A 144,179-nucleotide genomic window follows, 5' to 3' on the forward strand; every position below is an offset into this window, starting at 1 on the left:
AGTTGATGACTTAAGAAATTGAGTTACTTGAATAATAAAAAATTGTTTTAAGAATTTTTTTTTTTACAGTTCTTCTATTCATGGCATATTGTGGCTATTAGTAAGAAGCCACTTCAGCTACCCTAACATGTTTCTTGTTGAAAGTGAGGAAATGAGCTCTCCATGCCTTGATATGTGGGGAGAAACAAAATTTAAATCATGGAGTTCTTGAAGATATGAATGAGCTTTTATCCAGGATCCTGTCAGTGTTCAGGATGTTCCAAAAGCACTTCCTCATAGGCTCTGCAGAAATAGATGGACCTATAAACTTATTTCCCTGAACTGCCCTTGTTAAACCTGGCCCTCAAGGGAGCTGACGTAGCCAGTTGTTATGGATGAGTACATTTGGTACATGTATTGAAATCTGCTTTCCAAATATCAGAAATAGGCAAAATAATCTGCTAAACCATTTCCTCTGGTACAGCTTTTCACAAAAACCTTCAGTCTGACTGCAGACTTTTTGAGAAGGAGACAAAAAAAGGTCAAATTTGAAGAGAAATTTTTATGAAGTATTAACTCACTTCTAGTAACAAGTGATATTAAAAATACTATCTTAATCAATTCCTTTAGGGTCACATCTAAAAATTGGAACTATATATGCAAAACTTTCTGTGGGAGAAAAAATTGGATTGATTAAAGTAGCAACCAAAGAAGAAACACTCACAATTGCAGCCACACTGGACAGTCAGTCTGAATGAACACATTTTTTTGGCCAGCTAGTAACTTTACAGCTACTTTCACTCTTACTTTATAAGCCTTGTTTGCAGGTTGCCCTAAAGTGATCTACAATTGGTTTTTCAGTTGTAAAATTAGTGCTATGAACAAGTTAGTAGTACTGTTTTCGCATAATCTTGTGAAAAAATCTAGCAAGCCAATAGCTATCATAAAGTACAAATGTGTGTTTTCCATAATTACACAGAAATCATGATTTAATAGCCCTAACTTCCTACTTTAACAACTTGAAACCTCACACTTAACACAATCTAGCAAGATTCTGTGTAACAATGCAAGAATTGCTATTTTTCCCCATCTAATTCAAAGATCAGCAACAAACACATTCCAGACATTGTTCAGGGTTTCATACTTATCATCATACAAAAAAGTAATTGCCTTTTATTGACCTGAACTGACATGCATTTAAATCAAGGGAATTCTGCCCATGATATGGGACCAGGTCTTAAATCCCTTATGTTAAATTTGCACTGCAGTCACCAGTTCTTTAGTCTATATTCGAAGTGATTTCTAAGAAAATATTTTTTGCTGTGTTCAATACTGCTTAACTGTCATTTTCATTCGTTTTTTCACATTGTATAGGCTCCCATTCAGAAATAGAAGTTTTGCACTCTGCTCATATGAAACTGTTATAAATAATCTTATGATGTCACCATCTCTCTTTGCTGGTTTGTAGGCCCAAGGATTGGAATAATGCATATAAGAACCCAAACGCAAGGACAATTATGTGAAATAAAATTAATCCTGATAAATTCAACTATAATTATCCACAATACTCAGATAATTTGGGGCAGCATAACTAAATGAAGAAATAAAAAAAAGGAAAATATTTATTTTTGTAGCATAGCTGTAAGGTATCAACATGTGAACTGTGCACTTTGGGTGTGCTGATTACCCAAAGATATTTTCATGGTAGCCTGAGACTCAACACATAACAAAATGCAAAACCACATCTGTTTTCTCAGTTTAAATTGCTGCATGATGTTCACTCAGCTTCTCTACTCTGGCATGTGCCAAACCCATGGCTGAATAAAAAGAATGCCTGCCAAATATATCCACTTTCTAAAACTATGCAAATGGAGGACTTCGGGGATGCATAACTCAACCTTCCTTCTCAAAGTTTCATTAACAATATTCCTCTTTGTCACTGGAGCAATGTAAACAACTGCAGTTAAAAAAAAGAGGCAAATCCCTGCTTACGTCATGATGCTTTCTCACAGAATTTTGGTAAATTAGTTGTAGTCATAAAAAAGGGGGCCTTTCTAAATTGCTTTGTGCGTCTACATTACAGCGGAACGTGATATGGAGAACTTGGCTCAGCCAAAACAGGCTGAGCTGGTCTGAGTAAAGGCTGTGCTGTGATTAAGAAACTGAACTAGGACTAAAGACCTCAGTTCAAACATTCAACCCTTCCACAGACTTTCTGTGTGATCTTGGGCTGCCCACTATCAGTAGCCTTCAGATTCTGAGCTACAAAAAGGTAGTTGTTTTACTTCTTTTCTCCTATCTGATGTGCGTAGACTGTCTTTTTCTTTGTACAGAACCATACATAACATCATCCTGAGCTCACAAAACACTCCTAAAATTTCAGTATGAATAAATAAAGTTATCTATTTGTCTCAGGGTGACTTTATGATGTGTATTCCCTATCACTGCTCTATGCCCAGAAATTAATTTTGTGACTTTCTGTGCCTTTAAACTGAGCCTGAGAGGAGGGAGAGGAAAAAAAATGAGTGAACTTTTCAAAACAGAGCTATTGTAATTGTTCTTTATGTTTTACCAGAAGACTCCTCATACAGAGACAACATAGGATTTCTCTAAATGTTTGTGTAACCTCTGAAGTCAGAACTAATTATGCACAAGATTCCTGGGGTTTCACAAACATCAGACCACTAAATAAACAACATAGAAAATGTAGAAAGGTCATGAGATGAAGATTTTCAGCGTCTTTGCATGTAAGATCCTCAACACTCAAGAGCTGCATTCCCCTTCCCGGCTTGCAGATCTCCACCATTTGCCATGAGTCTGATCTGAGAAAAGACAGTGCTCTCCCAAAGCCAGGATGGAGCTTTGATCAGCCTGGTCTAGTGGAAGGTGTCCCTGCCCATGGCAGGAGGGTTGGACCTCGATGACCTTTGAGGTTCATTCCAAACCAAAGAATTCTAGTAATTCTATGATTCTATGATTTAATCTCTGCTATTATGCCACAGTAACTTGACTAACATTCAGAACTAGTTTAACATGTCCTTATATGAACTGATTTGCAGGAGGATTCTGACACAACGTGGTAAGGAATAGACATCTGGATAACTGGGTTTTCAAACCCAGTCTCATATCAGCACAAAGATGACTATGCCACATACATTAGCACACAGCAGTCCATAATCCTCCTGCCAGGTACATCAGGATGCTGTACCTGTGGCAGGGTTAGGATACTTAATAGGAAAGCTACAGCATAGTGTTCAGGAGAGGTGAGGAAAATCCTTGAAACAGAAGGTAGTAAAAATCATTCTCAACCTCAAAGTGGGCAATAGCTTAACTAAGCCTCTGTACAGTCCCTAATTTTCGTGTTGGACTTTCCCAAGCAGTCATCCTTTATCATCTACATCTGAATTTGAAAATGGATCAGTAACTGACTTGACTACCACTGATTGTACAGGAGACACTTGGTAGAGTTAGCAAGATAGATAGCACAGGTCTTCTTAAAGTGTATTGAAATAATTCCATCATTAATTCCTCTTTTAATGACACCTGAATGGAAAAAGATCTGGCATTTTAAAAGCACTTATTGGTCTTACTAGAAAAAACAACTCTCTAGAAAAATCTGAAGAATAAAGAGAAAGTGAACTGCCTAGCGCTGAGGCTGTCCATGAGTTTTCCAGAAAAAAATTCTCTAGCCTTTCCAGTGGCAAAGTGCTGAGTAATTCCCTTGAGCTGCTAAACTCTTTCAACTGAAAGCAGAGAGATCTCAGTGTCATTCACAGCTCCTCTCAAGATGCTCAACATGCTGTAGGATGGATCCATCAGGAAGCAACCGTCAAGAGCAGGTTCACAGAACCAGACCTATTCTATTGCCCTAAGGCAAGCATTTCTCCAGTAGTTAATTTATACCAAATTCAAACTTCAGTTAGGATAGAGATCAAACACAATCCTTTCTGGAAACAAACAAGTTAATTACAAAAAAGGAACTGTGTTCATGAAACACTGTGATTGGAGCAAATGCCCCAAATGGTTAGGGCTGCAAATGTGAAGGATCCAAGAACAACAACAGCACAGTCATGATGCATGCAAAGAATATTGCTCACTCCTACTTTCCCTATCCAAAAAAATCTAATCGAAGAGAAATAATGATCATGTAGAGGCAATTTTGCCCCAGAAAACAAGACAGTCACAGTACAGTCAGCATCACTGCAGGAGCTCTTGGGCTCACATTGCCAGGCATGTTTCTGTGTGAGACCTGACATACAGGAGGTAGCAGGGAGCTGGTTATTTTTTAACGTTCATTTTGAATGAAGCTGCTCTAACTTTACACCTAATTCTCAAATAAGCACATGCTCATAGCAGACAAATCTTTACTAACTGCAGAGTAATTAGGCAGCGAAACAAGTGCTTTTGCATGTATGCTCAAATGCACAAAGCCTCTGTGTATGTGGTGTGTGTGTCCACGTGCATATGTGCAAGCACTGCTCTGCATATATATTTTTATTTTTTCCCCTCAGAGGGCCATGGTGGGTACATAATAACACCCTCCTTCCGACCCCCCATGGTCACAGACATATGCACACCCAATCACATCCAAGGGACCTTGCAGGAGTCAAGGCCGGGGCTTTAATGCCTTGCTACCATTTTTGACAAGACAGCCTCCTTCTCTGAAAAGGACGAGCTGGAGCCATCTTTCAGGAGTTTTCTTTCCCTGACAGAAATCAGCAGGGTTAGAATAAACTGCATAAGTTATCAGCTCCTCAGGAAAGAACATGAAAAAAGCCCTTCTATCACTTAATGAAAAATAGCTTCTTTTTTGGACAGAACTTCATAGGCTTGCAATCAAGCCGTGGCTCCCCCCTCCCTTCCTTCCTTGACGTGCCATAGAGGCAAATCAAGTCGGCATCTATTAATAATATTTTCCCCTGCTCCTTTCATTTCTCTGCGTGTCCTACCACTGTCAGGCCCCGTGATGGAGCAGCGCCTTTATCTCGTCCGAGTCTGGTCTGTCAGGGTGATAAACAATTCTAACAAGAATCAGAATAAAGATCTTCCCAGTAGACTCGGCGGAGAGATAGAGGCTTTTCTCATTTTCTCGATGGAAAAAAAAAAAATTTAATCTAGCAGCTCCGGCTTTTTTCAAGCGTCACATTCAAAGAGATGCAAATTTGTCAGAGCTGAGACCCCGGCTGACTCTCAGCACTGCGTGAATGTCAAAGGGGGGACTCGAAGCCTTTGACATCCCTGCCTTTTTTGGGGGCTATCTGCTGAAATAAAAAAAAAAAGGAGAGGAAAAAAAAGCAAATGCTTTGTAGTGTGTGTTTCAACAATTTTCATAAGTTTTCTTCTGAAATAAAATAGTGCCGTTGGGAAGGTAAAGTGAGAGAGAAAGAGGGAGAGGCAGAGTGAGGGAGTGAGAAAGAGGAAGAAAGGGGGAGAAGGGAACATAAACTTGTCCATTTGGATTTAAACATGTCATGTTAATAGCAAGATTTTTACTATTTGGAAAGAGTTAATTTATAGTTGTGGGTATTTGTTGTACCTCACACACACACACATGCACATGATCAATTTGCATAACCCTGAGATGGGTGCTATGAAGAGAGCATTACATGTGCATGTGTCTACCCTCATTTGTTTACATGTGTGATTTTAAATGTGTGAGCAACCATGTATGCCTTCAGAGTTGTAGTGATTTGAGTGTGTATCTGCACCCATCGCTAATCTGTGTATTATTATGTGTTCTTTTTGCTGTACAATGACCACGTACCCTTAGCTGAATGAATCAGAAATTAAGCCAGTACTCCAAAGAACATGCCATCTGAAGGACAAATGCAGCAAATATATAACATGGTTAAGAGCTCAAGCACGAAGAGCATCTGGAGGGATTTTTGTTGTTGTTGTTGTTTAATTGGATTACAAATTTATTATTTTATTAATTATTTACTTACGGGTTTTTATTATTCTTTTTGACCTGTGCTGTAGGGATTATAGAAGAAATTAATCTTTTAAAGAGTCTTGGATAAGGAGAGACAGCTGTATAACTGTCAGAGGGTGGATGAAATGTGTCCTAAATGTGTGTGTCCCTTTAGAATATATTCTTGCAGGAAAAAGGAGAATTTCCTGTATGTTGAAGTCCTGGAATCAAGTGAATTTTCGATTGTCTCTGGTTTCATTAAAATAAAGAAAGATGCCTAGAGCTGTAAGTATGAAAATATTCCAAGTAAATCCATAAGCTTTAGAATTTAGCAGATCCCCTCAAAGCAAAGTGCATTGCAGATCTGTTTCCAAGCCAGACTTCTCCACCCTGGACATCTGTATACGTGCCACTCTACTAGTTTAGCACCAAGCCTGACCATTTCTGACCAGAGCTCTGTGCTAGGATTGACACAAAAGTGGCCTTTCCTAGACACATCTGTGTAGTTCCTCCAGACTCTGGCTATCAGAGATATTTCTTTACCTTCTTTGTATGACTTATGACCACTCACAGAAATTCCTAGGAGTCTTTTGAGACATTTGCCTTCCTCTGTAAAATGTTCTACTGGTGATAAGCAGCATATAAGTGTTGAAAACTACTTTGTCGACCCAGATCAAAAGGTTAAGTTTAATCCACATGCATTTAAAAATACTTGTGATGTGTGGACATTGGCAATCACTTAAGGGAATGTCCTGCTTTTCATTGCCCTTGTCTTCAGGCTTATTCTGAATTCTGTTAACACCTCCTCAGTCATACCTATTTGGGCTCATTGCACTCTCTCCTCAAGACTGTTGTTGAAAACTCTGTTCATTAATTGCTTGACTCTTACTTACAATCAATGGAGTGCCAATACTGTCCAGTCTCCACTCAGCCTGAACTGGTTAAATAATAAACTGACTTCTACTGCTTTGGTGATGCATTTGTAAGTGAGAAACTCCTATCCATTGCATAAGGGTGTACTCAAATGAGGTCTTGAAGTGCTTTTCTCAGAGACTTCCAGATCACTCACTTTTTTCTTTCTCTGGAAAAAGGCATCTAAGTCATTATCCTAGCTGGGAAGTGGACTTGCAGGGAGCTAGGGACCTAATTCAGAACAAAAATATCTAGGCTGTGCTCAATCTGCTAGGCTATATTGAGTCACCACCCCACAATAGCTGGACTGGGGCTTGGGCAAGGGGTTTGCTGCAACCCAAACCATGCCTGCTCTGTGGAGCTGCATACCTGAGTGGGACTGATGCACCTTTCTTCCTTCAGCAAGGATGCATTTGGCAGGTCCCACTGCTACTCGTACGCTACAATCCTGGAGGTGATTGCAGTCTCCAACCAGGAGCAAAATGTCACATATAAGGGCAGTCTTTGAAAGCAGGGAATGGCATGAATGAATAGGCAGGTTCAATGTGCAGAGCAACAGAGTGAGCAAGGGCAGGCGCTAGTTTGAGACTGCTGGGAGAACAGGTGGATTTGAGAGGGGAAGACACAACTAGCAAAAGTAATAGACACTGAAAGGTGTGAGAACATTTGGGTGCGTAAGCGAATGTTATATAAAAGCTTCAAACCACTTAGTTACTGGAAATGATTGCCTTCTCTAAAGAGAGAATATGTCTGTATCTGAACTAAAATACCACAGTAGTGATATCTGAAGAAAACAGACCTGAATGAGACCCTGCAATGATAGTAAGATTCTTGACGTTAAGATCCCTAGGATCAATTTGCAGTAACTGGACTTTCAAGTCCACTTTTAGTCCTTTAAAAAATGCTCTGTATATCTCACTGTTCCCATCAATATCAACAGAAGCTTTGTTGGGTTCCTAAATATTTTCCCTTTTTTTTTCCAGAAAGTTGGATTTTTTTCTTCAGATGCTTAGATACCTTTAATAACTGAATTGTTTAGTAGTGGCAGTCTCCAATGCTGTTATTCCTCAGCTAAGTATATCATCAATCTGTTCTCCTGAGTTATTTCAAGAGACACATGTTGGGCTAAACTGGAACCCAAGTGACTGAGTTAAAGCTGCAGGATGCATTGCTAAGTCCTAACTACAGACCACATTTCATTCTAATGTAATGTGATCTGCCAGAAAATTAGAAGAACTCAGCAAGGAAATAAAAATAAAAAGGGAAAACTAGCTATATGTGATTTTTCATAGCTTTTTCTGTGCACAGAACTTGCAAACAATTTTTGTGTAGAGGAAAAAAAAACCCTTCACACACAATATCTCCTACTGGCTCTGAGTAGGATACTATTATATACACATTTCACATACACTGAGGAAACAAAGACAAAGTAAAGTACAGCATTGAGGGAGTCATCTCTTGGCTCACAAAAAAAAATGTTTATTCTGCTTTAGAAATTCCAAAAATAATGAGTATCCTGTAGTAGCAAATGTAGATATAAGGGAGAGGTATTAAATTTTGTTGTAAAATCTAGTATGATTTCAAGCACTAGACTTATTTAATAATGCAAGGATAACAGCAGTGTACTTGGGATTTCGTCAATGAACATTAAAACAATGTTTACATTCAACATCTGTGAAAAGTTTTTTCCTGACATCGTTATAAATTCAGGAGTTGCCATAAATAATTAGCAAATAAATAGAGTCCATATTATAAGCTTCTATAAACTTTGAAACATTTGCCTTACATACATCTTTTTATTTGTCATTAGCTGAAACAATTCTACACCTAAATGAGTGCCAAACTAGCCCTCACCCCCCCCCGTGGCGGGTCCACAGGAGTCTGTGGTGTAATTTTTAACTTAATGCAGGATAAGTCAGACTGAAGCACAGCAGCAGCTCATTAGATAATTCATACTTTAGTGAATTTTATTCAATGGGCAATCAGTTTATTATTTTTATAGCTTCACTATAACCATTATTCTGCCTGTTGTCCTCTACAGTAAGGTTTCAGCTACATAGCAGGGCCCGCTCCTGCAAACCTGAAGCCCTTCTGCATACAAATGGCATAGGGAGGGTTTGCAGGATTTAGCCCATGGTTTATAAACTGTGTAAATTATTTTAGAAGTCATGTCAGATATAGTTTATTCCAAGATTTGCTTGCAAATTTTAATCAGAAAACACAGAATGTGTATGCAGTTTAGATTGAAATATTCTTTCACCTTGTGCTCTGCCCAGCTTGACTTACTGTGGGCTGATACAACTGGCAGAAGTTACAGCATGCATGATAGAGGAAGGCTGGACACAAACTGGAGAAAACACATAAAGAAACATTTATTTAAAAAAAGTAAATCAACCATAAAGATCCTCCCAGTAGACCTGGGAGATGGAAGCCTTTCTCATTTTCTCCATGGCAAAATTTAATCTAGCGGCTTGGCTTTTCAAGCGTCATATTCAAAGAGATGCAAATTTGTCAGAGCAGAGACCCCAGCTGACTTTTAGCACTTCGTGAATGTCAAAGGGGCTTAAGGGTTGAAGTGTCTTTACCTCCCTCCATCCTTAGTAATTCAAAATCAGACTGAAAATACAAAGCACCCACCTCTACCTGTTTGTTCAGGCCTCTATTTCAAGTGTACCTGCCGGCTATAAACGTGTTTGTTTCAGCTGTTGTTATCTGTTTTAACTAAAAGTACATATAGAAATGAGCATGCAAGTGAAAAATGTTCCACAAGAGAATCCATCAACAGAAGAAAAACCCTCCCCTTTGGAAAGCTACCCTGTCCCCCACCGCATATATCCACATTTTAGAGGTTCTTGCAACATAGCCTGTTCCCAATTGACTGATTTCAGAACTGCTATTAACTGAGTAGTAATCTCACTCAGTGACATGGTTCACTTCATACAGTCTCAGGAGGTAATATATCTAATAAAAATAAAAGTAATAAAAATAAAAACAGCCCTAATGAATACTCTATACCATGTAAGGTATATAGTATACCACATAGCAGGGGCCACCTGAAAGTAATGCCAATGGATTTTTTTTTTTAACCTGCCTCCTGTATGATGTAAATATCAATCTACTAATGGAGTTCCCATTGATGAAGGATAAGGAAAAGGAAAAAAAAAAAAAAAAAAGAAAAATGGCATTGAACAGATTGAGACAGACTAATCTTGTTTGTCTAAAAATGGAAAAAAAAAAGTATAAGTAAGCAAAAGCAAGAGGATTTCAACTCAGTTCCATGTGTAAGATGTTTATTAAATTAAATTACATTAACATATACATGATCAGTGTGAAGGGAAGCCCCCAACAGCCTTTACTGAATGACAGATTCAGTGAGTGAACCCGAGCTCTGAGGCTGGACCTAGAGTAACAGTTTCAGAGATGTGTTTCTTCTCATTTAACAATTTATCTGTCCTCTTGATGATGAATTTACCAGAAAAGGATGACTGTCTCTTTAAAAAAGTAGTTTGGGCAGTGCTTCTTGGTTTTAAAGTCTGGAGACAGTGGCATTAGATTGATTAGGTGTGTACATGCTGGCTGAGAAAGCTGTAGAAAGGGGAATGGAAGTGTTTGACAAGATGAAAGACTATTCAACATGTTAGACAGCTGGTTGAGTGAAAAGATCTATAACAGCACAGTAAAATATACTCAACAGTAAATGATACCTTCACTGCAAAAGCTACTACAAGTTAGGTCACACAATTTTAGCCTAGGATGACAAGTTCAACCAAACAAAGTTTTAAAACACACAATTAATGTGTGTGTGCCTTGTAACAGACAGATAGCACTTGGGAAATTGAGACAGACAGGGGTTCCCTTTTCCAAGTTTAATAGTGAATATGCAAAGTTCCTGAGCCAGACTCTGATCTCTACTGCTTATTCAGAGCAACTGCACTGATCTCAGAGGAGCTGTTCCTAATATACACCAAGGTTAGGGAGTTGAGGATCTGCGCCTCCTTCAGTCCATTACCTTGCTCTAGGAAATGAATGCTTTTGAGAAATAATGTTGTAAAGGGAATTGTGAGCATTCTTCCTGAGATCCTGCAGTTACTGATGACTGTGGTAAATGTCTATGTGTAACTGTGTGCATCATGTTTTCTGATTTGCACATGAAGGCTTTGTAATCACCATGTGATTTTTATAATTAACGAAGCACAAAACACACCAGGATGACAGGGATAGTGAACCGTCATGCATGCTTCAGACAGTCAGCAGATAAACAAGAATGAATAAAGAACATTTAATATTTTAAGAAAAAAAAAAAGGAGGAATTTGGGTGGTTTTCTGGTGATAGACTATCAGGGATTATGGTAGTGGACTATAAATTAGTCTAAAACCAAAGGATGCTTTTTCTGTAGACAATAAGAAGACAATTGGACCTGGACACAGTTGGCTACTCTCATTTGATTATTCATGATGCAGTGATCATTCCAGTTAGCAGAGGTTGCACCAAAAGGTCTTTCAGTCAGATGGAAATATAGTGTATGAAACTAAAAACACTATCAGAAGAACTCTGATTTTTAAAACTTTACTTTTCCTATTAAGCTAAATTAATAGCAAATATAGAAGGCAACATTGAAGAAATACATTTTTATCAGACTCTAAATCTCCTTAGACCATCACAGAAGAGTATATTAACATACATCCACACTTTCAGGTTATTTTATGTTACCAGAAAAGTGCAAAGACGCCATGGTGCAGATGCCAATTAGGCCTGAGGTGATTTGGACTTTAAAAATAAATTTAAAATTATAATTTTTAAAGCTTGGCTTGTTGAGTGATGCTCAATATATGCTTTAAGCTCTTTTTAACATTGCTTTTAGAAGAGTTAAAAAAAAAAAATCTTTTTATGTGAAATCAGCCCTTTTATTCCACATCCCATATGAGGTATTTCCCTCACTAGTTTTCAGGGACAGTAAGGCAAGCCTCTGTTAACTTGATTCCACTGAATATTTGACAAAAAAGTATTTTAATACCAATGTTAACACATATTTCCTTAATTATAAAGCCCTAAAGGTATGTCAAACTAAGTAAACCATTAGATTGTCAAAACATTAATAATCTATTAGTGTACATAGATTTGCTCATGCCGTGCAGTGGGCCAGAGGGGTTGGTTTCAGGATTCTTAGTCAACACACTAGAGTATCCATTGCTAGCTCCACCAGGAACATACAGAGTGACCTTGGAAGGGCTGCCTAGTAGTTATCTGCTTCAGCTTGCCCAATCTTAAAAATCTGGAGATGCTTTGAGGTCTTTGGATGAAAGGCGCTATTAAATGTATGAAGTATTTATTAATTAATATTATGCCGAGAAAAAGATATTTCTGCTTCTAAAATGTAAATAATGTATTAACCCACTCCCTCCCCTACATAATACCAGAAGTGTTTCTTCATAAGCAGATATTTATAAATTAGATGGCATACTGTGAAATTATTTAAGTAATCCAAATGATTAAATAAAAAATGTGGTTTCTGTGGGAGTGCCCCAAGCATACAAAACATTTTACCTACTCAGCTGTATCCACTGATTTTTTTTTTAATTTTTCAGGGATAGGAGGATGCAGGTTGCCAGTATGTCTTTATAGGAATGTTAGTAACTGAACTGAGTTTTATTCTGGGGATTTAGAAGCAAAATTTCAGTGTTAACATTCTAATATAGTTATCAATATAATCAACTCCTCCTCCAGTCATTATTTTCAGGAAATTCCTTTTGCACACACAGTTATGGCTTTAATTGCTTTGAAGCTTTGCCTTGGCTGAAATTCTAGGATATCTCAAGTCATTCTTTCCTCTGGCAGTTCAGCAATTATATGTATAGATACTGTATAGCTGAAATGGAAGGTACAATGCAAAACACAGGAACTTCAAAGACAGAAATTGTTGAGCAGAGAGAGAACACTTATATTTCTACGGGAAACCAGTCTAGGCTATAAGTGCTCTGAAAAAAAAAGAAGGGCTGAAGTTAACCTTTCAGTTCATTACTACAATAATAATGGTTAGCTCTACGACATGTCCCAAGTGTGAATGGGGTAACTTCAGGCTGGCAATGGGTCACCAGTGGGGTTCCGCAGAGCTCCATTTTAGGGCCAATTCTCTTCAACTTCTTCATAAACAACTTGGACACAGGACTCAAAGGTACATAAATGAGTTAGTTAATTATGCAAAACTGCAAGGAGCTGTTGACTCCCTTGAAGGCAGAGAGGCCTTGACAAATTAGAGGACTGGGCAGTCACCAACTTTTAACAAAGACAAGTGACAGATTCTGCACCTGGGATGGAGTAACCCTGGATATACAGACAGACTGAGGTTCGTTCACCACTTCCCATGGGCAGGAAGGTGTTCAGCCGTCACTGGGAAACCTGAGCTCCATTACACATAGCTGTGGCTTGGGAAGACAAACGCAGTCGGTCCAATGACCCCCCTCCTTCCTTCTTCTTTCCCCAGCTTTATGTGCTGAGCATCATGTCATGTGGCACCTTTGTGGTAAATTGGGGTTATCTGTCCCATCTGTGTCCCATTCCAGCTCCTTGTGCATGGCATCCCACTCACTGGTGGGGTGGGATCTGGAGCAGAAAAGGCACTGATGTTGTAAAAAGGTATTGATGATGTGTAGGTAGTGCTCAGCAATAACACAAACATTTTGGTACTATAATCCCTGTTTTCAGTACAAGTCTAAAATATAGCCCCATGCTAGCTGCTGTGAAGAAAATTAACTCTGTCCCAGCAAACACAGCACACTAGGCCTGCAGAATGCCAAGGATCACTACTGGGAATGTTTGAGTAGCAGAAATAAAAATCAGTACTAACAGAAGATTGGTTAAAAATAGACTTTGAATTTATAGTTTGTATATAGAAGTTATATAGATATTACCTACATAGTTTAGAGAGAGACACACAAGGGGCTTCAGTATTTATTGGCTGTTCACATTCAAATAAACATTTGTGGATTTTTTACTAAATAGTACATTTAATTATATTTTATGATATTTTACTTTATGAGATGAAGTATCAGATTTCAATTTGATTTTGTTAACCTTATTGTACGTCTCAAAGTCTACCAATTTATCACTTTATGGGGGTAAAATCATCCATCCTAAAGTTTCCTGGTTGCAGATCACTAATTAATTAGTAGCTGGGATAGAATTTAATCGTTGTTAAAGACCCAGAATTTCTCATATCACTGTTGCAGAACTGCATAGTCAATTAAGCAACAAGAACCTGCCTATGTTACTTGGTTTATTATACTAATGCCTTGGAATGTTTGCATGAAATACATAAATTCTCTCGTATCATAGTTAATTAAATCCAAAACTATGGTCTGTAAAAGTCACCTGTCTGACCTCTGGAGAATGAGTGCGAATCAACGCCAAAGACCACACCAAAGCAGCAACTACTTAAACTAACAAAGTGATTTATGTCTTTCAAAGAGCAGAAACAGAGAGAAAGCAATATTTTTTAGTTCCTTTAAGTTTTATTATGACTTTATGATACCATTCTTGATGGCAGAGAAAAGGTTGGTGTCAGGGGACTGGTGCTGCTTCCAAGTGTAACTGCCTCAACCCAGTCAGACAAGAATGACAAAAAATACTTCTTTTTGTCATTCTTTGCGCAAATGAAAGAAACTTGTCATTCCAACTTCACAAAACAGCACTAGAGATGAAATGCTCAACTCCACTGGGACAACCATTTTTTTGCTGTTATTACAGAAGAAAATTATAACCATAAAAATGTCCAATTTAGAAAAAAGGTGCCACTTTAGCATCATTTGCATAAAAGCTGTTACATACAAATTGTTATAAAGACAAATGTGTAGTACTCTTGTTGAAAATTGCTTATATCTTAGGTGCTTTCCCTGAAACGACATAAAGGCCTCTTCAAACTGAAATTCATTCTCAGGTAAATAAAGCTGAAAAAGAATTTTCACCTATTTGTATGTACGTGAGCAGTTTTTCATATTGTCTTAAACAGATTTTTAACATACATTTCTACCAAACTTTCAAATTCCTTCCCTCCTTAGCCTGTTGGTGGCTTCCATTATAATAACTTGGCTTTGCAGATGAAGGCAGATGAAAAGCTTATCCTCAGTGAAAGCTAATGGTCACCTTGAAAAGAAAACTTTCTGCAAATGTGGGCACCTTTACTTTCTTCTGTTCTTTACTTTCTCCTCTGCAGTGAGACGATCACTGTCTGGATGCCACTGATGTCTCTGTCACCATCACTGTTACCCATCAACTCAGAAATTTATTTATTCCCTCTCAGAAAATCAACCAGATGTGCTGTGCCTACTGAAGGTGGGCTATTTTGCAGCAATCAAATAATAAACTTTGGTACATAAAAATTGTTCTACAAAACAGTCCGATTAACTTTATTTTTTGTTTCTGGCAAAAAAAAAATCAGTGGCATTTATTTATATTTGGTGTTAAACACTGATACAATGTGGATTAACAAGAAATCCAAATTAAGTTTTGCAGTAAAGTGAATCATCAGACGTATATTACTCTAATTGAGAACAGTATGCTAATATAAATGGGAATGCTAGTAGGGGATTTTCAAGTGGTCTGGTAATCTTTTTATGTAATTGCAGAATCATTACATTAATGTAACTTGTTTGTAAGCAGGAGAAACAGCTATCTGTAGAATGCCAAGTTAAGATGGTTGTAAACAGTTCGCCGTGTCTGAGATTAAACATTAAAGCAAATAATATTATGGTATAGAATCCACAAATTTGTTACTCCTGACTATGAGACTATGAGACCTATAAGGATATGGGCTGAGACATTGTACACTGCAGCACAAGCAACACTCTATGTTATATGGAAACATATTCAGTAAAATTAAAAATAAAGTGTTCTCTAGAACTTTAGACAGAATAGGGCCAATAACAACAATATACTGCACACTTCATCTGCTTTTCCAACAGGTCAATTGCTTTCTCAAGCAAAATAAAGTAATAAAATCAAGAGTATATGCTTTCGGGTATGAAATCTAGTGTTTTAATTGTTTAAATATACTGGAAGCACTAAACTGAAAAAGGTCTGTTTTTCCATGTCAAAAAGCACCCACATTTCCAGGTGAGTAGAGAAGCATTCTTCCTGCATTCATCCACAGTTGGTGTTGATGATGTGGACCACCTCAGAAGCTTATGGTTCAGATTACTTGCTTTTTTTTTTTTTTAATTTTCAATGACTGTGGGGAAAAGTAGGGTAAGATTTATCTGTGTGCCTTACTGTTTTGTCCTGAGTCTTTGTCCTTGTACTGGAATCACAATGAGTTCTGTGAGCAGCATATGCAGAAAGCTGCAGGAAAACATCTGTTTCCAGCTACTTCATTTTGTGTTCTCTTTCTCTTCCAAATTTCTAGCCTGCTCCTAAATATCGACTGCCAACAAGATCTATCTGTAGGCAACCCATAGTTAGCTTTTCCTCAACCATCCTCTCAATTTCATATATATATATATATATATTTTGCACTATTTCTGCAATCTTTAAGTCATTGCATTAGCAAATACACAACAGCATTATGAGCAGAAGTCCTTCCAGTTATGGATGTTCTTGCCCAGTTGGTGGAATTCAGATAAGAAAGGAGAAAGTTACACTTACACTCAGCTATTTTCTGTTTCTCCAAACAAAATACAGAAAGAAAGGGAGAATAAAAAGATGCCGACATTAATGAAGACTTCTTGAAAATCTAGGATGACAATGAACTGAAAGGGGGAACATACAAATGGAACTGTAAATTTGAACTGAAAGCTGGATGAAAATATTTGAAGCCAACCAATAAAACTTTTCTACTAATTCTATTATGAAGCTCATTGCAATAACTCTTTGGGCTGAAACCACTTCATGGTTAAAATGAAACAAAAAAATTGTACTGCTCTTTGTTGAGGTCTTTCCCCAAAGTGTGGACATCAGAAATATCAGGCAATTTTCCTCAAATCTGATAAAAATATTTAAATTGGAAATTAACTTTTTTTCCCTCAAGATCCTTAGTGGAATTGTAAAATATTAGCTATCATTCTCACTTTAGTAGAATTCACCCTTTTCACAATATCTGTAGGCAAGGGATGATGTTTGGTGGTGTTCTTGATTGTTTAAGTATAGGTAAGTCTTGTATTTTTGTCACTGTAGCTCTTGCCCTGTCCCCAAAATCCTACCAGTTTGCTTCCTTTATTTGGTGTGTCACGTGCAATATTTTCTGACAAAGGATAACAGAATAGAGTATAACCTGTAGCAGCCTGAACACAAAATGAATGCAAGCGATAGGAAATTTTGGACAATAGCACACTAAAGACTTTTTTTTTTTTTTTTTTTTCCAAATACTTCAGAAGCAGGAATGCTGCCAGGGAGTCAACCAGGCCTGCAGCTGTAAGAAGAACAGTCCATGTTAGAAATGCTAAATGAATTCTTTGCATCCATGCTTGTTGCAGAGAAGCTTTGAGAGGTTTCAACACTGGAACTACTCTTTATGGAGGGACAAATCTAAGGTACACTCTTAAATTGATGTGTCAGTAGAAGAGGTTTAAGAACAAATCTATACAATGAATAGTGACAAGTCATCAGGACCAGATCATGCAAGTGCTCTAAAGGAACTCAAATATGAAATTGCCAAACTACTCGCTGTGGTGTGTAACCTAGTGCTTAAATTGACCTCAGTACCAAAAGAGTGGAGGTGAGAAACACAACAGAAATTATTTCAAGCATTTTGTAGTGAGGAGGGAGACCCAGGAAACCATAGAGCAATACTCTTAATTTCTCTACTGGGTAAATTTGTTGGAAATATCAAAAAAAGAAACCCAGATTTAGGAGGCTTATAGAGAAATGAATTAATGGAGATGCTATAAAACACTGCGTGAAACAAGAGTGTTTCCAGCCAATGATTGATTCTGTTTCTCTTAGATGCCTGTCTGAGGGTAGAACTAGCTCAGTCCAGGTATTTGGTACTCAGAGTGCTAAGTTTAGATGAGAAGAACACAATGTCGAGTAGCTGAGTGATGAAAGGGCAAGTGACATAAAATGCAAATCTATACAAAGGAAAAGCCCTGAAGTAAAGATAACTAATCAAAGGTCTTATCCTAGATATTATAATTATATTTTAAAAAAAGACAATAATGTAATTTGGATTACCTGTCCAAAGTGAAATATCAAATACCCCATTTAAAACAAACTAAAGGAAGTATCTTTAGATATAACAGTAGAAGTCCTTGCAGAATATGTTTTGGATGCTACTAGTACAAATAGTTTCAGACAACAGTTGGAAACCATGAAAGAAAAACCTCTTGAGACATCAGATGTCCCATTCATCTCAGAATCCCTTTGCACATCCTATTACCAGAAACTGGAATACTGTGCTAGGGGAGAGTCTGTATTTGATTTCTTCTTAAATTCTTTCTTTAAGCATCCATTGCAAGCTATTTCTACAAGATAATTACTACACTTGATGGACCTATGATTTTTCCTGTTAATCAACTCCTATATTAGATTTTATGTAATTTGTTGTGATATGATCAAGGAAAACTTTCAAATAAAATCCACATTGTACAATGTTTCCCTTGATCAAATGTTTGATCAAGTTTGATCAAGGTTTGAACCTGTGCTGTGGTAAGCACTTCTGTTAAAGCAGAGAGTTTTACCTTAAACTGAGGTACTTATTAGCAATCTTGCCTAATGTAGTTGGAACAGCCAGTGAGTGTTTTAGCCCTTCTCAAATAGATTCAAGCCACCCTTGCTGCCCACCCTGTCACAGTGGGCTTTCACCAGTTTTTTAGCCATGTTCATCACCTACAACATCATCTCTGTCTGCTTTGAAATAATGAAAAGGAAGGAGCCTTTCTCAGGACTACCAATAATTCATCATCTCCAGGGAGAGTCTGTAAAGTATGAAACCATGAATTGTATTTTCTCCTTGAAGATAATTCTTTAATGATTATCAATTTCTCTAATGAGTGACTGTAAATACTGTTGAAATAAAGATGTCTTCCTTTTAGGATCATTTAGCCCTGAGTATCCCACAGGTCCAGTTATCCATGTCTTTCTAGGTAGCTTACTGATTTCTTGAGCTACCCAGGAAGCTAGATGGCTTAACACATATCCATCTGTCCTCTCTAAAACTATAACTACTCACTCCATTTGGCAGGGTGGATGAATACTTTGTTCAATTACATTAAAGGTTTTATTTTAATTGTTTAATATTCCCATTAATAATATCTCCTTAAGTCATCTGTCGAGATTTTGTAATTTTATATTTTCGTTGAAATTTAGAACAAATGCAAATTAAAAAAAAATTCTAGCTACCTCTCACCTGGATTATGATGAAATGTTTCTATATGTTAATGGTTTGGTTATTAAAATGTATAAGGAGAGGAAAAAAGCCTGGAACAGACAGCATCAGTGATTGCCTTGAGAGTATCCTTCCATAGAGGAGCACGACTTTGCACCTCTGTGACAGCAGTGACAGATATTTGTGGCTCAGATGGTCCAGGTCACTGTAGGCCTAGAAGAGAACAAAGACAATATTCTGTACCTGTAAAGAAAGTAAAGGGCAATGAAATATGTACCCAAAGCAAAACTGAGGTGACAAATTGGCCACTGTGAAGCTGACACAGTACACAAGCACAAGGGATCAGGTGTTGAAGACAGAAGGTGGTTTATTCCAGATGCACTTCCCTAAGTTTTCCCAGACAAATGTAAAACTTAACCAAAATTAGTTCCACAAAACAGCGAAGGAGCAAAGGAGAAACAAGTTGTGGTTCCTTCCTCTGAAGATAAGAAGCTGACAAATGAGGAGTCCAAGCAACCTTCTCCAACTTATGTAGGAGCAGGAAACTGAATCTAAGGTTCCTGTTTGCCCAGGTTGCTAAATACATCCACAAAGTGAGAAGTTTGCTTATGTTTGCATCATTAAAAAGAAGACTCTTTTTTGTTTGTCTGTGTTTTTTAGTGATGTCATCAAATTTCATCACCACCATTGCTAAAAACATAAATGGGAAAAATCTGATGGGTGCTACAACTGTGAAAAACCATGTATGTCAAGGTTTCAGATTTTGAGAACTCTCATTGATGCTCTTGGCAGATAAGGCCCAGACAAATACATATTACAGCATAAACTGTTGCTGTTTCTTTAGGTTTCGGTAGCATATCTTTTAAGGCCAGACATTTTTTGTTTTAGGCACCTATAGAAAGATGCAGAGGTATCTGGGGAAATGAGGAAAAAGCAGACCAAAAATTCAGAAAGGTTTGAGGAGGATTTTGAGAAACTGAAAAATATAGAGCAAAGTCAGATGGAATAGGAAGGAGAGGAGACAAACAGAAGAAAGTTAACAACTCATTACCTGTGAATAAAGAGAAGTTTACATACATAAATGTAGTTATGCCTATGTGTGTGCCAGTGTGTGTGTGTGTATATGTATCTATTTATATATGTATAAAAAAGATGTATCAAACCCACTTCTATTAGTAAATAATTCATAACTTATATTAAAGGCTTTTTCTTGGAGATATGCACCAATGATATAGACAGATTTGACACTATCCAAAGGGAATTCCTGATTTGGAGGCTCAGAGTCTGAGGCCACACCGAAGCACCTCTCACAGCACAAGATCCTGTGAGAGCCAGAGGATTAGACCCTTGCTGTGCCCACAGAACTGACTTTCTAAATTTTTATATTTTGGAAATTAAACCAGCTGAGGAATATTCATCCCAATGAAGTGAAATATCTTGCCCAAATGTAAAAACCGACCAAACAAACCAAGAGGAAGAGAGTGCCCTGGAGGCTGACTGTTTTGGTTTTGGGGTTCTTTTTTTGACAAGTATTCACCCCTTATGCTCAGAATATCTGTGAGCTGAAAGCCTAGAATATTGCTGTGCTGCCTCTTTGAACACAATACCCTTTCCCCTTTTTTCATTTAGTTATCTCCTTCTCTGCTCTGTGGCTCAATCTGCATATGTTATTGGCCTCGATTCCCAGGGCTGCCACCTTAATCTGTAGTAGCTAATAGTACAACCTCACACATGGCCTGGGACCAGGCTCAGGTTAACAAGAAATCCAAAAGCAAATGGCTGGGGGAGGTTGCTATAAAATAACCACTTGAAAATTCAGGCTGTGATTTTTTTTCACATTTGCATGGAGGAAGCAAAGCTTTTAGTCTCAGAGGTTCAGTCAAATGCATTAAAAAGATGAACATTTTAGTTAATGTTCTAAGAAGATTTCTAAAAGCAGTTTTGATTGTGTACTATTAGCATTAATTAATTTTTATACTGAGACCAGCCGTCATATTAGTAGAATGCATATTTTAATCAATTTCCACTTGCTGTTTTGTGCAAGTTAAAGGTAGCTTTGTGGTTTGTGCCTAGTTTATACAGTGCATTTAACTGGATGTGCCTTAGGTAATGCTCATCTGAGGTTCAATGTATACTCTAATCAGAGCATGATACAAGAATTATGAATGAAACCCCGACAAGTAATGGGGTTGTTTTAATTTTGGACCATAGTGGAATATACCTTCTCTAAACAGGTGCTTGAATACATTATAAAATAACACAATACTCAACTGCACTATCATCAAACGCAGGCATAAACAGTTAGGATTTTATCTCTTTTCAATAGGAGCTTACCTGCATCTGAAAGCAGCTGTTTTATATACATTTGCAATCATTCTGTCACTGGTAAATTTAAAAGGATCCTGTCAAGTGATTTTTTAAAACAGTTTTGATTTGATTATTTTAGAAATATTTTATCATTTGTTTGAGCAATTAAAAGACAGTCAAAGTTAATTAATTTCCCGGGTTGTTTGTTTTTGTTCTCACACTTTTTTGACAAACAATAAGACTTTCTGCTCAGGATTGCTAAAAAGAGTTTGAAATTGGGACTATATTGAAGTTGATTTCTTTAGTCATAAACACTACTGATTATACAGGTAGATACTTAGGCTGGGAAGTGCTCAGAGGAGCAACTACCCTGCACTATCCAGCTCCAAAAATCCTTATTTGCCCTCATCCCTTGGCACTTCTCTCCCAGTCTTTCTTCCTAACCCAAAAGAAAACTGAAGTTGTGTCTCAGCCCCAGAAAAAGAGACAAGCAGGACATCAGACTTGGTCAGATCAGGAGACAAAACCCAGTCCTATAAAAAGGTTTTTTTGCTTTCAACAAAAATTTCCTCAGGCCTCTCTGATCCTAAACAGAGCAGCCTTTCCAAACTATTGATTCAAGAGATAGGAAGTCCTTAAAAGGAAAATAGAGGGTGAGTAAAGACAACAGAAAAGACATAACAGGAGAAGGTGTAGTGGGGGCTAAGAAGTATTTGGAGAAACTTTGATGCAGTTAAATATCTGACAACCAGTTTCTCAAAACAGCTCTACTTTCCCTGTATATATTCTGCCTTCTCATCACTGCCCTCCACGCATTCCCACAGTGCCCAGGGCCTGCCATCCCATGCCACTGACCAAGAGCTTGGTCCATCCCAGTTAAGTACAGCTACCCCAGAAGACATTGTCCCCATCCTGCTCCTCTCAATGGACTTGCCATTGGAGGTCATTCTTCTCACTCACACAGGAAGGTGCTGTACCTCCCATGGTGCCCCCCTCCACACACTGCCCTCAAGGTTTTTCTCCTCTTATTGCCATGTCAGGACTTTTTGTTGTTCAGCAATTCTTTGAGGTCCAAAGGGAGCGCCAGTTCACTGTGCCAGAAGCTGTGTGAATATGCTGTAAGAACCAATGTTTGTCCCAAGCTGTTTCCAAGATAAACAGACTGGAAAAATGAATGCTGGAAGGGAAAAAGGAGGCACAACTTCACAAACTGACACCTCTACTACGGGATGATGTGTTGCCTTCCAGACCAGAAGTGCTTAGCCAGAGTAAACACTGTACCAAATACCTGCCCAGAACGAACCCTCCCACTGCCCCCACCCCATTAATGTCAGAGTGCAGGGGCTTGTCTTCTGGAAGTATAGACCTGAACAAGTGGGTGAAGGAGAGCTGCAAGGGTATGCAACAGGTGGACTGGAAAAGAGTTTCAGATCAAACGAGTGTATAAGCAGTATTAGCACAGTTCCCTGTAAGGTCACATTCAAGCCCATCTGACCCACAAATAATAGGCTTATATTGCCATATTCTCTCCAGCAGCACTGTCCTGGCAGGAGCAGAGTCAGTGCTGCTGCAGTTCAGAGCAGCACAGTCATGTTGGGCTTCAAAGTACTAGCATATGTAAAAGATTCTGATAAGAAGTGATGACTTCAGTTTCCACCGCTGCATAGAACAGGGCTGTCAGTCCTTGCCATTCTGTTGTTCAGTAGATCTCAAATAAGCATCGCTAATTAAGCTTTTCCTGTATTAATAACTCATAATACTGACTACTGATAAAATAAGCATACATATGCTGGAAGTATTTGGCATAAACAAGCACCAGTGGACTGCACCTTGGCAAGCCTACAGTGATGTTAAGTATTCAGAAGATATGAGGGGAAAAAAATCACTGTAAGTGATGCCAGAAAAAGTTTCCACTTTAAAGGACTCTGAGATTAAAAACTCAGGAAAAATTCATTGACTAGATGAGAAACTCACCCATTACCATTCCAGAAAAGCCAGACTCCACAGATATTGCATGCCTGTCCTCACTAACATGCCCATTCACTCCTGGAGTCCCAGCTGAGGGTAAGACCTGGCTTTGATAGCACAGCCACTGCTGCACATGGGCTGACAGGAATGACTTTCTAGCCTTTCCTAGATGCAATTGCAATCAATCACCTAAAAATGAAGATTTCACTAGTTCATTACTAGTTCCCTGAGCCATCCAGCCTTCCCAAATGCTTCATAAAACTTCCAGTTTTCTAATATTTAAATTAAGTATTTCAATTACCTTATACTTAGCAATGTTGCTGATGTTTTTCTTGATTTTACTTTGCTTACACGGACCTGGCTGGAAAAACTTCAATATCAAATGTATATCTTAATTAAATATAATACATATTTCCTGTTTTAAGTGCAGAAAAATTAAAATTTCAAAGCTATCATTTTTCTCTCTGTTTCAAAGATGCTAATACCAGAAAGAGAGCAGTTAGACTTTAAAAGAAAAATTTATGAGTATTTCCCTCTTGGTACTCCTTCCAGTGCTTCCTAATTAAGGACAAGCCAATACAGTATCATGTACCAATCTGGTATTTATTAACAAAGCTAGTCATGATTTTTAACTGATTATTGCTCAGAGGATCCTCCCCTCATTAATATAAATGAATTAGGAGGAATAGTGCCAAATGTTTCAAATGGGAATTAACATGAGACTGCAAGGTATAATTAGTTGAAGATGCTAAATACATCAAAGTATTAATTTCTGTATGCATATATATATATATGGCTATATGTATCACATTTATATATTATCTAAAAATATTATGTATATGTACACACAGTGCACATATCAGCTTAAGTGCAACTTACAGATGTATGCATACCACTTTTATTATATTATACCCTGCAGCTACAGAAAACAAGGTATCCAACTGAAAGAGGATTACAAAATCCAGGGAACAAAAATAGAGAGATATCCATACAGGATAACATTGATGATAAACATCATTTAAGGCAAAGAGTCTCTGAATCAGACACCACTCTAGGTAAAATATCACAACCCCATTGTTTTGTTTTCTGTTACACTCAGAATTATGTAATTTTCCTTCCTTTCCCCCTGCCATTTCTGTGCCTGTATGTGTGTCTGTGTGTGTCCCTGTGCACTTGCTAGTGTATTTGCACTTGAAGTGCAAATACAGCAAAGCTGAATCACCACAGCCCAGACAAAAATTATGCCCTGGATTTGGGTTATTGAGATGTACATTATACTTTTTTTTTCCCCCACAGTGATGACACCTTCTGCAGCTGTTTAGGGGACTCTCAAGCTGTTTTGGAAACAGAACAGTGGGGTCAGAATATCAAACAGTGCAGAGGCAAATCGGGACACATAACAGAAATATACTCACCATTCTTTCTCTGCTGTACTCTGCACTCAGCTGGAAAAACAGCCCTTCCTTTCATCACCTTCTGAAACCAAAGCACAAGCTGGTTGATAACATACAATAAATACAGTCCAAAAAAGCCGAGAGATGATCTACTACCAATCTTGGACCTGTTGGACCCGTTAATTCTACACAAAGGGGTAAGACTGGTCTAATACAGACTGTGGCCAAATGTTGCTGCAAGGAAATGCTTTGTCCAGCTCCCTGGATTCACTGTCATGTTTCAGAAGGAAGCCACATTTACTCTGAACCAGAGAAGGCAGGTGGGGATATAGAAAATATTTAAATGGGGAAGGGAGGATGGATGGCACAGATCCATGACTATGTCCTCATGTCATGTGGCAGGACTGTTCGCTGCGCCTCATAGCTGCAGTGAAAGGTTAGCACTTCTATTCTCAGACCACTCCTCAGCTTTGGACTAGAGTCTCTAAAATGCATCCAGAGTGCACAAAAGGACCAAACCTTATTGCCACTATTTACACAGGCTATCGGCCACAACAATACTTGAGATCAGCATCTTGCATTTATCTTTTGTTTAAGAGCTACTAAACTGGACCAGACAAAAGGCCTGTGTATCCTGCCTTTGACTATTGATGGTATCAGATGTTTAGGGATGAAATGTAACAGAATGGTTGCTCTCTAAATTTCTCTCCCTGCTTCCATTTGGCAATTTACAGATTCCTTTTAGGCTGTTACATCAGGTCAACTTGTCTGATAATCCTAAAAAGAGGACACAGTAACTTCATCTCGACCTACATGACTTTGTCTAATCTTTTTTGAAGCTATTTTTCCTATTGGTGCCCACAATATTCTCTAGCACTCAGTCAAAATTTTGTGAGAAAGTATAAGCAGCTGTCCTCTCTTTGTTTTTAAATTGCTCCCCATTCCTTTCATTTATTGACCTCTAGCTCCTCTTTGAATGTTTCTTCCATCTTTATCTTTGCCAAGCCATTTATGACACAGTAGGCTTCCTCACCTTGGACATGTTCTTTTGCTCAGCTACGAAGCCTAGTGAACTTTGAAGTTTGCAGTATATGGAAACCTCCAGGAAAACAAACAATTTTAAATAAAACTTTTCAGATCATGCCCACATTCATTCTCTGCAACATCTTTGACAGTATTTATCTGCTTCCTTAAAATGTGTCTTGCAACATGTTTTTAAACTGAAAGGTTAAGAGATTGCAAGCAATTTAAGGTAGAGATTGTATTTTTGTGTGTGCAGTAACAAGTATGATGGTGGGGCCTTTAAATATGACTGCAAGATAATAAATGAAAAAAATGGAATAGTAGCACACATAAAAAGCATTTAACAGTCTAACCTGTTCTACTATGAAAGAAACATGGGGTTCATAATTTTTGCTTTCACCAGTGAAGAAAACCCTTTATGAGCTTACTTATGTAAAACACACTTGTGGTCATAACTACTTTACTGGTATTTTAATCTTCAGGATTTTCAGTCCTCTAAATATCTAATTAGTACTTTTTTTAATGGTTTTATAAAAGCATCTTGGCATGTATGCATGGAGTGGCCTAGTGCCAAAGTACCATAACGTGCAGGAACAGTAACAACTCTGTCTCTGCACTGACTCTGCAGTAGAATATGATCGGGAAAAAATCAAATGCAAAACTGACAGGACAGCTCGCATTTCTGTTAGATCTCATAAATCCTACTCAAAGTGAGAACTCCGGATCTTTGACTGGCCTTTGGGGTTTTTTTCTTCCTTTTTTGCCTTTTACCTCTTCATGTTATCTTTGACCTACATATATTGGTCATACATATTGGTCAAATCCTCATATATATTGGTCAAATCCTGCCACCCCTGTGAGAAAGCTGAAGGGGAAGAAGACTAGGGCATAAAGGAGCTTGTCAAAAGGACACTGTAGATACTCAGAAGAGATTTTCTACCACAGATCATCTGAGAAGTATGATTTTGCTCTGGAGCTGCAGCCTAATGGATTGCATGGGATGTTCTGGAGATGGACTACCTGCTCCACTGGTAGTAGCAGAAGTTGAAGCACTAATATATATTCAGAGAGAGAGTCTTTTCCATTCAATTCGTTCTGCAAGGAGTCCTTAGTTTCTAAGCATCTGAACATTTAAAGACTTAAGTTAATGCAGAAATCCCAATAAAGGGCTTAGGTTTTCACCTAATGTTTCCTCCCACCTGTCAAAACTAGTCCTTAGCCCTTTCTCAAAACCCAAGTGTGATGTTCTCCACTTCTGCTCCCTAGCTGATAAAATGTAGACTTTGGCAAGTATATGCGACACACCAGTATGGCCCAGCCAACATAATGGCTCTATGGTGCCACTATCAGTCCACATAATTTACAGTCACCCTCAGATTGCTCTAACTCATGGCAAGGACAAAAGCTGGCTAATGATCAGTCAGTGCAAGGTGGCATCTTTGCTCACACCTCCCTCCCAATTAGCACTCCTTGCTCCTTGCCTGCAGCACAAAATCTGGGCCTTTATATTATTTTCCCACAACAGCAGCCTCCATCATTAATTAGTGTATGGAAGCTCTGGAGATCCATTGGGAACAGGAAAAAAAACATCCTCCTGTGACAGTGCTACTCATTCTAACAGCTCCAATTCGCCTCAAGCTGTTAGTGACACACCCGTGAGCTTGTGGCAACCCTGCACAAGACCTTCCTTTGGACTCAGGAAAGGAAACAATGTGATATACAACTCATGAAGCCTATGGCTTCCTGACTCATGACTGTATTATCTATATCTAATGGAGTTCCACCTGAGTCTGAAGCCTTTACTGTAGCTGGGACATTGGTAATGTCTCAATCCATGTGTACTCTCAGTTGACTAACAATGTACTTTAGCCTACAGAAATGCATCTTTCTCAGCAGGGAACTGATGTGGGTAACCCCTCTCTACTTTTCCACTTATTTTCCTAAAACTTGTGGAAATGCAATCTCAAAATCACCATCAGCTGGCTTACAATAAGAAGCTAGAAAGACAAATCTCACCTTGGATGAAAAAAGACAAAAGCAAAGCAAACCAAACCTAAAAGCAACCCCAAACAAACAAAAAAAAAAATCATACTAAAGAGAATCTGACAGAGGTCTGTACTTGTGTGTTGATTCCAGTTAAAGTCTGGCTAGACTAAAGATTTCTCAACAAAACTGGAAATTATTATCACCTTTTAAATATTTTGAAATAACTTTGGATAGGAAGGAAATTTCAGACTTCTATGATTCATTAGTCACTAATATTATTGCATTTACTTTCTGTGTGACACCAGGTACAAGGAGAGAGTATTCACATGGCATATGTTCCATATCAATCAAAACCACTATTAAAAATACATTAAGAAACAAATAAGTAGTTTCCCACAATCCGCTTTCCAAATGTACATAGCTTCGGCACAATTTTAGATATTAGTCTAGATTTGCAAACACCTTTGCTCAGCAAAGAACAGTTCAAGAATATATGATTTATTTTCTCTGTAGTCTTATTGCAGAAGGTGAACTCAATGTCTGCCCAGTTCAGATCATGGCTGTACTACCAGACTATGCACCCTGTTCTGATTAGTCTCCCAAAGTCCTAGTTTGACATCCAGTTGGTTCAGTTTAAATCTGAAAATGGTCCGAGGTCACGCCTTTGGCTGTTGTAAGGTGCTGATCAGCAATCTGAAGGGGATATCCCCAGGATATTAAATCTATTGACCTATTGACACAAAATCTCTAATGGTTGAAAAGAGCTGTCAGTCATGACTAGTGGAGTCTCTGCTAAGCAGGATATGAAGTAAAACAAGCACGTTTTTGGATTATTCCCTAACAGTATCCCTTTTCAGATTTTTTCCTTGACCTTGAGCATGAGTCGACTCCTATGATAAGGGTCTGTGAGTAAAAGGCAGAGTCATCAGTTCAGATCACAAGGGAAAATTAACTTTAAACATTAACTTCATTCTTCAAAAGTTAAATAATGCTTCTGGCATCAACAAGTTCCAAGCAAGATTCTGCTTTTTCTATTCACATTCTTTCCCATCCTTGTCCCATTAATGAAGAGCACCTACCTAATGTGCCTGGTCTGGTGTTATCACACAGAATATGTCACCTTCAATCCTCCTTTGTCTGTCGTCTAAGCATATATGCCACTGGGCAGAACAACCCCACCCCTTCTACATCTGTACAGGATTAAAGAGAAAGTTCTGTATATTACATAAACACCCATTTAGAGGGATGCAGGCAAGAGAATGGAGAGGGGACAAGGACCAGGTCAAAAGAAAATGTAGAGAAGGCAAAATATTTCATCTGCATTCTAAAATACAGAAAGTTAATTCAGATAAAATTGATTCCAGAACAGTATGCATTCTATTCCAGCAATATCTATTGCCATATGGGACTTTTAAATACTGGGTTTGGAAAGGAAAGAAAAGAACACAAGGTAGCCTAGTTAAAAACGCACCAGAAGTATGAAGACAGCAGCCCAGTCTGTTACTTGATATTCAAACCTTTTCAAAACTTTTCTGGGATTTCTTTCCTTTTCTTCTTGGGGATTCTATACTGCTATGATCAAACACTTGACAGCCATTTTCAAGTAATTTTGCATGATTTCCATACTGAAGAAATATTAAACATAAGATTCCAAGAAACTAGTCAGACTCTCTGCATTTTGCTATTTTCTCCAGCATAAGTACCCTAACCAGTGCCCCTAAGCATAGTACAATATCATACTATTTTTCTATATTTTCTTTTCCTCATTGAAAATTCAAAGCTTTCATATGTTTTCATGTTTGTTATACATTTTGATCAAATATCTCTTGAATATGTAGAAGGGAACAATGAAGAACAATATTTTGGACTGTAGTTGGCAGAGTGTTCAGATACATCTACCTATCCTGTGATGCATTTAAATTCTCTTCTTGAACAGCTTAGAATAATTAAGATTTTTAACACTATGTCTGAAGTTAAAAAATATACAAATAAAGTAAATGTATGTTAAAAAGTAGAGTACAACTGTGAAACAACAAAATACATTTTAAAAGGAGGAAGCAATATAGTCTAACTGCAAATGATTCATCTTAACGGCATAACAAGAAGAAAAACATACACGAATTTGGCATTACCATCAGCGTTACAATTGTTCTGGTAAGGAAGGGGAGAGAGAAAGAGACTGACTTTAGATGGCTAAGTGCTGCCTATTAGCAGGGAAACAAGTACTCTACTTTGTAAAAGTTACCTTTTTATAACATTTTGGGGCTTTTCAGCTGATAAATGTAAATATTAATCATTGTCTTGAAAACTACTACACTAAATTTCTATTTCACTTACATCTCTGAGTGAGGCACTTATACAGAAACAATTGCTCTCTGTTCATTAATTTTGAAGCCATTCTGCAGTGATTAACATGTGAAGTCTGCCAAAGCATTTTCAAGGTTGTTTTTGCACTTTTGTGTGTCTGCAGCTCAGATCACTGGAACGTGCTGTAGCTCCAAAAATACATAAACATCTTTATCATTCTTTAAACCCACTGCAAAAGTATTTTTAAAGCATAAGCATGTCTCATATAAACAACAGAAAATCTATGTGTCTTTTCATTTCAGGGGATGCATTACTACCTCAGGAACTTCTTTAAAGGTGACCCACAAATAATTTACCAGGAATTAGTTTTATAAAGCATATACTTCATGATGAATGAAGAAAGAAGGCCAAAATGTTTATTTTATTCTTGTTACTTGAGTGAGGTTTGAGGGATTTTTTTTTTTGAGATATTTTTAAATTTCAGTTTGGTTTTCCTGTATTTTAATCACTGAACTGATTAGTGATTTAAAAATACATAGCATGGCTGAAGAGGATGGGGAAAGAAGAAAGATTTTAAACTTACCCTCTCCAAAAGCTTATGATACTATACTGCAGTACATCTCAGTAGTGTTAACAAAAGAAAAATACAAAATGTAACATGAATTACCACTAAAACTCCTTTGCTTTCCTTGATTCATTCCTCCCTTTATCTTTTTGACTGTTATGATATCATAATTTCACCAGTGATTCAGGCATAGATCATAGTAAATGGAGTAAGATATATAACAGGAAAGAGAAGGAACAAAAAGGGGGGGGGGGAACCCAACCCACAATTATCAAACCTTCTTACATTTAATAAAATATCAAAAATATTATCTATACTCACATTCACTTTTTCTTTATGTTTAAATCACCCTTTAAACCCCCCTCCACCCCAAACCCTCCTAATATGGAGATATGATCTCAAGAAGTTCAGTTTTAAAGACTTTTTTAACCAATAGCCCTTCTTTCTAATTATAAATGGACTGAAGAATCATGGCACTGATTTCCAACAGCAAAAGATGTGACAATTCATATTCAATTCTGTTTAACCGAGCATGTTATGTGTGATGTGCAAGAGAGTCACCTTGCTCCCGTACATCAACACCTGGAATAGGTATGGAGGCAGCATGCTTAGACACTGGCAAGGAAGGAGAATCTTGTCTTATTTGATAAGACCCCCATCTGCCCATCTTGGAAGCAACAGCACAGAATGTTTGGCATGGACTCCAGTTCAAGGACTGCAACAAGGATGTCCTATTCAGCCAACCAAGAGTGTTTTTTTGTCTGCCTTCCCCATGTCTGGCCTGAATACCTAATAGCCACTTGCTTCATAGCCACTTCTTAAGATGATGCACTTATGGAGTGAAAGACAGTAACGATGAGATAGGGAGGCAAGGTAAATAACCAGAGATATCATGAGCCTTAGAGAAATGCGCTAGGAGACTAGTGTCATCCTTGTTGCTTGTTTTCACTGTTGCAGAAAATCTTTTTGCAATATATATATAAAACCAAGTTAATCATGTTTTTAAGGCTTTGCAGATAAAGGTCCACAGTTCTAAAAAATACTACACCTCTGAATGAAGATGCATGGGCAAGGCTGTGTTTTGCATAAACTCACACCCATAATAGTCTAGCTCCGAGCTGGCGCTACCTGATGTATAAATGCTGCAGATCCCTTCTGCTTACCTCCCTTAGTGCTTTGAACAAGTCAGAATGCAAGCATACGTTTCTTGACTGTTTTAGTTTTATGCTATTGCTTTATCCCCAAGTACCACCTAAAAATTTCTTTCACTGAAGTCTGTCAGCATCAATAGACTAGAAAGAACTGCCTCCTCCATGCTACTAATCTCTTTTGAGACAGAAGAGGTTGATATTAATTTCTTGGGTTATTTTCATCATCTTTAATATTAAAAGAGGGAAAAAGAGAGAGGGGGAGAGAAGAAAAGCAGCTCAGTCATCTGACTACTTCCCAAGTACCTTGGTTCATAAGGATGTGTCACAGTCTCCACTGGAAAGCCTGTAGACTTACACCACTGTAAAAGGGAACTGAGTTCCTCCAGTCATGAAGATAGATATTTTTTAAGGTCAGCCTTTCTGGGTTTTAGGACCTTATGCTTGTGTTAAGAAAAACCTTTCCACAAAGGGTAAGGGTGAGAAGGACAGCACTGCATTACCCACATTTCTGTCAGCTGCTAACCTTCACCTCAGACACATCCTCCTGAAGAGGGACACAACCACAGTGCTGGTTCATTTGCTCTGAGCTTTACTCTGCTCTTTCTCCACCCTACCAGGCTGTTTGGGGTTGCTCACTGGAGCCATCTTGAGTGTATTTGCCACCAGCTGCTTCCCACAACCTCGTTGCTCCCCTACTCACCTCCAGAGTGTTGCACCACACTGCAGGAGCCTGCAGTGCCATTTGCCAACACCATCTGCCAGACCTCCTGAGCCAAGATTACCTCCTCCCAAACCCACACCATTTCTATCAGGGTTTCAAAGCCTGCAAACAAGGGGTCACAATCTGAAAAGAAGGGCTCAAAAAATCTGAAGCTGCTGTTCTTATTCCCAGAATCTTTTCTTTCTCCTTCCAGCCCACAAACATCATCCTTATATTGCAGTAATTGTTCTGGGAGAAAAAGAAAATTCCAGTACAACTTTTGACTGCTGTTTCAAGCACATGAGCAGCTGCATCAAAGCTGTGAGGAGATAGTCCTAATAATGTCTTCTCTATCTCCAGACTGTCCCAGTCTAAAGAACTGAAACTAAAGAGCCGGATGGTGTTCACGTATACTTATCCTTGAATTCTAGTTTCAATCTCCCCCTCAGGAAGTCTTTTAATAATAGAATTTAGAAGTTGCCATATATCATTCTTGTGAGGTACTTACCGCACCCTATACATCTTTAACTTCCAGAAATTTCTTGTTTACATATTTTTCCCTTTCCTTTCTAAAGTGTCTGCATCAGACTGACCCATCCCAGCAAGACTGAAGAATGTTAAGTCTTTCTCTATTTCTACTCCCTTTTTGATGAAATGCCTCTGCTTGCAGCCTCAAGCTTCATCACTTCTTTGTTCCTCTGGGCCCTCCCCCCCTTACACTTGGCAAGGACTGTGGTCCTTCTACAGCTGCACTGGGCACAAGGGCATATTGCTGATTCCATTTATGAGGAGAAAGCCTATGAAAACTAGGCTCTACTAAGAAAAAAAAGTCAGGTTATTACACTGAAACCACAGAGTATTTCTTTCATATTCAGTTCAAACAGGGCTAAATATGCAAAGAGTAATTTTTCCTTTGTAAACCATACTTTTCCAGGGGTTTTGGTCTGCTTCTGGAGAAAAAAGAGAGGAGAGAAGAATCCCCAAGTTCTACTTCTGCTTTTGACTCTCAGCTAGCTGTATGATTTTCTCAGATTCCTCAGTCAAGGCATTCCTCAGTTTACCAATTTGCAAAGTGGATACAACAGTGATATATCCACAGGAATTCAGAGAATAAAAGCAGCTGTTTGCAAAAGACTTCAACACCGACAAAAAAAAAAAAAAAAAAAGCAAGTAACTTATTCTTTCAAATTAAAAATGGGATAGATTATTCACATATCTATACATCAACTCAAGCCATGAATCTGCTTGTAAGTGAACCACTCCTACATGAACCCTGCACTCTGTTTATAAGGCACATTGTTTCCTTTATAAAGCCTACAGAAGTCAGACTTTGATTTGAATATAATAAAATTGCAGAAACAGCAGAAGCTGGCCGTGTAACTCCTTTTTTAATGAATACCTAAAGTAACAGTCCTCTAAGCCATTGTGTCATCTTTCAACTCCTGTCCCTCCCTCCCCCTTTCTGCACCAAACTCGAGGAAAAGAAAAACTGATTGGCAGGTACTGTAGCTAGCGTGAATAACCACGACTATATATCTTGTCAAAAATCAGCATGTACTTTAAAAAAGAAGAAAGTAAAATATGAAGATAAGAGGAATAATCTGAGGCTCTCCCATATTCTCATTCAAATTTTTCTATTTAGATTTCACTATATTTCCTTTTTTAACCTTCTCCTGCAGGTCTTTATATATAGGACAAAAAAATCCACTTCTGTCATTTAAAGCATGATGAAAGTACCAAAGAAAAATCTATTTTCAGCTGTTTCTCGTTAGAGCACTTTTTTGCCACTGTGATGAAAGTCGATGCAAAGAAAGAAAGACGAGTCACTGATGAAGATGAAGAAGCATTTCTGATCAGCCATCTGTTCAACCAATTAAAACCCTCGCAAATAAAGTTGTGTATACTTATATAGCTAACCCATCAAGATATACATATCTGTGTGTACACTGGCATGCGAATACATACATATAAATACCATGTAAAGTCTACTTTGCATACACTGAACTCTGCTTACATGCTGAGCATAGCTAATTAAATACACACATAGAGAAACACTGAAAATGTGAAATAGACTTTGGCCCTGCTGGGGAACAAAGCCTTCTCTATTAACATCCTTTTCTCTTAATGGTCCTTATGCAGTAAAAATAAAGTCCAAACACTATAATTTCACTCCCAGAAAAGTTACAAATACTGTAGGTATCTTTAGAAACAGCTGCAAAAGTGGATTCACTTCTGACAAGATTGGTGTTAATTACCAGTAAGGACTTCAGTATAATACTATTTAAATCATTTTAAATTATCCCTCTCAAAAATTAATTTTTCATCAAAGATTACACAAAAAAATCATGATATCATCTCTGCAGCTGCGATTTAGTAATAATTTCATCTATTATTACCAATGTCAGTTAGATAAAAGAAAAATGGCATCCTACTGTGCTGATTCCAGCATAGGCCATATATAGAAATTTTTAACTATCACTTATAATCGCCTTGATGAGCTTAAACCTCCTCTCAATTAACACCCTAAATGACACTGAGACATCTTAATGGAGGATGTAAGTAAAGGAAAAAGACTTTAATCAAAGAATAAAAAGAGAAGTGCCAAGCAAAAGGAGGAAGTCTGGTGCACCTCTCAGTGTCCAATCTCACAGGGGTCCTTTATCTTGTCTTGAACTTCTTGTCATCTTTATATTGCGACTGTAACTTCACAGCAGCCCTAAGAAGGTTAAAAAAAAAAAAAAAGGTGTGCATATTCTTATCTGCAATTCTCATCCTCATCTTAGAAAGACAGTGGGGGTTTACACCAAACAGGCAAACATAGTTTAAATGAAACTGAAGAGACTGTGCAAAATAAAACAATTTCAGCTTACAATGAGGCTTACTCCATTTTGGTTATTACTTCAATAGTGGTTCAAGGCAAATCTTAAAGAATGGAATACAGTGATTCACATACTATTCAATAAACCTTGAATGAGCGTGTTCTGATTCTAACATCCCAACCTCAATAAAAGTTATGCTTTCACAGCCAGCAGGTAATTATACTTCTAAAGATCTCATCTGCCAGACAACCACGTAAATATTTGCTTAAATGGCACCTACAGTCGATATTATTAAGGGCATTTTTTTGTCTCCTTTAGTATATCTCTAAGACTCATAATGCAAGCATTTAAACGCATACACATACTGGGTGGTTGCGATAGCACTCTTCAAATTTCAGGAAAGCTGAGAAATAGGTCTCTACCTAGTGTTTCCCAAACTTGTGAACTCAACTTTTTAGCCTTCAGAGTAACCATCCAGATGTAGTAAGTTGATAATCTTCAGCTACTCTCTGCAGACTTCTTGCTACACACTTGTGCAAAACTCCTGGGGGTTGACTATAGCCTGGGAGCTGCTGTTTTGGGATGCACACAGCTGTAGGTCCAGGCAGAGGGTGGTTTTGCCCTGGTTTATGAATCAGTGACAATCTGCCAGCTCTGATAGGGAAAAAGGGCTTTGGGAAGTGTGATCATAAATTATCTCTGAGGAACTTTGGGAGGTGCTCTAAGTGCCTGGGTACCATAAAACTCTGCTGCACCAGCTAGTGGGGCCGTTAGGTTTGGAAGTATCTAAACAACAAATAGAAGTTCATATATATATATACACACACATACATATTTTTTACATACATATATATATATATATACACACATATATATATTTATGTCTGTATATATATAGTTTCACTGCCTAATATTTTTTAAGTTAATTCACTCATAATGAGAACCAAATTAATATTTCTGGATGCATTAATAGTAAAAAAAAAAAAAAAAAAGCCAATTAAAATCAGCCATGGTATTTCATTCCTTTCAAGTGTTTTTTGCCCATTACAGCTTTACAAACTGTTAGCTACAAATTACACCAGTTAAGGATTCAGGTTATTTTGATTAACAAATAATTTGAAAATGGATTTTGCTTTTATTTTTCATAGGTGTTTGTTGAATAGTTCATCCAACCATTTCAGCTTGTGGGTTGTTTGCTTCAGCTTTTCACTAGTCACTCCTATTCTCTAAGCACATGGTATTTATGACTGTTAAAAGAGCCCCTCAGGTAAAGATAAGAAATATCCCAACCTCTGCTCCATAACAGGCACAATATCCACTAAATTTAGTCACTGCTGTTAGAGAAATTGATCAAACTCTCCTGTGCTGGATGATTTTAGATGCATGAATATTACATAGCAACTAATAATGAGCAATGGACTGTATTGTTAGGGAGAAATTTGCTGATGTGCAGTGAATCATGGAATCATAGAATCATAGAACACCCTGAGTTTGAAAACACCCACAAGGATCATCGATTCCAGCTCCTGGCCCTGCACTGCACCATCCCCAAGAGTCACCCTGTGTGCCTGAGTATTGTCCAAACACTTCTTGAGCTCTGTCAGGCTTGGTGCTGTGACCACTGCCCTGGGAGCCTGTTCCAGTGCCCAACCACCCCCTGGGTGAAGAACCTTTTCCTGAAATCCACCCTAAACCTCCCCTGACACAACTTCAGGCCATTCCCTCAGGTCCTGTCACTGGTCACTACAGAGAAGAGATCAGTGCCTGCCCCTCTTCTTCACCTTATGACAAAGCTGTAGACTGCTGAGGTCTCCCCTCAGTCTCCATTTTGTCCAGGCTGAACAGACCAAGTGACCTCAGCATCTCCTTATACGGCTTTGTATTAATATCTGTGCAATTTTCAACATTCACAAATATTACCCTCCCATGAGGCAGCTCTCTAAATATTTCCTACTAAAGACCTTTTTGTGACTCACAAAAGAAATAACCTTCCAGCATTTACTCTCCAAAGTGTTTTTTGTTCAGGTTTCTTTCACCCCCATTTGGACTTCTAGCCAAACACATTTTTTTCATAAATTAAAATTTAGGGTGGTTTGATTTTGCATATATAACAAACAAGGTGGCAGTGAAGTAATGCATGCAATTAAAAAAAATCCCAACGTATCCACTGATCTGAAGATTGGTCTATCAGTTTACAAAAAAAAAAAAAAATGCTAATAGCTTTTCAAAAACAAAATAACTTGCATCAGTTGCTGCAAGTAACCAGTCTGCTGCTAAATGCTAAGCACCTCATCTCAAAGACAACTCCCTGTCTGATCAAGGAAATGGTTATTTTCTTATCCAGCAGAACTCCAAGTACACTGCTTTTAACTTGGTCTCCATTTCACTGTTTCACCAGTATGATAAGCATTTCTGTTGATTACAAGCCCAAAAAAAATGCCTTTTCTGATCAAAATGGCAGTGGCAACAAGGAGCCTAAGGCAGACTCGGTAATGCTGATATCAAAAGGAAGGCCTTTTCCTGGAATTGGGTTTGAGCTGCCTCAGCAAGTGACTCTCATAAACTGCATCTCTTCAGAGGAATGGGAGAGTGCCAGTCAAGCCACACTGAGAAATACTTTCAAGTGCAGACAAGCCTTTGAGCTCTGATATTCAGAATCAGCTAAACAAATGCATACTTCTGTGTGGATGGACATTCTTGAACTGGTTAATCATTTTGTGACCTTGCCAGCATTAAGGAGTTTGGCAAGACAGTTAAATCAGTCTAATATTGAGAAAAAAAAAAAAAAAGAATTTTCCCAATATTTTCTTCTGCTCTCAGCTATACACTGCTGCTTCTTGCTCTGCAGAGACACTTGAGTGTTCACCTGATCTCTAAGCTAACCAATTTATTTCACTAAACTGGCAGAAAATGCTGCATTGGTATTTGCTGCATTTATTTGCTGTCTGTATAGTAAGCTGAAGCAGCTTGCTGGGGCATCAAACAAGTTCCAGAGCCAGCATGAGAAGAAGGGAGGGAGGAAGGTTTTTCTTCTCCGTATCAGTAGGATTTTAGGATTGTCCTCTGGGGAAATCAAGCCTTTAAACACTGTTATGTCACTGTACTTGGAGTTATCACTTTGGCCATGCCAAAGCTATTGCTCTGACCAAAATACAGGGATGTCTGGTAAGAATAAATGACAAGACTTGCACAAAAACAGCTGGGTTTTTTTCAGGGTGGAATAAATTACACAGAGACATACACCAGCCTGGCAGTTGATTAAGATTGTGAAGAAGACAAAGAGCAAGCAAACCACACTTCCCTCTCCTAACCAGTACTGCTATGGCTGCAACTCCCCTGACGTATATGCCATTTTACCTACAAAGGAGTACTTCTGCTCTATACTTATCTTGTTCAGAAAGTTGTATCAGTTTATCAGCTTTTTGTACCAGTGTAAACTTAGCTTCCAATGGAAGTGCCTGACAGTCCAGCTATATCACAAGCCCATTCTAGCTAGGATATGGTCATAACAGAAACCTTTCGGCTTTTGATTACGAAGAAAGCCTATATTTCAGTGGATGTCCTGCCATGAAGCTGCACAGCTGCTATTTTTGCTTCTTCAGTCACCACCTTTCCAAACAAAAAAGTTCTCTGTGTGCTGTGAATAACAATAAAAAAATCTATTCAAAATTACTCTGCTGCATTTGTGTCCTTTTATTTCTTTGCCAACAATATATGAGTTCACTCTAAAATTCGCAACATTCTGCAGTTGCTTGAGAGCCAGGACAGCTCTCAAGCCAGGTCTAAATTATAAAGTGTTGTTGACAAAGCTGTTTCAGTCACAAGCATGAAAAAAATCACACCCTTAATTGATATAGATATGCGAGCAACACCCTCTGTATAGATGTAAGAATCCCTTTGCTGGCATGGCTTATGCCACTCAAAAAGGTAGTTGAAGAAAAAAGACTCCTTTTGCCAATGTGTATTTTTCCTCTGGTACAACTCAGCCAACAAAGCCTGTGTATCGTGGACCAGTGATTCCCAAATTTTCTGTAGCAATCCTTGCTTGAGAAAACCAGCCATGTGTAACACCACCCAGCAACCAGGTCCCTTCCCCCAAACTGAGCTTTAGTTCCGCTTTGTGTCCCTCTTCCTATCTTTCTGGCACTTTTTCTCTTCCCCCTCCCACCTCATATGTCCCCTCCTCTTTATGGGACCATTTCTGACTAGATTCACTCAGATATGATCATCTCTTTTCTCCCAGCACTTCTGATTGAGTCTGACTGGGAAACCTTGGTGCAAACTGTAACAGACCCTGTCAAAATGAAAACAAAATGAAAGCTAGGAAAGGCTTTCCATTTTATCCCTTAGTTCCATCATTCTCACCACTGATGGTCACCAAATCTCAGGAGAGTTGAGTCTGATAAGGACCTCTGGAGATCAACCAGTCCAACCCCATGGTCCAAGCAGAGCCAACTGGAGCAGGTTGCTTAGGACCTTTTCCAGTCAGGTCTGGAGTATTTTCAAAGATGGAGACAATGAGGAAATCCATGTTGGAACCCGTATCATTTAAACTATCCCCCTATGGAAGACATCTCAAAGTCTGCACAGACTCCATCAGGTTTTTCTCATTTAGTTCCAATACCCTGTAACTGGAGAGAGACAGTTAAAGATAGAGCAGACATTTAAAAATGAGGCATCATTTGGGGAGTTAATGTTGATTAATTTCCTGTAGTTTCTCTATCTTTCTACCTATTTTTGAGAAATTGGAAGACAGTGTCCTCTGTTTATTTGTATTGAAGTTGCTACCTGACCCCTAATAATTCTGAGTCTACTGATACTTCAGGGGACATGAATGTGTCTAGCAGGAAGGACTGACTCTTGTTTTGCATTTGAGATATAGACTCATGTACTTCTACGGCATAGACAGAGGTTATTCCTATTTTATATATTAAGTTAAAAATATACCTATGACTTAGAAATAACAAGGAAATCAGTATGAAATACATAGAGTTGTGTCTAGGTTGTAGACATGCTCATCCCCTCCTCACTCTCTTCTCTTCAGCTTATTCTCAATGAAGTATCTTGCCATACACTCCCTAAGCCACTTTAGGTTCATTTAACTGAAGATTTAATCTTGCAGAATGGAATCCTCCTACACTATATCGTATGCTTGGGTGGATCTATGGCTAACTGGACAGGTGCAAGGATGAATTATAATACAGCATTATGTTAGCAAATGCTGCCTCCACATACAACTTTCAGAAGGAAACTCTGGCCTATAAAGTTGCTTCATTTAAGGTACAGTACTAAAAGAAAAAAAAAAAAAAAAAAGCCAAATTAAAAGAAGATCGAGTCCTGCAAAGCTAATCATACAGGGAAAATACTGTGGTTTGTTTTCTGAATTTATGTCTTCAATCTTAGAAGAAGAAGTATAGGAAATATAATTTAACAGTTATATTATCTTAATATTTATATGAAGAATTGACTGAGCAACTATAACTCATTTGATTTCTTCTTCGAGATTAATTGAACTATGTGAAATCATTGTTCTGTCTCTCTCTTATTAATGCCACTATGTTGTAGTAAACAAGTGAGAGCGTATCTTTAATAGATATGAGATTTTTTTTCAAAAGAGCACAAAGGTCTGTGTAGATGATGAAATTTCTATTCTTGAAAATCAGCTCCATCAGAGTTGAAACAGAGCAAGCACTTAACACATAAAAAAAGGATGGCTCTAAGTGAAGAAAAAGATTGCATCCAATTGAAATTTCAGGGAATGTAAGTAAGGAGAATGCAATCTCCCAGTCAGAAATTGATTAAGACACCACTCTTTAAGCTGGGAGATCTTTCGGTTTTGTAAGTGGACAAGACCAAGTTAGTATTTCATTCAAGAAGTGCTACACTGACAACAGCACAGTCTTCCCAGCAAGGAGGGACAGCCAGGCAGAGGAAGTATGCAGCTGACATCCTGATACCACAGAAGTTCAAGTTCTGTATTCTCAATCTATCTTTCCTCTAGAGCTCTTTCTTTCCTTGAAACATTAAATTTAGAAAAAAAGTCTTGTAAGATAAGAACAGAAAATACCTAGTACAGAACAAATCTATGTCTACAAAATTCCTGAAAAGAAAGCATGAGTTTCCTACTCAGACTGCATTAGTAATTGTTAAATGGTAACAGCATTTTTATGTTTACAATATTTTTCTCTGTCTGTCAATTATTCATACTCTGATAGCCTATTTTTTCATTGAAATTCTCAGTAGCAGTTGAAAACTGCAAAATTCAGCTGAATAAAATGGCAAAATAGGTTCAAAATTACTTGGGACATATTCTGGAGTCTAAATCTCAAGTCTAGTTTGTCATTAGGATCATGAGCAATCTCAAAAAGTCCTTAATTCATACCACAAGCTTTGGCCTCTAAGGCTATATATACATACATAGTGTTGACCCCCTTCATTTAAAACTGGCAAGACAATATAACATGGTTTTAGCTATAGTGTCTCCAGAACATTCTTGCTAATGCATCACCAAACTACTCCCTGCAAGGATAAAGACACTGCAAAACCAGCCTTAGGGCAGCTGTTTCCCCAGGAGCACCACGGGACTGCCACAGAGGTCACAGTCCAGGGCATGTTCATGCATCCTTTGTGCCCTCTTAATACCTTGTGTGAAAGATGGGCACTCATTTAGCAAAAAAACATGCCAGCAGCAGATAAATGTAAACTGTGCCACCTTCCAACCATTTTAATGCTCAATTGTGATAGAATAAGACATTTGGTGGACTGCAATGTATAAGCACTGCCCCACAGTTAAGCTTTAATTAGTTAAGGCAGCATAGAGCCTCCCTGGAACAATATGCTTGTATTTCTTAGAAATGCAGACATGCTTTTATAGAAATATGAACTAAGAATAACTACTTTTTATATGCAAGGTAAAGGTGGGAGGAATTAGGGCATGAAATCCTCAACAGACAGCTCATGAGCTTTCTCTTCTGGGTGGTGTTTGAAATATAACTACTTCCTGAAGAACAGCAACAACTAACAGTCTAGATACAGTAGTAAAAGTGCCAGGAAGGGGTGTACCCTATATGACACAAGTGGAGTGTGTGCAACAGGAAGGAAGAAAAGGATTAAAATTGCTCATGTTTTACTATTTCCTGCCTCTGCCACTGATGATGCTCTGTGAGATCCTTACTGATGCATTTCACTCCCTACCCAAACTGAAAATATGTGTGCCATAAAGGTGGTGTTTTAACTATCTGCAAAAACATTTTGATCTTTGGATTAAAAAGCCATAAAACAAACTGAATCTCAAGGCTGAATGCAGAAGAAAGCCTGGGATGAAAAAATCCAAAATGTAAAGATTGTCTTGCCTAATTATGGGTTAGTCTCCTGCAGCCAACTGGCTGTGGTGACACGGCCCTGCTTCAGACAAGGAGCAGTGCATAAAAAATGTTGACTAATAATGTTATGGCATTAAGTGGTAACAATCTTACAGCAAAATATTGTATTAAGTTTCTATATTGGAATTTGAAGCCTATGGATACGCAGAATACAATTTCAAATGAACAGCAGAGTTTGTCCTAAGTATAGTCACTTCAGTTAAAAAATGAATGGGTTTGAAGACATGTGGTGGAGAATAGTTAAAAATTACTGGAGTACTCTTCAGATTATTGAAGCAATCTAGGAAATCTAAATTGGTCTGCAGTGCCCGTTCCCAGAGCACCCTATTCACTTCCAAAATGAAGTGCTCTTATTAAAAAAAAAAGAGGGAAAAAAAAAAAAGTGAAGCATTGCATTTGGAAAGGATGAAGCACTTCCATTTTTTGGGGGTTTTTTTTAGCAAATATTTCTTTTTGGAAGCAAATCAAAAAGCATTTTATCACTGTAGGCAAACTCACAAATGATTTAAAAATTAAGCCCTATTTAAAACAAAAGGAGAATAATTAAAATAACACTAACAGCCTCCTGCCTTGAAACACAGGAAAAGTGAAAGCGAAATAGAGAAAAAAGTAGGTGAGAGAAGAAAAAATCCATACGTTCAAGGGAGGAAAAAGAATCGTAGGGACATCTCTGACCTGGTCTGTGTGCTTTGCAGAGATCCACAAATCAATACACTGCTGGAGCACTAGGGTGGTCTTGGGAATAGACCATGGTGACCCTATCTCCTCACCTTTGGCTGCATGAACTTCCTTCACATCACAGAGGATGCCTCTCCTCCTTCCTGGTTGTATCTTAGTGACTGCTCCCTTAACAGCTGCACTTGCTCAGGACTCCTTAACAACTCTTTCTGTATGGATTTTTCTTTCTTTGGTGAGAGACATCTTGCATGGGCTGATTCTAAAGATGTTGTTGTGATTTAGTCAGGGTTGAAGCTCCAGATCGTCAGTGTGTAGGACTAGGGAGAATTTCAGCTTTCATTTAACATGAGAGTGTTTTCTAGCCCCTATAGTTGGTTATAAAAACTTGGAAATGTGTCCCCAGAAAACTATAGACTCCAAATCCCAGCAGGCAAATAGAAAGATCTCCCCTTTCTCACCACTCCACATGCAAGCCAAATTATTTTTAAAGTTCAGTATTTAGAAACCATCTTTGCAACTGTGGAACATTTGGGTCTGGCAATCTCCCTGTGCTCTGCCTCCCTCCTGGGATGGAACCTTTCCTCACCAGCTAAGATTAAACCAAGAACCAGGACAGGGGCTCTTGGTAGACCGAAGCCAGATTGGAGAGAGTGAGATAAGCCTGGAGCAGGGAGTTCAGGCTCCCTGAGCATCGAGACAGAGGCGTTGCCCCTCCTGGAGCAAGTGCTGAGGGTGAAGTTGCAGGCTGGCAGCCTGCCGCCACCCTGGGAGAAATCCAGTGAGGGTTTATGTCTGTGGGACCGAGGAATGCAGCGGGCCCCGCTCCGAGGAAAGAAGGAGAGTCAGCTTCGCTGCCAACAGAATTAGGGCTCTCTTCCAGCATTCAGAAACATACATACTTTTATATATCTGCCACATGGCTTTGCTGCGCAGCAGCACATGTGTTGTGGCTGCGCAGCACTGAGTGAAAAGAGCACCCAAACCAAGGAGTGTTGTGGGTGGGGAGGTGGCTCTGGGTGGGTACTGGGCAGATGGATGGTGGTACCTGAGGTTGGGGAAGAAAGCTAAAAACACTCATATTCTTCCAGCCAAAGAAAAGGTTTGCACCTGATTGACTTCATGCAAGAGGAGGAGACCCATTACCAGCACTGATCAAAGATGCAAGGGAAGATCCAGCCTTTATTTTCTTTCCCTGATTTTGTTATTGTCAAGGTGTGCCCTGGTGGTGCTGTCTGTAGTAAAAAAGTCTTCATGGAGACCAGACCCCATTGAATCAGGCAACAAAACCATAAGAAATGATCATAAAGAGCTTACATTGAAAGCTGACATGAGGGGTGAAGGGTAGGTAGAATGAAACATTCCAATTCCAGTCTCAGGTTACTGAAGTCTTGCTCCAGTGGCTTAACTACAAAAGACATCCCTCCTCCTAGCTTAAGTTAACAGGGTTCCAATTCCAGTCTCAGGTTACTGAAGTCTTGCTCCAGTGGCTTAACTACAAAAGACATCCCTCCTCCTAGCTTAAGTTAACAGAGGGGCAACCATTGAAAAATCAGGCCCTGTTTTCCCACTGCTCTTCTGAAAACAGGCCACATCATAATTTTCAGCATACATTTGTGCTTAAGATAGAAAATTCTGTAAAAGTGGACATTCTTGACAAACACGCCTATGGTTCATGAATAGACTTGGAAAACAAGGACACAATTTAGGGAGTCAGTTCCGAATGCAAAAGAAGGTTTTCCTTGCCATGGCCAGAGCCAGTATTGCTCATCAGCGAAGCAGGTGACACAAGACAATCTGCATGCAGCCGAAGGCTGATGGAAAGCTTGTTTGTGCTCAGCACGCTAGAGAAGTTGTTCGGGAACAGTTACGTAAAGATTAGCCCTGTAACGCTGCCAAATACTTTGTGTTATTATGTGCTGTGTTTGTGCCAGGCAGCCCCACATGTCAGAGCTGCCTCACAGGGCAGTTTTAACATGCACACCCACATTTTCAGAGTGCTCGGAAGAATAAAAAAGCCACGGAGGAACCAACTCTGACCTCATTCGCATGGCTGCCACCGCCGATTCCCGTCAGCTTGCCTGAGTGCAACCAGTGTAGAGCCAGAAAGGCACATCTACCGCATTTTGGAGATGGCTGTCCTCGCCTCCCCTCCTCCTCCTGACCCATCATGTTTCCTCAGAGAATCCCAGCTGCATGGATAAAAAAAAAGTAGCAACTCAACCATGTGGGAGCATACAAATTTAATGTTGGCTAAAGATGAAGGCTGTCTAAATAACACAATTGTTGGAGTTATGCAGGTCACAAGTCTAGGGAGTAAGGAGCTCACGGTGTTTCTTTTCTCTTCTCCCTTGCTCAGTTTTCTTCACAAAAGTTCATTAAACAATGATTCTTTCCCCTTTAAAAATTTATGAATGAATGATATGTTCACGAAAATGAGAGAGCAAAAAGGCCTGGCCATAGGCAGGCTCAGCACAGTCTAGCATTCTGCAACCTTCCCCACGTTCCTTCCTCTCTCAACGTACTTCCAGCCTGACCCAAAACACTACTCCCCATGATATCTACAACTCACAGAGGGAGAGACTTATCAGTGATGCATACAGGTGTTATATGTGTGAGATATACCTGTCCAGGCAGGGAGGGGACGTGGAGCCAAAGACCTAGAGGAAAACGTTCTTTCATTAGTCCAGCAAACTTCTTTGACCTGCATTATGCAGGTTGCAGTTACAAGGATGCCACAGCCATAAAGGAAAATCAGAATCTGTCTGAAAATAAAGAGGCCTATTATTTCAACTAGTATCTAAAGTGGCACCATCCTCTTCCAAGTCCTGAATATAGCTACATCAGTGTAGTCTGCATCATAAGAAAGGAGCAATAAATAACCAACAATAATGACAAATTTTTATACAGCCATTTTCTTGGGCAGGTTTCCAGTACTTTACAAAATAGAAAAGTAATCTTAATTCCCCACTCACATTCTGTATCTCCATAGAATTGCTTTCTCTTTTTAATTTTTTTCTTTTAATTTTAAATATATTTTCTACATTTATTTCTTTACTGGGCCTTTTTTTTATTTTTTTTACTTTTTCTTTTCCCTCCTCTTTATTCTCCCCTAGCTTCAGTTTTGGAATTTTTGTAGTTTAAGTAGCTCTCCAGTTTTTCTTATATTCTACCTCTTTTCATTACTTTGCATTCCCATGTCCCCTCCTTTCTATTCTTTCTATTCTTTGCCCTTTCCTCTTTATCTCTTCCTCTTTATCCATTGTTTTCTCTCTTCATCCCCTGTGATGGTGATTCTTTTTCCTTCCCAGCTCAGTTCTCAGTCTTCTTCTGACACCCCATTCCTTACTGCAGTCATTTCACATGCCCTATTCCCCTTGTCTTCCTCTGTTGTTTTTATTCTTATTTATATAATTTACTGCAATAGCTCTCAGAGATCTAATCTTGGCTGTGTTTTCACCACCATCACCATCAGCTTTCTCAGCGTTCTGTTTAAACAGCCAGGGGCATTCCCTGTCTCCAACATCTCTTTCATAGCTCTTATTTTCACATCTGTGGATATGGCCTGGATGGTAATGGAAATGTTAGGATTAGCTTGTCCTTTCAGAATGTTGGGAGAATAGGTTCTGTCTCCAAGGCAGCCTGTCCTGGAGTCTGCAAGGAAGGGGCCACACCATGACATGGTCTCCAGGAAGAAAGCAAACTCATTTATTGCAAAGTACCTGCCAGAAGTTCCAAAGGACACAAACCCCTTCCACAGCTCCAACTCTTCCATGGTCAGGTTGTCAGTTAATTGCAGATAGAAAACAAGCAGACTCTAGTCTGTCTTCACAGGCTGGGTGGCTGCCATCAGCAGGTCTCTTCTCTAGGATTGTCCTCGAGATAAAGACCATAAGTGCAGACATCTGGCACAGCAGACTCCACCTCAATAAGGATAATCCAACTAGAACAGGAGACAGAATGACACAGAGCACCTCACAGATGGAAAGTGAGACATTTTCCTGGTACTTTCGAAGGGGTAATCTGATAATAATTAGGTTTAAAAAAAGAAAAACAACAACAACAAAAACCAACCAACCAACAAAACCGCCCAAACACAACACTGTGGAGCTTTCTGGGCTGCAGAGGGAGTACTTCAAGCTGCTTCTACCCTGTGGTAAGGTACAGTTTCATGGAAGCCCACAACTCACTGAATAGTGGTTTTAGAAGGTGACGTTTTTTGTGGATTTCAGAAACTGAGCCTCAGAGTTTTGCTGGATGGGTAAGGTATCCAGGACTTTGACAGAAGAGACAGCACCTGCTTTTTTCTAGAAGTATAAAAAGTAGATGATGACTAGTTGTCACTTTCCACATATATGGGAGGGTAAATGAGAGGCTTCAGCCAAAGCTACCCTCTCTGGCCAGTAGCAAAGAAAAAATTTTGATATCATAATTCTTTTTCCTGTTCTGTGTAGTATGTGTGACTTTTACCCAGGAATTTTGAAGGTCACTAAACATCCTGGGGAGCAGATCCATAGTCATCCTATAGATCAGAACAATGGGAAGACTGGCTTGTTTGTCTGGGGGTTCTTTTGGGGGAAAAAAGTTTTATACTAATACAACAATGCTTGATGCCACTAGCAGGGAAATGTATTCATGCTGCACATTCTTAGATGTATGAAAAATAGATAAAGCGGGTTTTTTTTATTGTTTTGGAAGGAGAAAGAAAGAAAAAGAATGAAACTTATTATATTTGAAATGTTTGTACATTTTTAAACAGAAAACCCCAACAAGCCCATACTCCTATCAACCTGTAGCTCAAATTATTAAGTTAGCATAGAGCATTAAAAGAAGCACAGTTATTACTGTGCTAATGATGGATGGGGAAAGGGGAGGGAAATTAAAGGAGAAAAACAATTATTTACATGTACTCTAGTTTTGACATAAAAATGGGGATTTTTTTTCTGTTAAATGTTGATATGTACAAAATCACAGCCAAGTCTAAACACCTTAGTCATGGCAGGGGGTTAAAAAAGAGAATATTTGAGAATAATGTGAATTAAAAAGGCAAGTTAGTTTAAATTTCTGTTTGGTAGGGCCTGAGGCCTACAACTCCAATGGGAATACACTGTAGCCGGAGGGCTGATGAATGCCCCTAATGAAGTTGGACAACCTGGAATACATGCATAAAATGATTTTAAATATTGATATGATGTCATTGTGTGACTGAAGATATTGAAATGTTAATTTTCAGAGCTAGACAGGTTGTGTCTAATTTATTACAGGGAGGGGGAATGATTATTTACATTTCTTAATGTACCAATAAAACAGTTATGGGATTTAAGGACAGAGAAAATATTCATGTTTCTCGGAGACCAAAAACGCATGTTGCGATGGAAATTACTTAGAGGAGCTTATACCAGCAGATGTTAAGAAATATGCTTTCCCTTTTTTTCCTTCCTGATAATTGAGGTAATACATTCATAAACTATGTAAAGTAAAAGGACCCTTTGACCAACGTTAATTATATTTAACCTGCTCTATGTATAGCAGAAAGAACAGCTTAAATATATCACTGGGGACAACTAACTCACCCATATATTCTGGATGTGTCTATTATAACATTTCTATGACATTGCCTGGTTTTCAGAAAAATTCTTACCGTGAAGAAGAGGAGACGTGGTGTTACAATGGTACGCTCAGTTCCATTGTGATATGAAAGTTTTTACGGAGAATGCCTCAGGGCATCTGTCTGTCTCGTGTGTTCAGTATTACGGCTGTATAACACACAGAGGTGGAAGTGTATTAAAGGCAGAGCCATTGCAGTCTGCTGGAGGTGGCTGGTGCTAAGGTCCAATCCTGATGATCCCTAGACCAACCCAAAGACAAAAATTCTTTGCAAAAATTGCCTAGGCTATTTCCTTTACTTGTTCCTTTGTTCCCAGCTGATATTTCTACTTGCAAAGAAAAAGGACTTAGATTTCATTTAAACTCTAGTGCAAACTGAAGCAGCTCCCTTATACATAAAGGCATTCGGGGAGTGATTTTCTGTTTCTCTAAAGTGTAAGTTTGGCATGATCTGCACTTATGATATGTGCTAGCAAGCAGGAATGATAACTTTCTCTTCTCTCTGATCCCATGCCTGCCTTTTACATCAGCGGTTTACAACAATTTAGCATAGTTAAGCACACGCCTAACTCAAAGCATCTCACTGAGGCTGTATCTCTGCCCAAAGATGGGTAACCTCATGCTGAATCATGACCCACATGATTGCAGACAGTGTAGCATCAAATAGGTCCTTTGAAGGAGATACACACTGTGCTCTCATGTTCCACTAACCAATCACAGACACTAGAAAAACAGCCCATGACATGGGCAGGTTTTTTTCTGTGTCCAGCCTTGAGGTAAGCTTCAAAAAGGGCAAAATGCTTTTGGGAATGCAATGGCAAGATTGCCAGAGAAGCCCTCTTCCCCTGAACGTCCCTTCTATTCCTGCAGTGTATATACCAACAATAACTGGATGGGCAAATGACGCAGAGGGAGGAAAACCTTGAAGCCTGAACTCAGTCATCAAATATACAAACAGCTAGAAAATATAGAAGGAATGGAGGTATGTCTGAGAACAAAGGATATGTGAGAAATTTACATTTTTTAGTGAAGAAGATAGGTGATTGAGTGTAGCAGGTTGGGTTTGTAACTGGGCAGAAACACCAATTTAGTGTAGTGGTTTGGTCCAAAATACTCATTACTGTTTATCTTCTGCGAGATAAGAATTAGGAGAAACGCAAAGCAGGCACCAAACTTGAAAGAATATAAAGAAGTTTATTAACAGACCTAAAAGAAGAAAAAAAATTATACCACACCTTCAGAACTCTTCTCCTCCCCCCACCTTTCTCCCTTCTCCCACTGACAATGTAAAAAGACAACCCTTGAGATGTTCAGTCTGTTACCACTTCCATAATAACCTTGTTCAGTCCATTTAGGAAGAGGAGTCTCTCTTGCCCATGCTATGAACACATTATCACAACGAGATAGCGGCCCACTTCCAAATAACTTTGTTCAGTCCATTTAGGACTGTGAGTCCCTTCCCCCAACTTGCAGCTTTTCCCACAACTGCTTTCGAGGGTCCACTCTTGAAGTCTTTTGGGGTACAATTTTAAGGTTGAGCCGTTCAGAAACAAAAGTTCTCTACAGTCATCTCTGGGAGCATTTCATCTCTAAGAATAGAGGCCCTTCTCCTTCCATGGGAGCAAAGGGTCTTCCTCATCTTCATCTTTAGGACTATCTCTGGGAGCATCTCTAGGAACTGAGGCTTTCTCCTTTCCCATTTGGAGCAAAAGTCCTCATCGCTTCCATCTCTCCCTGTCCAAACTTCTCATGAAATTACAGCTGCGTCAGTATCTGCCTATCTCAGCGCAGGTGCTTTTGCTTACGAGTTGAACACTCCACCCCCCATATCTTCATGAAATTACAACGAGATACTCTGATATATCACAGATTCACAACAGAATTTCAGCTTTAAGCATCTCCTCTTTCTCTTCCTTCAGGTTTTCAGCTCTTCACAGCACTAAAAGGGTTAATCTCACCTTGGCCTTGCAGCTGGAATGTGGCTTATCGAAGTGGGGGGGGGGGGGAAGCTGAGCCGCTCAGGCTGCCCACAGCAGGGCTATGGGGGGAGGGGCGGGTCCACAGGTGGAACAGGGCCCATCAGCTCCAGGATGGCCATGGCCTGCCCCGGCCTGGCCCAAGCAGGGCCTGGGCCGGGCCCGCTGGCCCCTGCACGGGGCCCGCAGCCACCTGTCCCAGCGCTGGAAACGAGAGAGAGCTTGGGGGGGAAGTTTGTCTATTCTTAAGTGTGGATCACAGAGGCGGTCACAATTTTAAGTGGCTTAAAGAATTGTCCATATTCAAACTGGCCAGCTGATAGGTTCTGTCAGGTCATGGGGAAAACTGTAAGCACTCCTTTGCGAGAACATCACTTCCGAGTCTAGGCTAGCTAACCCATGACATTGAGGAAGTCTTGAGAGAGATGTGTAAGGTCACAGACTGCCCAGCACAGGCACTGATTATTCCTCTTCCCACATTATCCAGAAGGAAACAGCACCCAATGAAGTGAGCAAGAACCACATTTACAACAGATGTTTAAAACATTTTTCCCCACAGCACATAATTGTATAAATTTTCAGCTGCAACATGATTATAAGAGACCAAAAAACTAATAGATTTGAAAAGATTAGAGAAATTTGTAGAGCATAGCTTCCTAAGTCTGGATATAACCTCTGATTCAGGAAATTGCTAAACCATTGATTGTCAGTAAAAAAAAATCACTTTATATGTCTCCTGTTTCCTCTTGTTGTCCCCTAACCATCTACTCCCGTTAATGCCAGACAGTAAACAGTGCTAGAGAGGCTGCCCAGCCTCTTACAAAGCTGTACAAGGCACATAATAACATTCAGACATGTATCAATATATCTCTACTACCTGGTCACTAAAAAGTGAGCTGCTTCTTGGCATTCACAACACATTTCATCCAAATGGGAGCAACTGTCAATGGAAAGTGAGTGTCAATAGAGAGACTAAGAGCCTGTACAGGAGACACAGGGAAGTGTCTCTACACGCTCACTCCTGGTGCACAGGAATGTGAAGCTCACAAGCACATTCACAGCTTACCTTAGTCCCCAGTCCTTGTTCCTGCATCCCCAGCTTCCCTGAATAGCCATATTTCACAGCACATTTAAGCAACTATTTACTTATTGGTAACTGATACAGTTATTTAAAATTAATTTCAATTAAGGAATGGATCAGATCTCATGATAATTCCAGCTACCCTCTTTTCTGAAGTGATTGCCCTGAAAAGCAATGGTTGGATCTCAATTTGGTAATGAAATAGCCAAACTGTGTGATTAGACTATATCAAATTAGTTGCCATTCACCATCTGACACCCTCAACTAATGTGTCCTGCCACTAATTGACTTTATTTCCACTTCCTTTAATGTGGCTACCTGTTTTCAAGCTGTTAACTGGATTTACACGCCTTTCATCTTGGTCTTTCTGATAAATATCCTGCATCCCTCCTGCTCTTCACCTATCCCTACCAGCATCAGTCCTCTCTTCTTCCAGCCCTCTTTTCTCTTACTGTGATTCCATTCTTAAGCTTCATCTCTCAAATAAACATACAGCATTGTTTTGGCCACAATACAGTTAAATACTAAGTGAAAATTTAGTATGAAAAGGTAGGTGAGTCCTACCTTTGAGTAGAAAAGTATTCCAAATACAAAAAAAATAGCATGGGCTGACTGAGTGAATGGTCAGAACTCACCCTCTGACTGCAGGGAGCTTCCGAAACTACACCCACTCAGGCTTGAGGAGTGGAGCCTGGCCCACAACAGGGAATCAGGCCTGAGTCCTGCACATCCTAAATTCAGCCCTGTTTAACGTGGCTACTCAGAAATACCACCTCTCCTGTGCCTGCCCCTTGCACTCACTGCCCAGAGGCATGGAGCAGAGGTAAGAAAAGCCAGAGAAAATCTCAGCTGGGACAGAGCACTTCCACCCACAGGGTGCCAGGGCCCTTTTCTCTCTGGGCATGTCTAATGTGCTGCAGCTTTGCCTAGGAACCATAGAACACACTCCAGGTTTTCTAGCACAAACCAGAGCAACCCCCAGGCAGCTGGAAATGGTGCAAGCAGAACTGAGAATGCTCCACTCCCCTCCAAGTTTTGCTGAGTAACAAAACAGCCTTGCCCTCTCTGCTTCTGAGTGACGGATTGGCTACACACACCGTCTGCATCGGGCTGTCCCCTGAACATGGCTTGAGACTTTTTAGGTCAATGAGTATCACTCACCATTCATAGAAAGTTCGACTAGAAAATACACATTGCCATGAAAAACAACTGTACATTAGCATTTTTCACTGCTAGTATGGGATACAAAGAAATTTCAAGAGCACTGCAGCAATGACAACTTTTCCTGGGAAGAACTTAAACATGGAGAGGGAGAAACTTTTTTTTTTTTTTTTTTAAATAGAGCTTTGAAATCATTCTAAGTATGAACATTATTTTAAAATGTCGTAGCATTTCTAAAAGAGAAATGTGATCTTAGCTGTCTAAAATTGCATTCATGAAACAGAAAAGTAGCATTGTGTTCGTGCTCTTAAAACTGAAGGAATAAACTTTAATTCATTTTTTCAGATTAAAAAAATTCTGAATACAATTGTAATTCAGCATAAGCGGAAATATGTTTTTCAATTCACATGTAACTCTTTAAAACTTTCGTACTGTAACATATACAATTCCAAAATTATGTAATGTATTTTGATTCCCTTTTTACAGAACAAGAGAAAAACTTTCTACAGTATGGGTCAAAGCAAGATTCTCATTCCTAAGCTTCCTAAAGAATTGTGTTCACTCACTCTTTTATGTGTATAAAAGTCACTTCTTTTTTTTTTTCTGCTAACCAGTAATCATCATTAGGAATGATGGACAATAGGATTTGACTGAAGAGCTGCAAAATTTTTAGAATATATTTGCAAGGCTGATTTAAAAATCACATAGTGTAATATATATTACAGCATATTGTCTAGGCCGCTGTAGAAGAAATCATTGATACAACTGAGTAAAACAGCACTGGCCTTGATGGAATAGCATTGGCACAAAAGAAATAATGCAGTAATGCACTCCCAAGAATTGAGAGCTAATAGAGAGCAACATAATGGATATTACCCAGGATGTAATATCCTTATTCTCATATGCATCACTTCATTTCATGTCAGGATGCACACAAGCTCAGAAGAGAACTTGTGGGAGGAAAGGGGGAGGATGAGGGCCAAGGGTTTGTCCGTGAACAGATGAATCTGATTCACCAACAAAACCTCTCAGGCCTAAGTGCAAAGCGCAGATTCAGTAACACTAGTTAAGAATTTTAAGAAACTCTCTAAAGCTGACCAGAACACTCCAGGTCTGCTCTTGGGTTTTCTTCCTTCTCTACAGTTCCTTTCTCATCTTGAGCAGGAAAGGCCCGTGATGGTAAATGTCTGAGGGCAGTAACTCTAGAGACAGATCTGAACTGGTTCAAACAACTGTTGCTCACTCCTGAGAAAATTGTCTGCATCTGGAAAATTTAGCAAAAGAACATCTGAGGGGACTTCTAGTCACATTCATTATACTTACTTGTGTTGCTGTTGTGCAGCAGTCCCACTATGCTATAACTTCACAGGAGATCAACAGCCCCTATTCCAGAGCTTTTACCAAGTGCTCATGGTCAAGAAATGCAAAATTACACTGAAAGAGGGAAGGGTAGGTTTCCTGGTCTCTGTAAGTGCTTAGTGCTTGCTTCCCAACACCTGTCCTGTAAAAAGCTCAGATTTCTAAATCAGAGACTTCAGAAATTTAGTTTAAAATTGTCACTCATTTACCACCCTTTCACTGAACTTGTTTCTGTGCATATGTACATGCGAGTGCCCATATTCCCCTGTACTTGCCGTGATCTGAATTTTTTTCATGTTGTAGGACTCATGTCTGTATCTGTTGTCCTGCATCTTCAGGCAGGCATTTGTCTCACCAGGATGCAGATGCTAAACAGCACTATTGCTATCAGGCACTGTCTCACGCCCATGCTGAACTCACCTAAATGACTGCATAAGATGCACAGCAAAGGACAATCAGCCCCCAGGTTTCTGGGAAAAGTGCATACCTCTCGATTCTCCCATTGATTTGTCAGGAGATGCATACTCAAGTAGATGGCTCAGAAGAGGATCCTTTAGGAAGAGTGTGGTCAGATTGACCTCACTTTCACTGAGCTGACAGCCTCGTGAAGAAAGTTAAACTGAATATCAAAATCATCAGCAAAAACCTCCTCTTTCTTTGATTGTACAGTTTAAGAGGAGCCATTCGAGCTCAATTTATTCTCTACACAGGAACTTCATTGATTATCTCAGACATTCATGCAGGAAGGAAGATGAGATAAGAAAGTTGTTTTTTTTTTTTTTTTAAGTGATTGCAAGATGGAGAAAACTGCTTTGTGAGTGTAATATATACCATAAAGTTCCCTTTGTATAATCTGCTGCTGAAAAGTGAGAAGAGTTTACCTTTTCTGAACAAAAGAAACATTAGGGATGGGCTGATGATTACCAAGGGCAGAGATATGAATACTACGATTAGGGTATATATTCAGATATAAGATTAGCATACAAAAAAAAAGTTTTCCTGGGAAAAATATTGTGGAAGTTCTGCCATTGTCTTGCACTGTCAATCACTAACAGTAGGAAGAAGACTGATCACTATTCTTTTTTTTTTTCCAAAGGATATTCTGGTTTTATCTTAGGCTATCAACCATAATAGGGATTTCCACTGACTTTGAAAGGGAATCAGTCCTGATTCTAGAGTGATGCCATGAATGGAGATAGGTATTCAGGTATGTTCTACCAAAGTCAAATGATCATTCCACCAGTCCCACTCCAGTAGGAACTGTGGGACTGCAAACTCGAACTCTAGGAGCACACAGAGGCACTGCAGCTCTTCTTCCCTCACTGGTAGGTTACTGGAAAAGATAAGGAAGCAGCCTGTGTTTTTTATCTGAACTTTGGTGGTTGCAGTGTGAATTGAAAGGATTAAGCATGAACATACCCTGGGAGGGTCTGTGCTCTCAAGTCAGGTATTCCTTTAGCAGAAATCACCACACTCCCCCAGGAGTCAAAGCATGCACTTTCACATCAGGACAGTTCCTGTGCATTGATTGATCCAGAAATTTTCAGTTTATGGATTTCTTGGGTCCATTTATAGAGTAACAAAAACATCTTCAAAGGCAGCCTCTTACGCAGGCAAGCTTTTATGGTCACACACTTTAAAAATACTGTTTCAGCTGAGGATACCTAAATATTGTGTGGAGAGAAACTGGAGTGGACAACAAGGCTCAGTCAAAACATCTTAGTGCATTTTTGATCTCAGGATTGCTGTGTGTCAGTCTAGTCCTCTGGTACAAGTCAAGGTGACATGTATCAGTCATGAGTGGCAATAAAATGATGCTACAATTTGTGCTTTTATTCATAACACCTCTGCTGACAGCAGCTGAAGCCTGGCATGGGGGCCCCTGGAATAGCTGCACCATAAAAATAGCAACACCTCAGCCCTCCATCACTAACTTTAAGTATCCTTTAGAAAATACCTGAAAAGAGATTAATCTCACCCATATCTTAAAACAAAGAGTAGTATCTCTAATGTCTCTGCTAGACAAACATGAAATAAACCAGCAGAAACATTCTTACTTCACAGGACATTTCAACAGGGTCTCAACAGAGCTGGATGTGGCTACTTCAGGAATTAAGAGCTGCAAAAGCAAGTGGAAGTATGTCTCAGAGGGTAGCTAAGCAGATCAGCATGGGTACACCTCCTCTATACCTGTTTATGCTGGTGTTAGATTTTGATGTAAGTATAGAAGCAAGGGACTTTTGATTTCTAATATCCTCTCTTACATGAACCCTTTTGGCCTTGGGCAAATTTCCTAACTTTTTTGACTCCTATTGTTTATCTTTACAAATGCAAATAAAACCTGTGTCATATTAGTGCTGAGTGTTTGTATACTGCTACTGATTTTAACCACAGATTTATGCAGAAGCAGTATTTCCCAGAAAGAGCTTGCTGCATCATGACACACCTTTTGAAAGCTCAGTACAAGATAGAATATTCACATTTTGCATTCCTCTGGCACATGTATGCAGGGTGGGATGCTTTCTAATATTTATTTTCTCCCAAATGCTCTGAAGCTGACAAATCAGGCATTATTAAATAGACACTTTAAAAAAATTACTCAGCTGCTAAACCAATCACTGTAGGTTGCAGCTCAAAATGAAGTTGGAAATCTGCACCTTTTAATAAAACAATCTGCTTGAGAGCTGATGATATTTGGTTATGGAATTTATCTGTAAATATAATTAAAAATTCAACGAGAGAGTGCTCTGAACTGAGGGGTAAATATTCAGCACGATGCAGAGTGCTCAAGCTACATGATTCCCATTATCGTTAATGGGAGTCCTACAGCTAAATCCCTAAGCATCATGCTAAAAATTTACCCCCTAGTGTTTGCAGATGGAACAAAAGGATTATTGTACATACCAGCAGAAAATAAAGTTACCACTGACATTTTGACCAGAAAGCTTCCATTGGGATTGATCAGTGAAAGACTTAGCCTACTAATTCTCTCACAGACTGTTTCTTTGGGGTTTCTCCCATCTGAAAAGGCATTCTTGATTTTTATTTAATTCACTTCTATTTACTGATTTTCATGTCATTATATCTCTCAAATTCTTCTCTTTCTGGCTTCCTACCAGAACACTTCTCTCTGCTTCACACCAGGTTTCCTGGCTTCAGCATGCACAAATTCAGGTCCCTGAACCTTAAATATAATGGACATAAGGACAGAAGAAAAGTACCTATGCCAATGACCTTTCGGCTGAGTTAGCTGAATGTGCAAATTTACCCAGCAATAAAATGCTGCAGGGGTGATTAAAAAGTTGAGGAGGGAGGGGAATTTGCTCAGGCGACTTTATTTATGGTTTGCACCTTCTGCTCTTGGGTTGGGGCTGTCTACAGGACTCCCGCCCATGAGATGTCCCTACCCTGCTGAAATCAGTGTCAGTTCAGGAGTCTGAGCCTGATCCTGCCAGCAGATTTATCAAGCACCAATTGATTAGGTATGGGCTGGAACAAAACAATGTGATCCCTTCACTTTCCTAGATTTTTTTGGTAACATTTTCTTAAATAATGGAAAAAATGCTTCTGTCCTATCTTTTAAATGTATACATATATATATACACATACATATACATACTTAAATGAGAGGAAACCTCCCATTCTTTGAATTTTCAGTCTTGATTTCACATATTCTAACGCAAAAATAGGTAAAAGGATTTGTTTATCATTTGTAGACCATGCTGCAATCCTGAGTGAATTTTTATGGGTGAGTTTTAAAGCTCTCAACTATAGGGGCTTATAATGGAAACACTGATAGACTGTTATTATAGTGCTGGTCATAAATACAATGCAATTTCATTTTATATAACATTCTTCATACAAAATATCACAAAATGTTTTACAGTAAGAATCAATTGAAAGCTAAAGCAAAGGGAAAGAGAATTTGAAGGCAAAATTTCATTGACTTTACCAAGGAGGAAAGAATTCCTATCTGAATTACACAAGTAAAAGTCCAAAATTTCTTCTGCCCGAACTTTGTGTAGAAAGCTCTTAGGAGGATGAGAATACATACAAAACAATGTGCTCTTCTCTCCAAAATTCAAGATTTCAGCTCCTAGTTCCACTCTTTATATATTCATGAGGCTCCATTACATACCTTGGCAAGGCCCGTCATTAGATAGTCTGGCAGGATCAGACTTTAAGTCTTGAATTGTCATTGATTTCCACAGGGCTAAGGGCACCTGACAGCTTGTAGCCTCATAGCCCCAACCCAAGAAGAGCAGAAGGTGCAAAGCAGCAAAGAATGAAGTCACTTGTGCGAGTTCCCCTCCCCCCCTCAAATTTTTAATCACCCCAAAGTCCCCTGCAGCATTTTATTGCTGGGTAAATAATATAATGAAAAAGTGCCTACATGACACAAGCCACATGGGCACAGACAGCTATTAAAACTGAAATGATTTATTTCGTAACAATCCGAGGTAGCACACTTTAACTCTAGGTATAGCAACCCCTCCATTTCTGCTTGCCTCATTTGCATAAGTAATTGACAGCTTGTTAACAGCTCATTAGGAACACTGAAAACCATGTGACAGATACAAACCTAGTGCTAGAGGGGAGAAAATCTGTGAATTACAGTATATTGAAAACTCAATCAGATTCAGAATTACAGGTCACAACACAAGTTGGTTATTTTATTAGGTTAAAAAAAAATTAAAAGGTTAACATACCATTTTTCGACCTATATTTTTAAGATAGCAGGCTACAAGGTAATTAATTAAGAATCTGATTGTGAAATGAGCTACTTTCTGCTGCCATGGGTAGGTTTAGGAATGGTACAATGTTAATACAGCAGGACAGATAATAATTGCTGAAAATTTAAAAAAAAAAAAATCAAAAAGTCTTGATACAGTATTTTAGTTTGGGAATATGCCCTCTTCAAGAAAGCAAGTAACTTCCAGACACTGCAATCTAATATTCTGTAACTGAGAAAAATGCGAGGAATAATTTGATTTTAGTCTATAAAAAGAAGATAAGTGTTCTGATTTGCACACTCTTACTATCTGTAAATTTTGATGGGTTTTTTTTAAGGACATTTAAACATAAACACTGCAAATAACAGTTATATCAGCAAATCTACTTTTTGTATTAAACACACAACCTCCATAATCTTGCTTTTCTAGCACTGTTAGCAGAAATAGAGTAACATGCAGAAATAAAATTATCTTCTTGCAAAAACTCTCCCTTTCTTTGAAACCGGATATGGATTCCCTGTAACTCAAGTGACGTTTGCCAATGAGGACAGAGCTGGCCAACTGCCTACTAGTCTGTAAGGAAACTAGTAAGCTGTGTGACTTCAGATCTTCTTTCAAATACCAGTGGTTTATAGATTCCTCCCTCATCCCTCTGAAAAAGCATTAATAAAATGTGATCAGATCCAAACCTCTGACTATTTGGCAAGAGGAACAACAATGTTAAGGTGTGGTATTATCAAAATCCCCGAATGCTTGTTCATATGGAGGGTTGTACTGTTTCAGTTCAAGAGGCGCAACTGCTGCTATATGGATGCATATGTTATTTAGATAAGTTCCATAAAAATCGCTTCTGATAGAGTCTCTTATCTGAAATCATGGATCTACTTCAGTACTACTAATACAGCCGTATGACTACAGTCCTCTGGCTGGTAGGGATAAAATCTCCTCGTGTAGACATGGTTTAAGAGTGATTAATGAATCCTTGACCTATGGTACAACGAAAGTCACGTTTGTAAGTCACTTCAGCACTTTTGAAAGCTCCATCTTTAGTCTTCATTACAAGGAATGCCAGTAGGGCCGTTGTGCCCCCTGCGTTAATTACATCGACTCCTGCACCGGTGAAGTTACTCTGTTGTAACTACAGCAATATAAACTTCTAATGCAGACAATGCTCCAATGGTATAAAGAGAGCTTTACACATGGTACAAATGACCCCAGATTTACACTGATCTTAGGCAAGGCATGATTCACATACACTAAAGACAAATTAGCTCATTTTTTGCCCTGAGCCCATATCAACTGAAGTGTTTTGCCTAGGGAAAAAGTCAGTGCATGACTGGTGAGAAGCAGTGCCAACAGTCAAAGCTGATCACAAACCAAGTTTTCTAACATGGCAAATATAAGAGATGGTAAATTCACCACAAGTGAGAATAAGAAATTGGTAAAACCTAAAATGCCAAACCAAAAATTGTGGTAGCCAATGAACATACCTTACAAGGGACAGAGCGTTTTCAGTAAGACAAGTCCCTAGTACCACAAGTACCTAGGTTAGGGTGACCAGAAAGGCTTCTCCCAGGATGCATTGGTCTGTTATGTTAATCTATCCTAGTTTGGATTCCCCAGTTGGCTGTGAGCCTCTACCCCCTCATCACTCCCCCAGAGCTTCCCCATTGGTCCCCATTCCCTGGTCCCACCTTTTCCCCGCCCCCGGATAAAATTGTGAGTTTCGGGATCATGTTGGTATTTGCTTCCGCAACTTCTGACAGTGTAGGAGCAATAAATGCTCCTGCCAGAACGCACGCAAATGCCCTTCTCGACTCTTTGCTACCGACTATAACGCTGAACCCACCCGTGCTTCTGTGGGTGCACACAGACCCCCCTGGAGCTGGGCAGAGACAGTATTAAATGGTGCCCAGTGTGGGGCCCCAGACCATTCCCAACCGCATCTCCAGTAGTTCCTGGATTTAAGTTGCATTTGAGCAGCCATAGCCCCAAAGAAACCTCTGAGTTTATATTATAATTTATATTTATATTATATTATTATCAGGAGCTTGGCGGGGGAGACCAACAACCTTATGGGAAAAGAGTCTAAAGTCGGTGGACCACCCTCAAGATTTTTATTTGACCCTCTAAGGTAATATTGGTCACTTTTGTATCCTTTTCTGTTAATTTCCTTTTATCTCAAGGGTTGGGAAGAGAGGGAGATGGGGACCGAGTTCTCCTGTCTCCTGCGGGAAGCTTTTCTGCCAGTTCTAAGAGTCCTTGTTCATGAGAATTTTCGTTACACCAGGGAAGGTTTAAAATATTTTGTTCAGTGGTTATTTAAGCAGTGGTTAGTTGAGTATTTAAAATGCTTTGTGCGATGGTTGTTTATGTCAGGAGAAGGTTATTTGCTTTACAAGCTAGCAAAAGCTGTTGATAGTCTTGGGGAACGGTTGGGAAACGTTAACCAAGTTTAAAAAACCCTTTGCCGCTTTCCTCTCCCTGCATCCCTTTTGCCTCTGCCCTGATTCAAGGGAGACCAGAAGAGAGATTCTGCCAGACGGCCCAGGGCTGCTACCGACTCCCTGCTCTCTCCTGATCTCCTTTTTTCCCTGCCCAGGGTGGTGCTGGCCAGGCCATCCAGGATTCTACTCCAAACTCCTTCCCTGTACCCATTTCCCTATTTTTTTCCACTTTAAATTTGCTCCAAGACGGTGGCAGCACGGCCGGTCCCACAAACCCAGCTGCTACCTTTATTTTTAATTCTCCTGCCTCTACTCCTCAACATGGCAGAGGCCACGTGCCGGCAGTCGCGGGCTTTTCACCTGTGCTCAGATCCCCTCCGCGTCCGCCCCCCCAGCTCTCCCGTCAGTGCCTGATTGCGTTACAGCACCCAGCCCCCACCATCCCCCACTTGCTCTGGCTCGTGTGTTCACGTTGGGCTCCCCTCCCTCCACTAGGACTCCCTTCCCAGCCGCTGATCCTGCATCTCCCTCCTGTGTCCCTGTCCCCTCCATCATTGGTCCCACTCGTGAAAACCAGCCCACCTCACATTCCAACATGGCTGAGACCGAGAGTGGGGGTGGTAGCAGCTGGGAAGACTCTGGAACGCACGGGGACAGCGGCACCTCCGCGTACGCTGCCCATGTCTCCTTCCCTTCGCTACCCAGCCATAGTGAGGCTGTGACCATGTGCGCTAGAGCGCAAGTCACTGCAAGTGCTGCTGCAAGAATGCGGCATCCGCACCTGCTTTGTGAGAGGAGGTTGCGAAGCGTTCGCGCCCGCCTGCTCCAAGCCCTGTGCCAGATCAGCAGCCCCCGCAGGGCTCAGCCTGCCCCTCAGCACCAGCTCCGCGCCCTGGCCAGGCCAACTTCGGGCCCTGGCAGCCCCAGCACAAGCCGCGAGTGAAGCGGCAGTGACCCCCCGACAAAGCCTGCTGGGCTGCCCCACCACCCGACCCTTGCAGGTTCCAGCTGCAGCTAGAAGAGCCCCAAGCCGAAAAAGCGGCATTCCGAAACTTCCTGACGTGCTTTAGACAGACCCAGGACAGTACGAATGGAGGGAGTTTAGTGCCTTTTGAACACAGCCTGAGGGGGCGGTGGCGAGTCCTGGAGGAGTCTGGCCCCACCGCTCTTGGGGGCCCCGGTGACACCGTTTTTCATCGCTGCTGCCACCGAGCCCACCCGCGACCCGCTGCCAGCTCACGCCTGGCTGCCTCTCCCCGCCGAAGCGGAGGCACGCCCAAGCCGGCCACGCTGCTAGCCTGAGACCAAGCCTCGCGCTGCCACTTGCCACTGCTCACCCTGGCCGCCCACATGGCGCGGGTGTTAAAGGGACAGTTTGTTGTCATTTTCAACCTAGTGGACTTGACTTCCCCTGCTGTGGTAGCAGACTGGGGCCGGCTCCTGGGGAGACACTGCCCCAGTCCCCCCCCGCTTCCCCTGGCCACTCCTTCAGCGTCGCGGTGCTGCTAGGCTACACCGTTTCCGCCCCGCCACTGCTTCGTGAGTGCCCTGAGGCTACCAAGCCACAGCTGCTGCCACTCTGCTCCTCCAGCTGTGAGAACTCCGCCCGCATGGTGCCTCTCATCGGCCCTGGCCGCATCCCCCACTCCTGTGCTGCAAAAGAAGCAGAAAAAGAGGGGGGGTAGCAGGATCCAGGCTGTAGGACTCAGACTGTTCCCAGAGAGCTGCGGAAACATTGTAAGGGAAGCAGTTGACCTGACCAGCTCGCAGGTGCAGCTAGAGCAAGCAGAAAAGCAGCCAAAGAAACAGAATAGTGAATCCTCAGATTCTGATGCTGAGTGTAAAGATCAAAGGACTAGCGTGAAGAAGCCAAAGGCCACAGATGATACCTGGAAACTGACAGAGAAAAACAAGCCCTGCACCAGCCCAGCAAACACTGTTCCTGTGGACACAATGCCAACCAAGATGAACAGGGTGCAGTCAAAAGACGAGACAGCTGCTGCTTGGAAATGGAGACAACGCAAAACAGCACCCATGTCCACCACAGAAACAGACATGCCGTCCCGTCACCAGAACTGCAAACAAGACTTTGACTTGATAAGTTGGACACCTGTGGTGTCTCCCCAGATCTTACCTCTTCTGTTGCTTTCCCATCAGTTAATATTCCCCACCATCACCCCTCTGCTTCGCCTTTCCTGCAGCCACACTCCCCAATACCTCTATTGAGATGTTTTCTGTTAACTTGCATCCCTCTCTTTATTCCCTAACCACATGTTCCCATACATTTGTTCAGTTATACCATTCCCCTTTCCCCAGACCTTTAAGTAAAAGAGGGGGGAAGGGAAAGCTCCCCCCATTTGAAATTGCAAAATTTTAACTTTGTTTGAAACCCCAACAGAAGCAACTGCCAGAGCCTGTGCCTGCATTCACGACCATGATGCCCAGCACCCAATACCTATCACCCTGCCATCCTCTGGATGTTCCTGGTACCACTGGCAATGGATGCGTGGACTGTGCCACAGCCCAAAGAGACCTGTGTTGCTTCAACCTCACCTCCACCCATGAGAGCATCCATTCCAGCATCCAGAGAGAAAAATTTTCTAAAGGATTTGAGGACTTGTTGGAACATTGGGTTGTGGGTACTTCTGATCGTTTTTGTTGTCTTGTGTATGTTCGGTTGTTTAGGACATGGGGTGTTGGGATCCCTGGGGGAGGCCTTTTGTTTAATACAGAAAGGAGGAATTGTGGTGGCCAGTGAACATACCTTACAAGGGACAGAGAGTTTTCAGTAAGACAAGTCCCTAGTACCACAAGTACCTCTTAGGTTAGGGTGACCAGAAAGGCTTCTCCCAGGATGCATTGGTCTGTTATGTTAATCTATCCCAGTTTGGATTCCCTGGTTGGCTGTGAGCCTCTACCCCCTCATCACTCCCCCAGAGTTCCCCATTGGTCCCCGTTCCCTGGTCCCACCTTTTCCCTGCCCCTGGATAAAACTGTGAGTTTCGGGATCATGTTGGTATTTGCCTCCGCAACCTTTGACAGTGTAGCAGCAATAAATGCTCCTGCCAGAACGCACGCAAATGCCCTTCTCAACTCTGTGCTACCGACTATAACACTGAACCCACCCGTGCTTCTGTGGGTGCACACGGGACCCCACAGAGCCAGGCAGAGACAGTATTAAAAAATCAATGGATTTTACTTATATGTTCTTTCCTTTGACCATAATGGTACAAACACCAGTGCAAATGCCATGTTTGATGATAGATCTCATACCTGATTACTGAACCAAAAGTCTCAAAAAAAAAGGGCTTGATCTTGGGGTTTTTCCCATGTCATGCTTCATTCCAGTATATGGCTTCTCTGACAATGTTCTTTGAGGCCTGGACTTTGTTTTGAAGTCCTTTTATTTTGCCGTCCTTGATTTTTTCATGTGAGAGTCCCACTTTGATTTGGTTCCTGTAGGTCAAAGATAAACACTGAAAATCAGTGGCTTCTTTCAAAAGCAGATCAGTTTCCAGTTATGCTGGACTGAGTTGCAGCTGAAATTCTGGGAATATATTCTTTTTCTGTATTGACCACTCAGTCAACCCTTATAAGCAGATGACATGATTAAAATGAAGTTTGAACATTTTCTGTAAATTAATTCTCTGACTTATGACAAGAGTCTTCTAGCTTTCATTAACTTAAGTGCCATTTCCTTAGGACTCTTATTTTTACAGTTTCTAATCTACAGTTCTGTAATGACCTGGTCTCAGGAACATATTATGCCATATTTCCCTTCCCTCAGTCCTCAAACAAGGGCTTACAGGCTTTTCAAAAAAGGAAATGGGCTGCCTCACTTTGGCATCCAGCTTATGAGCACATAAGATACTGCATTTTGCTACTGAGAGTTCGTTACGGTGAATTCATAGCTGCAGTCCTCTCGGCTACTTAACAAGACTTCTGGTTTCAGTATCAGTGGTGAAAAGTCTTCATCCAGTTCTTTAATAGCTCCTTATTCTTGGAGCACACCTTTCCTTACAGAGATCATGTTGCCCATCACTTCGCACTGCTGTTAACTAAAGATTCATTTCCAGAGTGCCGACCTACCACAAACAAGCTGCTTTGGCATCCAGGTGTCCAAGTGCAGTACTATACTTTAGGGAAAAGAAGTTACCTGGAAGTCTCTCTAGGAAACATGGAGTAGAGGTTTGGATGTGCCCCTGTGTGATGCTGTTGTTTTGAGTAAAACTAAGCCATTCTTCATCTGTTCACATCAGAAGCTCATACAGCATCTCTTCTCTAGTATCTTTATACAGCCCTTGCCACAGTGGCAAGTACATTTACTCACTAACTTTCCTCTAGTTTTTCAGTTTCCAACTGTGATTTTACGGTGATCTTAATACACAGGTAATAAATATCATATTAATTTTATTTTTCAGCTCTTTCCTATCAATATACATTGTTTATGTTTGACTATTGACAACAAAATTTATTAAAATATATCTGTAAAGTTGATTCCTTCTATCTCTTCTAGTGCAGCACTAAGTAATAAGAACCTTATATATAGGCTTCTAAAGGGCAGTACTCTCTGCTGTCAGGATCACTACCAAATACATCTCTTTTTTACATGGTTGGAGTGTGTGTGTATGTGACACTGTGGTTTTTAACCTCAAACCTGTAAGTCCATTCTTCAGGTATCCCACCTCTTTTCAGCTTTATACATCTTACGCTTTCTCAAATATTCTTCCCATTCAAACAAATATCGCTGTAATTCTAACAAATAGCTGTAATATGTGCTAAGCCTGGGTTCTTTCAAAGCTTGGGAAATAAGACCACATTTCAGTACTGACTGATGAATTGATAAAAGAACAAATGAGAACTTTCTAAGAAGATCTGAGCATCTAAATTTGCAAAAGCCACAAGATACCTTGCAATGTCAGAAGTCACATTTTGAGGTTTGGGTTTTGTTTCGAGGGAAGAGAATTCAATGGTGGAGCAAATTTTGCATGTGTTCTTTCATAAATTATGACATCATCACATCAGTTTTTACAGAGTGACACCCTACAGACACCCTACCCATTTTGACTTTGAGCACCTTGCAAAGTACAGCAGTTCTTTAATGAAATCTGAAATGAAGATGTAACTGTAAATGCTGTGTGTTCTAGGCATAAGAATAAATCATTCAAAACAAACTCTTTGAGTTGCTGTGTCTATATAGTTAATACACATCAGGCAAGTTTAAATGATAATCAGATCCATAAGTGACATTTTCTCTAGACTATTATCTTATTTTCTGCTGCACTTCTACTGGACATCGCTTCCTATATAAGATTGTTTTACTTATAAGGTTCTGATAGCACAGCATATGAAAGAACAACAAAGAGAAGCAGAAAAAATGCCAAGCTGCAGATAAGCTACAAACAGGGAAGGGCTGTGAAAGCATGTCTCTGAAGCAGTCCACCTACAAATGTTTGATTATGTTCTTGAATATGTAGATACACTGGAAATACCTCTGTTTATACTCACTAACATAGCTGATTGGATAAATGTATAAAGAAATAGCCAGGTGTCCGAACATCTTTCCAGCCTTTGAAAACATTGCCATTCCAGAGAAGTTCAGTTAGCACATCTCATACATACACAGATTTGGAAAAAAATTACATATTTTTAATTTTTTAGTAACTTTACTATAGATGCATGCTATCATGTGTGTCATAAATTAGAGCTAGACTTTGCCTGGTTTTATCCACAAAACTTCTGAGCCACTGCACTAAAGTTCCCCATGCCTCACTAAGCACCACAGGGGCATGTAAAACAAAAGCAGATGGAGCAAGGATAAACATAGATTTTACATATATTAACACAAAAAAAAGCCCCAAAAAAGTTTTTGCCTTTAGTACACCAAGCCAAAACCAAGAAAAGTAACTTAATTTATGAGATAGACAGAATCTCTCAGGCTTCTGCATCTTTACTTCTGTTCTAGAGTCAAACATATAATTTCTTTCCTTAAGCTCCTTTACTAACTGAAATTACAATGGCAAAGTGACACTCACCATAGCAAACCTATTCACTCACTGGAAAAAATCAGAATGCATCCATACATGATGCATCAAAAAAACAATCAAAACAATCCTATACTGCTACGTTGCCCTTGTGTGGTGCAGTTGTATGTATGGCTCTCCCCAACAAGCGCATAGATAATATGGTCTTAGGACTCCATCAGCAATTGTTTCCTAATTACTGTCTTCCATCAAACAGGGGTTATTATTTCAAGGTAATACTTCTATATATACCAGCTTTAAATGCATGCGTATTTTTAGAATGGGTGTGTTTATATGTATGAGTTTATGCTTATGCCTGTATGACTGTTTTATCTGCACACATCTATTTCTACACACAAATACACAAAATCTCTGCTTCAGGTACAAGGCTACAGAAAAACACCTTATTTTGCCATCACCTGCATATAGAGGCAGTTCCCACAGTACTCAGTTACACTGCTGATGGGCTGCCATTTTCTTTCAATTCCCTTCCTGAAGCCTTGGAGGCTTCAAAAGCCACTTATTTAATATGGCAGGTGTGGAACATCTAAAGCACCTCTGGTTTCTTGGACATAAACTTTTTGTCTTGTCATCATTTGCTAACTCAGCTGCAGTGAAGGAGAGGTGTATTACAGAGACTGACCTAAAATTGGAGGATTAGGTCCTATGAGTATTTCAGCAGAGATCACTGGACTGGGATACCTCCATCCAGAATTGTTCTTAGCTCCACACATCACAGCAGAAAGTCCTAATAGTGCTGTTGTATAGAGTTAGTGCTCATTCAGATTTTTTTTTAAATCTCTACTCTCATTAGGAATATATCTAATTAAAGGTCATTTACCCCCCACCTGGGAGCCCCTTGTGCTTGTCAAGAATGAAACAGTTCAAAACTCTGTCCTTTTCCACTTCCATTTCACTCAAGTAACGACAGGGTTAAATTGCTAATAGAGGTTTCATGAGGTCTGCCAGAGCCCACTCTCCAACACTTACATCTGTTCAACAATTATTACAGCATTTTTGTCATAAAAAATTCAACACCCTGAGTGTCGTGCTAGCAAAACCTGAAAATTTATGCAGTGAATAGAATAGCTAATTTCTCTGAGGAAATGCAGGGGGGAAAATTACAGATTTAACTTAAATTCTCAAGTACTGTAGAGCACACATCTGACTCCCTCTTTAGGTTTTGTCACCATGTAGCATAAGTAAGAATACCATCTACAGTAGAGCAAGAAACCTTTGCAAAGCAAATTTATGCCTTCAAAGAAACAATGCTTAAAACTCAGAAGGGGGCTGTACTGGATTCATCGTTTTACCTCACAAAATCTCATTTAAATAATAAATTATTCAGATTATTCTCAGGATAGGGTTATTCTCTCACTACCTCTTGCTGTTACAGAGTGAACCACACCCTTCGCAGGGTACAGGTAAACGACAGATATGTGGAGGCAAAAAGCCGACACAAAACCAGTCTTTTGTCTCCTGAACTTTGTGTCGGGCTGCTTGATGTTTGCAGTAAAAGGAGAAAGAAAACAGAACCTGCCTTGCTTCTCCATAAGGCTGAGAATATGGATTTTATGCTAAACCTAACGCTGTCTAGTTAAGATGCCAGTGGACTGGAACAACATGCTAGAGGCTATAGCCTTCTATTCTCCAGGGCCGGACTCTTACTTCCAGTACCGGGGGTTCAGCCATAACCATAATTGCAGCCGCAACGAGCAGGGAGCTCTTTCAGCGTCACAAGAGCAACAAATAAGGCAAATGGTTTGGGAGCAGAGGCAGGGGCCATTTTCAACACATAAGGTGCAAACAGGATGCTGGTTGAAGCGAGGACGAAAGCTGCACGTTCCCTTCCTTCAGGCTGTACCCTGCTGGGACGATGCGAGCTGGACAAATGCTGCTGCTGCAGAGGCATTCATATGTGAGTTCAGATAAAAACTGCAGATTGGCTCAAAGGATATTTGCAAGCATTTTTGCTGTTTTTCACAAACAATATTAGTGCAACAAGGTTATGAAAGTACATGCTCAACAAAATGTCTGTGGGGGCTGGACCTGCTAGACCAGTCTGTCACTTGGGCATTGGAAACCATGGGCACAAGCCCTCCAGGAGTTCATAGGGCCTGATTCGCTAGCAATAGAAAAAATGTTCAGAAGAGATTTGCCCTTGGAATTAAGTGCTGGACCAAGGTTTCAAATAGCTAGTATAACAGTGATGTTTGCATAAGAACTGCCAGATTTAGTTCTTACTTATTACTACATTTTTTCTGATCTTCAGATTATTGATTTGGCTGCAAACAGGAAAAAATGTGTATGAAAACCAAACACTTGGGTTAAATAAGAATAATTTTCACCCTAGAAATCAGCAACTAGTGCTAGCCCAGGGTCAGCTTTGGGAAGCCTGTGACCTGCAAAAATACTGTTTCAATGTTTATTGTCACTCACTACCTATAAAGTCAAATGTTCTCAGGATACTTTTCAAATATATAGTTTTGATATTTTCTTTTTTTGTGAATAAAAATTACAAATATGCATAGGCAAAATGGTTTGTCCTTCCAGCTCCCATTTCTAAATTTCTGTGAATGTTATGAGTTCATATGAGAAATGATAATTCTCTGCTACTGCTCTCCTTTTCCTACTTTTTCCAGCAGTGGAGTCAGTACCCATGTAGGCTGGTTGGCCATCACAGGACACAGATGCCAAGTGCTGGCAGATATTATTCCAGTGTCAAAATCTTTTTCCTTGTCAAACTCCCTAGGCGGTTGTGTTAATGGTTCTGGAGATGCCTCTGGGTCTGTCACGTTGGGTAGCAGCTGATGGGTTTTCTGCAGTTTGCTCCTGCATGACATCTTCCTTTAACTCATCTTTGGTCCTGAGGAATTTGTACATTATTACCTACTTGGAAATAAGATCCTATAAATTTTGCGTTAGGGCTATGGTTTCTTCACAGATTTGCGTACTGCCCTCAGAGCTCACATGCCTGCATTTTCCTCTGTAGCACATCTTCTCAACAACTTTGAATGTCATGCAGTTTAATTACATCATGACAGCAAAGAAATATTGGAGCAAATGAAACTATTTACTAAGGATTTGTTTCTCCTTGCACTCATCACCATCCTGTCCTCTCTTACCCCCATTTTGTTTATGATTAGGGGATCATTCTTTGTTAAGTGAAGCAAATCTTTTTCTCTCTGTTCGCTACTTCATTCGTAGGCCAGGAGAAAGCTTTCAGCCTGTAGGTTGTTTACAGACTGGTTATATAGATTATTGGCTGTTCGTGCTGCATGAGTTTACCATTTAAATTTCAGGATCTTAATCCTGAAAAGATTAACTTGAACTCAGATGGGTTGTTCAGAACACATGTAAATCTTCACTGCACTGCAGCCTTTGAGTACCAGCTCCTATAAAGTCTTTGAGGTCAGGAGCCCCAGACCTGCTCATCTGTGCTCCCATCCATCAGAGAACCCCAAGTGTGAGAGAGGTCTGCTGTAAGAACCAGAGCAGGACTAGAGCACTCAGCAATTTGCACTGGCGGCAGTGAATAGAGATGAGTCCCTGAGGAGAGCTGCTACGCTTGACTGCAATATAAATACTAAATGTAAACAAATTTGTAAAGCTAACCCACGTCATACTATCATTGCTGTTACTCGACTGAAATATTTTAAGAAGGAAAATAACTATTAGCAAGAGGCAAATTACACACTTTCATGCAAATTTTGAGAAACGTTCATTGCAAACTCTGTGAATCTTTCCATTTTTGCAGGCACTTTCAGAAATACAAGGCAGTTGTCCTACACATTCACTGCTAGCAAATGGTGTCTCCTACAAAAGAAAATCAATTTTATTCACAGTTGATTTGGGGCATATACAGTACAAAATCTGTATGTGTTTTTTATTTCACATTGTTTTTGTTTTGATAACAATCTGTGTAATCTGGTTTGGGATCCAATACCTTTCTTCCTAACTTGCAAGGGAAATCGCATGGAGTCTAAAGAAGAGTATTGAGTAACCCTGTTTTATAGGAACAGCCTTTGAAAATCTTTCATTCCTGTTTGATAATAACAGTAAGAAAAATCCCACATCAAATTTTCTGATTTCCGTTTAAGAGGGGAGGGAAGCCTACTTTGATTGCTTTCAGGCTTCTCTTATGTGAGCAAGAAGCAGGCCTTGACAATGCGCTCTTTTCTTTGGTGGCAGACATGGATTAAAGACAGGCTATGCCAAAGAGTCACTTCACAGGACAGTGTCACAACTGGTCTTGTTCAATATAGAATGCAGCAAACTACAGAGAGGGAATGGGGGATGTCATAAATGGATTTTGCCATCAAAACAATGTTCAGGTTGCAGCACCACGAGCTAAACTTCAGAGACAGATCCAGTGTAAGTGTCGAAGAAGAGGATCTGCCCTAAGGATTTCAGTTGCACCTGCCCTTTAAAAGAAGTGAGGCTCTTCATATACCTTGTGCACACAAGCAGGAGATAACCACAACTAACAGACTCAAACCAAAGAAAGGAAAATAGTGTTTAGTTAATTTTCAGACTGCTTTAGAGATCTTCCTTGTTGATAGCATGTTAGTATAAACTTTGCAGACTCCACTTGCCCTTTTAGCTGCAGATTCATTCTTCATCTCCTAAAAATAAATCCTTTCTAAAGTTAAGGTTTTAAAACACTCTTGTAATGCTCTGGATGAAAAAACACCTGCAGTAAAGAGGAAAGACCTGATAAGTCCCCCCAAATGAAAGCAACCAGGGAATGACAGCTACCTGCCTTCAGCAATACATCTCTTCAAACCCATGCATAAAAAGCCAGCTACTCAATTTTCTTTCTTAAGCCACATAGGGGAAAAAAAGTGTTCAGGAAATATTGACAAAGCTGGCTAAAAAGGCCAAGGGGCCAAGGCCATGCTGCCCTGAGTTCTCGCACGTTTTGCTCTTCCATCCCTCAGTCCTGACTGAGACCTGGAGAGTTACATACGTCCTAGGGACACTAAGAGAAAATTCACATTCAACATGATTTAAAGTCAAAATACAAGCAATTACAGTAAAATATAGATTTATAAATAGATTAAGTGGTTACATTTTGTATTTGAACTGTTCACATCCTTGTTCCTCATACAAAATCAGAAAATGTTAGGGGTTTTTTTTAAGTTTTATTTCATAACTCAGTCTTCCTTGCTATTTTTTGTAATCTGGGAGCAGAGACACTTAAGCTATGTGTATGTGGCTAATAAATTTTTCTCCTACGCAGGCCAAAGACAGGCTCAGCAGCATCTACCCTCCTGTGCCAAAGCTGCTCCTTGATGCAAAAGCACAGTCTGTCCTCGAAGCGGGACTTGAGCAGTTTCACCCCCTGAAACAAAGTCTCAGAAAGTTTGGATTTTCCCACATGCCTCCCGCAGGCTTAAACGCTTATTTTATTCTTATGGTATTCTTAACATAAAACTATTTGGGCCTGATTCTCAGGTATAGCCAGGCATGCACAGAGGTGTAACACCACAGATTTCAGTGGGATCACTTCTGCTGCACATCTGCTCAAGCAGCAGCACAAACAGGACCACTGTTGTGTTTGAGTTTACCTGGCTTTCCTTCATACTGATGAGTCAGTACAGAGTCACAGCTATCTCTTATCCTCCCAGAGTATGGCTCTGTTTCAAAAACCCAAAATAGCAAAGTCTGCTGCACTGCCAAACAGGAGACCCAGATTAAAGAATTTCAGACAGCAGTCTATCACAAGCCCGTCAAAACCATGTATATCGTGCAAATAGTGATCGGAGAGACAGATCAGGTGACTGAACCAATATAGCAGCGCAATATGTTCGCTACCTTAATTATCTCAACTTTTTTTTTTTTTTTTTTTGGTGAGAAACCAAAACTATTTGCTTCTTTCCTCCTTATAAAGATGTTTAGTGTTACTATGCTTATGGTTATGGAAATATTTTTTTTGGATTAGAAAAGGGGAATGGTTTTTGAAATAGGTCTTTTGTTTAAAAATGTGTAATGTCCTTGAGTTGGTGCTCAAAAGTAGCCTTTTATGCAAAAATAGCCTCTCTCCACTGTTCTTTCTGCTTTGCCCTTTCCTTCCTCTCCTCTGAAGCTCATGAGGCTATCTCCTACCTTTTATTGAAGAATCAGCAAGCAACCAAGATAAACTAGTTCACACAAGGGGAAAAACAGCAGTTAGGAAAAAATCTATTATTCTTTGAAAAATTGTCCCGGCATTATTTTTAATCTGAGTACAAACAGAAATTTGTAGGTGAACACTGCTTCAGTTGGCTTCAGTTTATAACATGGTCATTAAATCCATATCAAACATGTGTATTTTAGAGTTAAATCCTCTAAGACAATGAGATGAAATAAGTAATCATTTGATAGAAGTACTTATAATGAATTAGATTTGAAAATGTTGGAAAGTCATTCAAGGAAAATCCTTCTTTTACCTTACGCTGAAAACATATCATTAGCCTTAATTTAAGTCAAGGTGAGGAGAGGAAGGGGGGGCGAGAGGAGTGGAGTAGGCATCACAGGAAACTCTTGAGTGAGTATTGTTTAATCCCATTTAGGGACACTTTGAACAATGACATATATATATAATGAGATATTTAAAATTCTTTGGTCAATCTCTAGCTAAAGGCTTTTACTGTGGAAAAAAATGAGTAATTCAATACAGACTACACAGCCTTTCACATGCTTTTATTCTTGATTTGTTGGACTTGTATAACATAAATTTCAAAACCAATCTATTAATGACTTAAATTGGAACCTGGTTTCCTTTGCTTTACATACAGCATTTCAGTAACAAGCATAATAACAGGTGGATCAATAGATGCTATTTGGTGCAGTATTTGAAGCATGTTAACATTAGTCCTGTATCTCTATTATTGAACATTGTGTCAACAAATTCCTGTTTCAAGGAGGATGGCAAAAATATTTTCCAGTGTCAAGGTTATTTAACCACATGAAGTGGTAAGAGTTTTTTGTTTCCTACTAACCTTGCCTCTTCCTCCTTCTTTTTAAAATAATCCATGTTATGATCAAAATATTAACTAATATAACAATAAAAATATTTTTGTATCAAACCTGTGTGCTGTCAATTAAGATTAGGTTCTTTAAAATGGACACTGGTTCTGGGAAGAAAATCAATTTTTTTTCTCTTAGAGAAACATAAAAGAAGAGAAAGTCACTAATGTAAACACAAATTTAGAAAGTAGCAGAGACAAAGTGAGAGAGAACAAAAACAGTTGAGTTTACCATTTGAAGAATTTAGCTAGGGAATTATTTCCGACCTATAGTTCTCAAGCACAGCATGAAAAGACAGAAAAATGAAATTTTAGTCCTTAGAATCTGACAGCTCACAGTCATAATATGCTGACATGTGTAACAGGAATTAAGGGGTTCTGCAGGCAGAATCAGCACTAATAATTTTTTAGGCAAATCATTTCTTTCAGCTCCATGAATCACACAGTGTTGGAGAATCACTGGACACTCACAAATGACAGGTATAATATAACTGTACTCTTCTTTATATCCTTTATTAAGCAGCTTTAAACCAGAGGTGTTCATTACCACTTAAGTGGACCAAAATTTGTATGCCACAAATAAAAAGGGGCTCTATGTAGTGACCACAGCCACAGCAGGGAACAGCTTGAGGGCTGCAGCCAAAACAAATTCTGCAACATCTTGACACTTGCCTCTAAACTGAAGCTCTATTTTTTCATCAGTGAAAAAAAAAACTCAAAACCACATCAGTAGTCCACAATGGATGTGCCATGTTTGACTAATGATCTCCAGGGTGTGACTGCACCAGAATTTCTCAGACTTTGAAGGTGTGAAGCATCTTGGTTCACCTGATCTTTAAGCAATCCATCAAACATACGGAAGATTTGCGGTCCTAAAATGTTTGGTTTGTGAGGAAAACAAACACATTTTATCTACTTAGTACTACAGATGAGTGCACTTTAAAAGACTACTGAAATTCTTTCCCTTTTTAAAAAGCATTTTAGACATGCCAGCATGTTTTCTGGACACTTTACAATCCTTTCAGAAGAACTCTTGGAGGTTCTAACCCACAGACTCATAACTCAAAGCCCAATCCCAAACACATATGGCATTCACGTTAGTTATATGTTGGACAACACTATGGATCACATTTATAGGGCTCAGGCAGCTGATGAGAGCTGGCTCAAACTGGGAAGGTGAGCTCAATTGGCTTGAGCTCTGTGGTACGGCAGCAGCTGAGCAACGGGTAACAACGGCAGAGATACAGCATTGCTTTCACACTTCAGCATATGACTCATGCAGAATATGAGTGACTCACATGCAGTATGTCATACCCAACAAAACTGAGCATATTCAGGGAAAACCTGAATATAATATAAGCATCATGCTCATGCCCTAATCACCTTGTAGAATTAGCTGGGATAAATCCCTACTGCCCCCTGCTTTATCACTATTAGCTACAAAGAAACAAGGATGAACTCAACATGCTGATTTCAGGACATTTCGCTAGTAGAATCACTGGCATTTTAGGAGCACTACATCATAAGGCTTGTTTCCAGCAAGTGTAACTTTATAACATCCAGGTCAGGTGTATTAAGCAACAGGGGATGCATTTCTTTGGCAGTAATCTGCCACTGTGGCACAAACAATCAGGGATGAGTATCTGACTCAACAAACAGCTGTTGAAATTCTCCCTTGCTCTTTGTTTCTAAGCAGATGGCACAACCCACCCAGCCTGTACCCTATGCTCTGTGCAAGTTCAACAAGCTCTTCAGCCAGTGCAGAACTGGTTCCTAACTCAGTACCATAAATCTGCCAACTGCTCTTTGCATATCCTTGAATCCTGCAGAGAGGATAAAAATATCTTTGGAGCTGACAGTCTTTATGTTTTTACAGTTCTTTGTTGCATAAACCCTGTGAAGGCAAAAAACCTTGGTAGCCAAGTGTTTCCAGGTAGTAAGGGATGGGCCAAGGGCAAGCAGTACTACTGGAAATCTTTTTGACAGTGCCATTTGCTGTTTGGGGCTTAAGGACTGTCTTTTAGGGCAGCAAAGAGGGTTAGTCATACTCTTCCATCATTTTACTTCTCGCTGTATATTCATGTCTGTTGACCATAAATAAAATCCTTTGTCAAATCCATGAAAATTTCAAAAGGTGAAAACAGAAGTAGTTCAGAGAAATTAAATAGCATACATCTTGGATCCTGAATTCAGTTACTCCTCCTTCAACCCTCTGAACTCCCTATGCTTTTCTGAAGCTTATCATATGTATCAAGAATTTTTCCTTCTGTCTTTCCTCTTCATTTGTGTGCCAGCATTTTTTCTTCCAGTTTGAATTTTTCCTTTTGAAAACCCATCCCCTTCGTCAGAGGAGAATTTGTTTTCTGTGCCAAAACCTGAGGAATTGCTATGCTCCCTTCTAAAACTTTTGTTTCTATTTTCATGTATTCAGTACCAACTCTAGATATGTGAACTTTTGATGTGTTAAATTATCATCTAATGTGTTAAATTATCTGATGTGTTATCATCTTCTGTCTTTTGCCATGCCCTGTATGCCTTCCTTTGGATTTGCACTTGAAGATGCACTCACCTGAAAACATACTCCAGACTCTGCAGTGAAAGAATGAAAAGAATGAATAAATGAATTCTGCTTGAAGTGACAGTATGTATTATGAAAGAAGTTTTAATTTCAGATAATAAAGACTGAACCCTACTCTCCAGAGACCTGTGATAATGAGCAGACTAATGGTGGCAAACCCCACCTCTCAAAGATACTGCACTGTGTTCATGGGCTCAGCATTGAACCAGCAGTGCCCTTTATTTCTTCCTCTTTGGATCTGGCATGTGTCAGTTGAGGTATCCAGAGACAGCACAGATGCCCAAACGTGGGCAGGAAGCCAGGTTGCAGGGCTTACAGTATAAATATATTTTTTTTAACTTCATGCATACCCTTTTTCCCAGTAAGTGTGTTTTTCAGGCTTAGAAACTCTGTGTTCTTAGCTATTTTAAGAAACCTGAAGGGTGAGAGATGGAGAAGCAGCAGACATGTTGGCAACAAAGATCTCTCCATGAACAGAATGCCAAGATTAAAAACAACCAGGAGGGAAAAAAAGAAAAAAAAAAGTAAGAGGGATACCTTTGACTTTTTCCTGCTCTTCTATCTCAAAAAATTGGCTCATCTGAAACTGTTGGATTCTGGCAAAGACTTAATATCAAATGAGAGAAATAGCATGTTCCTGAAGCAAGGTGATTTCCAAAGTGAGGCTAGATGTGCATTCAGCTTCTTCTACTTGGCAGCTATCATGCAGGGCAAAAAGATTTACCATTTCTTCAGAGGGTATATAACAGGGTTGCCCCAATCTGTCAAGAAGTGTTAGAACTCAGTAAGACTTGAAGTGGGATTTAAAAGTTACTGAAGCTCATTTGTTCACAATGTCAGATGTGGATCCACCCCAATCAAAACAAAAGATAGGAAGAAGGAGATATTGCAGGGTGTCCTAAAGGGAAGTTCTTCACACAACAAGACTTAGAGAGAACACTAAATAAAGAAGGAAAATGCAGAAGTCCTTGCAGTTACTGTGTATCAGCTGTTTGACCTAGGCACATGAACTGTGTCTGTCTGCAGTAAATGTAAAAGGGGAGTTACGCGTTTTATGCATACAGTGTATGTGTGTGAGAGAGAAAAGAAAGAAAAGGAAAGAAAGAACAAAAGAATGAATGAAAGAATGAAAGGAAAGAAAAAGAAAGAGAGAAAGAGAGAAAGAAAGAAAAAGAGGAAGAGAGAAAGAAGGAAAGAGGAAGGAAGGAAGGAAGGAAGGAAGGAAGGAAGGAAGGAAGGAAGGAAGGAAGGAAGAAAGAAAGAAAGAAAGAAAGAAAGAAAGAAAGAAAGAAAGAAAGAAAGAAAGAAAGAAAGAAAGAAAGAAAGAAAGAAGAAAAAGAAAGAAAGAAAGAAAGAAAGAAAGAAAGAAAGAAAGAAAGAAAGAAAGAAAAAGAAAGAAAAAAAGAAAGAGAAAGAAAGAGAAAAAAAAGAAGGAAAAGAAAGAAAAGGAAATGACAGTGTTATTTATACTGCCAAACTTGATTATTTTGGACACTGCCTTACAGTTTGTATAAGGACATGAGTATGGGATATTACTAAGGCTCTACATAGGGTTTTTACTTTTGTGAGAAAAAGAAGGCTAAAAAATAGCACTGAAAAACCTCTATAAAATGGGTCACAAGTGGACTAGAAGTAATTGCAGAAGTCCTATTTTGTCTAACAACATTTCTCCAATGGTCTGTCCAGATTTCTGTCTGATCTAATCTATCCATGCGCCCATCACTTTGAAAATGACTTGCCATTTTTCACATTTTATTAATCCACCTTTGAAAATTCAAAATATGATTCAGAAGCAGGAAATGGCCTTGTGAAACAAAAATAATAAGTAAAAGCACAAGCTTAAATCTGCACACTGTCTTACTATGCGAGAATTAAAATGCATACTGCATCTCAAAGATCTTTTTTATTCTTTCAAAGCAAGAACTAATGGAATAAGGGAAAGAAAAGTTTCCACGGCCCAGATATGTCTTTGCTGAATCACTTTGTAAGGTGTGGACAATTGAGTCATAAACTTTCACACTACAGATGGCTGTGTTTCTTTCATAGTGAATCAAGCTCTAAAAGATCTGTGACACTTTATGTTATATGTTAACTAGAGAGGCATATTATGTAAAAAGCACATAGGGTTTCACATGCACTAGTGCTCTCTGCACAAGAGAGCATCATTTTCAGTATTCACTCATAAAGCCAGCTTCCATTTTTATTTACTAACTTTCTTGTGCAATTGCCTGAAGTACATTCATACTGCTATCAGACTTTCTAGAGATCCTGCTTTGTAGAGCTTCACAAATTCATTGAATGCATCATTTTATATCCCATAATTTTTTTTTTTTACTTTAAAATAAAAAAATTCAACAAGTAATATCTTTCTAGATTGAAACCCAAACTAATGCGACTTTAAGAAATGAAAGAAAAGACAAGCAACTTGATATATATATATGTGTTTTTCCACATGGTAAAAGTGTCCAAATATTTGAGACACATTTTAGAATTTTAGAGTTAATATGACAATGCAAAAATACTTGCTGTCTATCTTAAACCAAATCTCTCTTCAATACAAGACCTTACAACAGAAATGCTGATACCTGTAACTACAGGTGCACAGTGTGCAGTTATACTGACACTGTAAGGGTTTAAGAGCTCCAGTAAAAATTTCTATTTATATTTTGACTGCAAGTACACACCTTCTAAACATTAATTTTAAAACATTTAAAATCATGCCTCCCCAGCTGTCAGGCAGTCCTGTGGCCATAAACTGAAGGGCGATGGCTAAGGAGGATCAATAGATAGAACAAAGATTAACGCTTTGTTTGTTTGAGCAAAGAACATTTTGTTCTCATTTTTCTGAACCAGTGGAACATTGTTACACACTGTAAAAATTGTTTCTAAAGCAATTATGAATAACTGTGTATTTAAAACAAAGAAAAATTATAGGCAAAAAAGATTACTACAGTCCACCTTTCAAGATATATCCTCTTCTTTGGACAATACAGCTTCACACAAACCTATAATTTGTTGTTCAAGAGGAAATTGTCTTAATTAGAAAAAGGACTGTATTCATTACTACGCTTCCAGCCAGAAAGGGACTAATGCTGGGGATCAGTCCCTTTATTTTTGAAACTTTTTCTTTAAAAAATATGTCATCTGAGCTTTTCTGGAGATGTAACAATGCATCAGGCTGAATTACAAACAATGCTTTAGATCAAGCTGGCTAAACATCTTGACCCAGCAGATAAAATCTCTTGGAGTAACTGAAGGATCACATTTCAGTCACATCTCTAAGTGCATAAACTAAAGGAAACAGTAAAAATAGGTAGTGGATAAAAAAGACAGACACAATGAGAACAGAGGTTTTCAACTCTCTTTCACTATCTTTCCAGATAAAGATTACTTCAAACACACTAAATATTCCACACAGATGATTGGCTTGATCACTAATCTGAGGTCTCATGATTCAAAGTTTGTTATTAACACTTATTTAGCTTGAGGTAAGAATCAGATTTCCTAATATATAACCTATATAAGCACTAAGGTACTTAATTTGATCTTTTTTACAGCTTCTATCATCTCCCCTCAACCATGTCAGTGCTGTGAAGGTCCCTGCTAAATCTGTCTCAGAGACACCATTCTTCCTGTTCATCTGAAATTTCTGACAACAGACAAACTTTTGCTGCCACTTGGTTCCCAACTGAAGGCTGAAATTGCAGGTATGGTATCTGTTTTAGCTTCTCTCACATCTTAGTTCTGTTGTGGTCTTTAAATACCTTGAGGTATTTAGAGGTAGTAGATGAGTCATCTAAGCTATGGAAAATGTGTTTCATTATGACAATATAGAATCTGCAGATTGTTCTTACTTAAACTATAGCTCTATAATGTTTTCTACCAGTCTTCAAAGACGTTCAAGCCCATTTTGCCCACTATGAGCTCTTTCCTTTTGTCTTATCTGCCTTACGTCACTCTGCTGTTTCAGGTATGCATTAAAACCTCCTGCAGTTTTCTGTTTATTGCATATAAGCTCTTTTACATGTGGCACAACTGGAGTTTCAGACACTCACTCAAAATAACTTGCTCATTAACTTACTTCTACACCCACATCTTTAGAGAGATTATGAAGGTCTTGCAGACTAATTTGTCCCACATAATTAGGTCCTGAGAGCTTTGCAACATACTTTCTTACTATGCTTTAAATTCCAAAAAAACCTCCTTAGATGTAATTTGACACATAAAATGCATGCAGTCCTCAGTGTGTTTGCCACATGTTCTGCTGTTTCCTGCTATGTTAATATGGCCTTTCATCGTTTCCTCTCACCACATCCTCTTGACCGTGCTTCTTTCACCCCCTCCTCCGTACACTTTCACTGGCTTATCACTACTCCTCAGAGAGTTTCACTTGCACTGGGAAGTAGCATCTGTAATAGAACCAGTCGGTTATAATTTAAAGAAGAAATTATGGCAAATAATCAACCATTTAAATTTTAGATCAGAATATTTTCAGGGCAACTTTCAACTTCTGTTTCTACTCTTTTTTTTCCAGCCACAGCCAGCTATCTTCTTGTCTGTGTTCATACCACACTGAACAAGCCCATTGAAATATATTTTACTGGCAAGTTCAAGAAAGATTGAAAATGAGTGTTAACAAAATTATGCTTTCCAGAGCAAGGGCAGGTTTTGATAGACTTACTCAAGTAGGAAACAATATGATCTCCCAAGGAATAGAGTACCAAAAAGTGGATGTTATATTGCTCCCGATAGAATCCTTACGTCCCTTGCCAAAAGACATTTAATGTGCAACTATCTCTACTGTAAAACAAATGCTGAAGAGGTGCAGTCAGTGATATTTGCACAGATTCATTCTCATTAAAGGCTTTTGTAATAGCATTCACTCTGGTGTAAACTTTTAAAAATTGACTTCTAGATCTATTAATCCCTTTCATCTCCTTCTCAGGAGCTTAATGTGTGACATTGTAGCTAAAAGGACTAGACTGGTCCTTAGATGAATAAACAGGGAATACAGATTAGAAGTAGAAAAGTTACATGTGTTCTTAATAGGAGTGGGATCGGTCCTACAAGGGTTAGAAAGACTTTGGAGAAGGAAAGACTTTGCAGCAGGAAAGACTTCAGAGATGGAATTGGAGGAGGACTTAGAGTGAAAGATATAAATAACTCTATTTATTTAGTTTAGAGTAATGCAAAGGATAACTTCATTATGGTTTAAGCACATCTCTAGAGATATATATGGACTTAATACTAGGGAAATCTTCATCCAGAAGGGAACAAAATCAAAAATTTTTACATAATTGCAAAAATCAACAGCTAAAGACTAAAGTTGTATTCCAGATGCTCAGTGTTAATAGCATTGAAACCTCTAAGTGAGGTTTAGGGTGGATTATCCCCCACTGCAACTATCAAATGTGTGACTGGATAGTTGAAAAAGTGATATCCAACTACATCTGTTAGATTTGAAGCAAGAGTTAATCCCGAGAAGGTCTATAGCCTGAGATATGAAGATAATTTTTTTTATTTGGTCCACCTAGTTTCTGAAAAGAATTTCTGCAGTTCTTCCCACACTTATGGGAGAGCACACTTGTGCCCTTTCGCTGTGACACTCCCAGCCTAGTCACTGCACAACCAACATCCCCAACAACAGCTTTCTACCTCCCATTAAATGAAAGAAAGGGAGGGACTCTCAGGAAAATGTTGAATGCATACCAGTGTTGTCTCTCTTTTGGCAGTGTCAAGGATTCCTATGTAGTCAGTAGAGCTTCTGAATTAAAATTCAAAACAGCAGCATTAAAAAACTGCACCTTTCTGTTGACTATACATGAAGTCTGGGATCCTGATTATACAAGTGGGATGGCAGGACAGCCATCCAAAAGCAGTCTGTCTTTGCAGACCCCTACTCCTTTCCTATAACCAGAATGGAGATTATATGTGCAAGACTGAGAGGAATGCTGCTTCTCTGTTTTCTCATTCTGCTGTGACCTTCTTTTTATCTGTTGTTTCACTTCTCTTGTTTATTTCTATCTCTGAACCTTGTTTGCAGAGTAGAGAGCCAGGCTGTGAGAGGAATTGCTGGGATCCCTGCCTGGTGCAGAGAATTCTGCCCCTAGGGCTATTTTCTACCCTGATGGATCTGCCCACAGCTCTGCCTCTGCAGTGGATGTTTCCCAGGGTCTGCACTGGTTCATTTTGTTCAGGCTTCATCACTAAACATCATGTTATACATTGGGATAATGCTTCTGTGCTGAATGTATGCATTTGCCTAGCTGTGTGGGCACAACAGACAGGATTAAAAGTGTTTTCCAAGGTTCAGCACTGAGCATATAATGACTGTCACAGGGGAGAGCCACTTCCCTAAATGATGAAAGAGCAACACGACATTACACATTATTTAAACACTTTCTGACATCTCCTGCAAATGCACAGCCACAGTGGAGTGGCAAAGTGTGTCTTACTGCACAGCTACAAAACAATCCAGTGTTTACTGCACTGAGGACAAGCATCCTCAGACCATATCAGGCAGAGCGTTATTACAGAGATTATGGTCTACCTCCTCATTCATCATGAAAGCTGACTTCTTCACTTCACTGTTAGAGGCCAGGGCAAGAACTGTACTCCAATACTGAGGAGTTGAAAAGACCACCCTTTTCCTCCTTGTTTATCCCTCATCCATGGTTAGCACAGGAGACGGCATTAGCTCAGCACTAAAGGGTGTATTTTCACCAAGAGTAGATTAACTTCTGTTTGCCATAAGCAGAAGACCTGTTGGTGAGTGCTGCAAGAGTCTGATGAAGTGGGAGGCATCCTGGCCCTGTGACCTGGCACTGAGAATTTGGTGGACTTTCCTGACGTGGCTCTCACAAAATTCTCCTAAGCAAAGATGGAAAAGATGAATGAAATTGTCTGAGGCTTAAGATACCCTTTTGAATGGAGTTTGTTTTCAAGATATATGTATCCTTGATCTGTCTGGTGTATGTACATAGAGAACCACTATGCAAAGCTTAATTTAGGAGAAAAGTGCATCTTGACTTGTGCAACCAAACATCCCTGATATCAGCAGGTACCACAAATAATACCTATTTAACAATAGGAACACTTTGTATTTCACTTCACAGTTAACTCTGAAAATAACTGGGATTTCTGACTGAACGGGAAAGTTACACCAGCCACATATGAAGTGATGTTTATTCTTAAAAATAATAATTAATCTTTCTAAATGTCAATCTATTTATATACAACAGAAATGAGTCACTCTTATTTCACATTAATGAGGAACCATCTTCTTAATGGCTTATGCCGACACAAATATGCTGCTTTCTTGAAGAACACAGCAATGTAGAAATAACGCTTCTGTTAAAATTCATGCATAATCAAAACAAATTGAATATCCACTTTTATTTCCATAGGGAACCGAGCTATAAAGATTAATGCTAGACAATGATATTTAATTAAAGGTTATTTATTTTATAAGTACTTCCATGTTTTCAAGAGTGGTCTCCTTTGAAACAGGAAGGTGTAATGCATTTCTGAGCCATCTAACAGTCATAGGTGGGGGAAACCAGTTCTGATCACAGCACAGTGCTTACAGCGATACTGACAAACTGTCTAGAAAAATTTTTCACATTAAAGAATTCTGGTGTTAAAGAATTTAAATGCATTTTAATTGACTTTTCAAAATTCCACTTTTTATTCACAAACACACCTGAACACAACAACAGGAATTCATTTTTATATGCATTATTCTCTCTGATGGCATGTTGTTGTTCTGTATACATACTTCTCTCTTCATTTTTGAGAAACAAAATAAAAGGTTATGGTCTTCCAAGTAATAACCAAATAAGTTCCCTTTCCTTGGGCACCAAACTGTCACTGTTTGCTAGACTTTTTTTTTTTTAATAAATTGTTAACTACTTCAGTGAAATTGAAGGAACTAGTTTGTGTATGAATGCAGACATTGACATGAGGAACTAAAGGGAGTACAGAAGAAAATTGCACAGCATGGAACTCTCATTTTGGTTTTGAGGCTAAAATTTACAATTAGACTTTGGAACACTAATTTCTACCAGAAGATTTATTTTTAGAATTCAAGAATTGTTGGGATATGTGTAGCTGATGATTGTTTCTCATCAGTATGAACGTATAACCTCCAAACACAACACTTCCAATAACAGTTGTATTAGTCATCTACAGCTACAAAGCTGTTTAAAATACACAAATAAATAGCTTTATTTGGATTGTAATTAACATGGCAAATATCACAATATTCTACAGGAAACAAACATTCCGAATCTATGTATTTTATTTCTTCTGACAATTGGCAAAATATATTTTACTGCAGAATGCTTTATTGCTTCTTAACTATTCACCCTACACACTATACATAAAATCTTAATGGGTATAGCTGCATAAAAACTAATTTTAATGCTTTTAAAATCAATGATGAACAAAATGTTGTTTAGATTGTTTTTCAAACAACTACACCACATCTGATCCTTTGAGGAAAAGCAATTACTTCTTCTTGTCATAGCCAATACATTTCTTCATTCTCCCATTTCAGTTGTACCATTCTTAGGGACCTTTACACCAGCTATGATGCAAACAGTTAAACATTTGAGCAAATATAGAAGAATATTGCTATTAAACGTCTAATCAATAAAATGCCACTTCCACTAATAGGCTAGCAGTGAGGATGGCAAGAGGAGAAAAAAGAAAAGGATTTTTTTCCAAACTAACAAATAGTATATGCAAGCTTGACTAATGTCAAATAAGTGTATCTTTAAGGAAAATTTGCAGAAAGTAATTTATATAAAAAGTGTAAAAAGATCCCTATAAGACAGATTCTATAATCTAGATTTAGCTCCTGCTTCTTTTAGCCACTCTGCTAGTAAACATCAGCTTTTTTATATTTTCTAAAGAAACATCAAATGTAATCATTTTTTGTAAGTTTTAACTGCTATAAATCATTGGAAACTTATGCACACCTAATTTATGCAATTGCGTTGGTAGCGAGGAAATCGTCATTGTTTAGCGCTTTGTATCTCTGTCATTCCCTTGCAGAGAATTTTATTTCAGTAGGTACCACAATTGTTGAGAGTTTCTTAGCATTTATATTAGTGAGACCAATTTTTTAAGGTATATAATTCAGTCATAAAAACTGAGATCATAGCCTGAAAGTGTTAGTTTGTGAATTTCCAAACATGCACACACGCGCACACACACACACACACTCACGAAGACACACAGACACATTTTCTGATTTAAATGCTTCTTTTTCTTTCTCTTAACCTGCACTCCTGAAATCTAAAAAATACATTTCTCCTTGTTTAGCAATTTTTGCAGGCCAGCAGGCCAGAATACTGAGTATCTCTGTGCAACAGATAAAGAAACAAGTAACAATAACAGCCAACGAAATGGCTGAGGTTTTGAGGTTTATAAAGCATCCTTAGCACATGCATGAAAGCCACTTTTCACATGCAGTTACTATGCTTTCTGTACTGTGTCTCAGAAATAGGAAAACATACAATACGCAAATGCGCACTATTGTTCATAGGTTTTTTCTGAACACATCTATGAAGTGTGTACTGAATCCATATTAAGAGTCATGCAGAAACATTACTAAACATGCTTGTGTATAGCCCACATTGTCCTTTCATTGAAACGCAGCCCCTGTTGGCAATGTTACAAATAGGTGTTTCTTTAAAAAGTCGTGTTTCAGAAGTTTTGTGTGTGCAAGGGCTGCAGTTTCAAGCTCTGCCTTTACCACGATACAGCTGCTGGGTTTGGGGCAACTCGCTCTTACCACTGTGAATTAACTCAGGCATTTGGAAAGAGAGTTTTGGGGGACATTTGATTAACCTCCTTCTATAGCTGCCTGTCCCAGTAGGAATCTTCTACATCACAGCTCTTGCAATTTTTCAGCATAGTTATTTAAGTGCCTCTTTTTTAATTATTTTGTTTCTTGATTCAGAATGTAAATAGTTAGATACCAATAGACACAACAGAACCTGAGAACAAAAATACAGGTCCAGTCATTTCAGTAAGGAATTAAGTAAAAATAGGAGGGATTAAAAAAAAAAAAAAAAAAAAAAAAAAAAAAAGAGACAGAAATTAAATTTCAACTTTAAGGTAATAAAAGATGGAGATGGAGGTGCCAATGAAATCTGCCGAAACTAAATTTCAGAAGCACAGCTTTCTCATCTTGAAATGTTACACCCATAAAAGCAGCCTATAAAATTAATCTACCTGGAGATTTTCCATGTTAAATCAGCTCAGAAATAACTTTTGAGCACTTATGGCATTATATCTAAAATACATATTCTCCTGTTGTCCATATATCAAAATCCTGTATATTTTGAAAAATAAGATCCGAGCTGCACTGAAATGTTTGTATTATAAGAAAGAACAGCAATAAAGTATATCACTTTCAGAGGGATTTGACATTTGTAAGCATTCTCTAAAAATTTGCATCGGGTTGCAGTATTGGGTGAGTATGCTGTTTAAACCTTCCTAAATTCACTTTTTTTGAAGAGAAGTATATGGAACAGTGAAAGGCAACAAAAAAAGGCAAAAAGTCAGTATATATTTTCAACCTGCATCTGAAAATGAAATTCCTAAAATGCTATTGTTATAAATTAACCACAGTGAAATATGGTCAATTCATATAAACTCTTTCATTCTGTTTTCTCAAGGGAAAGGGAAATTCAGTATGAGAAAGAGACAACCAGTGGAGTAATTTCCAAAGAAAACAAACATTTACTTCTCACAGGAAAATTATGTGCTTTTTCAGTTTGTCAGATCTGGAAATAAAGAGCATTTAGATAGTAGTGTTCATACTCTGATCAATTTGTCCAAATTAGGTTCTTGTAAAATGTAGCATAAGGTATGTAATAATTTGGGCAAATTCAAAGGTAGAATTTTTTTCCTGCCTAGAAAGCTGTAATAGGCAAAGTAGCTGATACAAGTAGAGAAGGGAAAAAAAAAAAAAGATGAGAAAAAGATTCCATACATTTGGGTCCTTTCCAAGAACTTTGCCACATTTTGCAGATTCTCAGTTTTCAAATAAAGGTGTCTTAGCCCTTTGAATTGTGGAGATATTCTTGCCTCTGTAAATCAATGTATTGTTGCTAGCCAGCCTTGCAGAAATCTGTCTACAGCCAGTCAGACAGAAACAATAGGAGCGACAATTATATGTACTCTTTTCCCTCCCTCCAAAATTAATGTGGTTTTGCCTTAAAATTGCAAGGCAATTTTAGTAAAGGATGTGTTAGTGTTCAAAACACTAAGTTAGAATTGAGCAGAGGTTGCACTGTAAAAGTGCATATAATTAAAGTTTACAGCCTCCTTTTTTCACTTATACAATGTCAGTTTGTGTTACTTTTATCAACTCAGCATTGCAGATTAGGTAGGGAGACAAATGAACTCCGTAAGGAAATAAATTTGGGATGAGCATTTGGATTTTATCAGGTCTAGATGTTTAGTCAAATATGGTGTTTCAGGCTAAGTTATTGAAAAAGGGGGGAAAAACGCCAATTGCAGACTGAATTATACCAAGTCGAACCACTGTTAAAGCACTGCATGCCATGCAGAAAGCAGCTTCAGAAAATTTTGATTAATGTCATAAAAAACGTGTTGGTGAAATATCTCAGCATTTCAACCAACATAGCTGAGTTCAGGACATGGTCCAATCCTTTTTTTTGTTTTCATTTGTTCACCTGAAACTTTCATTAAAATCTATTTTGCCTTCCTGTTCCAGCTGTTTATAACTTACGTTACTTTACTTCTCCAAAAATCCACCTGAACTTCAGTTAAACATTTGGTTTCAGAATTTAACAACTGTACAAAGGTGGTGCAGTACAGCATGTTGTTAATGTGCTCTCTATTTCTGAATCTGGAAGCTCTCAGCGACTTAAACATGTTCACTCACGTTTCTGACACATTTATCCGCAGAACGGGTTCAGAGGTGGACATTCTTTGATGTGAAATCAAGGTACTACAGAATTCTGCAGAATCTATAGAAATACCTCCACAGATTTTGCCAAAAAACCTCAGCAGATTTATATTGGCCCTGCCAATGACTTTCTGTTTAACTTGTAATCAAAACAACTCAAACCCAGTTACTGTTTGCATATCTGCCAAGCCTCTCAATTTCAGCAGTAGGCAGCAGACTCTCAGTATGACAGCCTGTCTTTCAGATTCAAGCTGAATCTGCCAAGGCTCCACTACAGAGGCAACTGGTAAATTAAATGCCAACAAGCAAGGACATTCATGTACCTTTACACTCTGCACATGAAGAGACATCACAGGCCTCTTCATTCTAATGGGTGCTTTGTGTGTTTTGGGCTGCAAAGTAAAGAGTGCCTGCTCTTATGCATAATGAAACCATTGCATATATATTAGTTTAGCTGTATTGCTCTGATTCTATGGTCACAAATTACCTAAGAGGTTTTTCTTGTTGCAGAAAAACAGAAAATCCTTTTGTTAGTGAAATTAACCCACTGAAATAGAGCAGGGAAAGAAAAAACCAACTTTTAAGCCCTCTTCCACCTAAAGACAGCAGATAATATTATATAGCCGGGTTACAGCAGAGTCATTGCCAAGGGTAACCGAAAAAAAGAAACATTCAGAATCATACTGTCAAATCTTTAATTCTCTTGTTCATAATATGGGCACGCTCTCTGATTCTGAAAAGGAGCATCTTTTTAAAGCCATCAGTACTACTGATTATTCTTTATGGCGAGCAGAAGATGTTAATTATATTTATGTAATATTGACTCTTATTAATACCTACAACTTGCATGAGACTTTTTGATTATTGATAGCTGATGCAGTCACTATTGCCAAGCTTAGATTGTATTAGAGATTTTGAGTGCACAACCATAATACAACCAGAGATATTAATACCATTGAGCATAAATAACAGCACTTGACAGACTCAAGTAGGGGGAAAAGCACTAACACTGGTTACTCTAATGGACAGAATAAATGATAGAATCATATAACGAGTTTACAGCAGCCAGGTTTAGTGAAATCTATTTCTGAAGTAGGAAGGGGGGGGAAAGGTAGCAGTTTTGGTAACAGAATGAGGGTATGAACACATTAAAAATTAACAGGGTGTTTTCAGATAATTGAAAGAAAAAGCACCGGCATGGGAAATTTAGCTGTTGTAACTCACACAGCTCTACAGTGGGCATTATCACTGTTTCCTGTCATGGATTTAATCTGCCATCACACCTATAAATGAAAGAAAGAAGCATGAGCTTCCCAAGAGTTCCTACAATAACATGAGAGGGTTTTCTTTTCTTTTTTTTTTATAGAGTAGGGGAGAGAAATCTTCAGTTACTGTTGTGCAAGCATCTTTTTTATTTACTGTAATTTGGCAGACACGTATCTGCAAGACTTCAGAGATAAGAAAGTGGAAAACTTTGACATTCCTTTGACTTGAACTGGTTGAGATGCATCTTCTTTGTAATTGTAGAGAAATACTATATTGTTGCAACTGCCTGGTGCTAGCAGTGAACTATGCTTCATTTTACAGTGCCAATTCTTCCTTTCTCCACTTCCATCCAGCATCTGCAGTACTTACCTTTGTCACACCAAGATTTACTTTAACTGGAACTGTGTCAGGTATCCCCAAAAGAATGACAAACTAAAATTAACCTATAATCGTAATGTGAGCCTGAAGGCATCCACTTGGTGGGAAACAATTCACCTTATATGGACACACATGCATAGGGAAATATTAGAGGGATATTTGAAATTCCAGACCTCACAACTTCATTAATCAATGAGTAAATCAGTTAGCAATCAGTCATGCTCTTTTGCTGTGTGACTTAATCCTTAGCTTGAACTTGCCATTTCCTGATCTTTTGTCATTCTAGGGCCTGATGCAGTGGTCACTGAAGATACCAGCAAAACTCTTGTGAATCATAGGGGCTGCAGCTTCAAGTCCCTGAATCAGGCCTTTCCCTTCCATTTCTTAACAGTATTTTGTAAGTAAGTAAGTGACATCTGTCAATAATAATAAGTGCTTAACAGTGGAAGTTATAGACATGTGTCCTTCAAGGTTAAAAAAACCACAGCTCAAGAAATCCTTGTGGTTCTCAAGTTGCCTTTTTCTCTACTCCTTTATTTCAGCCACCTGTCTGTAGGCTGGAAGTTAGTTGCTGATGAGCCTGAGATAGGGATGGTGCAGCCAGTAGGACCGGCAGCTAAAAATCTCATGTATCTCTGGTATATAAAGACACGCTATCCCCTCCCTGAGGCCTACCTAAGTTAGAACATAAAGTGCAAGTACATACAAGTTAAAAATAATGAAACTTCTCCAGTCTCCAGGAGCTACTGAATTTGACTTCTGCGAACAGATATTTCGATGTAAATATTCTCCCAAACCTAACTTTAAACAATCCTGTTCTGTCTCTGCTAGATGTGTTTTGTTAAAGCCTCTTTTTTTTTTTTACAGTAAAAAATTCTCATTGAAAAAAAAGATTAATACATGTAGTTTAGGGAACAACAAAAAAAAAGAAACAACAAAAACCAAAACAGAACAAAACACACACATACATAGTTTTCACTAATAATAAGGCAATAATTTCCTGGTTTGCATTCTGACCCACCCGAGGGCAACTGGTTTGGGGCTGGGGGAGGGGAGCAGAGCTGGGTGATTAAAGGGTTAATATTCAAATGAGAAATTTGCAAGGCCTGCATAATGGAACTGCCACCCTGATAACAATAGGAATTTTTAACAATATCGAGCCTTGTTAGCAAGAGAGTTACAAGCATTGAGGGCAATCAGTGTGTCTTGTCAGTTTCTTTTTATCTACCATCTCCAACCGCCAAGGAACCGAAATGAAGCACTTTGGAATTATCAATTTCAGCCACATTTGCATAACAAAGCCCCCGAGGAAGAGGCATGATAAATGTGAAGGACCCCTCTTGGAAAAGGAACTGTCAACCGCGCCCCGAAAGATTCTCCGACCGAGCGCATTCACGGGGATTGTAGTCAGCGAAAATAAAATGAAAGCATTAAAGAAAGTCATTCTCTCAGAGAGAAAAATCTCCCCCTCTGCACAGAGAGAACTGGATGAAATGACATTATGCATATGAAAATGTCCAGAAAGATGTTTGATTTATGTATGCATTAGATGCAAATTCCATTACCGCACGCGCGCTGTTGTGTGATTTGGCTCTGAACACATCACTGCCCTGATCAAATCTGATCTCATTAATTCCGACAAGGAGAGAGAGAGGGAATTGAGAAGAATTTATGGCCTGGACACTTGAAAGAAGTAAATTGTAATTCTGTTTAAAGCTGTAGCGAACCTTTTAAACACCTTTTATTGTAGAAAAAAGCACTTACTTTTATAACACTGTTAGAACTTACTTAATCTTGTACTTGGAACTTCTAGTCCTCATTTAAAAAAATCTATGACCTTGTTTGGTGGGGGGGCAAAAGGGGGGGGGAGAGAGACAGAGACAGAGAGAGAGAGAGCAAAAAATATGCCTGTCTTAGACTGAAATCCAGCAGAAGCATCATAATAATATGATCAAAGAGGACCTATTGACTATCTGAATAATCGTGTGAAAATTCTGCTCTGCTGGTGTATGTTTATTTTTAAACAATCTTTTAATATCCTCAAATAAAATGTCAAATACTTTACAAGTGTTTTTATGGGACGAGATAGACATTGCATGCTTAAAAATGTTATTAATTGTGATCTAGATAAAAAATGAGCACATGTTTTATAACAATATTCTCAAGCACTGCAGTGGTGTCAGCTAAAACTGATATGTGTTCCATTCTGAGATATAGACAATTTAAAGACAAAAAAAAATCCATATCTTTGCTAAAAAGGAAGTATATTACTGCAGAGGGAAAAAAATGTTTCTTACATTAATAAAGATTCTTATCCTTGTTTTGCTCCTGAGAAAGACCTTAATAACTCATTTCCTCCCTTCATGAAAGATAATCACCCTTCATGGGTGAGATATCCTGTATTTACTTGATACCAAGTGTAAAACTGAAATAGTGTCTCAATATGTTATTGCATTGTATAATCAGTGTTCCTCCCCCAACATTCATGAACCCCTAGGGTGCTTCATAGCCTAGAATAGTTTCATTTCTGTTATGCATCTTCCGTTTTAGTGAGATATGATGAAGTACCTCCCCAGCAAAGGAGAGGAAGAGAATGAAAGGAAAAAAAAAAAACAAGTGCCCCTTGATTCCTAAAATCTTAGTTGCCTATCACGATTCATTTACAGAGAAATGAATGATTTCTTCAGTCTCCCCAATGAAGCCTTCAGCTTTCTTTGATAATCTGCTCCAATTGAAGGAACTGTTGAGCAAATTTTACCCAGAGAGATACGGAAAAGTTATAATTTATTGTATATATAAACACAAAACAATAACTTGTAAGTAAACCATGTGAACACAAAACTTGCAGGTAAACCATATGAATGTATTTTAAGCATCATTCACATTTTCAGTAGTTAATATTGATTTCTTGCAGAGGTTTTTTTCAATCTTTCCACGTGCAAAAACTATGTTTACATATCCAAACACAGAAAAATGTTACCCTTTGAAGTGTTATTTTAGTATTTTTGGCTACCAAATTCAATCATTAGCTTATAAAAAAGGGAACGCAGACCTGATTTATGTAGAAATTTCAATGGACTCCTAAGTATGCATTCAAAAACCACATTGCAGAAACATGCAGACATTATAATATATAAATGAGTACAGATATATCCTGTCATTTTATTATTGTGTCCTCACTATGTACACATTTCTGGAGAAGTATTTGAATGTGCTTATGTACACATGAAAAATCACAGAGAGATATATTTTGCAAGTTTATAATAAAGTGGGCATTTGTTAAGGTGAATATGAATGCTGCTTTTTGACTGTACTAAATCGAGTACACCGAAACATTCAGTGTGCATTGTGCTGAGTGCATGAAACAACTTAGCAATTTGTATATCTAAAACATAATTATGTATGATGAAATGTTTATCAGGCTGAGAATTCTAAAGAAATATTTCTTCTAAATAAACATTCTTTCCATTATTAACTAGAGTGTGGATTACTTTACTTTATGTCTAAGGGAAAAAAAAATCACCCAGAATTTTCCTTGCATGCAGACTTTCAGAAAATTAGAACAGTGTGAGAGAAACTGTAATTGCAAAATTTGGTTTGGTGTTTTACATAAGGTTATCTCCCTCCTCCTGCATACCCTTTAGCATATCACTGAATGCATTTTATTAAAATATTCAAGCCACCTGTCCATTTGAAGCTGTTTCAGTTATCACCCAAAAATAAAAGCAGTTTTGTACTTCAGAACGCAGGGACCCAGAAAGAAGTTTCCACTACTGGTGGCTAATTAAGCTAACTGGGCTTGCTTGTCCCTTTAAAAAAAAAAAGAAGGAAAAGAAAAAAAGCCCAAGCCAAACCACAACAACAACAAAAGAAACCACATCCTTTTTGCCACCCTAACCCCTCCTCCTGCTCCCCCCAAATACACACAGAGACACACAGACTTCCCTTCAATGAGTGGTTCAGGCTCTCTGATTAAGGTCGTGCCGTTTGTTCATTACTGGCCTGGCTAATGTGATTGAATTGGAACAATACCTTTGAACTCCTTGGCTCTGATCTGCATACTAATTGACTCTCTTGTCCTTGGCAGTGACCTTGACAGGCTTTCCACCACTCTCAGAATGGCTGACCAGTTTCTTATCAAAAGTTCCTAGTAAAAAGAGCCCCATCCCCAAAATACGAATTAGTCATTTATACTACTTTTCTCTGTATTCATATTTCCTTATATACCATTAGAAAAAGCAAAATTGCTACTCCCTAGCTCCCCCTGGATGCTTATTAATACTTGAAAATCACAGTGTCACTTTAAAGTACTGAAACAGTGACAGCATTGTTTTGAAAGAGTTCATTGTTGCAGCTCAAAACACATTTTACACATATTTTCAGGTGGCTTTTTTCCTTGTTACACAAAGGGCTGCAGTTTAACTCATGGACCTTTACATGGTTGTAATTTTTTTTTTTTTTAATACAAAAAATAATCTTGGTTGTAGCCTAAGAAAACCGCACAAATTAGTTTCCTTTTCAGAATTTACATCAGCATGCTAACGGTCTGCATTTCAACAGGTTCTGTAGTAATAGAAATACTATGGTTTCAAACAAAACAAAACCAAGCCATGCAGAACACTGCATCTAGAAAATGCCAGGTTTAAGGTAGTGAGCTAAGGATTTTACTTTTTTATCTCTAGGGCTCTTAGACCAATGTATTTCTCAAGAGAGACATGATTTCTATAGAGAAGACATTATTAAGCACTGCACCAATATTTATGAAAAAACATTACAGGAGAATATTCTGACTGGAAAGGGGAGGTTTACTTCATTTTTACTGGAGTGGAGATTTACCTTGTGAGACAAGTGTCAGCCTTGGTGAACTTTTATTCCTAAAGTAATGAAGTAATAGCTAAATCAAACTAAAATTATATATCACCATGAAAAAAGAGATGGAAAGCATGCCAATAGATGTACTTTGTCAGGCGGTCAGTGAAGATCCACTTTAGAAAAATTTATATTTTTTCTTTAATACTCATTCTTAAGGCGAAATCTATTGCAGGAAAACAGCTGGAATTTCAAACATTTGATAGCACTTTGCACTTTTCTAGATTCTCAAAGGGCTTTAGAAATATGAAGGAATTAATATGCATTATTACCAGGTGAAGTATTATTATGGAACATTAATAATGACCTGCAAATATACAAATAGTAAATCAAACTACAAAAATTTTAGCACACATTTTTAATGCAATTTACATTTTTTATTCTGCTTGGGTAACCAGATCAACTGTTTTGAAAAAAGTCTCAAAACAGAGGTTTCCACTACTGAGAATTTTTTTTTAGTTTTTAATGCAATAATATCCAAGTACTCAGAGAGGGCAGAGCTCACAAATTTGGCATCCAGTTCAAAACCGTTACAGAAATAAGCCATAAAACTCAGATCTCGGTCCAAACTTTCCTGAAAATTCAAGAGTGGCCTGGTACAAATATTCCAGTATGAATTCCAAAATTTTATTACAAAGGAACATGTGGGGCTTGGGTTAGTTTCTATGACTGCTTCTGTTCAACACAGAAGCATGGAAACAGGCTTCTCATCACCCCACTCGAGTCTGCACACATGCCCTATCTGCAATGTCCCTGCGCTGCTGGTGAAAGCCAGCAGGGGTGTCAGGACCTCAGAAGGTGCTGAAACAGGAAAGGCAGAGAGGGTGAGGTGCAGAGTCCAGCATCTGCAGACACCTGCAAGCAGCACCCTGCCACAGCTTTGAGGCTGAGAAGAGGCATGTGCAGGTAGCTGAATCTGTGAACAAACAATCTCCACAGCACCACACAAGCGACGCAGGACCAAAGAACACATTTTTGAAGGTATTTTGGTGCCTAAAACACATACAGATAGTTATAGGTGTTTTCAAATGCATTTGGGCCTAATTCTCATTGACTTCAATTTGCCTTGAGACCCTACAAATAGCAGCTGAACAGGTGAAATTGGCATTTATATAAGTTACCAATCAATTTTTCTCACCAAAAATAGCACTGCTTATATAAAAATTTAACATTTCTGGTATTCTGAGACCTTCCTAAAGTGTACTGTACACTAAAACAAACCAGGTGTCCCTGTAGCAAGAAAGCATGCGGTGAAGTTTTTTTAGCAAGAGTACTTAAAAAGGAAATTGCAAAGGAAGGGTTAGATAGAGAGAATGTACCCTATGAAACAAGGCTCTTCTCACTCATGGATTTTATCTTTTTTCCTCACAGTTTGTCCATCCTTGGTTTTAGGACTCAACCAAAAGCTGGTATGCCCATCACTGTCACAATTTAATTTTATTTAAGCAGTGAGCACCACCTACTGCAGGGGAAGATTGCAACCTATTTAGTCAGTACATCAATCACTTCCTATAATAATTTGTTTTCCTAAAGCTGTTACTGCTGGAGTTCTGACCAGACCTATGTATAGCTTTCATGTGAGATAGGAGCTGATCACTGTTCAAAATGAAGTTTTTGTGAGCTATCTGTAACACATCTAGGCCTTAGATACTAACCAGCTAAAGGAAAATGAGACAGATCTAATAAATTAACCTGGTATAAAAAGCCAGACTTCAGACAAAGGCAGCTAGTGGGAGAAATTAGTTTATGCTACTGTCCGTACTTCATCTGTGACTAAAACATTAGAGAAACCATTCGCTGACTGGGGTAGCAGCTGTTCAACTCCTTAAAAAAATAAATAAGTGAGCTTTAGCATGGAGTTTGATACACTTCTATGTGACAGATAGACTTAGTTCAGGAAAAAGGAACGGAGGGCACAAAAAGTCTCTCCCCTTTCCCATATCAGAAGACTGGCAGGGGTTCTGACATCACTTATGTGGTGCTCAGGCACCCTCTTCTCACTTCAGATGAAACCCCCTCACCTGCTCACCTCTTATCAGTTCCCTTGCAGCTGCCACTGCCTGCTCACCTAGTTGCTCCCTAACCTGATTCAATGAAAACTATTTCCTTAACCTGCATCGTTTGGCTGCTTTGGACTAGAAAGTCATTCTGTGACTCATGCCAGTAGACCCGAGGAGGCAATAACTTTCAGCAGGAGCCTGGGTGTGAGCTGAGGGGATGCTTAAGCAGGGAGAAATCAGGGTACCATCTGCAGCCAGAACAGGCTGTCTGACTGCAGCACGGAGCTGTTGCCAAGCTATGCTAAGTTACACTGGTCACAGAGGTTCCTCAACAGCTTCTGTCTGTAATGGAAAGACAGAGGGAATCTGAGCTCTGTCAGTCCTGGTCCTGCCATCACAGTCAGGATGAAAGTAAAGACCCTCAGTACTTCTGAGGATGAGGCAAATAAAATGCTCAGTTAAATGTCCCACTGGGCATTTACAGTAAGATTGCACATGCCTGCGTGTGCAACTGTATGCAACTGCAATGTATAAGCTAGTTGATATGTCATAGGACTATTAAAAGAAAAATGCCAATATAACTAAAACACCTGCAAAACAATATAGATTTCTGCTTCAAGAACTTACTGTTTTTTTACTTGCAGCTGACATGCTGTTGGCAGAGTAAGACAGAGAAAACCATCCCCTCCAATCCCATGATAATGACCATTATCCTGATTTTTTGATTTTTTTCAGAACATTTAGCAATATATATATGCAGAGATATGCTGATTATAAAAATTAATCCAAAATTTTCTGTATGCTTTTCTGTCCAAGAAGAGTACAAGAAAACTAACATGTGACTGCTGTGGAAATGCATAGAACAAGACACACAGCAAGTGTGGTGATGAACAAGGTATAGTAACCAGAAAGAAAAGAACATAATGAAGTGAAAAGTATTAATTATTGATAAGATAAGGGACAGGTAATTACCACACTTCATATCTGCCTACCTGCTAAAAGGACAGAGAAGACATTTTTTAGCTAATAGGTAGAGTGGTGGGTGTTTGCTCTTTTGGCTCTGTAGGCAGGTTCCCTTCTTCCTTGCTGGCTGGCACTGTCATACACAAGCTATATTATTCCAGGTAATTGTCAGTAGTCTATTGAAATCACTTAAATAACAATAATAATAAGGATAACTATTGCCATCAGATCTGATCAGAATATGGGTTAAAACAAAAGTCCAGGACTAAAATACATCCCTCAGCTTGGACATTTACTATAAGGAAGACAGATAATCACATGAAAAGAGTCCATTATTTTACTTCAGATAAAAGCTGTAGTGAGAGATTTATAGCCAGCAGCAAACTTTAAAACAATTGAAACCAATGAGAGAGCAAATACCGAACAGAATGTGAATACTTGCATGCAGAACTTAGTATATACATTACATGTACCATGCAGAGTGGGTAAAAAAGCTTAAGTAAATTCTGAGCATTTACCTTCTAAACAGAGAGCTGAGGCATGTCTCAGTACTGTTTTTGCTCTTTTCCAGTTTTATTCCATCCCTTGCTGTACTTCTTGTGTCCACTCATGCAGTAATTCCTTATTTAAGAGGATAATATTTCTCACCATTTTATTTCAATCACAATCCCTTAATGACTACTTCTTTGTTAATTGAATAAAGACTTCTATATTTACCATTTAATCTAAAAGATTAGCATAAAATCATGTGACAACAATGTAACAACAGCAAAGCTGAACCTCAAGGCACAAACTATGCTGTTAGTTATCCATGACACACTGTAATGAGAACATTCATAACAAAATCCTTCTTAGTGGTAATGCACCTGTCTTCAGGCCTGCAACATATTTGTTGTCTCCAAGCTATCTTGAAAAATGTCAAGTTGGTTTGCATTCCTTTTTGTTTAAAAGAGGTGTTAAGTTGGTAGGTTGATGGAGAAAGCTTCTACATAGGTTTCTGCACTTTTTTTCTGATATGGTAGGAGATGAGCTGACAGTAGCCAAGAGATTCTGGACTTCTGATGACAGTCCTCTGACTTGTCAGCCTCTAGTCGGATATGAATCTGCCGACGTTCACATTCATGAGAAATGCCACGTTCATGCCCAAGAAACCAATGAGCCACTCTGCTGCAAAACAAGAGCCCGGCTGCCAAAGCAGTTCAGTGATGCTGTCCTCCAAAGCGCCAAAGCTCTTCCTGCCTCTGTGAACTCAGATAACACAGCAGGGATCCTACTAGTTGCATGAGAGGACTCTGTCACTGGGACCATGCATTCACTTACTCAGACTCCTCTCAAGAGCCACAGCTTGGCTACGCTCACCTCATGCAAACGGCTGAGGAGTGCTGAACCCATGTTTGGACTGAAGGAGCAGCCAGACCACCTTTCTGGATCTGTGTTTACTTGCTTCAGAAAGTCCCCCTCTCTTTTTAGTGTCTTATGTTGCCCTTTCACTGAGTGGAGGCACTAGTTAGCACTACAAGACAATCTCTAACTTAACAGGTTATAAAAGGTGCCATTTTTCTAACATTTCTTGTTCCTGTTGACAAAGCAGAAGACTTAAAGGGCCTTTCCCCATATTCACAAGTTCAGTGATTCCCAGACAAGGGATTGTGACCTCTGGTGAAAGAGAATTCAAAAATGAGAATTCAAAAATAAAAGAGATTCAAAAATTTAAAATGCAGCAGCTTTCAGCTGACAGGCTGCAGCTGAACAGGGAAGTAGACTATGGTCTTTGCCAACATTCAGGTGCCAAAAAATGGGTGCTGGCAGCTAAATCACTTGCCTACCTGAAACAAATTTGTTTTCCCTGAAGGACCTACTGTGAACACAACTGCCTAAAGATACACACTGTAGGCTGAAGGTGTGGCCTTTTAGTCAACTATTTAAAAGTGAATTTGAAGGAAAAACAAACAATGTCAAAAATAGCAACATGGGCACAATGAAAATAGAGGGCACACACAAAAGCAACTATCTCTAAACCAGTTCTCTTGACTAGGTTTAGATTAGGCATCTCTGTTCCTTCAACAAAATTCTTTTTCTAGGGATCATCAACCTTCAGCTTTGTTGGCCAGGATGGTCACAGGCAGTCTCTTAAGGGTGCACAGCAGGGATCACATGGCTCAGGAGCTGGGAGACAAACACATCTTTAGACGGACACCTGTGAAAGGCAGAGGTTCCCCCACCTTCCACACTGAACAGGGGCTGAGAAACTATGGCTTTGTGCAGAGAGATGGTACCTCCAAAAAGGTGATTGGCAGCATCTTGCTTCTGTGAAAGGCAGTATCTCCCAGCTCTTGCTGAGTTTCAAACAGCATGCTTAACTTCTAATTTGGGAAAGAAAAATACCATCTGGCACCTCAACTTTGAAAAGCTGCCAAACCTTGACTTACTCTCTGAATCTTCCCCAGGAAATCATGGGAACTACCTACCAAGGAAATCATTACAAAGAGTGAACAAGGCTCACATGAACTAGCTGCATGTAATCTATCACAATATATCTTTAAACAGAAAGTAACTGATTTTTGGGGCAGTTTAGTCAAGCAGTCACCTTAAGAACTTGCTTGAGTCTCCAGTTCTGTCTCCAGCTGGAAGCTAATGAATCACAACTGCAAATTCTTGGTGGATTTTCAGAATAAGGAAAAAAAATCATCTTTTCTAAATTAAGAAACTGAAGGTGACAATTTTAGAAGGAAGGCTAACAATGAGCACTGCAGTATCATGCTGGATAGCACCAGACAACACAAGCATTTGATTCATGTTTGTGCTCATTAGAGTCTTATTTGTGTATTGTTAAAAATACTCTTTTTTTGGATATAAAATTATTTTAAAATAAAAAACATCAGAAGAGTCAGTTTCTCAGAAGAAAATGCATTTATGTCAGGGAAAAGATTTTTAAATTGCAGCCAATGAAGAATGAAGAAATTTAAGAAAAGGGAAAATCTGGGAGGAGAAATACAATTGTTGTTCTTTACCACCTCATTATTTGTAACCAGTGGTATGTAAACTTCATATTATAATACAGGATCAATTGAGATGCAAATGTCTGAGCCTTAATTGTATACACGGAAGAAAGAAAACAGTGAAAATATTCAAGCATGCTTTATTTTGCTATTTCTATGTCCTCCAAGATGTACAGCAGCAACAGATCACCTGGGTAGGTTTAAACTGAAAAAAGCTAATAAATGCCATTACAAATACTATGAGCAAATTGAAAACCATAGAAATATGCATTGTATTATAGTCAGACTGTAGCAAATTTGTAATATTATTAGTTCAAATTATTTCAGATTAGATATGTTCTATAGCTATCGTATATATCAAAGTCGCTAAAGCATTGAACTCATCCCTATGTTGCTTTACTCAAGTAAAACTTCTTTCGAATTCAAGCATACAAATTCAAGCCATTTATGTTTTTAAGTCGCATACATGTATCTGTACAGAGATGAATGTATCTATTTTTTCTTTAACAATATGCTGAACAAAGCTCAAGTGTACCAATTTTAGAACAGTCCATTTCTTTAGTCTAATTGTTAAGTCACTTTTCCATGGGGACAGACCTTCTGCTCAAGTCTCTCTCTGTGATTCAATATATGCACAGTTCTCATTATGCTAACTGGGGCTGTGCTTGTAGCTGGGTGCAAAATTCACATGCCTCGTGCAAAGCCAGATATAACATTTTGCAACACCGAGTCCTGACACAAGGTTTTGCAGACATTAAATGTCCTTCCAGAATCTGCCTAAGTACCAAAATCCCTGTGTCTCAGTTCACTGTATTCCCATCCCTCCTGTTTTTTCAATCAAACCATATATATAGTTTGCTTTTATAATGATGACTCAGGCCAAAGCTCTGTCAAAGTCAAAGGAAAGATTCCCCATGTCTTTGACAGGCCCTGGAACATGCTGTGTTTCCTTTAGCCCTTCACAACTCACATTCCTGCAATGCCATGGGAGACTATTATGAAAATTGACCCCATGGTGTAAACAGTGTTACAGAATTTTCTCCTGTGAAGTCTTTTCCTTCCTTGCCTTGTGTGCAATTATGTGAAGTTCAGCATCATTTCAGCACCTGTATAGCATGGGGGGGGTCAGTTTCACCCAGATATTATCCATGGGAAAGGAAAAGTTTGTCACTTAGGCTGTGCTTCATTGTCTAAATTCAGTTTCATTTACAGGCACCATATATATATCACATGCATACTCAAGATATTTATACAGTTTGGGAAAAGGTTGTACACTTTAAAGGCCAGACTACATGCAGACATGCATGTGTACGTCCTAACTTGGGAAGGCCTTATTGAAGACAGCACGTCCAAAGTGGGTCAGTCTTCTGGCAGTGGGTGATGTCAAAGGTCAGAGACTTTCTATCTGGGCTGGTAAATACAGAGAGAGCAAGGATGATCACTTCACTCCAACCCATGGCATCTTCCTTCACTAGAATATTTCTGCTGTGAGAAGGAGCTTGACGCTCGCTCCATGCACAAGTGAACTGGAATAGTGCTTGACCATGGAGGTGGAGAACTCAAAGCCAGGCCTATTCCTGGCTACATCATCTCTGGAAAATCACTTCCGTGTTTTCACAATGACCTAGCAGTGCTCAGCTGACCGGCACATTTGCTACAATACATCACTAAATTGACACATGTCCAACATGGCCAGAAAAAGTTGTAGACAAAAGCCTATGAGAATATATCATATCCTGCAGCAGCATTAGGAAATGTAACATACATCCAAATGTGCAAAACATTGCATAACTGAACTCCCCACATGAACAGGATCCATTTATCAAAGAAAAAAAAAGGGTGAAAAAAAAGTAAAAACTTTCTGACTTTCGTTAACCTTCTCTTGTAGTTCAGGTTATTTCTTTAATGCATTTATCTGCTTTAAAATTGTCTCCTTAGCCTCTCAAGGGAAACCAATATAATACACCATCACATTTCTCACAGGAGAAAAAAGAACACTTACTCTTAATAGGTGGCAATTTTGCCAGATGTTATTGACATAGTAAGTGCGAAATTTCAGTGATACTAAATGCAAAGTGCAGAAGATTAAAGAACAATGGAACAAAGTGCAAAATGAAGTTTAAAAAGCAGCAGTGTCAAAGTCAGAGAAAGTGTGAAAAAATTACATTTTAACAACACTATTAAGAACAAGTTTACTAATTACTGTAACTGGCACAAATTTAAAAGTGCCTTCCTTAGACTCAGTAAAGTTTTTTAAAGTGCGATATTTCTTTTCTTGTCAGCATTTTTTTCTTTTCTTTATGCATTGTAGTAGAGACATAACATTACTGTTACTAAAACAATGACACTTGGAGCTCTTTATCTTTCACTTTTTAACCCTTTCTTACTGAGTAATATTTCTACAGATCCTTCTACTTGAGCAGGGTAGTGAACTCCAGAAAATGCTTTGATAACTAATACGGAACGGTTTAAAATAAAGACTATGGGATTGATTCAGTCATGCTTTACACATTCATCCTCTGACAATAATGAAATTTACACACTAAAAATGACTTCTCATTAGACATTTGGCAAAATCCTGTTTTGCTGTTACGAAAAAGAAAAAAAACTATACAATGTGCACAGTTTCCTCAAATTCAATTACCCACTAAAATACAATAATAAAATATTGCAGTTGAGGTGCTCCTGTTCTATAAATCAGAGAAGCTCCACTGCTCTCACTGGCATCATACCAAGCTTGAAGAACCCCATTTCATTTGTATTCTTCATACTGTATTCACAAACAGGACCCATTTCTCACCTGGCAGCTGTACATGGACCTCTGCTGAATCTGTTGCAATCACTCTTTGTTCAGCCATCAACCCTGATACTGTGGCCCGTACAGTCTTCAGTGATATTATAACCAGCAGTAGCACAGCTAAGACCTAATTATATAATCATAAAAACAAAATTTGAATGATTTCAAGCCTATGAATGACCAGGTCTCCTTTGGTTCCTAGAAGTGATTGCTCGTTGTAGCAATGCTTCAAGGAGTTCAGAAGTCCTTGCCCTGAATGGAGATGTAGCCATTCACAGCCATCTATTGCCAGAAGAAAATCTCTAGTGTGGAAGATAATATCCTCCCTCCAATCTGTTCTGGTTTTGTTTTTTTTTTTATTTTATTTTTTGAAGACCCTAAAGTGCCTTAGATTTCAAGGAAAATTCTTAGGCCAAAATCTAACACAAAAATCCTATGACTGAAAGTAAAAAAAAAAGATCCAGAATATATCCTTAACATCACTAGTTTTATATATTTTTTCTCTTTATTCAATTTCATTATTCAGTGGGTACATCCAGATTGCAAATGGAAACATGACATCACAGTGAAGTTCCCATGGTACTTTGATGCAGATAATTCGGACAGAAACAGCACTTGGAACCTGCAGTCCATGGTAGTACCTGCCCAAGCCCAGGGTCCTTGAACAACCCAATGAATACCAAAATACCAAAACTTAATTTCAGCATCTCAAAAGTGACATATACAGCAAGAAAATTCCAAGCACAGCTCTAGTAGGCAATCCCAATCACCAATTACCATCTGAGAAAGGATTTAATTTAAAGTGCATTTGAAAATGCAAGTAGCAAAGCATCAAGATTTACTAAAATACTATTACTCTCTTGTCTGTGACAAGGGAGAGTTAACACTGCACAGGATGCAAGTAGCTTGCACTAATTATGGTTCCATTAGTGGGAGTTCTTCTAGTATATCAATGGCTACCCTTTTCATGGAAATCTGATATTATGCAGCTGAATACATCTGCACAGCTTTCTTGAGGCACTTTTCTTCAAAATGCATTTATCATACCCATCTATCGCCACTTTTCCACCTCATGACTCCACTTGACTCAATCAAATAATTTGCGAACTAGAAATAAACTCCAACAACTTAAAAAATTGTATGCTGTACAATTTGATGCAAAGCCTAAGGCTCTACCCTCTTGAGGAAGAAAAGATGGGGCATGGTAGATGATTCATTTGCCAAAGGATCTAATCCTCTCTAACAAAAAAAACTCAATGTTTACGAAGTTATACAGAAAGAAACCTACTGGGATTTTTTTTTCTGTTGTAGAATTGGAAGGAGGAGGCTAAAGTGGCATCTTTTCCCATAAACGTTCTTTTTAAAGCCTCAGAAAACAAGTAGAGATCTTGCACCCTGATGTTCAGTTAATATCATGCAGTTTAATATTGTGAGCACTGAAAAATTGTCTATAGCATATTTAAATGGAAACATGTTTTTCTTCTTGTATTGCGGGTATAGTTTGCTCGCTTCTGCCTTGAGCAGAATGCAGGTGATGGTGCTCATGTCTTTCACTGCTGTTTGCCAGAGCTCTGCAAGCATTGGCCTGTAGCAGTGATGTGTGTTGTCTTTCCCTCAGGTGTAAGCTTAAAATGAGTTTGGTATGTCAAGTCTGCAGTGGCCAGTAGCCATTGGTTTCACTGTATCAAACAGTAAATAAATGATTACCCAGATGACTACAAAATCCTCAGCGGGCCCTGCTTGTCCTTGCTCCCTGGCTAATGACCTCAGCTTCCAAATTTTAAAGCAGTTATTTGGTGTTAAAATACTTATTTTTCTGTCCTTTCCTGCTATTTTTTATGACAGTTTTGTCACATCTGGGGGTCCATGTCAAAATCATGCTTTGTAATCATTATCTTCTATGTTCAAATCCACAGACAGCCTCTGCCATGGCCCCGAAGTTATTTGTGCTGGGATCCTGCAGGAAGGTACGCAGTGTGAGAAGTGCAGAGAGGGCAGTCCACCTCTCAAGACTTGAGCAAGAAAGCAGGAACTATTTTCAAGCACTTTCAGAATTTCAGTGTGACTCGAGGTGAGTTTCTTTGGCTTCTCAGTTCTCTATTTTCTTTCATCTTCAGACTCAAAGAATGACCATATTCTTTGCTCTATTTTGTAGTGGTTTTGGATTTCATTAACAAAAATCATGAAAGCCAAAATCTATTAATTTTAAACTATTTCTGTAGTTTTAGCATGGTAGTTTGTAATATTTATGTGTTAATCTATGGCCTCAGCTGGACTTGTAACCTACACTCTCCATTACTTCCAGGATTTTAGAGCTGTGGCAATATTATGTCTTCACTTTTCCATTAGTTACAAAAAAGATACACCTCTAGAACTTCTTCCAACTAGTTGAAGAACAGGTGATATTTTTTTTTGTATTTTCCCATTATGGATTTTTTTGTTTAAATTTTGTTTCAGTAAGTTCAGGGTAAGTTTGCCAACCATGACTAATGTTGAACCATGATGTCAGGAAGGGGGTGGAGGGTCTTTATGTGACTTGGTATTTTTGTCTTGACATGTTTGTGCTAAAAGAAAGTTCACTGTCTAGGATTTTATCACATTCAATTATTGCTATCAGCTTGTGCATTCAAGATTTATTCCTAAAAACTGCCATTAGAATAATTTGTACTGCCTCTTCCTTCTAGACTGGCAATAATTTCCCACCCATCTCCCCCCCTCTCAACTCCTTCTCACCTACTGAGTCTCTTCCAGTTCCCTAGGGGAGTCTCATCAGAGCTATATAAACCTTTACTATATACTTTTTTTTTCCCTCCTACTGCACTATTAATGGAACTCTTTGATCCCTTGCTAAACTATAGTGGACTTCTCTGAGATAATATATAATCTTTTTCTGGATTTACAGGTGTTCTGAAAGTCAATAAAACTGCCTTTTAAAGTTAGAACTCTGTAAAAAGTCATCTCTCTAATAAGCATTTTGTATGACCGTCACTATGCAGTTTCTTTCTACACTATAGTCAGGTTATAGTACATCCCCTCATTCTTCTGGAAGTGCTTTTTATACTACTTTGGGATAGCTGAGGTCACACACTTAGACTGTGACATACTTTTTTTTTTTTGGTGATTCCAGAGAAACTGTTAGAATACCATAAAGATTCTCTTCATTTGTGCCTATTTTAAGAAACTCATAATCCAATTCAGGCAGAGATAGAGAGATTAATAATCAACAAATGTAGATGATGGAACTTTAACAACAAATTTCAAAGGAAGAGAGATACCATATGAGATGTGGCAAACATCCTTCATTCAGTAATTCTACTGTTTTGATAGTATACAAATTAAACGTCTCTGATTCTAGTTCAGCATAGCTAATAAAATGCAACATCATTCATTCTCATGCAATTGCATCTCAAGATGACAAACATCATGAATAAGACTTTAGAAATTTTAATAGTTTGGTGCTGACACCACAGCTCTGCAGCTTTCCCAAATCTGGACCAGGGGACTCAAACAGTTGACAAAACATACCAGAAATCCAACCACTGCTCCAGAGTCAATATCAGCTGTTAAACTGCTAAGGGTGGTAAAATGCTCATACTGCATATGAGCAGCTATCACTACCTGTCTTGTAAAAATTATATTAAGCTCTCTATATTATTTTGATCGTTTCAGTGCAGCTATTAGCATTCTCCACTAGAAGCAGACAAAAGTTACTGAGAAAGATTGAACGAAATTTTGGAAACAGACAAATCCAAATTTTACACTTTCTACTCTTTTGAAGGACACATGGTACATCTTTCACCTTTCTTACTGATTACATTATAGCAGATAAGTAAATCACTAAAAAATCTAAATAATCACAAAAATTTCTGATTTTTCTCACCTTTTATTCTACATTCATTTCAAATTCAACAGTAAACTGTTGCCACAACTGGCTGCATGTGCTCTGCCCATGCCCCCATAAAGGTCAGAGTAAAAGGAGGGGAGTGATAACAGAAAGCTCAGCCTCGTATAATCTGTTCAAATGATCAACCACACTTATTTATTCACATGGGCTAGACATCTAAACTCAGGATGACCTTCATACTTATGGGCTTCAGTAAGGAGGAAGAACTATTTGAGCCTCCAGAGAACTCCACAAGACATTGATTTAAGGCTCCATTTTTAGAACTGTTTGGAAATTAATATAAAGATGCATTTTATCATACTTGTGCTAAAACATTACGTTTCTCCATTTTGCCAGCATGATATGAGGCGATTAATATACACTAGCAAAAGAGTGCTGCTTTCATGATTATTAGGCTTGTATATCTTCTACAGTCATTGCAGCTTTTATACTTCGCAAGAAAAACATTCCAGTCTACTTTTCCGCCCTGAATTTGCATGAAATTGGCACTTTTTTCCTAGAAATCCCCATGAAATTAACACTTTTCCAAAAAGGTCACCAAAAAATTTATAATACTCTTTTTGCTGCAGTATTATTTACTGCAACAAGTTGTTTTGAATGCCTATTTTTCAATACACTATTGAGAGATATTTCCAGTGTGATGGGGAAGTGATAGGCTACAGAAATAGTTGAAATTTGCCTTCAGTTATGTGCCTGATTTGACAGCTTCTTAGACATCTACCAATAGGTCATTTCTACATTAACTTCTCTGTGATGTCTTGGAATGGGTAAGAACAATTTTGAGACAGGAAAGAGAATAATCAGAAAGTTTTTTGAAGATGTATAGAAAATGCAATTGACTTTTATTTAAAACTGTATCTAAATTGAGTGTAAACTTTGATGAAAGACATGGATAAAATTTACCTCTCTAAGCCCTCATCATAGTGATTTAAAGGAATATAAAGGGGGCAAAACACATGACATTACTTTCCAAAAGAAAGAGTTTACTGTGTTTAGATTCCTGGAGTGTGCTTTTTTTGTAATTTCAAATGTAAACTTAACTTCTAATTTTTATTTTGATAATTACAGAATGGTATCCGATTATAAGAATTGTTGCATACTCCTATCTTCAGTCCAGATGAAAAATGCTTTTTAGTTAAGTGTTTGCATAGTGCATTGGAACAGTAGAAGAGAGAAGTCACTGTGGACTTGGTTAATAATGAAATGTTCTTTGAATGACTGAGATAAAAAAATAAAATATACTTCAATATTTACCTTCCCGAATGATTTTTGTTCTTTTAAAATTTTAAAAGTACTTTTCCCTCCAAATTGTTAGATGAAAATACTGTCAGGTCAAACTTTTTCTGACTGTCATTTTTGTCAAGACATATCTTATTCTAACTAGCTTTTCTTTAGAGTCTGTCCTGCAATGCTGCTTTTCATCAAAACAGCTGCTACTAGGAGAATGCTGAGGCCTTCAAAAGCAAAGATTAATGGATCAGGAAAGACAAAGCCTTATAGGTGTGAAAGGCAACTCAGGCCAAGAGAGTATAAGCTGCATAGTCAGAAGTGTAATTTTTAAATGTGTTTTGTGTTCTGTCTTTTAAAATGAAACAGGGCAACAGATATGGGAAATAAATATACATAGAGGGATGATAAAGGGGAAGATAGGAAAATAGGAAAAAAGTATAAAACTGAAGAGGAAGGAGTTGCATTTAAGGGTAATTGAGGAAAAAGCACAGTGCAATGAGCGATGGACTAGAGGCAGGGTTAGTACAGAGGGGTAATAGAATTTATTAAACCAATTGGCTTAGTCAGAAAAGAACAGATGAGCTTTCAGGCATGCAAGCCCTTCTTCAGATGTGAAACAGCAGGGAATACAATGAAACTTTTCAGGTACTGGATCCCACCCACAGACAATGTCAGAACCCTGACTGGCAGAGGAGGCATAGATTAATGACAGGTGACACCATCTGAATTATTCAAAATACTGACGCCCAGAAAGTATTAAGATACCACCAAGTTTAAGACATGTTACTAAACCTCTTGGGCAAGGACTTGGATTAAAAGAAGGTAGATTTTGGGGGCTGTTCTCATTCCATTAACTTCTCACTTTCCTTTTGAACTTTATTTGGGAGTTAGCACCAGTTCCAGGGTTTTCCTGCAGTACTGCTAATGCCGTGATGCCTTAGGATTTTAGCTTCTGTATTTTTCATATATCTGCAATCTTGTAATTCTTTAGTATATAACTCTAAGCTCCATATAGACTGTTAGCTACTGTTCTCCCATTTTGGTCAGACAAAGCAATTTCTCTCTTCGCCTGGAAACCAAGGACACCTGTCTCAGACCCTGAGAAACGTAAACAAAAGTGAGTTGGTGGGGAGCAAACTTGGAGTAAATGACTTCATTACCTGAAGCTGTAATTGGAGGATTAACCCCCAATATGCAAATGGACCAAACTTCTAAAAGTATGAAAACCCGTGACCTGTCATCTGTTTTTGGGTGTAGCCCCTGGGAGGGCTTCATCTGCCCAAAATGTACCTGAAGGCCCTTCAATAAATATAACCACTTTTTATTCTCTTAGTTTTGCCTAGCCTGTGTTTTTAGGTAGTTCCAACAAGGCATCAGCAGCACAAATTGCTCTTAGACCCACAGCTGAGCCCCTAAGCAGGGCAGCACTGTTCTGTTCTCTCCTTTTGGTGGGAGAAAGAGAAGTGCTCTCAGGTGGATTGTGGAGAGCAGCTCCAGCTCCCATATTAACCAAACACAATCAGGTGGCGCTGCCCAATTCTGTAAAGAACATCTAAAGAGAGGCATAGTAAGCCCAAGACATGCAATATAAAGCAGATCTATTCCACGAGGGGTAGAACAGAAGGTTGCATAGAGAAGCAAAGCACAACATTTAGTGTGCCACAACATTCTCAGTTTCACTTTGGTATTATTGTTTAGCCATTGCCCATCTTGAGAGTGATGATGTCATCACAGAGTTCAAGTTCCCCACAGATTGTTTCTCACAGATGAACAGATGATCAAGTTTTGTTCCCAGTATATAGTAGGGGCACGTGTGCATAAATATATTTAAATAGGGGTTGATGGTGAAGGATGCCAACCACCTGGAGCACACCTGCATTCATTAGAATTTGGGGTTTTCAGCAACTGCCAGGGTCAGAGTATCTTTTACTGAACTCACTGTAATGAGGACAATATCTACCACCAAAGACCAGGACTTGTAGTACTGTCAAGCTGATCCTTTGATTTCACTTTAAACTACAACAGTAACAGCAATGTGTTACAGTGACAGACTGTTTCCCAGCTACTATTATTGTTGGAGCAGCTCCTGGAGGACCAGGAGGTCAAGACCCTCTTGTACTTGGTGGTGTTCATTATATACAGTAAGGCATAGTCCCTGTCCCCAAAGCTCCAGAACTAGTAAGTTGACACACATCTTAAGTATTTAATACACTTTCTGTACCAACATAAATACCTCACTTGCATCAAGGTGCTACGAGATACAAACCAATGTCTCATACTGTAGTAATCTAAACAGTAGTCTGAATATAAATTAATATTTCTCACAGTCTTCCTTTCATTTTTAAGAGGACTGGATATTGAGGGGCTGAGAGAGGTGTCTGCCATATGTGTGTCTATTAGTAACACAAAAGGTTTTAACAAATGGCAAGCATATTATTGGTAAAGCAAACAAACCTATTGACACACATAGGGGAAAATTCTGTACTTACATGTACCCATTCAAAGGATGTGTGTTGACTTCTAGAGACTTTTAGAGAATGGAAGACTTCTTCCAGAGAATAGAAATACTGTGCCTGAAAGAATCATTCCTAACGAATTCTGTGGGAGCAACGATGGTACATCTGGGACAATAGCTATTTCTGTCATTTAGATAAGTCCATCTTCTTTCAGAAAAAAAAAAAATGGGCCAACTTCTCTGAGTCACACGGCTGCAAACCCATTAGCACTGTCACATTTCAGAAATGCTATTATGAGTGCCTCTCACGCTGACATCATTCACTGTGTATAATAAAATCATCACCTTTTCTCTTGGTCAGGCCCACAGCTCAATAGGTCCTTTGGTTTCTTAGCTTTCAGTTTTTTTCCCCTGTAAGAAGCCTGTATCCAAATTCAGCCCTTTCCTGTGTCTTTAATGGTCAGGTGGTTTTTTTCTGACCGTATCTCTGAAACACCTGCCCAGGCCTTTGTTTCCTTTTACTCTAAATATCTTGTCCACTACAGCTCTTCTTTTCTAGCCTCCCACATATTCATATCACCACCTTCTCTCCACAATCCTCTACAACTAAGGAACATCTGCCTTGCCTTTCAGTCTAACCTGATGTATCTTTCCCACACCTTGAATTCATCAATCCCCTGATTATGACATTTAAGCTCCTTCTTCCTATTTCGGAGCTTTGCTCTCCTTATTTATTCAAGTTGGCCCTTATTGAACCTCCTCTCCACCACTGGCAGCAATTCCAGGTTTGACAGCTGACTCCCTATTTCTCTGTCAAAATAATAATGGTCTCTTCCTCGCTACCTTTTTTTTAGCCAAATAGCAAGGCCAGTGCCCTATTTTTCTTTTAAATTCCTTGTCAGTACATTCTTCTAATGAAATGCCCACATGGAAAAAGTGCAGTGAAGGCTGGTAAAAATGCTGGGGTGGGAATTGAGATTGAGAGATTACTTTTGCCTAAAGCATTCAGAGCAAAAGATGCAGGTTCTTCCCCTCCTTCCTGCTCACTGAGGATTTGCAGAGCTAATTTGCAGAGTGTTCTTGACCACTGCCCCATTCTGACCAAGCTTGTTGCCTGCAACTTTACAAAATCTATCAGCCAGGACAAATGCCAGCTTGGACTCCATCCCCACATTGCCCGTCAAATTTGAAGCTGAATGGGTTTTAAGTGCGGGCAGAATTTGGCCTGTTTCCTTAATTAAATATGGTCCTGTCAGAAAGCTCTTACATTAGCTGGGGACAAAAAGAAAAGGAGAAGAAAAATTAAATTATGGAGAAAGGGCTTAAATCAGAAAAAGTCATTAAAAAAGACATCATTAAATATATGGGAATTTAAGCAGCTTTTAACAAAGAATGCAGCTGGAAAGAAAGCCCAACTGTATTTTAAAATCTGACAATTATGTTCTGCTTTATAAATCCTAATCTTTAAAGGACAACACCACTGTACATTGAGGAAAGCTAGGGAAAATTTCTCATGCAAAGTCAATGACAATCCTAAAATTCAAGGGCAGATAAGTCTTATGTTTATAAAGTGCTATCCATCCACACTTTCATAATATATATTTGCAGAATCCAAAATCATCTAATAGTATGATAAAATGCATGTTGGCTTAAGAGCCAGCATCAGAATGTTGCAACAAATTAAGTTCTAATACCAAAGCATAGCTATACTTATCTATGCACAAATATGCATTTGCACACATACAGAAAACATGGGACCAAAATCACAAAACAAAAACCCTGGTTCTATATGTCTGTATGATCGCAAAACTTCCAGCCATATACATGCAAGGTGAACCACATAGTGCAAAACCCAAGTCACACATAACTTCATACTACATTCTGCAATGTTCCTCATGAGTTCAATTAGAATAGGTACTCTAGCACTAAGTGAATATTGCGTAAAAATTAGACTAATATTCAGATTCAGAAATTGACTACTACTGATTTTGCCTAAATATTGTCATGACAAAGTTGAAATTATATGGACCTTATATGTATTTCATCAGCCTTTCTAACCACTCACACGCTTTTAGAGTGGTCACCATTAAAAATTTTAGAGCTTAATTTTTCCAAATAGCTAGCATTACTCTGCTTTTATGGTATTTTCTACAGTTAGTGTATAGAATATCTAAAGAATATTACGATTAAGTTACTGACTTGAAATGCTATTTATAAGAGTTTTAATGGAAGTTTCTATATTCTGTCTGTTGTAAAATTTACAATATGCTAACTTGTTTTCTCTGTATTAAACAGACTGCTCTAAGAGTTTCCACATGCCACCAGTACTTGTAAAGAGACTATTACTGTGGGAACTGAATAGCACCTCAATGTACTCTGTGTACAGAAATGTATGCTTTTATAACAAAAAATAGCTGGCTAAGGCCAGCACTTTTTCCTCATTTACTTTATATTGATATATGACAATCCTGATAAGAAAGAGATAGACCTGCCATATTTATAATGAATCATTTTATAATCAAATATTGTATATTAACCTGGTCTCTGGCCAATCTAGCACCTGGCTGCCAAGTTCATAATTACACTGTTCTACAGTGAGGGGTATGAAATAAATTAATTTCATGCTATTTTTGGTCTCACTCTAAAATACATTTATTAGCTGGCTAGTGTTGACAACAATTAAATTTTGTTAATTCGGGTCTTGATTTTCCCTATTTAAATTCTTTTTGATGTTTCTTTGCTCCATATTCTCAAGTCTGATCCATTTTTTGTACTTATTTTACATGTTCTTTCTTTGCTTAGTGATTTTATACTTTACAGGCTTGTTTCAACTTGTTCTCTACTGAGAACTTCAAAATATATATATTTTTACACCAAATCCAACAAGTCTAAAGCTAAAATCAAGAACATGCTTAATATAAAATTACATTTGGATTGCTGATTTCTATGGCACATCCAGCTGTAATGATACTTTACTTATCAATCCCTCATTTTTAATGTCAGACATGTTATGTTAAGCTAGCTTGTTCAAGTAATGGATTTACTGATTAGTTCCTGTTTTGGTCTATAATTGTTCAATGATTTCCTCAATATTAGCTTAACCAAAAAGCTTATATATAATTCTTTGCAATATGCTTGACAGAAATACAGAAACATTCATGAGAAAATCACAGTTTAAGTTAATCAATAAAGGCTTTATCAAGAGTTTTTATTTATAGCTAATGCAAATGTTAAAAAAATGTTACAGCCATTAATTATTAGCAGTTTTTTTAAAGCACAAAGTAAGAGTTGAATAAATGTACTTTAAGACACTTAAAGCCCAGGCATTCTTTTTAAAATGACTAGCTAAAGAGCCCCTTGGGCTGTCTTTTTACTGCTTTACAAAGCTCTAATAGCACTTTTTCACCAAAGACACACCCCTTGAATCCTCTGAGAGATACAATAGCATAATTGTTCTTTTAGGTTTTAAGGCCTTGACATATCTGTCACTGAAAGAACAGTGAATAATAACACCAGAACTATTTTATGCAAATTCCACTTAGAGGTTTAAAGATTTTTGTGAGATGGATCTTGCCTCCTTGTTGACAGTTTTATTGTCACATTAGCTTTACATGAGAAAGTGGTAAAGTTTTCCTCTTTGTTAAATAATACCCCATTTTAAAATCTTTTAGATAAAGTTAAAAACAAATACAAAAACAATGAGATGGAAACATCAATTTGGAAAGGTATCAAAGGAGAAAATAGTAGTCACTAGTAAGAATTTTTCCCACTAGCTTTCATTTTTCAAATTATAAATCACACTCATTATGTGTAATATGTACAAAATGAATATTTACTTGCATATATGTGTATATTTACACACACATATAGGGTTATGAATAAAACATACCAGGATGTGTATTCTTAGGCTAGTCAATGAGGAATGGCTCATATCTCAAGGTCACAAAGCTACCAAATACTTTCTGTATATATATATATGTTCATAGGCAGCTGATTGTATACAAACTAAATGCATACTAATATATTGCAACTCCTACATTCAGTTGGCAGAGAGGAGATGAGAGAAATATATGCATACTTCATAAAAGATGCTGTTAGGTCAGTTTTGCAAAATCTCCTGAGATGCAGAGGCGTGATGAAGGTGCCACCCAAGATAAGAGTGACAAGTTTAACCCCAGTCTGCAACTAAGCACCACACGGCCCCTCACTCCCTCCCTCCAGCTGGGATGGGAGAGAGGATCAGAAGAGTAAAAGCAGGAAAACATGTGTTGAGGTAACAACAGCGCTGATCAGCAGTGACTAAAACATGTTATCAACATTATTCTCACCCCAAATCCAAACTACAGCACTGTACCTGCTACTAGGAAGTAAATTAACTCTTTCCCAGCCAAAACCATGACAATATCTAAGACACATTCACAAATACTCATAAATACAATACTTGTGAATGTATTGTAGATGGATCCTGCAGCCTGTCTACTCCAGTAGCAAACAGGTCTCTACAGAATTTACAAAGAAATCATTCTGCAGAAAAGTTTTCTTTTTCAGCTACAGTGAAAACAATTCTGCATTTTGCCCGACTGTCCTGTTCACTAAGAAATAACTTTGATCTGAACCAGAAGAGTCTTAAGATTTACATGTAAAAGTATCCTCAGAATTCCTCAGCCCATGGCTTTAGAACCAGTCCAGTCTAGACCCAATTCATGTGTTTCTCTTCTTAAACTGCACTACAACAAGAACAGCAAAAATTACTATAGAAACACAGGTTTAAAGAAGAGATGCCACACCACTCTTTTTTGTGAGTGCCTGTAGAATAGAAGAAAGGGAGCCCATTTTCCTTTCCTATAGTGTGATCTCAAGCATATTTGCTTATACAAAATTTTAGCCAGCTCAAAGGATGGGGCTCCCTGTTAGCCCAGCTTCTTTGGAAAGCAATCCCAGAATGAAGCCAAAAGGAATGGGAAAATATGCCAGTACAGTCCGCAGAGGCACAGATAATCCTTCCTGGGAATGTGAGAGGAGAAGAAGGAATTGTGTGATATAGTTCCATGACCTGTTCATGAGCAGGGATGTGTCCAAGGATACAGAACTCCTCTGCATAGACATAGTAGGGAGAGAGGACTCTGAATCTAAGAGATTTATGCCGTGCAACTGTTTTTGTAATGGATTTTTCACTCTTCAAATGTACTCTTGTACAAATATTATGCCTCTAATTTGACTGTTTTTAAATCTTTGTCTCAACTTATAGACACTCATTTGATTGCACAGGCTTGAGAAACTACCCAGTCCTGGTGGAAAGATAGCTGTGCTCAAGGGCATGCTATGAATCTGTATGGTTATGAAAATAATCCTGGGATATTTAATATTCATGAGGAGCAAACATGACCTCCATTACCTCTGAAAACACTATTACAGAGTAAACTGCATAGAACTGTATTATAATAAAAAGTTATTTTGCATAAAGTTGGGCGAAAACTTCTACATGCAATGTAAAACGGATTCATACTATTTTTATACTGAATCCAGCTGTATACATTCTTATACCTGGTTCAAGCACCAGGTTCAAGCATACTTAGTTTTCCCTTGAGTTAAACTCATTAGACACAAATCAGATTCAAATTTACCAACTTACAGCTCATTTGCAAAACATGTGGACATTCACAGGACTCTTCACTCTAAGTACTGAGTGAATAAATACCTCTGATGTGCAAAAATCCACATTTTCATTTCTAAAGCAAAGGATTGCTATTGACCAGACTGACTATCACTTAGTCCTGGTGGTGAACAGCACCTTTACCTAGCACCTGAAGTATAATGGAGAGAATTATGTGTAAAACTCACTGATCAGCACTCTGTGAGGAATTCAAGAGTTCTCAGTGGATCCAAAAGATACAATGATAATGAGACGGTTCCCACTAAGTCACAGAATTACAACCAAAACAAGACAAAGCTGGCAATGTCTAAGCATGGACAAATGCAAATACGGCTCAAAATTTCTTTTTCTGCCCTCACTAAGTTGTTCTGTAAGCAGTTCCTACAATTCAGATGACAAGTACTTAAACAAATTTCATGCTGGCACAATCTGTCCCAGCCTGGACTGCTGGGCACTACATGGCAGAGAGCCTTTTTCATGGGAACTGTGGAAAAAGAAAAGCCCTTAGAGAAGAAATCTGCCCAAAACTAATTTAGGAAGTGGTATTCCAAGGAGTAGAACAACCACAACACAAGGTATTTGTTGATGTGTATCAAACTATGGACATTTGCTACTTACATTGGTTATGTAATCACAGATTATAGGTTACAGTCAACTTCCTTGAGCTGGTATTTCTTTCCAAGGTCACTGGGTGAGAAGTGGTTGGGTGCCAAAACACTGGAGAGGAAGTATGCAGTGTGCAGTAAAGCAGAACATCTTTTTATAGTAAGAAGTAGAGGCAAGGAGAGGAACATGTATTTTCTGGGTGCAGTGGCACCAGAGGGCAGGATAGAAGGTGCCAGTTTGGTGATCTCCGTCTGATTCTAGAGGCAAGTGAAGGATTTAAACAAAGAGGTTAAAAAACTGGGGCTAGGACCCAATTTCAAATCTTATAATGCCATCCTTCCCACCCTGCCTTTGACCATGTGGACACTTCACCCACTGAAGCCACAGCCTATTGATGTGGGAAAGATGAAAATGGTTTCTGAATGTCTTCCATGTGAGCCATGGAAATCCTGAAATGAGGAATATCCCCATCACAAGGGGACAGATGGAACAAAGCCCTCGGTGGGATCTTACCATAAGACAAAGTACTGATTGTATATTTTATCACTTCTTTCAAAACAGAAAGTGCCTCAAAAGTGGAGGGTATGTGAGGCAGAGCAAGAGCCCACTGATCCCTCAGATCATGGAGCCTGGAGCTGAGGGACCCATCCCACTGCCTCAGGCAGGAGCAGGGCAGCCAAGGGGGCACAGAGGATAGCACCAGCACCCAGTATTTGGCATCTCCCCAGGGACAGACTAAATCTGGGTTGGAATGTGGCCCTCAACTGGCTTGGTGGGAGCCATAACTGGGACAGGACACGGCTGTGGGGAGCTGGGTAAGGGGCTTCTGGCCCCAGGGGGCTTATATGGTGTCCTGGGCCAAGGGAAGCATGGGGTAGTCCTGGGGGAAGAGTCCTTCAGGCCCTGATGGGAAGAAAATGTTTTGTTTGACCTACTTGGAAGTTTCAAGTGGAAACAACCATTGCTGAGCAAAGTGCGTGGTCTGGATCTTAGACCCCAGCAGGGATGCAGACAGGAATGCAGTCGGTGACTTTTGTTTCGTTACAACTGCATGATCCATAGAGGAGTTCTATTAAACTGCTACAAATTCTGCATTCAGACAAGCAGTAATATCAAAACCCAAACTTCAGGGCTTTGGTTGGTCAGGAAAGATTTATTTCTTCTAAATGCACAAGTGCTCAGCAGCAGGAGAGAACTGCCTTGTTCTGAATCAACACAGACTGGCTATGACAAGAGACAAACACACTAGACAATATATATCTAAGGTGAATTTTCATTTACAGATGTCTGATTGATATAGCTTTCCTGAATAACTCAAACTGGTAAGAATACCCAGATTTTTTTTCCTTTTCTTGAAGCTTGAGTAGGTGCAATTTCCTCCATTTTTTCTCCCTTTCCAGGGACTTAGATACTGGTACACAGTGGCCTTTCAATTTCTGTACCTGTTGACCACAGTAGGTCCTATGGGCTGAGGTGTTTGATTTTAAAGGGAATTTCTGAGGTAATCAGGATCATTCCAAATAATAATGACCTAACGCTGTATGACACTCCGTCGAAAACAGATCTTATTCTGAACCCTTTGGCTGTTTGAGCTGAATTTGAACACAAATCTAACACCTAATGTATTAATATCTAACTTATATCTAATTAACTCAAAAATTAACTGAAATTCTAATTAATTACAAATTCATAGCTGATCTAATATCAATTTTTGTCAGGCATCATAAGTATATTATGTATAAATATTATAAATAATTTCATCTTGTTCATATGTTCCCTAAACTAAAAATGGTATCCTAGAGATACAGACAGTTCAGGAATTTGTTATGGTGAGGCTGTACTGCAAGTTAGAAATTCCAAATATAAACGATGTCTTTAGTATAACTTGAGAAATTAGAGGAAGATTTTCTTTTTTTTTAAGTCAGCATGACGCATGGAGAAAATGTATTTTTAAATACAAGCAAAGTTGTTTAGTTTTTTCTCTTTTGCTTATTAGTCTAGTCATCTCCTCATTTTGTGGATTCTATCTTTAATTCCCTGTATATTCTCAAGCATCAGCTCTAAAGTGAGATAATTCCTTCTTTACGTCATCGTGTATGCAGATGAAACTTCTCTGCCTGCACAAGTTTATTGTCCTGTTGGTTGAGGATGTACAGTTAGATGTCTAATTCCAAAACACACCTTTCTATAAATCCAGCCCACTGAATAAAGTTCATTATCTTAAGACATTTCTGTGGATGAAGGTTATGTTGTTCTGAGCCATATTAATCTCTTTGTCTAAACATCAGTAGCTTAATTGGTTTAAATCAGAGCTATATTGTTTGGAGTAAAATGGTGTGATTAATGTGAACTAAATACAACTAGATCACCTCAGCACCACTCTGCAGTATATAAAAACCTTTTATCATTGGAACTATGAGAGTGCTTGGGAAAGCCCAGCCTTGGTAAGCAAATTCCTTGCAAAATCCACCAGAGAAGGTGAGCAGATCAAAGGTACCTTAACTGCATGGAGGACTTTCTGTCAAAGGAGGTGTATTGTGGGCCAAGAGCATTTTCATCAGTCAGGAGGGCAGGCCATGACAGGAAGGGTTATGTTTCACATTTAGCATGAAATAAATAAATTAAATTAAGAAATAAAGAAATGAAAAGAAGATCCAAGAGCTGCAGGAGCAGTCCTTTTACTTCCAGGCCCATTTGAGCTACTGCTATGAAACTAAGGAAGGAGGGATGGGAGAGGTTCATGGAACTGAGAGGAGTGAAGGAGGGGAGAAGTCCTGCCCCGCAGAAGTATTTCCTTGCATATGTCAACTGCCTAAAAGGGCAGAAGTCACCCTCTCTGTTGATAAAAAGGCAGAAAAGGCTCTGCTCTGCTCTGAACCTGTTACACTGTTCAATTGCTGAGGGAGCAATAGGAACATTGAGGTGAATGAGGAACCAAGAAAGAGGAAAGTTGAACAACCTCATAATAGACAGAAAATGGCACAGAGATACTACAGAAGAATTGAGCTTAGGAAAATAAATAGAAAATAAAAACAGTAACAAAGACTCCATGGAAGTGTAAGGGGAATGGGGAAAAGAGCAGCAAACAGAGAATGTGAGTCATAAGCACAATTGTGAAGATCAGATTCACAGCTGCTCCACATGAGAAAGCAGAGGCTCCTCTGCATGCCTGAAGGTGAGCTCTCTCCCACAAGACTTCCAAGTATGCCTCTCTGAGCCCCCCCTCTTTCACTGAAATTAGAGAGAAAATGTCATAAATACTAATCTCCACTCCAAACAAGAGGCACATAGCAAGTTAGGCCTCACCCAAAAACTTCACCCTGCTCTACAACCCTCCCTTGAAGTGGCATTCCTGGAAGGCACTGAAGAATTTCACACATCACCTCTAACACAATGAAGTTTCATTCTTTTAACTGTTAATACTAAATTCCCATAGCAATCCTGTCATCTTATCCTTATTTTAGCTGGTTGTAATGGCAAAACTCCTCTTTATGATGGTTATAGGAAATACAAAACAATTGAGAGTTCCTTTATTTACAGCACTGCATTTTTTGCAGCCACCCAACAGCATCCCTTCATGGCTGAGCTACAAGATCTCAGATGTCTTATGCATCCCCCCATTACAAGACCATCTCTGTCCAATGTAAAATCTCTCTCACACATTTCACTGCAGATATAAAATACCTAGAGAGCTTAATGTGGAGAGAAAGAGCTGTTTTCTCCCATTCTTCCCAGTCACTGTGGACTATATCCGCAGCCTGTCCACCACACAGGCCCATAAAGTCAGAATTCTCTTCTACACAGGCCCCTCTGTCTACGTGCTTAAAATGGAATTTGCAAGCATGTCTAGACTCCCATCTCTCATTTTGATCACTGCAACATCCTTTTCTCAAATCTTGACAAAAACAGCCAAGCCATGCTCAAATCCATTTACAATTGTGCTGAAAAGATCATTTTCTCAGGCTTTTCCTTTGACCACATCATTCTGCTTTCTGCATCCTCTCATATGGCTCCATGTTGTTTTTACATGAGACATTAACATCTCCATCCTTGCACGGACCAGCAGAGTCAATGCTCAGTCTATTTGTCATTTCTCAGTCATCAGCTCTCACCTGTGACTGATTCATGATGTTAGCTTTCTTCTCAAACTTATCAGGTATGCCTAGCATGAACGATTAGTATTGGTATGCCATTAGTAATCTCAGAGAGTTTTTGGTTTGGTTTGCTTTGGTTGGTTGGTTTGTTTGGGGTTTTTGTTTTATTTTGGTTTTGTTAGATATTTACAAAGCCAATTACTCAGCTGCTGTACTAGTTCTGATTCTCTCCTGCTCCAAGATCCTCTTGGGACAGGATAAAGATTTTTTTCAGGGAATAGGTTATATCTCCCAGATTATCCTGAGATAACTGTACTGATTCCAGCAACTGATTTTGAGACAGGCTCCTTCAGGGATGCATTTCCTTACAACAACTAGGACTAGATATTTTCAAGGCAAATATCAGTGAAGAGTTAGTAGAAAAATGATTCACTGATCGAGCCATTTTCTCAGACTCCGAAACCATGAAGGCTCTTCCAGAGGGTAGAGTTGAGCATAAGATGCAAGAAGTCCCTCAACTTTCCCTTATTAGCAGAGTCTGAGCTTCATTTGAGCTTCGCAAGACTGCTGGTCAATTTGGTGCTTTATATTTCTCAAGCACTTAGTATAAAGGGAGAAGGGAAGAACTTGTCTTTGCTGCCTTTTGTCTGCTTCTTCCAACAAATACTGCAGGTGTTCCATTCTAACTCTTGTTATTCTCCCTTTTCATCCTTTAGCTTCTGTCATTTTTTGAAGACTTCCAGAGAGTAAGTTTTTTTCTAAATTCCATGTGACCATCCTATATGCACTTCTGGTTATGATCAGAGCTCAACCTAACTTTCCACTACTTTTCTTTGGACCCATCCTAACATATTGATAATATTGTGTAGTGCTGTTTTCTTACCTTTCTTATTAGATATTCTCTTCCAATAGACTTTCAGCTGATTCTGTTCAATGCCTGGGGTGTGCCAGGAGCCATAATTCTAGTCTCCATTTCACCAGTGCAATGTAATCCAAAGTAAAACTTTCTCTGGGTAATTCAGGACTTTTATCAGCTAAAACAATAACAAAGTATAGCTGTCTAATATGGCATGAAATCCAAATAAAATTAATTTGGTGGACATTATCTAGTAATATGACTCAGTTGTCCTAAAGTGGGTCAGTGCTCAAAAATGAAAGCTCCCTCTAATTTGAGTGCTAGGAAAAGTGCTAACATTTAAACTTCCACAGTGTCTAGTGTTCCATGCCTATTATTCTCCTCATGTTGGTCTCTTCATTGCTTGAGGGCCAAAATTCAACTTTAAGAAAAATCTAAGAAAATAACCACACAGATGTATAGAAAAGTACATAAAAGCATCCTTGACACAAAAAATGTAAATCACAATGCTTACAACTTATTTCATTTTCTTCCTCCTCCCCTTCTTTTTCTAAGGCATAAAAAGAAGAATAATAATAATAAAAAGTAAAACAAACAACAAAAAAGGAAGCCTGGCATAGTTATCATTCATGTTGATGTCAACAGCCCAGCATAGACAGGTTACAGGAAAATACCACCCCAGGGATTCTATTCATGGTGCACAGCAGGGCCCTGTCTGTAATTACTGTGGCCTAGTTATTTCTCAGGGAAAGAAGTCCACCACCAAATCCTTTTTTTTTTTCTTAATAGGTGAAGTTGAACCTAAAGCACTGTAATTTTAATCAAATCTTTCCCATCTGCGTGTAGTGTCTCTAAGAAGTTGAAGATTTAAGTGTATGTTGTAGGGTTTGCTGAATAGTCCCAGAGGGGGGAGAAAGGGCAGAGAGATTGCAATTATGTTACACTTAAAGGTATTTCTGTTGCCAAGAAAGGGACGGGGGGGCGGGGAAGGGAGGGGTGCCTTGTGAGGTTTTTTTTTCCCTTTCTCTCTCTGCCTCTTTTCCCCTTTCCCTTAGTGAAGGTTAAGATGATGTCATGGATGGAAAGGAAATACTGCAATGGAACAGAAGACAAAGCCAGAGTGAGAAGGGGAAACAATAAAGCAGCAGTTTATAATATGTCCATGAATTGTTTTAAGAATAAAAGGTTTCGAGAAGGATGATTAAGTAGTTTGACCTCGCATTTTCTGCATTGCTTCTTTTCCCCAGGGAAGTCTCACACTCAGAAACCATAAGTAAGGCTTTATATTGAATGTTACCTTTAATATTTTGATTTCCAATCTCTCATCCCTCTTTATGAGATTCCATACTTTACATGACAAAGCTGCTGTTTGTGCCTTTTGAGAAAACACAGTTTTTTAATTATGGCAAAATTTATACAGGAGAAGGATCAGATTCCTGTATCAGATGTTTAAGTCTAGCAACTACTTGGCCATAAAAGGTTATTAAGGATGCATGTCCATTAGTACTTTTTGGAAATGAACAGAAGTCATAGAAGTGACAGTTAATACAAAAATCTTGTCCATAGAAGGGCTCATTCAGCTGTTATAGTTTTAAAACAACAACACACTTAAAATCAAGCTGCTATGTGCTTGCATTCTTAAAACAAGAGCTATCAAAATAACATGTTGTCTCTTCAAGTTGCGGTTTTCTGTTTTGATCTGTTGCCACTCTGGTTTCTAGACAATACCAGCATAACAAGGGTGATGCTTAGTGTTCAGCTGTTGCTTACAAATGAATTGTTTCTTCCCACTAGTTAAGTTATGTGTATTTTTGGGCAGCCAGCCTGCAGGTCTAGAGCCAGTCAAATGCTCTCTCCGATTCCTAAGGCACCTCCTGCAAGCAAGAGGGTAGATGCATTCGTGTAAATGAATGTTAATGCAAGTAACTGGGTATCTCAAAAGCGCAGTCTAGATAACAGAAACTGCAGCTGTGGCACCTGCCTTAACAAATTCACAAAGAAGGAAGGTGTGATAAGATTCTTTATTTACTGAAAGTTAATTAACCCCCAAATTATTGACTGATTTACTCCAATACTACAGATTCACTTGTGTGGGTTTATGTCCTATCTCTCTGAGAGGGTGCAATGTGAAATACCAGTACCAGTTTATGTCCACAGCTTTTGAGTTTCCTTACGTACCTGCCTGGGCATATTTTAATTAATGTTAGACCAAAATAAATTGTTGGACAGAAATAGCAATGTGAACAAGCTGTGCATCCTGAAGCAATTGTTTCTTCCAGTCTATAATTTTCCAGGATATTCTGGAAGGTCTCCTAGATTCTACCCTGCTCATGTGTCACTGAATTGAGAGAAGGTGTCAAAGTTCAAAAGCATAGACCAAATATGTGGTCAGTACTTCTCAACTCCAGAAAGGATGGGAGGAATGAAAGAAATAATTCATTTAAAAAAAGAAATCATAAAACTATGAAATGTAGGAACATTTAGAGACCTTTCCAACAAAAAGCCAGTCTTCCTTTTACTGAAGTCATATTAATTGGGCCTCATTATATTCTCAAAATGAAATCAAGTATCATTTACAATTTAGCTATTAGGAAAAAAATAAGGAAAGAAGGAACATGAAGAAATAGCTTTTATTTTTCAGCAAAAATTTCAAATCATTTAAGCAGTTTTCTGTTCTGACTCACAATTACTTCATGATACATTTCACTTCACACTAACCTCTCTGGTTTTTGTATAGGTATACTCTTAATTGTTAATTTAAGCAAGTATTTTTTCATTCAAGCACATTTAATAACACAGCAAAGTTACATAACACATATGTGTATTTGCATATAAAAAGCATACAATCACATTATTTTCAAAATGTATTCTTCTTGATAAATTCTTCTAAAACAGTTACTTATTGTCCAAGACAACTTGAGATAAATACATGATACTACAATATTAAGATTGTCAATATCAGGGTGAAAGAATTAAGGTAACAGTTGAAAGGAGTGGACATTCAACGTCAATATTTCCTCATTTTATGTTATCCATAAATAGTAATTATAATAAGCAACACGTCCAATAAGAACAGTTAACAGAAAATTTTCACAGAAAGAAAAACTACTAGAAGCTACTAGAAGCTAGAAACTACATTGGAAGGCTTTTTGTTTAAGTTCAGGGTAGGTTTGGTTTTGGATTAGTTTACTTGGTTGCTCTTAATATCAAAATCTCTGGTGGCCTAGATTACTACAATTTAAGAGCCAGAAGAAAGAAAGAACAATTCATATGCTGCTGGCACTTGTAACCAAGCATGGATTTTTAAGATTTATCTTGTTCATGGTAAGTTGTTCCATTTCTAGAAATATAGGGATGATAAGGGCTGAAATGTTTAATTTAATGCTGTGTAAGCAAAAAGTAGCCTTTTCTTTTGGTATGCTAGTTAAAGATTGGGTTTATTTTCAAAAGATCCTCATAATTATATTAGGATTCCCATCCTGCTGAATCAATTTACAATTAATACAGTAGCAACCTGTTGCTTAGTTTAATGTTGTGTATCTCACTTTTCTGAACAAATATGAGTGAACATGTAGTGTCTGATGGGACAAAACTTCTAGACTGCATTTTAATGCAGTTGATTGCTTTATGGAAACTTGCAGACAGCCTGGAAGAAAGTTATAGGATGAAAGCAAATACGCATCAAATATTCACTGTTGCCTAAGTTGTATTTCCTGCCCTGGGAGTACCAGGAGTCGTATTTCCACCCTCTGAGTTTCTGTCAGCAATCAACACCATTTACAACACATGCTGCATAAAGGAAAATTGCATTACAATGATAGTTGATCTCTGTTATGACATGTATCTTCATGGCTACAGAGAGAAAAGATAAGTCATCACTGAAATAGCCATGAATGATGTATCTGTCTTTCCTGGTAGGAAGTGTCATAAGAGATATTGGCCCTCATTTGCTACCTATTTACAAAATCATTGTTCTTTAGGAAAGAAAGTTATTTATAAAGGCTAAGAAAGTTAAAGCTCCAAAACATAGCTAGAAAAGGAATTTGTCAATGCTGTACAACTTAAGGAAGTTTGAATTTTGCCATTACATGACATGCCTAAACCCAGCCTACATATAAACATTAACATCTGACAGCATATTGTTACATTCATATGTAGAAGTAAGTGCACATGCTATGTGTAATATACACCAAAATGATACACCAAAATGTTGTCTTTGAAGAAATTTGATTATACTTATCCCGTTAATGGGTGAGGCAAGAATATGTTGTCTGCAAAGACCACATGAGCTTCTCTGCCACTCCAGTTGTACAGTCAGGGCTTCTCTAAAACCTGCCTTTGTCTTGGGCAAATTTCTTTTTAAGAACTTCAAGTCATGGGTTGTATGGTCAGAAGGGAATTTCTAAAAACCTTGGACTCCTAGCTTGAGCTGTGTAACACAAGCCACATAATTTTATCTCCTAGCTCCTGCAGGATTGTTCTCCTTTTCCACATAAGTGAACGATATTGAATTTAATAAATCTACAGAGCAAAAAGATTTAGAGATGAAAGATTATTCTCTTCTCCTGGCTAAGGCCCTTTCCAGAGAAGTGCTCAGGAGCTGGAAAAGCCATATGCATTCGGTAATAGTATGTGTCAAATTAAACATGTATTTATGTTTTCCAGTGGATCTGAACTAAGCTTATGGATTCCTATGGGATTAGGCAGCTGAATTCATTTCTGATCTATAAAGCTTCAGCCTTCTAAAATGCAATGTCTTTAGTAATCAGTCTGAAAAAGTCAACTCATGATATGGTTGTAAAAATGCCAAGTTTTTCAAACTCTCCAGAAAGTTATTGCTAGACCAGGTAACTGCTACGTAAGATTATGAAACACTGTCTAAAGAGACAGATAAGACTGTAATTCTCAAAATACTCTTCTTATATGTGCTAGGTTTAATTTTTATTAAGAATAATGGCATCTTCTGCTATTTTATTTCACTTGTACCCTGAGATACTGTTTTCATCATAAGAGATAAATCACAATAAGCCAAAATACATACTTTTCAAGCTGTAAACCTATAGAAACTACTAAAAGCTAATTAAAAACAAATTCATATATTTACATTTTATTACCTAGTAATTCCTCTGATTTGTTAAAGCAAAAGCATTGCTCTCTGATAAAATATCCATAAATGTTAAGTGTGATCTACTTTACTTTCCTTAAATTTACATAAGATTTATAGCTTAATATTATATATACAGATGCAAGTATTTAAACTTTACCTTGTAGTTTAATATATAATAACTAGCCAATTTTGAGTGCACTTACATGTTTGATTTTCCCTAGACAAAAGAGATATTAAAGAGAACACAACATAAAAGTAACTTTTACCAATTTATGGATGCTTCATTTTGCATAAGAAAAAAATTACGAAGTGCTAACCACATATATAGTGAAAATAATAACTTTTTCTTAACGTGCCCCCTACAAAACCCAACCCAAGTCACTGACTTTTTCACTGAGAAATTTTGAGTTTTGCTTTTAACCTCAGCAGGAATTTAAGGAAAACATGCAACACTGAAGACTCAAAGACACTTTTTTTCCTAATGTCTTGAAATTTTTTTGGAATGTTGATTACACTTTGTCTTGTCCATGCATTTTGATATATACCTTTGCATTAACATGCTACATGAAGCCACTGTATATGGAGATAATGAAATTTTTGGGTTAGGAGGCATGCAGAATACACCTGTGATATTACATTATGTCAGTATGATTCCAAGGCTGTGATGTGTATTATGGGTTAATTAAGGCATGGGAAATAATGTATATGAAAAGATATGTATTCTTTACTTCCAGTGAAATAAAAACTTCAAATCAAAAACATCTGTCTTTTTTCGTTTATATGTCAAAATGTAATTGGCTATGGTTGGGTTTTGTTGCCTTTATTACTTTTAATAGCTGTACAGCCTCTGATTGCCCAAGCTGATGGTTAATTTAATTTCTGTCAATACAATATTGGGGCTGTCTGCATATTCAGGCCATGATTAACTGCAGCAGAGTCCATAACAGTAGTGTTATTATTACTGCATTTAACTACCTCTCGGGAGAAGACAAATTAAATTATGTTGAAAATGCTGTTGATTATCATTACAGACTTATTTGTAGAGCACAATTACTGATCTGTTGTAAAATAAATCAAATTTTTTATCATCGTGGTATAAATTAAATGTAATGTAGGCGAATGGAGAGTGGTTACTGAAAGAGTTCAGGCAGCTTTGTATAAGTCAACCGAGCACTGAATTAAAATAATAATCACAGATGAACATGATATTATATTTTAATAACAAGCTACTTCATGACCAAGTGTTCATAGATTATGGGACTTCAGCAATAAAAAAGCAAACTTAAAATGCTTTATGTGCTGTTGACTTAAACAAAAGACTGAGGCCTTCACATATAAATTATTTTCTACTGTTTCCTCTACATAAACTGGAAACTCACTTCAAGTAACCAATTTAAGGCACCACTTAAAAATATAATTACACTAATAGCTTACATATGATAATACTTTAGCTCTCCTCCTCCCTCTGTGATATACTAATCTCTGCCATACTGTATTAGTACCTTATGAAATATGGGCCTTTACTGATAACTCCAGTGAAAACAAAATATGTGCAATATACTAGCAGATATTTAATTATACTGAATGCTCACTATTAAATACCCCTTAGCCCTACATATTCAGAAGGGCTAGGCAGTTACTCACTGATTCATGAAGGCAAATGAGAGCAGGTATAAATGGTTCTTATCCTGCCCTCTCCATAGATAAGTGATCCAGCTTCAATCACATTTCTTCAGACCATCAGCCATGTCAGGAATCCAACAGGTAATTCGAGGGAGACATAAGTAGAAGCTGGCCCCGCTTTTTTTCCACCCCCATTAGCAGAGTTCAAACTGAATATCTCTCATGGGAGTAGTTCTTTAGCTGGCATGTACCTTGTATCTCCATCAGATTCACCAAAATTCTTAGATTCATATCAACAAGGGATCAGTTTAATGGAAATTTGTACCAATTATGAGTGTCTTTAGAAGTTGTACTTGCCCATCAAAACCATTCCTCAACAATCTCTGATGCAAAAGAGATCTTACTAACTACAATGTATTCCAGCATTCTTTATATAGAAAAAAATCCCATTGGCATTCATGGACATTTTGCCTACAAAGACACAACATAAAAAGCCTCAGAATAAGCTCTTTGAGTAGATGTCTGTCAACTCATAGAATTCAGGAATTCTATTTTTAATTTTGCCAGGCATTATTACTTCGGTCTACAATCCTCCAATAACTATCTCAGAGTAACCCCTTCTCTATCCTTACTATATTTTTAGCAGAAGTCAGTCACTCCCATGAATGAATTAAATCTGCACAAAGGGTACTTGAACCCCATAGTTCCTGGCATGCCAACTCTGAGTTTTTTTCCCTGGCACACTGAGCTCCTAACTACTTTAGGCATGCCTTGAGCTCCATGGCACTCCTTGTATGTTAATCACATCCATTATACTCCATGCCTTGCAAAAATTTATATAGAAATCCAGAGTATACAAGCAAATTACATCTGTAAAGCACCCTTTGGCCTAGCAAAAATATGATGGGCAGTGAGCCACGAGTTCTAGTTGCAGCTCTTCATCTGACGTTAATAATTCTGTGCACTACATAACCCTTATTATGCAGCAAGGCCTCATTAAGAAAGAGACAAGTATCATTTGCCATATTTTGCAGATGGATTAACTCAGGAGTTGTAATTTGTTGTGCAGCAGGACTCAAACCTCAGGTTTTTCAGAGAGCAGACCCATGTTGTACACACATAGCCAAGATGCATTTTAACTATATGTGTTTGTCTGGGCTCTCTACAGTCACCAAGCCACATTTCCACATGTAGACAGAAGATGAACCAAGAAATTTTTACACTCCTGATAAATGTGTGAACATTAACATGATTTTAAATGACAGTAGTTTTCTTCCTTTATTTTCTCTTGTTTAAAGACATGAAAAATATCATACAAATTTCTGTGTTTCAGTAAAACAGCAACTGAAATCTTTTATAGAAGTGTCTTGATTAAAAGATCACAGGATTCAAAGGAAGAAACCCTTGTACAAAACAGAAAAGCAGAGAACAAGGCACAAAGAATTAAAGTTTTTGTCTTGGTTGAAATCTAGAAAAGTTGAGATCGATTCCTCACTCTGCTATAAACTTTCTTTAATCACGGTGTGTTCCTGCCTCCCAGCTTAAGCTATAATCACCCATGGGTGTTGTGATAGCTGCATGCATCTTACTCTGGACATGGCAGCCAAGGGCTGTCTGGAATGGTGACCCAGACGTCTTGCTGGTATGCAAATATGACCATAAGTCACTCATCTTTCTCTATAAATAGCAGGCAGCCCAGGGCCCGTGGAGCTCTCCTCTACAGCAGCGGGCTGCACGCCAGGATCTCTCCTTGAGCAGGGACACCTCTCAAGGTTGCTCCTCCAGGTCGAGAGATCCCTTCCCACAACAGATCCTCACTAAGTGATTAATAGCATGATAAACTTTGACTTCATATGTAAGTGGTCTGAAGGATTGACTGTGCAGATATAATCCTCTAGCCACAGACAGTTGACCAAATCTGAGACTAGAAGTGGATCCAGATGCACCTAGACTCCTCTCTGAGCAAAGCAAGAGGATCTATTCTAAACCTCATGACTCAACAACTCAACAAGATACAAAACTGTCTCCCTGACAGTTTTCTATGCAGTAAAAAGTCAAGTGTACCTTGCCAATGAACCTTGTTAGACCCCTGTCGCATTCACTATCAAAGTTTGTTAAATTGCTTGCTTATATTACATTGTGCTTCTTTCTTACTAGTGAAGCACGTCACTCCATCAGTGAGGTAACACTGTCATAATTCAAACTTGTCTTGCTATTATTTATATTAAAAATATATCATTGCATTTCCACTTTCTTTTGGCTTGTTATACTGGCCTGGAAAGCTCACTTTTAGGATTATTTAAAATGTGAATGTGTCACATAGCCTGTTTCTTCGAACCGTGCATTTCAGCATCAAAGCCATCCACTGAACTGAATATAACCAAAAGGATTTTTTAAAAGTCTTTAACCATTTATCACCTCTACACAACATGAAATTCTTCTTGGCACTTTAGACGACCATAAGAATGAATAGGTCCTGCCACATGGAATTTATAATGCAATTTCAAGTGTGAGACAAAATAAGGGTTAGCAATACCAGAAGGGCAAGATTTAGCTGTACTTTGAGAAAGAAAAGATGCACCACAGAAGGAAATAGAAAATGTGCAGATATAATCTGTTCTTAAAATATTCTGAAAATCCGTTATGGAAAAGGGTGATAGACTCTGAATGAAAGGAAGTTGCTAGCAAGATTTCCATACTATGTGGGGAACATTCTTGTTCAGTTTATGCTACCAGCCAAATTATTTTCAGTTTTCAGTGTAGGACTCACTACTTAGTGTTTCTGCTTTAAAAATAAGGACTTGTAGAAAACTGGTTCTGGAAAGCCTTGACAGATCATGTGGCTAGAAACAGCATACATAGCCCTAGGTTTCCTATGTGCACATTTATATAGAAGAGGAAAATCACTCAGAAACAGTGTTTAATTTTTAACCATTGTTTCTATTCACACATTACTTCCCTCATCCTAAAATGGTGTTCTATATTACAAATGAGGTTAACTAAGTTACGCCAAAGTCAAGGGGTTTAAAAAAAAGCAGTAAAGGTTTCAGAGTGTGTAGATATGTTCCCACCAGCTCCCACTGTGTAAACCTCCTAAAGTTCACTTCCAATACAGCAAATTAACACAAATTTGACCCAAATCTACTCATGTGACATTGACAGAAAAATGTGTGAAATCATACATGCAAAAGAAAATTAACTCAATACAGCCTTTTCTATTTTTTGAAAAGGTAAACAGTGCAATCTTTGCAAACACAGGAATATAAAAGAATGCAATGTTATTAATATTGCACTTGATTAAAGATTACAAATACCCATAAAAAGCACACCAGCCTGCAGCAAATGACACTGACATGTTCTCCTAACAATGAATGTTTTGACTGAAACAACACAACTACTTCAATATCTATGCTCAATGCAGGTGAAATGCACTCCACAAAGGTGGAACTCTGAAAGGATCCCAATACAGTAGTGGAGGGCACTGAGCTTATTTGATGTGACACACTCCATTCATCTTCATGAAAGTTTCAAACTCATGAGATAGATACAAACTGATGTCTATTGTCATTTACTGGGAAACTATGAGGTGTAAACACTTCACACAACTCCCTCACAAACACCAAGCAGGATGATAGCTTTGATGGCACTGATGGATGATGTCCTTATGGCCAGGGGAAGGAGACTTGCATCAGCACTGACACTGTGGGATCTATCAGCTGCCTTTAAAACAAAGTGGATCACAGGAGAGTACCAGAGCACAAACACATAACAGTGCTAAGACTTTGTTCCCTCCTCAGGAACAAAGCACAGATAATTTGATGACTGCTCACAAGATGCCAGCTTGTAAGGTTCAGAGATAAACTATTCTTCATTACATGATTATGCCTTATAATTATGTCTTCCATATATCATTAATACATTCCATACAAGATAAATCATATTATGGAATGATTATGAACTGACCATATATGACCATGATACAGTAGGCAGAGCAGTCCCTGTCCACACACAGGGAAAAAAATACTGTCCCTGAAAAATGGTTGCACACTGCTTGCTATATACTTCCATAGAAAACATTCCTAACATGCACGTCTTTAGGCTCTTACATCAGAAATACTTATGGATGAGAAACAGGAGGCTTCAGCTTAATTTGGGCAAGAGAGAAAATGCAGCTGGGTAGGATAAAATTACTTCGGTAACCAGCGAAGTTATTACCCTCATTAGTTGTCAGAGCCATCTCTCTGCTCTTACCAAAGCAAAGCCATCTAGGAATCTTCCCGGAGCTTGTTCAGCCTCAGTTCAGGACAGACTTTCAGCTTGACCTCTAGAAATCTTTAGACAATACTTTTAGCTATCTGCATAAGTTTTCAGTTGGACCTCTGCATACTCAGGCACCACTTCCTTAATTATAGCCTAATAGCTTGCTTAATAATTCCTAAGTTCTAATGAATAGCACCATGAAATAGAAGTGGATGATAATATAATATGTGGCAAACTGACAGAACTCAAAGCAACTGTTCAGGAAGGGTATAATTATCCATACTTCTCAGACCTGTAAAGTGAGGTGCAGAGGGGTAACATCTTTCCCCGGACACAGGGTAACTGTGGTAGAGTCAGAAGCAGTCATGTAGCCTTTATTCCTATGCTATCCTACTGTGATTTGAAATGTGGAGTAAATGAGACATTACCATAAAATATGCTGTAATCATGATTTTGATTAAACCCCAGATCATGTTAAAATACTGGATTAAGCTCAGTATTTTGAAAACAATTACATCCAGTACAGTAATAGAGAGACATGTTGAGCAGTTTGTTTTATTGACTCTTAATTAGAAATATATGCTTCGTTTCTCATAGTACTCTCTGTAGGAGATCAAGGTGCAAGAGATTTCAGTCTGACATCACTATATGAGCAGTTTGGGAGTAAGTACTTTTCTACAAATTAAAATTAGCCCTTAATAGGGCCTAATAGTATTTAAAAAATTTTCTGTAGGGATGAGTAAATAATTGTTTCGTCAATGCACTTCTTTCTTGGTCTGAGTTTTTAGATTTTTACTTTACTTCATGAGAAATATTTTCACCTGGCTCTTAGGCACTATTTTTGTTTTCCTTCAGATAATTCCAAGCTCCATATTAGAATGAAAATTCTGCTTTTCCAGGAAAATCCCTGTGCAAGTCACTCAAATATCTTCATTTGTTAAGTCAATAATAAGATTGCTGTAATTTTCTGTTGCACCAATAGCTCTAGATTCAGTTATATGTCACAGACAAGTTACTAATGCCTGTAAAACTTCTTGTTCAAACAGTATTCTATGCTACTTTTGGAAACCAAACATTCTACCACTTAGACAGTGAAAACGTATCTGATCAATCTGGTAAAATAATCAGATACACTTATAGCATATTTGGGCACTATGCAGCTAATTGACATGACTGCCTTCCTTTCTGTAAAACAAATTATTGGACCTGAGGGGTACTTTTGCAGCTGCAACATTTCAGGCAAACAAAAAAAACCACCAACAAATCAAGGAATAGCCTTTTCTCATTGCATTCTGACAAATTTTAAAAATCCTACATTATTTTTAAACCTGTAGATTCATTGTATTTCTTATGCAACCCCAGCATCAAGAACCAAAACACTTAGAATGTCCATAAGATTACTGCCCAGAATAAAACACACAATGCAAATAGCAGATATTAATCAGACTCTAACTCCACAGCATGTTTGTTGAACAAAAAAAGCCAAGCAAAAACAAAACCAAAAACCCCCAAACAAAGACAAAAAATAAAAAAGAACGAAAGAAAAAAAAAAACCCTGCCAAAATTATTGCAGAATTTACAATTTATTTTAATGTTCTGTGGTCATTTCAGGCTCAATGTGAAATGAAAATGCAGAGCAGGAACACTGTTTGCAGTCACTACGTACAAAATAACTCATATTACCTCTGTTCAGCTTTTAAAAGGTATAATTATGTTAGTCTAGTACTTCATCTGAAACCTGGGCCAGTTCTGTCTGAAATTTTTACTAGTCTGCAACAACATGTTTTTAACTTACTCACATTACATTCATTTTATAAGCATGACTGAAATTTCAGTCAGAAACCTCTCCCAATCTCTCTCACAAAGAAAGTGTATATTATGCATGTGTTCAAAAAGTACTAAATAGCATCACAAAATATTTGCTACCAGATTTGTTTGATAGCTTGTCTATCCATTAGCATTTAAAAAAAAAAAAAGAAAGAAACAACCTTGAGACAGGAGAAAAAAAATGGTGGAAGCCAAGGTTAAGAGAACAATTTAAAATGTTTCTGTGCATGTTTTACTATTGTTATTGTTGCTGTTACTGTTGCTATTCTTTACTTTTCCGCTGACATTTTGAATTAAGTCATGATCCAGTCCATGAGTATCTCTAGTGTATGTGAAAACATATCCACAGAATCGTCTTAGTCCATTAAGGCTATGCTGGCAAAAATGTATGTTCACCAAAACATACACCAACGTTTGATTCTCTTTAATATGTAAGCAACAGACTTGAGAGAAAAGGTTCATGTCTCTGATCCAGATCATCAGATCCTATGTCTGGTTTTCTCCATCAAGTACCTCAGAGAATCGTACTCAAAATATTCTTATATTTTTGTTTGATCTTATTGCCAATTACAACTATTTGGAATGTTTTCTCCCCTATTACTCAGAGTAGCAAAACCCAAGGGAATATATATCTCTCTCTAACACAGAGAGTTCTGTATTTTCTGACCAAAACTGAATGATTGTGTTCTGGACAGTTCCACCACAAGGGGCATCTCTATTGCTTTCAGTGTTTCTAAGAAAGATTTAACTGAAAGACGTACAAACCTAAAAAATCTGAGCAGGGGGGGAAAAGCATTACAAGGCGCAGACAAAGGAGAAAGTATTACAAAGGCAGAATGCAAGAGCAGCTTGTTTCCTGGGCGGGTGAAGAAGTTGACTTTCTTGGCAGCAAGTTCATGGGCTTGACTTGTGGTATCATCTGAAGATCCCCTTGACATGAACTTCAGAAGTATTCACCATACCCTGTGCTACAGGGATTTTATTATTTCGAAACTCATTTTCTTAGTACGCTTTTGAACATGAAACCCTAAATGATAGAGTACACTGAAATCAATTGATGAAAAATGCTAAAGATAGATAGAAATTCTATTATCAAGGGCACTCAAAATGAGGTTGAGCTGTTTTAAATGCAGGTATGTGTTCCCAGCTAGTCTAATCGATCCCATATAATACATGTAATTGCAACTTTATATCTTATTATTGTCTCCACAGGGGTTTTGTGGAAACAAGATGCTACATATTACACATTTCGTATGATAACACACAAACATTAAACTATGTTTTTAAAGAATACAAACATGGAAGCTTTAGTGAAAAGTGGGCAGGATTCCTTTTCATGAGAAATCTTATTTGTAGAGATGCTGTCCAAGGACTCTTTTCCTCCAAAACAGCACAGAAAAATGTCCAACTGCCTTTGATCAAAAAAAATCCACCTTGTAGTCATTCCTCTTAAGCAGAAAAGTATAGAAGTTAGTGAATGGACTAAATTAGAAGGAGTAATTAGAAGGACTAAATTAGAGAACCAAGCTGAGAAAACATTCAAAACCAAGAATGTACTGTGGCAAAATTAATCCTTACTTTAAAATGACACATCAGAAAAGAAAACCTTCCAAAATCTGTTAGGCTTTTTTAAGCATCCTGCACTAATTCATCAAGGAACTCGAGGAATGAATAATTGTAAGACGTTCAGGAAGTTCAGCAGGATTCAGGAAAATAATTTGAAGGTGTTTAGGTGCTGCAACACTGAACTGGAAGTTAGGTGTAAATGTTTTCAAGAAACTGCTGCCTCTTAGTTAAAATCCAGGAACTTTGCCTCAGATACAAAAAAAATATTAGAATTTTGTTGCTTATCATATCTGTTCCCCTTTAAATAATTATAATTATTATTCACTATATATTTTTGCTCATTTGTTTATCCAGGTATTCTGGCACCAATATGACAAACATTAAACACACAAGATGAGCACTTGGTGTATTTTGCTGGCTTGATAAATCAGTGGAAGGCCTACAGAAACAGAAACTCCACTGTGTTCATTAACATAGGTTTCAATATTTCACTAAAATATGTGACTTTCTTTGGCATTATAGGCTGTAGTTTAATATTTTCAAGAACAGAAAATAATCACCCTCAAAGGCTACTCTATCATAGCAGTTCTGATTATCACATTTGCTTCAGATTTTTTCCAGTTTAAAAATTTTATTTTTTATAATAATGCATTTTTAATATTCAATTCTACTTCAACTAGGTATCTGCTAATCTATATTCACTGATAATCTTTAGACAAAAATATTCCTCCTTGATTTATTGTCTTCCATAATGAAAATTATTTTGTGATTGAGTAACTTGGCTGCTGAAGAGTATGCAGTTCCTTGTCATCTTCTGTCCAGCTTCAGCTATTAACAATTAGAGGTTTTTTTCTAGTTGTACCTGATAGATCAAGAATTCCTGTCATATACCCCAAACATGTATTTAACCAGTCTGAAATTCTTCAAGTTTACTTTCTGTAGGAGGTGTCTTTCACTATGTTAACCAATCCTGTAGTGGTTTTAATCTCAAACTCTCCATATATCAGTATTCTTTCTAATCATGAATATCTGGAATGGACACATTATTTCAGGACCTATTCTATCTATATAAAATGAATATATTCCCTTATTTCTAAAACAACCTTCTATATTGGCCCCTGAAGGTACCATCAACATGTTGAACCACTGCACTTCACTAGGAATATGTGCACATAGGAATGTGCACAAATAAATCCTTGTTGAAGTTGTTTCTCACATGACATTGTCCTGTAGTTCTTTGTTCCTAGGTACACAAAACTACCTTTAGCCATTGAAATGGATCCTGCGCTTAACTTTTACACCTGTTTATTTTTCCATCTGAAACATATTTCATCAGTAATCTGTCACTCTGCAAATTTCACCAGTTCAAATGATTTGCTCACTTCCATGTCAACACCATGCTAAAAGTGGTATTAGATATGCAGTTACAAAACTGAAATATGCAATTACAGAATTTTATACTTTCCTTTTCCATCCTAGGTAGTTGGCTAGCATCTTACAATAGTAGGAGTAAGATAGTTTTCTTTTTTTCTGAGCCCAAAATCATATTCTGACTTTATCTAACAGCCTGACTGTAGTTGTATGTATTTCTCCCTCCTGAATTCATTGTCTGCTACATCATACATGAAACTAGTTTATTATCTCTTTAAAGAGCAGGACAATAATTCAACTCTGCCACGTCTGGGCACACAGATTGTCTGGAAAATATCATGTAGCTTGTAATGCTTGTTACAAGAGTAAAAAAGGGAAAAAAGTAATGTATTTCCAGGAGACAATTGTAACAGTTTTGTAGCAACTGTGCTTTATTTTCAACAGTTTGATACAACACGAGCTACACATTCTTGCATACAAAGAATGCCCTCTCTCCTCTCTCTCTCAGATTTTTGGACAAGAGGGGTTGTTTGGTCAGAAGGTTACAGAACTTAGCAGAGGTCACCTGACAAAAACTTTTCAAGGGAAAAGAAAAAGATCAGGTCAATGGTGTATATATATATGACTTTTAGCCATATAGTGTTCCTCTTCCTACCCCAAACCACACACACTGTAAACAATGATAAAAAGGTGACTGCCAGCCTTATTGGTCCCAAAGGATGTCACTGTCTCCTGAGACCTTCTGATGTCAGGTCACCACTGACTGCAATGGCTATCATATGAACTGCAATGGCTGTCATGTGCTGAAGTCTAATTGTGGGGGGTCTGTCACAAATTCTTTAAATTTCATTTTTATATATTAAATGCATCACTGTGAGGCTTCTGGCAAAAGCTCAGGTCTGAAAAGGTTTGGTCTGAAAACATCTTACAGACATCCATAAGCCACCATTTTTTTCAGAAAAATTCCATTTTTATACAGCAGTTTTGATTTTCTACCACTGCAAACTCTTCAGAAGAGCATGTATTTTGTGAAGAGTTCAGCGGTATATGTTTCAGGATTAGTTTTAATTATCATGGTTACAAATTGTCTCTTGGGTCATCTCTTAGAGAATACCCTTTTGCATGCCTTCTTCACTTGGTTACAGAAAGACTCTTGTGAACTGAAGAGCTGTAAAGCACACTGCTGGCAATAAAAGGATTTGAAAATAGTCAGAAGCCACAGAGAATATTTTCTTGTCTTTGGAATATTTCCTTCAATGTGTCAGCCACTACGCAGAGAACATCTGTGTTAGTAGGGGGACAAAAATTTCCAAAAACTTACTTATTATCAGTTATGTTACATGAAGAGAAAATTGCTTTGCTAAATCTGGACAAACAGAAACAGAGATGGTAGCCTGGTACTGTTGCAGTGGGGATCCTGCAACACGCATATATCAAACCAGGAGTCCCGTGGAAAGGAAATATATACGGACAGACAGATTCTTGCTAGCTGTTTCAGAGATGTTTATTTCTCCAGCCGCATGGCCGGAGCTCTGCTCAGGAACTGTTCCAGTCACGGGACCAAGGGTCCTTCTGCCCGCGCAGGGAACACAAACCAACCAATGGGAACGAGGTTGAGCAGGGACAGGGAAGCCCCGTGTCTGTGCCCTCAGGGCCCCTCTCCCAGGGCTACACGGCAGGGGAGGGACCCCAACACCTCACCCGTTTTATTTTAATAAAAGGAGAATGAAAACAACTGGATAAACATAACAAGAACAGTTTCAAAACAAAACAAGCCACCCTCCTGAGTCTTTAAATGTCCAAACAGATTCTGTGGAACATCTTAGGGCTGACAGAAGGGAGACAGAATTCTCTGAGCATGCTTTGTGGGGAAACTGAGGCAGGAGAGGGTTTAATTTCTTCCCTCCCCCTTTTCATCCCCCACTCGGCATTGGAAAGGGATTTTTGGGGAAACAATTGGCAAAAGCATGGTTTTGTGAGGGAAACCATGGATGAAAAAACGGACTGGGAATACACTGGGGGTAATAGGACATAGGGTAAAAGGGAAAGGTGGGATTAGGAAAGGGAAACTGTAGGGGGGGCTTACAATGGAGATACTGTCTAACATGACTACGATTTTTTGCATATATACTGCCTTTTACAGAAACACCATCAGGCCCAGTGACCTGCGATGCTTGTAACCCTTTTCTCCCTAGTACAATATTAAATTCCACCACCTCTCCATCTCCCAAGCTTGGGATGCATTTTTCAGGGTTATTCTTTTTAATAGCAGTTCTATGCATGAATATGTCTTGCTGGTTGTCACACCTTGTTATAAAACCATAATTTTGCTTAACATTATACCATTTTACTATCCCTAAGGTCTTAGTTGCTATGATCTTTTCCTTTTTCCGAGTGGCTGCTGTTTTCTGTCTCGCTGCGTCTTTGTTCTCTCTTTCGGTCGCTCCCGTGTTGGAATTCTCGGGGCTGCTGGTGCCTGCGCGCTCTTCCCGGGGTCGCGTTCGGGGCCGTGCGGGCCGGGCCGGGCCACGCCGCTCAGTTCTCCGTGCGTCGCCTCCTCTGGTCGCAGCTTCGCTGCCGCTGCCGGGCGCTGCACCCACGTCTCGGCCGGGCCCCCGAGCGATGACCCCCCCGCGCCCTGCTCCAGCGCGCGTCTCGGCTGGGCGCGGCTCCGTTCCACCGCCATCGCCGCCAGCCGCCGCCCGCGCACCGCCCCTCTCGGTCGGGCGTTCACGGGGCTCGCTCCACCACGCGCTGCACAGGACCGGGCGGGCACCGCCGGGTCCCGCCGCGCCTCGCTCCGCCACCGACACTGCGGCTCGCGTGGCTCCGCCCGCGCGCGGGAACTGCCTCGCTGCTGCTCTCAGAGCGCTCGGTGCACGTGGCCTGGGCCGCACGGTCCCTGCGCCACGCTTCCCTTCGCCAGGACACAGCTGACATTGCTCAACAGTCTCAGTAACTAAATAATATTCACGAAAATATTCTTCCATCGGCATATATCTTGACTCCAGTATTAACTGTGTCCAAACGGTTTTCCAAAAGCCCTTGGTAAGAATTAAATCCCAAGAAACATAGAAAAAGTTCTTAAACAACCATGCCAGGAAGTGTTTCAGTTCTTTTTGAGCTTGAATCAAGCTAAAATTCACAAATCGTTGTTCAAGAATCATTTTTAGTTTAAGATAAATGTCCATATGCGGCTCTGAGAGCCAAGAGTCTTCCCACGGTTCCTCCATAGTTTAGATATGGAATAGCAAAGCAAAACCAAGAAGAGGAATCCAAAGTTTCCAGGGTTTACTCACACAAATCAGTCGCTTAGGGATCGGGGATCGTTCTGCTCACAAATCTCCACCATTTGTTGCAGTGGGGATCCTGCAACACGCATATATCAAACCAAGAGTCCCGTGGAAAGGAAATATATACGGACAGACAGATTCTTGCTAGCTGTTTCAGAGATGTTTATTTCTCCAGCCGCATGGCCGGGGCTCTGCTCAGGAACTGTTCCAGTCACGGGACCAAGGGTCCTTCTGCCCGCGCAGGGAACACAAACCAACCAATGGGAACGAGGCTGAGCAGGGACAGGGAAGCCCGTGTCTGTGCCCTCAGGGCCCCTCTCCCAGGGCTACACGGCAGGGGAGGGACCCCAACATGGTACATCATGTAAAGAATAATTCATACATGGCTAAAATGGCATCTCATTGCTGAAGTTATTCAAAAATTTTACAGCAGCATAGTCATTGTCACTGAGTAACCGGTAAGGACTTAATTTTAAGTAGTGTTATTCATTCAACAGCCAACAAGAGCTTAAAATAAACTCTATCTATATTTTCAGCATGAGATGTGAAATGTATGCTACGATATAATGTGTTTGATTCATTTTAGAAGTGGTCAGAAGAACTAGAAAGAAGACTAAAACTTATTCCTTAATGTTTAAATGGGGATCACTTCTTTTGATTTGCAATTAGAAAGAAAAAAATTCACAGTTTTAAATGTTAAGAAGTCAATAATAAACTATTGAGAAAAAATAGTTAAAACTGCAGGATCAACTCACAATTCAGAACACAGTAGTTATCTAAATTCAGCTAGTAATAGCCCCACAAAACAAATTACTCTATACTGTGCAATGTATATCAGGAAATTGTATATTTTAAACAAGGATTAGCTATGAAACAGAAATACACAAGTGAGAAACTAATCTACAGAGGATAAAGAATAAAAATTCTTCAGGAAGGACCCTTTCCAACATGACAGCTCATGGGAGATTAAAGGTGATCTCAAAAGGCAGAAGCAAGGTCATAGCTATAACATGTCCCCGAAGATTCTCCTTTTGTATTTATCAAGGAAGGGAAAATAAAGCAAGTATAGAGCAGCACACAAGAGATCATTAACCAGATGATGAAGACAGACTTTAAGTTACCATAGTAGATCTTTTCTTGCACAAAATTAATTTGTTTGACTCTGTTGCCAGAAGATGTTTGGGAAAGAGCCAAGAGACTTATGGCAATAAATCAATGGGAAATAAAATAAACATGAATTACAGATATTACCAGAAAGTTAGTGTCTTTTTATCTTGATTTTCATAATACAAGCTAATTTCTTATAAGTGTTCCAGCTATTTTTGCAAAGGAATATTTTTTTAATAGGACATTTGAGAGGACTTTTAATAGGACATTTAAAAGGACATTTGAGAGGACTTCATTCAGAAGAAGCAGAAAAAGGCAACTAAATCTTCTTTCTGCTCAGTACAGTGTTTTAAGAAAAATCAAATCAAACCAGACAAAATCAAACAAACAAAAAAACAAAAAAGACAAACAACAACTACCTAAAACCTGAACTAAGTGATAGTGGGAAGGCTGCAATGTATAGTTCACTCCATGGCCAACTGATGCTTATATAGTATTGAGCACTATCAGAAAGTGATCTGGGCTGACACTGGTCAGTTATCAGAAGAAAGATGTTCAGAAAAACACAGGTACTGCAAAGTGTAATGGTTAATGTTATCAGTACAATTTACATCCTCCTTGAAAAATCATTATATTGGGA

At 38.6% G+C, this 144,179-nt stretch overlaps 1 long non-coding RNA gene across 4 annotated transcripts; it reads right to left on the reverse strand.

Moving 5' to 3' along the window:
- Positions 1 to 9,995: 9,995 nt before the first annotated feature.
- Positions 9,996 to 99,379, reverse strand: LOC125328122. Of its 4 annotated transcripts, none has more exons than XR_007204544.1 (7): positions 99,310 to 99,379; positions 94,992 to 95,106; positions 65,031 to 65,213; positions 35,147 to 35,233; positions 24,807 to 24,867; positions 19,138 to 19,329; positions 9,996 to 13,403 (listed from the first exon to the last, which is right to left on the reverse strand). It is a non-coding gene; the product is annotated as an uncharacterized LOC125328122 (long non-coding RNA). The 4 variants fall into 4 exon arrangements; XR_007204543.1 differs by lacking the exon at positions 9,996 to 13,403 and adding an exon at positions 13,726 to 17,202; XR_007204541.1 differs by lacking the exon at positions 9,996 to 13,403 and having other exon boundaries at positions 13,726 to 19,329.
- Positions 99,380 to 144,179: the final 44,800 nt, after the last annotated feature.

Source organism: Corvus hawaiiensis, chromosome 6 (assembly GCF_020740725.1).
Source record: "Corvus hawaiiensis isolate bCorHaw1 chromosome 6, bCorHaw1.pri.cur, whole genome shotgun sequence".
In the NCBI taxonomy this organism is placed as follows: domain Eukaryota; kingdom Metazoa; phylum Chordata; class Aves; order Passeriformes; family Corvidae; genus Corvus; species Corvus hawaiiensis.